This window comes from Sphaeramia orbicularis, chromosome 8, assembly GCF_902148855.1.
Source record: "Sphaeramia orbicularis chromosome 8, fSphaOr1.1, whole genome shotgun sequence".
Classification (NCBI taxonomy): domain Eukaryota; kingdom Metazoa; phylum Chordata; class Actinopteri; order Kurtiformes; family Apogonidae; genus Sphaeramia; species Sphaeramia orbicularis.
In genome coordinates, this window is record NC_043964.1 from 42,903,327 (window position 1) to 43,047,505 (window position 144,179).

At 39.4% G+C, this 144,179-nt stretch overlaps 5 protein-coding genes across 11 annotated transcripts; 1 reads left to right on the plus strand and 4 right to left on the minus strand.

Annotated features, from left to right (window-relative positions):
- Positions 1-5,980: 5,980 nt before the first annotated feature.
- Positions 5,981-25,925, minus strand: cd9r (CD9 molecule related). 3 transcript variants are annotated; one of them, XM_030140488.1, is made up of 9 exons: positions 25,803-25,925; positions 25,487-25,595; positions 24,404-24,509; positions 24,215-24,312; positions 17,031-17,105; positions 16,818-16,922; positions 16,526-16,621; positions 16,240-16,323; positions 5,981-7,427 (listed from the first exon to the last, which is right to left on the minus strand). In XM_030140488.1, exons 2-9 carry the CDS (start codon positions 25,550-25,552, stop codon positions 7,338-7,340), a joined length of 720 nt encoding a protein of 239 aa, XP_029996348.1. In that variant the 5' UTR covers positions 25,553-25,595; positions 25,803-25,925; the 3' UTR covers positions 5,981-7,337. The 3 variants fall into 3 exon arrangements, with proteins under 3 accessions (XP_029996348.1, XP_029996346.1, XP_029996347.1); XM_030140486.1 differs by having other exon boundaries at positions 5,981-8,111; XM_030140487.1 differs by lacking the exon at positions 5,981-7,427 and adding an exon at positions 14,481-14,790.
- On the minus strand, positions 11,824-14,259 carry LOC115423598 (uncharacterized). Its single transcript, XM_030140482.1, has 2 exons — positions 13,291-14,259; positions 11,824-11,998 (listed from the first exon to the last, which is right to left on the minus strand). The coding sequence occupies exons 1-2, from the start codon at positions 14,216-14,218 to the stop codon at positions 11,970-11,972; spliced, it is 957 nt and encodes a 318-aa protein (XP_029996342.1). The 5' UTR covers positions 14,219-14,259; the 3' UTR covers positions 11,824-11,969.
- A 5,271-nt stretch (positions 25,926-31,196) lies between the features above and the next one.
- LOC115423589 (RNA binding protein fox-1 homolog 2-like) lies at positions 31,197-90,873 on the plus strand. Of its 4 annotated transcripts, XM_030140470.1 has the most exons (14): positions 31,197-32,198; positions 45,826-45,876; positions 62,998-63,201; positions 64,582-64,755; positions 65,154-65,207; positions 66,777-66,869; positions 78,153-78,240; positions 79,618-79,674; positions 79,908-80,058; positions 81,249-81,290; positions 83,522-83,564; positions 85,119-85,219; positions 87,011-87,086; positions 87,802-90,873. In XM_030140470.1, exons 1-14 carry the CDS (start codon positions 31,944-31,946, stop codon positions 87,844-87,846), a joined length of 1,434 nt encoding a protein of 477 aa, XP_029996330.1. In that variant the 5' UTR covers positions 31,197-31,943; the 3' UTR covers positions 87,847-90,873. The 4 variants fall into 4 exon arrangements, 3 of the variants coding, with proteins under 3 accessions (XP_029996330.1, XP_029996331.1, XP_029996332.1); XM_030140471.1 differs by lacking the exon at positions 81,249-81,290 and having other exon boundaries at positions 31,198-32,198; XM_030140472.1 differs by lacking the exons at positions 31,197-32,198; positions 45,826-45,876 and adding an exon at positions 50,057-50,492.
- A 9,386-nt stretch (positions 90,874-100,259) lies between these two features.
- Positions 100,260-106,260, minus strand: LOC115423592 (retinoic acid-induced protein 3). 2 transcript variants are annotated; one of them, XM_030140475.1, is made up of 4 exons: positions 105,840-106,260; positions 103,537-104,708; positions 101,857-101,912; positions 100,260-101,667 (listed from the first exon to the last, which is right to left on the minus strand). In XM_030140475.1, the coding sequence occupies exons 2-4, from the start codon at positions 104,645-104,647 to the stop codon at positions 101,578-101,580; spliced, it is 1,257 nt and encodes a 418-aa protein (XP_029996335.1). In that variant the 5' UTR covers positions 104,648-104,708; positions 105,840-106,260; the 3' UTR covers positions 100,260-101,577. The 2 variants fall into 2 exon arrangements, with proteins under 2 accessions (XP_029996335.1, XP_029996334.1); XM_030140474.1 differs by having other exon boundaries at positions 103,522-104,708; positions 105,840-106,259.
- An 8,940-nt stretch (positions 106,261-115,200) lies between these two features.
- On the minus strand, positions 115,201-117,799 carry pde6hb (phosphodiesterase 6H, cGMP-specific, cone, gamma, paralog b). Its single transcript, XM_030140512.1, has 3 exons — positions 117,706-117,799; positions 116,184-116,339; positions 115,201-116,082 (listed from the first exon to the last, which is right to left on the minus strand). The coding sequence occupies exons 2-3, from the start codon at positions 116,324-116,326 to the stop codon at positions 115,965-115,967; spliced, it is 261 nt and encodes an 86-aa protein (XP_029996372.1). The 5' UTR covers positions 116,327-116,339; positions 117,706-117,799; the 3' UTR covers positions 115,201-115,964.
- Between the last annotated feature and the right edge of the window lie 26,380 nt (positions 117,800-144,179).

Genomic DNA, 144,179 nt, shown 5'->3' on the forward strand with positions numbered 1-144,179 from the left:
TTACAAGGTAGAAGTGGACCATTTACAAAGCTTTGATCTGGTGTTTATGTCAATATTCCTGTTAATGAGAAATTGAATGAAAAGTAGCTGCTTATGTGCATCTTTTATGACCTGTGAGGTATGGAAATGGATGGAAGCACGGTTTCAGGAATAACGGTACTACACTTTGTTACTGTTGGGAAATATGCTCAATTAAAGATGTTTCATTTTACAAGGGGAAAGTAAAAACAAAAATTACATGTTTTCTTGGCCATTTTTTGAACAGCAAAATGAAAAAGCAGTGCCCCCAGGATGTTGAGATAGTGACTGCAAAAATTGTTGTGAACTGAATCATCCATTCATCCTTCAGTTCATTCTCTTTGTCCATGCAGGTTGTGGGTAAGCAAAGATGAATGGATGGTGGTTAGCTCTAAATATCACAACAACCTGGAGGGTCTGAAAAATGCACTTTCATTTGTAGATATTGAAAGGAAATCACATTTAAATCACTATTCTACTATTATTTGGTGTGCTTTTACGGTTCTGTTTTCTTGGCTCTTGGTCTTTGCTCCAACTTTTTCTTGACTTAGTTTGAGGAATGGATGTACTATTACAAATGTAATGAAGCTGACCAGACAAAGCCTGAAGTGTACTGTGTTCTTATAGTTTACAGTTGAAGGAGTCAAAGTACACTTTCAGTGTAATTTAGAATTTGGCAAGAATAGCATGTCTGTTCATATCTTGAATAGAATTTGTGAAGAATCTGTCATGAATTTCAAAAATATCTCATTTTCATTCTGCTGTGATCCATAATTTGAATTGACCCATGATATGGTACGAAAAATGGCATATTGTTAATAGCTAATATATTAGTTATTGTCTCATTGTATTTTCAAGGCAGCTAGATGTGTTTTTTTTTTTTATTGTCTTCGTATTCCTAGTGCAGTAGATGCCCGTTTTAATTCAGTGTTTGTATCTTCACTCCAGATCACCACAAGGGGGCAGGAAATAACTCAGTTCTGTCAGTTTAAGAGTGTGACACCCCTGTAACCAAACACCTGTATGGCTTATATTGTGACTAAATTAAATTCATACGTCATCTGAAGCTGCTGAATAGAGTCATTCAAGTACAGTGAGCTCTCTGCTTTTTGTTTGCACTCAGATCACCTCAAGGCCAACATGTACACACCCTCTGCCTCACCCTGTGGCCTTGGCACTGTGTCGGATTTCGGCTGCAGTATCTCTCTGGGCTGCTGTACCTACCCTGTGAAAAGTGAGTCTCTCTGAAAACACATCTTGTTGACACATGTTTGAAAATAAAATCACACTGAAATGAAGCTACGAGCGTATGCCTGAATTGCAGATTAGAAAAAAATCTTTTTTTTCAGCCTGTGCCCTCCAGAAATTCTCTGTTCTGGTCAAGATTAAACACTAAAGCTTGGAATGACATTTGTTTGTCATTGACAGGCTGCACAATGGGAGAGTACTTTGTCTTTCTGTTGCCTGACTATGTGGTAGAGCCCAAAGTGGTCCTACCCGCCCACCCCTCTGAAGTCAGTAAAGACATCTGTAGACTTCAGAGGCTGACCTTTGACCCTGACTTCTACATTGTGTCCCTGGAAGGCTGTGGAGTAAACAAACATGTAAGAGAAACCTAGGAAAAACCTGCCAATTCTGTGTATGTAACTGGACAAACATACATTTATTACACAGATTTCTGCTCTGAAATGATCATATTCTTATTTTTATTAGGTTTTTGGTCAGATGGTGGTTTACCTGTTGGAAATCCAAGGTGGACTGTCAATTCAAGAGCTTGGTTCTGGACACAACAGCTCCTCTGTCAGGTATCTCACTGCTTTTTACAGATGGGCCTTTCAAAGCACACCATATTTGTTGTATTGGAATTGAGCTTGTTTTCCCACCATTTTAGATGGAGCATGTTTGTTTCCCTTGCATGAGGAAATGTCATTCAGTTATTTGCATTGCAAATAATCTTATAGCACCAAGGTTTGTGCAAATGTCTCCTATGTTGCATAATGGTAGAAGGCAATTGTCAGCCCAGTGTTATTTTATTTTTAAGTTTTCTTTTGCCATTAGTGATGTAGTTAAATGTATCTCTTGCACTCCAAGGTGTGTATTCTTTAGCCAAAATACAGTCTTAATAGTTTTCAGTCAAAGACTTTTTAAGTTGTATAGTTCTTAAATGTACAACAGCAGTTCTTCATGAAGTCATAATCACTTTCATGCAGATGTTTGCCTGTAGTCTAAGTCTGACAGTTGGAGTTTTTTATTTCCTCATTGTACAACAGAATGGAGTAAAGAAAGTTGTGCAACAAATGTTTCCCTACCATGCAACATGTACCATTTTAGTGTTTAGATTACCTATTCCGTTGCATGTATTTAGCAGTGCAAAATTTTCCAAGAAACCCAACATACAAACTAAACAAAGCTGCAGATTCACACCTCAACATCGGGGGCCATGAGACAAAAGGTGCTATAATAAGTAGAAGGGCTGTTGACATTATAAAGATGTTAATACATGGTTTACATCCACTCTGTTAAAGACTTGGGTCAGGGGTGTCAAACTCATTTCTTACAGGTCTCATTCAGCCCAAATGGATCTCAAGTGGGCCGGACCAGTAAAGTAGTAGCATTATAAGCTATAAATAATAACTTATTCTCTTTGTTTCAGTGCAATAAAAAACATTAAATTACTTAGTATATTATTTGGTAACAAGCATAATATTATTAAAAATTTGGAGTTTGGAACTAAAATAAGAACAGTTTCTCTTTCAATTTCTCATTTGCCCAGGTCATTGTTGGTCATTGTTCTTCGAGGTTCACCTGGACTAGTGTTGCTTCAAAAGAGCAACACTTGTCCAGTTGAATCTAGAACCTAGAAAAATGAAGCTGTCACTATTTATAGGTTGTTATTCTATTATTTGACTTTAGATCATATTGGTCTGTATGTGGAACCTGAACTAAAGTGAGTTTGACACCCTGGATTGTTAATATTTTCAGTGTAATTTTTGCACTTTGCTAATTCATCCCACAAGCCAGATTGGACGTTTTGGCAGGCTGGTTTTGGCCCCCGGTCTGCATGTTTGTGACCCCTACCTTAGGTCCAATATCTAAATGGTTGCTTCTATTGATACTGATCCATAGGTTGATGGTGCAGTGTGTCTCTTCTCCGGGTTGTCCAGGTGAAGGGATGTTTCATGTGCTTGATCCTTCACCTTTTGTTCAGTCCACATCAGGCACAGGACGACTGAGGATTGCCACAGGTGAGTTCTTTCTGTCACCGTATCACTTTCCTTTCAACTTTTTTTTTTTTTATGTGATGCATGTATTTGATGTCGGACTTCTGCTCGACTCAGACACAGTATTGATCTTTTCCCCTTAGACGAGTCCTTCACCAGCTTCTTCCCTCAGGCTCACCTGCCTTTCAGCAGCATTCGAGGCAGACCATTTTATCTGGAGCTAAGCCTGCTGGATCCATCAGATCCTGACCTGAGGCTGCTGGTCCACTACTGCCTGGCTTACACCCTGACTCCTTATAGCAGCTGGGAACTCATTTACGACGGGTAGGTGATTCAGAGAAAATGCGCTGAACTGAATAACTCTGGATAAATCATTAACCTGACATGGTAGTCTAAGGAAATGTACGGTTTGTAGTTTCTGTTTGTAGAGTTCTCAATCAAACTATAATAATAGACATAGTTGTAGATGACGACTGCTGAAATGGTATTGGATCATGGGAGGTAGTTTCACCCATGTAACTTAGGTAGAAATCAAGTTCACAGACCACTAATGTATTAAACTTACAAAATATCCTCAAGCAACATTAGCATTAGTAAAGTGCATACAACGCCACTGATAGGTTAATGTAAGGTGCTGCTATATTAAATAAAACGGATTTCCCTTTTTGAACATTAGCGGAAAACATGTTGTATATGTAGGTATACAAGACAAGAAAATATATAACTCGAGTCTTGGGGTCATAGTGGCACCTATAATGAACCCATACCACAGCAGAACATGGACATTTTTAGATATTTTAATTCAGAAATGGCAGGTTTTAATGGTTGATATACCACTGGTTTGTCCCTTTTTTGTCTGTGTAAGAAGTGACTGCTTTTCAGTGGTTAATCAATTAAATTTTATTTACATAGTTCCAATCAGTACATGGGGAGCAGCATTCTGGATTAGTTGAAGGGTCTACACAGACTTTTTGGGACCGCCTGAGAAAAGCGAATTACAATAATCTAGTCTGGATGTAATAAATGCATGGGTTAATTGGTGTGTTAGGAATCTAGTTTTAGATCTGATAAGTATTGTGGAAATGTTCAACTGGCCACTCACTCAAAGAAAAGGAGAGAAAGTTAGTGGAAATAAATGATCATTTATTTGAGAAGTCATTCACAGAGAAACTCTGTGAGTCTGATTAAACATGAGAAAACTAAAGATTATATAGAACTCAAATCCATCCCCCTCAGCCATGACATCATTCCATACGTACATTGTACCACTCCATACTACTCCCTCTCTGTTCCATGAAGAGGTCACTGTAATCTCTTCACCCTAACCTTGCCTGGATCCTATCTGAGTGTAGGTACCGTCATCTATCTACACATCCAGACATTTAGATGTTTTGGTTTTAAATCGAGGCAAAAACTCCCTTCCCGGGTCAGGGTGTCATGCAGTTGTAAATGTCACACACAAAGAACATATGGCATGAATAATGAACAGCAGTAAAGAAGATGAACCAGGCCATGACAGCAGTATAGAAGTAAATTTTCCACCACATAGGGGAAGTCCCCACAGCCCTCCCAAGGGTAAAGTTATTCAGAAAATGAATGAATGTGTACTTTATGAGCAGGATCTGTTAGTATTTATACGGTATAGAGTTATGAGGCCTCTAACAGTGAGGTTCAGATCAGACATTATAACACTATCACTGTGATGGACATCAGATATGGGAACATTACTGATGTCCAAGTGTTGAATCCTAATGTTGGCCAGTCAGAATGTATGTAATGAAGAAGTGACTGCGTGCAAGGTATGGTTGCTGTTTAGTTTTGGTTAATATCTGGTAGGAAATTTCTGTTTTTCTTTTTTTTTCTTTGTTCAGTTGTCCTAGACCTGGTGCTTCACAGCTGCTTCCTTCTCCCCTCCCCCACCATATCCGGAGGATCATGATCTCCAGTTTCCTGTCCCTGCCCACACAAAGTCCCTTATCCATGGGTGACCTGGAAGACCCAGAGGTACTGAACCTAAACCCTTTTTTAAGTAATTGTCTGTCCTCACCTTTGAAGTGACTTTACGGTTAGAATACGGTTCTTCCAGGGTGCATTAGAAAAGATAAATCCATTCATAAAGGTGTCAATATAAGCTACTAATTACTTAACACATAATAAAGCCATCCCAATTGTTTGGTTTTTTTTTAAATCTATCTCCAGATCTACTTTTGGTGCTTCACTGAGGTGTGCTCTACAGCTGACAATGGCTGTACTATAGACTGCATTGACGGTAAGTTCAAACAGTGAAAGTTCTCCAGTATGCGACCTTTATTCTACCATTAGAAAATCAAAGCTCTGGTTTTAAATGATATTAAGTCTTGACTTGCAGGAATCCTATTCTTCAGTTGACATCAGATTAGCAGCATGTTTGTAGCCTAGATCTGAAAACCTTGAATGTGCTTCCACGTCTAATGTCATACTCATTGTCTTTTAATATATAATTTAACAAACACAGAAATAACCTTTGATGATGGATTTGAAATGTACATTATACACCAGTGGATTCCTTTTCCTGTACTGAGTGATTGGGTTTCGTAGTTCTTGATCATCCAATTCACTAAAACCACCCTTAACATACAAAGATGAAAGTAAAAACTTAGAAATCTGTGGGTAAGTTATTATTTTTATAACTACTTTTTTCCCCTCATAGGTCCCAACAGTGGGGTGTGAGTGATAAAATAAAGCCATGCAACTGTATTTTCGTTTGTCATTTTATTAAAACACACACACAAATCTTTGAAGAGGATGAATGTCTCAACAGAATTATATCTAAAATTAGTAATTAAACTGCACAGCAATTTTTACATCTCTGTAAAACACAATACACAAGCAATACAAGGAATTTGTCACTTCACTTTTTGAGTGGGACAACACCCTGTCCTTTACTAATATATACTATATTGGCGCAGCCAGTAATGAACTGGCCCCTACAGGAAGGCAGCATTTAATGCTTCACATCTTTTAAGCTTTTCAGGTAACATGTTTTAGTATTGGCTTAACAGCCTAATCCAGAATTGTACAAAAAGCCTGCACAATATGTTGCATCCAAATGGTCCTGATATTATTTACTGGCCTTGTGGGACTTCTGACAAATCAAATTTTATTTATATAGCGCCAAATCATAACAAAAGTTATCTCATGACACTTTACATATAGAGTTGGTCAAAACCAGATTCTTGAGCACAGACACATGAACAAAAAAAATGGTATGTTGTGTGTTTTGTTTTTTTTTTCTTCCAAAATATGACTAGTGCAAAAGAAAACACACTCTTATGAAACTACACCATTGAAAACTAAACTTCTACAGTAACAGCTGAGCAACAAGTAATATAAAGCAGGCTCCCATTTCAAAGTTTTAATGCAGTCATTTAACCTCAGACTGACTTGTGGAAAATAAAAAAAATAAAGAAAAATGATCCCTTTTGTTTTGAGCTGTGACATATTAGTGGCTGAGTGAATTTTCTTTTGGAAATGAGCTAAATGACTTCTAATGGCCTCGAGTGCAGGAGTCGGTGTCATCATAAATCTACTGAACTCCTTCCAGCACCAGATAAAAGTCAGTAGTGGGAAAGGGCTACAGCATATTTCACTAAAAGCTAAAATGTAATGCTGACATTTGTGTGTGTGTGTGTGTGTGAAAGGTTCGGACAGGTTTGTTGTTGATCATAGATCACTGATCATGTACCTACATTGAGAGTCCAGTTAGGTTTACTCCACACATGCTGTAACAGTTAGCTGATTATAAGCAACATATTTCAATAGCAGCCACTGCATGATAAACACAATGAAATTACTGGCTGTCTGAACAAAGTGTCACTGAAGTTGCAACAACACCCATTATTTACAGTAAACCGTAATGCCTATGAATAGAAAAATGGACTTTCTTGGAATGCATTGCAATATATAGGATGCGGTTTTGTTTTGTTTTTTTTCCTAAAGCTGGTCAGTTCAGTAGTTCATATACAGAAAAAAAAACATTTTCTGGCTCGGTTCATGATTCCAGCACTGATGTTTTCAGATGAAGAGGAGGAAATGCAGGTTCAAAAAGGACTCCTCTTCTTAGTACACCGACGAATAGTAAGCAGTGACGTCCCGTTGGTCTTTCTTGATCTGTTTCAGGAGGGTAACGGAGCAGGCCAGGGCAGTGATCTATCATGCAGACACAGGAGGGGAAGTGAAGAGCAGGGATGGGACAAGGAGCGCTGCAGTGAACACCCTGCCAGCCCTTTTACTAACTACAGGATTAAACCAGCCACAGAACAAAGACTATGAAGAAGGCACTTGAAGAAAAAACCCAAGTCTGTGCTTTCTTGAACTGTAGAATCACAAATGGGTAGTGTGTTGTGGGTTTTTTTTCTTAAAGTAAAGATCACTTCAAATTATGTTTAGTTATAACAGTCATAACCCCAACTGTTGCTGAAAGTGTTGGGTATCAGAGGTTTGACATTCTGAGAATACATTATATAGAATGCAGGGGGGGGGGGGTTGTCTTTTTTTGTTTAACTCTCAGATCTTTAAGGTGGGTTTTTCCTTTAAAAAGAGCCCAGGACACGCGGCAGTGAGTGAGAGCAAAGCTGCTTAGAAAGGTAGAGAAGCGTGACTTTAGTTTCTATGCAGTACCGTTGTAAGCTAAGCATGAGGCACAGGGATGTTGGCCACAGTGAGAGGAGTAAAGATGACAGGGTCCTGGTCAAGATAGGGGTAGGAGGTAGAGGCAGAGGGTGGAGGGTTAGCCAGAGCAGGAGTGGAGGTGGTCAGGATGATGTAATGAGGAGATGAAACAGCCAGACGGATCTTTTTAACAAGGATTGAGCTGCAAATCAGAGCTATGATCTATGGGAGACAAAGATTGGGAGAATGAAGGTGGAAAAAGTAAAGGCAAGATAGGAGTGGCATTAAATTAAAGCGACTTACATTTACTTCATCAATATGACAAAACAACCAAAATGTAATGGGAGTCTGGGCTAGTAACTGGAACTGTTTTTGAGGGAGGGTTAGCACTGAAGGTTGCAGCTGAATAGTGATAGTAATCTGGCTTGTAATGTACATTGAGCAAAAATATAAACGCCCCATGTGACACTTTAAATTTGTTATAGCATAAAGTGTTGTACAATATATTACATCATACACAATTTAATTTGTTGATTAATGTTGTACAGATTACAGCCTGTTAGAACAAGATAGTGGTGTCTGGCATTCAGGGACATTAATGTGGACATGGTGGGGGCCGGTTGAAAGAAATCACCATTCAATATCTTGTGTGTCCACCATTGGCTTCCTGTAGAGTGACACATCATTTTGCTTTACTGCCAACATGTCTAAAATGAACTCTAAGATGACTGATAGTTCGATACTTAACATTCAGTTGTGCAGCAACTGCTCTGGTGGACATCCCTGCATCAAGCATGCCAGTGGCACTTTCCTGCATGATTTGTGGCATGGTGACGTCTGATCAAATCTGACATTTTGAGGTGTTCTTTAGCTCTTTCAATGCCATGGGCCAATTAAATCGGCTTTATGAATACAACCTTTAAAGTGCCACGGGCCGATCAGATCGGCTTTGGAGAACACGCCATATTTGTGTACAAACAAACCATCCACCCCCATTTCTTTCTCACATTTCGATGACGTTCTTTCTGTGTCCCCCTTTTGAGACCAATCAGACGGGAATTTGAGGTTGTCACACTTCGACCTGAAGTGAGGGTAGGTTGCCAAAAGGCTATCTAGAAAACAGTCTAATTTGGTCTGAAACTAAATCAAAAACAACCAGAGAAAGTCCATTTGATTTGAAAAAAAAGGTGAAGAGCTTTATTGCCCTTAAATGTATCACAAGAATTAAGCACAAAATGATAATAACAACAAAAAATAACACAGGTCTGCACAGCACCACAGCCCTTCTCTAACTGCCCAAGCAATGTCAGACCCCCTCCATTTAAAGGCTAGGCCCCTCCCACTGGACCATACCATTTGTAATTGGTACCAATTTAAACATTTCATCAAACTACATACGTTATTTCCCATAGTTAAATCACAGAACAGTTTATGTCTTTTAAACTCACATCAAAAGAGTCATCTTATAAGTTTAGCATTTACATACTCTCTTTAACACTCAGAAAACCTGGTATGGTGCAGTGTGACAAGCTGAGCCTAGTTTCCTCATTAAACTCAGGCATTATAAAAGGCAGCCTGATGCTCCCCTCGGGTCCTTTTCCACTGCCCAGAACCAGGAAGCACTATGTAAGTAAAGAAGAACATATAATTATGAACAAAATTTCACAATCTAGAACATAACATAATTAAAGACCTAATTCAAAACTTATTTGTGTTTGTGTGTGTTTTTGGATGATTTCATGGAAAAACCAGCACAGGAGACTAACTTAGGTGTTTAAATGTAACCCAGTGTGTGCACCCACCAAGCTATCAGTAATAATGCTACCTGGCTATTGTTTGCCATGTGGACATAGTGAGTGTGTGGTGTATGGTGTATAATTAGTGGCAGGGGTGACTGCCACATTACCTCCCCCCTATCCTGGCTCTTTTGTGGTGGTCAGCTGAGACAGGTAATCCGCCAGCAAGTTGGTCTTGCCGGATTTGTGCCTAATTCTGAAACGGAAGGGTTGTAGGTCAAGATACCATCGTGTGATCCGGGCGTTGCGATCCTTCATTGTGTTGATCCAAGACAGAGCCCTGTGGTCAGTTTCCAAGTCAAATTCTCTTCCAAGAAGATAGTAACGCAGACTTTCCAATGCCCACTTAATGGCTAGGCCCTCCTTCTCGACCGTTGAGTACCTCGTCTCTCGGGGCTCCAACTTACGGCTGAGATACAACACTGGTCTCTCCTCTCCCTCATCGCCTTGTGCCAACACCGCTCCAATGCCAACATCTGAAGCATCTGTCTGTACCACAAAGCGTTTCTGAAAATCAGGACTGCAGAGGACAGGTGAAGAACACATAGCATTCTTGAGAGCCGTAAAAGACTGCTCACATTCTGGGGACCACCTTACAGGGTTGGGTTCACCTTTCCGAGTCAGGTTAGTTAGAGGGGTAGCCAGAGTGGAATAGTGGGGAATAAAGTTAGAATACCACCCTACAAGGCCTACAAACGACCTCACCTGTTTCTTGGTGCGTGGGCGCTGGGCATTACGGATGGCTTCGACTTTGTCCACCAGAGGGCGGATGTGACCATCTCCAAGCTGGAACCCCAGATATTGGACTTCACCCTTGGCCCACTCACACTTTTGAGCATTGAGGGTCAAACCGGCCTTCTCGATGCAGGTTAGGACTTGGCTCAGGTGTTGGAGATGGTCCTCCCAGGTATGACTGAAGATGACGACGTCATCAAGGTAAGCAGCGCTGAAGGATTCAAGGCCTCTGAGGACAGCATCCATCAGCCTTTGAAACGTTGCAGGCGCTCCATGCAGTCCAAATGGCATCACTGTAAACTGATACAGTCCTGATGGTGTGCGGAAGGCGGTATACTGCTTTGAGCTCTCCTCCAGTGGAATCTGCCAATAGCCTTTACAAAGGTCCAGCGTGGTTATGTACTTGGCAGTCCCCACACGCTCCACCAGGTCATCTATGCGAGGCATGGGGTAAGCGTCAAAGCAGGATACTGCATTAACCTTCCTAAAATCGATACAGGGTCGTTGAGAGCCATCCTTCTTAGGCACCATCACCATGGGACTGGACCACTCACTCTTAGATGGCTCGATCACCCTGTGTTCAAGCATCTTCTGGACCTCATCTTTCAGAGATCCTACCAATCGTTCTGGAACGCGGTACGGCCTCTGACGAATGGGAGGGGTGTCTGCTTTTTGAAGACGGATGGTGTGTTGGATCACTGATGTCCGCCCTGGACCCTCTCGGAATAACCCAGGCATCCCCTGGAACAGCTTCTGCAACTCCTGTTGGTGTTGTGAGGGTAGATGCTCCAAGTGTGGGTTTTTTGGCTGGAGGAGTTGGTGCAGGTTAGAGTCATACTCACCATCCCCCGCTTTGACCTGATGCACTAGCAACACTCTGGAAGGTGGACTCTCACGTTCCTTCCACTCTTTCAGCAGGTTGATATGGTAGACCTGGGATGCCTTCCCCTTGTCTGGGTGGGCCACCTCATATGTCACTGGTCCCATCCTCCTCAGCACCTTATAAGGCCCCTGCCATTTGGCCAACAGTTTGTTTTTGCTGGTAGGGAGTAAGATGAGGACTTTTTGACCAGGTGTCAGCTCCCTCTGTCGAGCCCTCTTGTCATACCAACACTTCTGGTCCTGCTGCGCCCTCTCCAGGTTAATCCGGGCCTCTTCATGGTACTTCTCAAGGCGTTCCCGCATCTGGAGTACGTAGGACACGATTCCCTCTGGTGCTGGTTCCTTGCTTGCCTCCCACTCCTTCCTCAGAAGATCCAGAGGCCCCTGTACGGGCCATCCATAAAGGAGCTCGAATGGAGAGAAACCAGTTGATGCTTGGGGCACCTCCCTGTAGGAAAACAAGACAAATGGTAGCCACTTGTCCCAGTCACGGCCAGTATCAGAAACAAACTTACGTAGCATCTGCTTTAGCGTTTGGTTGAATCGCTCAACCAAGCCATCAGTCTGTGGATGGTATGGAGTCGTCCGAATGCCTTTGATGCCCAGCTCCTTCTGCAGTTGTTTCATTGTACCAGAGGTGAAGTTAGTAGCCTGGTCAGTGATGATCTCATCTGGCACTCCTACACGGGAGAAAAGCTGGACAAGTGCATTAATTATCCTGGGTGTCTTTATGCTTCTGAGAGGAAAAGCTTCTGGAAACCGAGTGGCATAGTCACAGATCACCAGTATATATTGGTAACCAGAACTGCTCTTCTCCAGAGGACCAACCACATCCATGGCTATGCGGCGGAAAGGGGTACTGATGATAGGTAATGGGTGTAATGGAGCCTGCTTGGATTTACTATGTGTAGTGACCTGACACTCTGGGCATGTGGTGCAGAACTGTTTAACATCATTAAACATTGTTGGCCAAAAAAAACGTGACCCCAACCTCATGTATGTTTTCTGCAGCCCTAGATGTCCTGCCCAGGGTACTGTATGTGCCAGGTGTAAGACAAGAGGCCTACAACTGGTTGGTACCACTAAGCGTTTACCTACATCACCCACTGCGTACAGAATGTCATTTTCAACCATAAACCTTGGATCAGAGCCTTCATTCCCCTCCCCATCCTCTACCTGCTTGTACAAGAAAGATAGAGTAGGATCAGACATTTGCAAATGTCTTATGTCATGTGGTATGTCCCAGTTCACACTCATGGGCTCAGGATAAGTGTCTATCTTGGTGGGAGAGCCTTGCATTTTTTCCATGCGACGTTGGCGCCTGGGTTTTCTGGGGCCTTTGGAACCACCCTCGCACAGATCAGCATCAAGACCTGGGAGGGGCTCCAGGCCAGCTTTAACCTGGGACCTTGTTACCATAGCACACAGTTCAGCTTTCTTTTGTTTTTCAGCAATTATATCTTGCAAAATTGGCAAATCCCTCCCCAAGATACAATCAACAGATAAATGGTCAATAACCCCCACCTGTAGCAAAAATGCCTGTCCATCCACACTAATGGTAACCTCAGAAGTGGGGTAGGATTTCTGGTCCCCATGAACACATTCAATATTAGCTTTGTTTCCATAGTCAATACCACTGTCTGTCAAATAGCACCTCTTAATCAGTGACATGGAACTCCCATTGTCTAACAAAGCCAACACCTTTACCCCATTAACAGTAATTGGATGAAAGGAGTCCTCTTCGGAACACCTGGTAACTGGTTCTCTAGACAACTCCCTACAGGGAACATAGCAGTAACCAGACAGTTTAGGCTTTTTAAGAGGACAATCTGAGGCCTTATGGCCAGGCTGCTGGCAATAGAAACAAATTATCTCCCCACGACTGCTGCTAGCCTGCTGCCCATATCTACTGGTGCCCCCAGCCCCCTTACTAGCCTGCTGCCCACCTCCTCTACTGACCCCCACAATCCCCTGCGTCACATAGTTACCCTTCTGGCCTTCTTGTCTATTGTCCCCTTGTCCTTTATTGGGCTGGCGCCATGGAGTCCGTCCAGGCCTTCTGGCGTTGATGTACTGTGTGGCCAGCTTGGCTGCTTCTAAACCGGTGGTGGGCTCTCGCTCCTTGACCCATGTGCGGATGTCAGGTGGAAACACTCTCAGCAGCTGCTCCAGCACGATGGTTTCCCCGATGTCCTCCATGCTGCACTGGTCTGGCTTGATCCAACGACGATACAGGCCTTTCAAGCGTTGGTAGGTCTCGGTTGGCGCCTCCCCCTGGGGTACAGCTAGGTCCCTGAAGCGCTGGTGATAGGTCTCTGCAGAAATGTCAAACTTGGCGAGCAGGGCTTGTTTAAGGTCTGGGTAGGAGTCAGACTGCTCTTCATCCATGGCTGAATAGGCCTCCAATGCCTTTCCCGTCAGTAAAGGCACAAGTCTGTAGGCCCACTCAGTCTCTGGCCACCCCCAGGTCTTGCCAATCCGCTCAAAGCGGAGGAGGAAATTTTCAATGTCCTCACCAAACTGGAAGGGAAGCAACTTGGGGTCCTTCCGTGGAGCTGGAACTGGTGGCTGCGGAGTGGGGAGTTCTACCAGAGAGGCAGCGCTCCCTGCTCTGGAATTGCCACGGGGTCTTGGTGTCGGTGGTTGACTGGAAGCTTGGATAGCTGTCCGTAGGTCTCGGATTTCCCCTATGAGCGCTTCTTCTCTGTCCCTCTGAACACCCATAAACTGGCGTAGCATAGCGACCATCTCCTGCGATGACGATTCTGCATAGGGAGGCTGGGCTGTGGGACCCCCCTCTTCCTCCTCAGTTTCCCATTCAGGACCTTCTGGATCAGGATCAGTCTCTAGTTTGGCGGTCACACTTCTGGTTTGGATTTTCCTTTGCCCCCCCCTGGGGATCTTTCGGGTTGCCATCCCACCACTGCCACCAAATGTCACACTTCGACCTGAAGTGAGGGTAGGTTGCCAAAAGGCTATCTAGAAAACAGTCTAATTTGGTCTGAAACTAAATCAAAAACAACCAGAGAAAGTCCATTTGATTTGAAAAAAAGGTGAAGAGCTTTATTGCCCTTAAATGTATCACAAGAATTAAGCACAAAATGATAATAACAACAAAAAATAACACAGGTCTGCACAGCACCACAGCCCTTCTCTAACTGCCCAAGCAATGTCAGACCCCCTCCATTTAAAGGCTAGGCCCCTCCCACTGGACCATACCATTTGTAATTGGTACCAATTTAAACATTTCATCAAACTACATACGTTATTTCCCATAGTTAAATCACAGAACAGTTTATGTCTTTTAAACTCACATCAAAAGAGTCATCTTATAAGTTTAGCATTTACATACTCTCTTTAACACTCAGAAAACCTGGTATGGTGCAGTGTGACAAGCTGAGCCTAGTTTCCTCATTAAACTCAGGCATTATAAAAGGCAGCCTGATGCTCCCCTCGGGTCCTTTTCCACTGCCCAGAACCAGGAAGCACTATGTAAGTAAAGAAGAACATATAATTATGAACAAAATTTCACAATCTAGAACATAACATAATTAAAGACCTAATTCAAAACTTGTTTGTGTTTGTGTGTGTTTTTGGATGATTTCATGGAAAAACCAGCACAGGAGACTAACTTAGGTGTTTAAATGTAACCCAGTGTGTGCACCCACCAAGCTATCAGTAATAATGCTACCTGGCTATTGTTTGCCATGTGGACATAGTGAGTGTGTGGTGTATGGTGTATAATTAGTGGCAGGGGTGACTGCCACAGAGGTCACGCGACCGAATAATATTTTTATATCTTTTTAATGTTTCTTATTCTCCGGTGTTTCATTAGAGGGAGCCCTCCATGCCGGGGGGCGGCTGTGGACTCCGGGGGCTGTGGCGCCTTCTCTCACTGGGGTCCGCTCCTTTCTGGTGGGTGGGGGTCCCAGTTGGCCCTCTCCCACTAGTTGGGATGCGGAGCTGTGTTGCTGGTGCCTGGTCGCCGGGGTCGGCGGCTGCCTCCTGGTGCGGATGGCTCCCTAAGACAGCGCCTCCTAAATTGATGTTTTACTTTTACTTGTACATTTTTGTTCTGGTCTATCCGTGCTCAGTCAGTCTTCTTAAGTATGTGTGAGCTTGTGGGTTTGCATGTATATGTGTGTGTGTGTGCGGGTGAGTGGGTGGGTGGGGGTGGGGGGCGGTACTGATTTTTAAACTGATATGTAAAGCACTTTGTGCTACAGTTTTTAATGTATGAAAAGTGCTATATAAATAAAGATTATTATTATTATTATTATAAATTATGCAAATTACGATCAATAATGAATCGGCTGCGTCCGGTGCGTTTTGAATCTAATCAGCAATCGGTCGGATGTTACAGAGCGGTCTCCTGCAGGATTCTTCAAATATTATAAAAACGACACGAAATACTGAAAAACGGCCAAATTCTGTGGCACTTTTAAGGCTTATTAGCCCCTTAACTGTCTGGCACCGAAAGAGTTAATTGTCTCCAGTATAAGGAGCGTGTGTGAATAACTGTTAACACTATTTGAGCCGCGTCTGGACATGCCACACCAGTGATGTGAGTGGAAGCAATGGATCACTGAGCAAGTGCTCACTGGCAGAGATGGACACAAAGTTTGTTTATAAATCAAGAGAATTAACCATGTTTTACAATTAAAAGACATCATGAGCTCATTTTGGGCCGTTCATCTCAATGTTACATGAATACTGTACATGGGGCGTTTATAGTTTTGCTAGGTAGTCTTCCTTGAAATCGATAGAAAACTTAGGATGAAACAGGCCATTAAGTACACTAAATGACAGTATTTTTTTGTTTGGTAATCACTCAAGTCTTGCCGTAGTTCAGCATCCAATTTCAGCCTAAACATTGACTTGATTGATTTTTCTCTGTAGAGGTATAGAAATGTTCAATGTGCTGCACATTTGCCTACCAGAAGAACTTCAGTTCCAACGAAGAGGCCCATCACCAGTGATGCCTTACTATCAAAGGTGGTTGCAATGGTTAGAGGACAATTCTGTAAGAAGACCAAGATGAGATAGACTCTGTAAGCAGCCAGAACATGGATGTAAAGGACTTTTTTTATACAATAATTAGTCCACACAAGTGACAGGTCAGTCACAGGAACAAGGAATTGACTCCCAGTTTGGGTCTCAACTTCAAAACCAGAACAATGAGTTACTGTACTTCACTCAAACTACAGCAGAGGGCCAACTTACAGGCATGACTAAGTGTTCCATGAATCCGTCTGGTTTGGGACAGGTCTTCTGTGCAATCTCGATTACCTTGACACCTGTCACCCCACAGCAGTGAAGCTAAAGGTGAAGAAATAACGAAGGGAGATTTAAAATAGTTGTGAAAGCCCTACCAACAAGATGTAACAGCTGCCACCACTTCCCCTCTCTTGAACATACAAAAATACACCTAGACCTGTCACATAAGTTGTGCCACCTGAGTTCTGAGGAAGTTACATTTTATTGTAGAAAAAGGAAGGAAAAGTTGATGGTTTACCGCGTTGTGGATGAATGTGAGGATGACTCCAATGGCTGGATCTCCACCACTGGACACATACAGAGCATATAAGCTGCTGTAGAACTCTGCAATCCGCAGCCCAACCTTAACAATGGAGGCAAACGCACACTATTCAAGTAAAAATGTTAAGTATTTTGTGTTGTTTGTTTTTTTTTTAGCCATATTGTGCTCCTCCTTTCCGCCCTCTCTTACCTCATCGCTCTTCGAATAAGCCAGCACTCCAATAACTATTTCAAGTCCAGCCAGGAAGGCAACAAGACCAGAAAACTGAAAACAGAGGTGGAAAGAAATGAATGAAGCAAACAGGACTTCACACAAAAGCAAGAAAATAGAGACATGCATGTCAGTTTTTTTTAAACAGTACTGCATCATAATAACACTGATCCTCATCAAAATATTCAATATCTATAAAATAAATTATATTCATCCCACTTAGTATAGATGTCTCTAACCCTAACTTCAGAAAAACAACTTTTAGATAGGTGGATACTTATTTTTCATGCAGAAGCAGGCAGTTTCTTGCATTTCAATGAGCCACAAATAGGGACTTTTCCATCATTGGTTACCTATAAGCTCCACTCAGCCTCAAATTTACAACTTGGTTGGAATTCTACATATGTGATTGAAAGTTGAGGATTTGTTCACTTAAAACTGTCATGATTTCAGTTTTCCTGGCCTGTTGCTTCTTACAGCTCACATGCCTCCTCCTTTGTGCTGTGTAACAGTAAAGGAATGCATCTGACTTTTCCCTCAAGGACACAGAGAAGAGCAAAATCCGATTAAATAGCAAAGAAAGGAAAAAGGAGAACAGACTTCTGAGAACACAACAAAGTCATAGACACAGATAATGTAAAAAAAAACAAAAAAAACAAGCGTATATCCTGCCACCTGCACAAAGAATGATGACAGAAAACCAGGCGTGAATGAAACATAAAGGAGGAGAGTTGGTGTGTGGTGAGGATGACTAAACATGAACTTGATCAGATGGTTAAAATACTATCTTAATTTTAGTGACTGTTATTGCCAAATACATCATAACACAGAAAGATGTCATTATCCTCAGATGAAATTTATGCAGATTAAATAAACAGTTCCTTCCAAATAAAAATGCATGGAGTAATCAAGGAGCATGTCACAGAATCCCAAAATGAGGTCTTGTAATTGCAAAATACTTAATGTATACATAATATTTATCATTTGTTTTTAAGTTTAATAAAATCCAAATTACTATGACAAACTACTACATGTAAGTTCAATGACATGAGGCTCAGTGACATTTGTGTACTCTTAACTTGTTAGAAAACCTCTGTGAAAGACCTAAAACTTCACTGAAATACAGTAAGACTGAAAATACGACCATTGGCCCAGTATCTCAGCGGCACGTTCTATAAAGAATCAATAAGTTGAATTTGTGAGGTTATCAGGTTCTGCCACTATGTGGTCTTGATGCAAGAGATCAATCTCCCAGTAGAAGTGGATGGGACTTTCACTGGAGGAAAACTCAGTTAAATCAAAGTCCATATATGACTTCCTATCAGTGCTCAATAGTGACTATATTGATATCTCTAACCATTTCCAAGTTATTAACCATCAAAATATGGCCCATTTTAAGTAAAGGAAAATTATTAATATTTCAAAAAAATTCGTCAAAAATTCAAAAAATTTAATATCTCAAAACTGTGATCAAACTTTGTAAACATTGTCCCAAGGAAGCTACATATAACATTTGAAATGAATCTGATCTGCAGTTTTGGAGAAGATTACTGAAATGTAGATATTGATGACCTTGAGTTTGACCCTTCAAGGTCACTGAAGGTCAAAGGTCTTGGACCCAAATGAAAGACCATATATGACTTCCTATCAGTGCTCAATGGTAATTCTATTGCTATCAAAGGCGACCGGGCTTTTGCTATTCTGGCCCCAACCCTCTGGAATAGTCTTCCCCATCACATCAGATCATCTGATTCTATAGACACCTTCACGCGACTCTTAAAAACTGACTTTTATAAACAAGCATTTCATTAAATCTCTTCTGTTTACGCCCCAGTGAATTCATGTTACTGACTTGACTTCTTCCCTGGAGTCTCTGTGCTTTATCACCTCACAGGTTTTCCCAGGATCATCACCGGTTTTTCCCTGGATCTTCACAGGTTTTCCTAAGATCATCTCTAGACCTGCTGCTGTGGCCCTGCCTCTCTCCACCTTTATCGTCATCACTCACTTATCCATGTAATTACGATAGTGTTTATTATACTGTTCTATACATGTTCTAGTTCGGTTATCTGTGCATGTGTCTCCATCTACCTCCCCCCTCTCCCCCAATCTCTCTCTATTTCTATCGCTCTCTCTTTTCTCCTCCTTTACTTTCTCGCTCTAACCCCAACTGGCCAAGGCAGACGGCCATCCTTCAGGAGTCTGGGTCTGCTTGAGGTTTCTGCCTGTTAAAGGGAAGTTTTTCCTCACCACTGTCACCAGTCATAAGTGTTTGCTCCTGGAGGATTCTGTTGGGTTTCTGTAAATTGGTTTAAAGTTCGATTTGATTTGATTTATCTCCCCTTTATGTGAAGCACTTTGTAACATGTTGTTTTAAAAAGTGCTATATAAATAAAGCTTTACTTACTTACTATCTCGAACCGTTTCCATGTTATAAACCATCAATATATGGCCCATTATAAGTAAAGGTAAATTTTTAATATTTCAAAAATCTAAATATCTCAAAACTGTGAAAAAAACACTATCCCAATGGAAACTACATATTAAATTTGAAATGAATCTGACCAGAAGTTTCAGAGAAGGTGTTTGAAGAAATTGCTAACAAAGATGCTGCCGGACACAGCGCCTTCACTATCAGCCGGTGACTTAAAAATAACTTATGCAATATCAGTACTCAGATAAACTGGTGTAAAGTAAATATGAACAGACAACATGGTTTTTTTCATTTATTCTCTTCATAGACAGGTTTCATGTTTTTTTCTGTAAAGCTGCTGTGAAATCTCTACCACTAACGACTCCTGTACCTTTAATTTGCCACTTACTCAGGTACTAATACATCAGCGCTACCTGTGATTTAATGAGCCTGTTGATGTGGAGGCAGGTGGAGCAGAATGATTTGTCTGGTAGCGGCTGGTATGAGGAACCTCTGCCAAGTGGCTTTTATCCAGAAAAACATTTGTAAGCTTTTGACTTTGTGAGTATGTCAGCGTGTTGGCAGTGAAAATGCAGCCAGACAACATTAGAATTAAAGTCTGTTTTCTTTCAGGTTAGAGACAGCTATGACTAGCATAAAACAGGAGTTAAGGTAAAAGACGAGCCCTCTTAATCTGGGCTGTAATGTAGATTTCACAGCTGTTTATGGTTTCATTATTTAAAGGCAGAAAACAAGCGGTTTCCCAAATTCCATTCCATTTGGTCTACACCACTCACTTTGCTTAGACTTGAGGTTTTGAGCAAGTTATTTTGAATTTAGGATCATGAGCAAAGTAGGATAAACCCATAAAGACCCAGTGCTACTTCTGTGGCACTTCTCAAATTATTTTTTCTCTCTATTTAACCTTTCACAAGTGATTTATCACAATTTATTATAATCCTCTGTATTTTGCATTTTTCACTGTAAATCATGTATTTTCCTATATTGGGGGGGTATATATATATTCATGAAAACTCAGAGTAAATTCAAAGGTTATTATATCAAAACAGAGAAAACTGAAGAAAAAGTGACTTTTTCAGCTAAAATATCACCAACTGTACGTAAAAACAAGTATCTCCAACCACTCCATGGGTTTTACTGGTGAATCAATGTTCTAGAAGATGACAGTGTTTCCATGTTGACTACGGAGCCTCTGAACGTCCAAATGGGTCATATCTGATGATCACGAAAAGATGACAAACTGCATTTTTCCTCAAGTTCTTACATGTATGGATTGGATTATTTTTGATCAGCAGTCACTAAACGTTTTATATCAGTAGATGCTTTTGGTTGCTGGTGGATGTTTGGGTTTTTATGGATTAAAAGGTTTTACCTCAATGAGGTGTTACAGATTCGGTTATAAGTTACGACATCTTTCAAAAAGTGAGATTAGCTGATCGAAAAAAACAAAAAAAAGAGAAACAGCAGCCTTCAAAGGATGGAAAAGTGATACAAATGTAAAGGTTATTTTCTGTGGTTTTGCAGTGTCCTGGGAAGTTTACAATTGGTTCACTGTAAAAATATTAATCTAGAAATGAAGTGATGACAAACAGCATAGCAGACGACTATGGAATCACAGGAGTGCCAAAATTAAAAGGAAATAAATGTGGAAATAAAAAGAGAATCAATAAAATAAATTTGGAAATAAAAAGAGAATCAATAAAAGAAATGTGGAAATAAAAAGAGAATCAATAAAATAAATTTGGAAATAAAAAGAGAATCAATAAAAGAAATGTGGAAATAAAAAGAGAATCAATAAAAAAAAATGGAAATAAAAGGAGAATCAATAAAAGAAATTTGGAAATAAAAAGAGAATCAATAAAATAATTTTGGAAATAAAAAGAGAATCAATAAAAGAAATTTGGAAATAAAAAGAGAATCAATACAAGAATCAATGATAAAAAATATACAAATGCAGTCATATCATTGCTTTTGCTTATTCCATTTTGACATTGTCTTTTCCATTTGCGTTTTGACATTGTCTTTTCCATTTGCGTTTTGACATTGTCTTTTCCATTTGCTTATTGTCATTGCTTTTACCTGATGGCTCAAGCTGTCAATCAAATGGCTGTGGGCGGGTCTTTCTGTCCAGGATAACTAGTCGATACCTGATCAGACGATTCCGGCTTGACAGTGGCTATGCAGTAGCTCTGTTTATGTGTTAGCTCTCAGCGCGGGAGACCAGAAGTAGCGTCACGGACAGGACGTAGACACACATACACATGTGTCAACTAGAACCATGTCTGCATTCATCAGTGCAGATATTTCTCCAAGACTTTCCATTACATCTTCCACCAACCTTAAAATATAGTCCGTTGGAAAATTTTCCTCCACATACCGAGCAATTGCTAATAATTCTCGTTGAATGCCTCTTCTCAATCCGTCCACGTCAACCATATTTAACTTTCCCTCTTTTTACTACAGATAAATGTGTATGTGTGTCTACGTCTTGTCCGTGACGCTACTTTTGGTCTCCCGCGCTGAGAGCTAACACATAAACAGAGCTACTGCATAGCCACTGTCAAGCTGGAATCGTCTGATCAGGTATCGACTAGTTATCCTGGACAGAAAGACCCGCCCACAGCCATTTGATTGACAGCTTGAGCCATCAGGTAAAAGCAATGACAAAACGTAAATGGAAAAGACAATGTCAAAACGTAAATGGAAAAGACAATGTCAAAACGTAAATGGTAAAGACAATGTCAAAACGCAAATGGAAAAGACAATGTCAAAACGTAAATGGTAAAGACAATGTCAAAATGGAATAAGCAAAAGCAATGATATGACTGCATTTGTATATTTTTTAATTATTGATTCTTGTATTGATTCTCTTTTTATTTCCACATTTCTTTTATTGATTCTCTTTTTATTTCCAATTTTTTTTTATTGATTCTCTTTATTTCCACATTTCTTTTATTGATTCTCTTTTTATTTCCAAATTTCTTTTATTGATTCTCTTTATTTCCACATTTCTTTTATTGATTCTCTTTTTATTTCCAAATTTCTTTTACTGATTCTCTTTTTATTTCCACATTTATTTCCTTTTAATTTTGTCACTCCTGTGATTCCATAGACGACACAGACAGGCAATAGAGAAAACAAAAAAAGGAACTGTGCAAACACAACATGATGAATGTGGTTAGTGAAACTAGAAAACACTTCCTGTCAGACTGAGTCTAACACATACAGTCTGCCCTTACACTTCTTCTGTTATGAGCCTGAACTTAAATCTAAAACGAGACTTTTGCTTATTGTTAGGGCTGATGTTAACATATTCACCTTAAAGAGTGAATTCTAAGAAAACCTCAGAATTCTATTGTTTATGACATGACTCTCAATGGAGCATTAAAGGTGGGGTGCGAGATGTTTTCCTGGAGTATTTTTTACTATATTGCTTATAATCCCCTTCACACCCTGATTTCAACCAATTAATTAAATGCTCTAACACAAAAATAAAAAATTTAGTCACCTGTAGAACGGACAGGACTAAAAAAACATCGTTCAATCATTTTGAGTGCCCAATCGAAGTGATTGAACAGTGATATGTCTATCAAACTCAGCCGCCATTTGTCCCTCCCCCCTCTGCGTGCATGAATCATGCATTCTCAAAGGCTTGGAGCGCTTGTACAGGAAACGAAGCCTGAGCCAGAGCTTGGCTATATTAGCTACATTAGGATGGAAAGTTCACTGGCAAACTGTTGTGTTACTAACTTAAATCACTAGGAAATGTAACGTTAGCCAGATAGGTATGAAGTGGGGCTGTTCTGTAAGAGTGGGGGTGTTGGAGGACACTGAATGAGACATGCATGGATTGGGGCCGGCGAATTGTTGCTGTGCAGCGCTCGTGAACCTTTGGGAACAAGCATTGTGCGTGCCAGTACTCTGGAGGTGTGACTTTGGGGTTATGTCTGAAGAAAGGGGTTTGGCCTTTTGAGTCAAGTATTTTCAAAATGTACCTTGCTCAAACCGTTTTTCTAAGATCTCGCACCCCACCTTTAATATGGTTTTCATGACTATTCACAACCTTTAAGCACATGAGCAGAAGTTACTTTAGTTAATTATTCTATAAAAGCTAAATATTAACCTTTTCCTTTTCCACTCTGTTAGAAAAGCTACTAAAGATTAGGAACTATTTCTTAAGGATTGTAATGATACTGATGAAAAATTATGCACAAATGTATCCTTTTTACTGCTCCATTTTCAAGTTTCAAGTTCATTTCAAGATAAATCTAACAGGTTTAATCTCTTCCTTGTAAATTCCTTTCCAGACAAAATTCAGGGATGTTAACAAAATGAGCAATTTCTCATAAATGTCAACTATACAGCAGGCCTGGGAGCATAGTCCATCATGAACAAAAGTAGAATATCTGCTTTAAAATGTGGATTTACAGTCAGTTTTGCTTCAGGATGAGGAAAAACAAATTACCTTTTATTATCTCAAAACAATGCAGTTTGCATCCCTTAAAAAGTAATTTCATTTTTATTTTTAATTCTGTTTTTATTATCAATTTTATGACATTTCTGGGGTTTTTTCTTGGCTGACGAAACTTGACAAAAATCCAACTCAAGTTAGTCTGTTAACTCTGACTCGCCAATAATTATAACATACTGTTTTGTTTAACTCTGTTAAACTATTACTACTGGCTATTAAACCACAGGGAAACTGTACAAGAAAAAAAACACATCTCACCACTTGCAGAGCACATGTTTTCTCACTGCAGGCACCATAGTCTCCAAATGAGACCACAATCAGCATCACTGAACCGAGAACAATCAGTACAGTCACACCTGTTGAGCAGAGAGAGGTCAATAATGCACCAAAAAATGTCTTCAAATTTTAGTGGAAATGGGTACAGATGGATGTAGAACACCAGCTCACCAATGACAAATGTACTTGAGTTGAGCTCCTGTATTTCAAAGATGCCTCTGGTGCTGTTGCTGAATCTCAGCCATAGTCCAAGACCCAAAAGGGCAATCCCCACCACCTGCCACACAAAATGAAAAGAAAGCATTCTTAGTTGCACAGTGTCACACTGGCTGATCGTCATACTGGAGATGTCAGACCACCACAGCCATAGCTTAAAGTGAGTTTGGTTTTTTGCATCGTTTCCACTCTGTGTAGGCCTTAAATAGCAGGTGGCACACTGTAGAGCAGACATACCACCCAAGAAATGTCTCTGAGGGAACAGAGTTTATGTTTAGGACTAACAGCAACTGTGGGAACGCTAGAAAAACAGGATGCAAAAATGTGACAAAATACTTAAAAAACACAGCATAAAGCCGGTTAAAATCAGGAAGTGATTATGATCTAAATTTTTGTTTTCATTCTATCATGAGAAAAAATGTCAACATGTCCTGGTATGGTTCTAACAGGCACAGAGAGGAACAGTCCTCAGCTGTGGAATGAAACAAAACTGTACTTTTACGATGTTAAATTGGTGTCTGGCACTTTAATGTGACACATTTTCAAGAAGATTGTAACCACATTTATTTGAGTTTAGGACAGATTGATATTTACTTGATTATGCCTTGCAGGAAAATATGAAGATAAGTTAGCTAAATATAAATTTTATGTAGATTTTTTTTATTATTAATATAGTTAATAATAATAATAATAATAATAATAATAATAATAATAATAATAATAAAGTAAGTTAAGTCAATCTAAGGATACATTAGAAAAAGGCAGAATGAGGTTAAACTGTAGGTTTAAACCTTTTAAGATGAGACATTCTAATTCATTTTCACAAGATTAAGTTATAAAACCACTAGTTCAAAACCTCTAAAGCTTTTATTTAAAACATAAAGCATTCAAAGACAATTTAATGACCAACAACACACCCTGCGGATGTTTTTTTTTTTTTTTTTTTCTTATTTACATTTTACAGAAAGTATATTAGCTAAATGGTGGCAATGAAAATGTCAGACGTCTCTATTTTCATGTCTACTTTGGAGGACTTACCGCGAAGATTAAGTTGAAAATGAAGAGGATATACTTGCAGACGACGCCACATCCATCCAGTGCCATGATGACGAGCAGTTTGCTGATATACCTACGCCAACTGTCAAACCTGTAAGGCAAATGAAAGAATGAATTACCTCATCACTTCAGCAGTCACGGACACGCAGCATTAACTTTAAGGATAATATACAGTATTAGCTTCAAATTCTGATAACGCGTTTAAACGTTGACACAGCTTCTTTGATCGCATGCAGACAGTTCAAGCGATACAGCGACTATGTTTGACACAACACCAACTACAACACTGACTAAATACCTGTTATTGACAATGTTATCCGCCTTACATTATACGATCAGCAGAAAGCAAGCACCCACACAACAAACAAATCTTTACTGCGCATTCTTTTACTTCCTCCATATGCGTCAAACTCCGCCTCTGTGGCTTCGCTCAGGAATATAATTGGTTAGAAGCTGTGATTGACACAAAATACGATCAATGAGAAGAGGTGGCGATGAACAGAGGAGGGACTGACGACAACAGGAGGTGAAACGAAACTTCAAGAAAACGATACTTAAGGAATGTTAAGGGGGTTTGCCTCTGGCGTTGAAAGTAATAGTAAAAAGACCCAATTTTAGTATGACAAATGCTATAGCCTTTGTGTGTGATTCCGAAACTTAAAATAGACTTGGAAATAGAGAATCGAAACTAAAAACAGCAAATGTGTGGTCTTCTGTTCATCCCTGTACCCCCCCACACCTGGCACCTGCACATGAACACACCATTCAACAGGATTCATCCACCAGCATGTTAGACTGTGGCACACATATGCAAAGTCTCTCTTCTTGTCTTGGTTGCTTTACATATTCTCCTCATTGTGTCATTAAAAAAAACACGTCAATATAAAATCTGCAAAAATGCTTTCAATAAAGTGTAACAATGGCCTTTTAAAAATTTTGTGAAATGTTGTGTAAATGCAATAAAAATGTGTGTGTGTGTGTGTGTGTGTGTGTGTGTGTGTGTGTGTGTGTGTGTGTGTGTGTGTAAAGCACTGGACTTTTACACTTTGTCCACATCCCATGTATAGAGAACATAAGAGAACACTTGTTCAAGCAGATGGAGGTCATGTTTACATATAAACGAGTCCTAAATGTCAGCAGAATGACTGAATAAATTACATGTATTTATTGTTTATTCCAGTGTCTGTCTGTCCTAGAAGAGGGATCCCTCTGTGGTTTTCCATGATGTTTCTTCTTTTTTTGTTCAGTTGAAGGGTCTTTTGGGGAGTTTTTTCTTACTTGAACCACGAGTCAAAGGATGAAGGATGTTATGTGTTGTACAGATTATCAATGTTGGCTAAAACCATGAAATAAAACTGAAATAGTTACACAAACAATATCAATTAAACAATGATTAGTGAAACATTTAATCTCTGGAAAGCTGATACTGGTAGGTTAAAGGTTTTGAAAGGTTTTAAAAAATGATCCACTTGATGTATGTAGCAGTGAAATAAGAATTCAGATTTGTTGCGTAAGTGAAAGTGCTCCACTACAAGTAAAGGTTCTCCATTCACAGCTCTACGTAAGTGAAAGTAAGTATCATCAGCAAAATGGACTTTAAGTATTTACAGTTAACATTGTGCATGAAAATAGTCCTTTTGGTCAGTGTTTTGCTATTCTGTTTTTTTTTTAATTATAATTAATTTTACTGTAGCATTAATGTTTATTTTTACTGCCATACATGGTTGAGGTCATTTTAACTACTTCATAAACTATTGGTTGTTTAATCTACTAGAATGCATCACATTCTAATAAAATCAACCAAAATCACCCATTTATTCAGACAATGTTTGCATCTCATAGAGAAACACTTAATCATTCTTCACAAAGGTTAATTTTTGGTTTTCTGTGAAAGTTAAACATGATGGTTGCTTGTGGTTCTGTTTCTTTTTTTTCTGAACATGACAAACACTTCAGAATATTTACCTCCGCCAAGGAGGTTATGTTTTTGCCAGGGTTTGTTTGTTTGTTTGTCTGTTTGTTTGTTTGTTTGTTTGTCTGTCTGTCCGTTAGTGTGCAACATAACTCAAAAAGTTATGGACAGATTTGGATGAAATTTTCAGGGTTTGTTGGAAATGGGATAAGGAAGAAATGATTAAATTTTGGTGGTGATCAGGGGTGGGGGGGCCCACGGGGGGGGGGGGGGGGGGGGGCGGCACTGATCGTTAGTGTGCAACATAACTCAAAAAGTTACAGACAGATTTGGATGAAATTTTCAGGGTTTGTTGGAAATGGGATAAGGAAGAAATGATTAAATTTTGGTGGTGATCAGGGGTGGGGGGGCCCACGGGGGGGGGCACTGATCGTTAGTGTGCAACATAACTCAAAAAGTTATGGACAGATTTGGATGAAATTTTCAGGGTTTGTTGGAAATGGGATAAGGAAGAAATGATGACATTTTGGTGGTGATCGGGGGTGGGGGGGCCCACGGGGTGGGGTGGGGTGGGTGGGGCACTGATCAGCCTTGGCGGAGGTCTGCGCTCTCCGAGTGCTTCTAGTTTGGAAATGTAGAGGTAAAACATACAAAATGATTATATGAATATGAATATGTAAAATTACGCTTAGAAAATACAGACATAACTAATCTCCAAGAAAAATCATCATTATATACAAAAAAAAAATTCCATTTACTTCACTACCTGTGAGATGTAATTGAGAAGTGTAAAGCTGTAAAGCTGAACTGGAATATGACAATAAAATACAAAAAAGTGAGTAAAAGTACTTATAGTTCCGCTATGTTGCATTGCTTCTGTCTACATTTTACTTTATTCATACTGACAGGGTATTACAACTGTGGCATGGGCAGATAAACACTAAAAAAAAAAAAAACCCAACACATATCAAAGAAGATATATGTTGGGTGTTTATTGATGTAAACAGATGATAAGTGACAAAATCACAAATCACTGTTGTAACAATAATATTCATTCATCTTCTGCACCCACTTTATCCACACTAGGGTTGTGGGGGTGCTGAAGCCTATGCCAGCTACCTATGGGTGAAGGCGGGGTACACCCTGGACAAGTCACCAGTTGTAACAATTATATAATCCATTTATTAGTTTGTTTATGCTCTGTTTACAGTTATGTCATTGTATTACATTCTTGTATTACCCCGCCATTAAAAACAATGGTAGCTCACTGCTCCTATGTGTGTGCTATGTGCTACTGCTAATTGCTAATGCCAATGCTAATGGTACTGTGTGTGTATTAGGATGGGAAATAGGTGGAGACTGAATTTCCTTTCAGGGGTAATAAGTGAGTTAACCTTTAACCTTTTCACCTTTTATGAACTAAAACCTACATGGCAAAAGATTGTTGATGTCATATAAAAAGGACTCTTCAGGCTTCAGGTAAAAATAGTCATTTCAAACACACAGGGTATAGTATGGTATTGCACAATGTTCAGACTGCAGGAAGGATATTGTTTGCCATGAGGTGTTTTTCACAACAAGTATGTTTTCATGACTTGTGAGGTTGTGTGGCCTTATTAAAAAATGTACCGGCTCCTGCTAGCTGTCACAGCCATAACTCAGTGGAACGGTGTGGAGTCTGCGTGGAGTGACGTCCATCATGGCAGGTTCAGTCGGTGGCAGGCGGACAGGTAGCAGCGGAGACGTAGGTTGATAAAGTGAGTCACACAGAGGGGGACGGACACTTCACACACACACACACACACACACACACACACACACACACACACACACACACACACACACACACACACACACACACACATTTCTAGACAATAGCAGTCTGAGGACACTCACTTAATGCTGATTAAACCTGGTTGTAACACTTTAACAAAAACCATGTATTCTGAAGTTGAAGGCAAAAGACAGAGGGTGTTGTATGTTGTACAGAACGGATTTGTGATATTTATTCATATAAATAATACTGAATGTAACTTTAATTGACTGAACTGAATAGGAGAATATCCTGTGTATTTTTTGCCTATTTTGTTTTAATTTCATTTTTATTCATTTTTTACAATTATCTTTTTCCTTTTATTGATTAGTTGGTTCATTTCTGTATGTTTTGTTCATTTTTGATGATTATGGTGTTCATTTTGTTGATTATTTGGTAAATTTTCATTTGCTTTGGTTATCTTAATTTTTCTTTTTGATTATTTGGTTCATTTTATTGATTATTTTGTTGATGTTGTATATTCAGTCCATTATTTTTTAATGTAGTGCAAACTCTATTCATTTCGTCAGTTACCTTTTTCTTTTTATTCATTATTTGATTCCTTTTTGTTTCTTTTGGTTATTATTTAAATTTTTTATTTGGTTAATTTTATTGATTATTTGGTTCACTATGTATTTTCTATTGATTATTTTCTTTGTTGCTATTTTTTATTATTATTATTATTATTATTTGGTTAATTGTATTGATTAGTTCACTTTGTATCCATTGTTTTCTTCGTTCATTTTTTCACGAAGTGCTAATTTTGTCCTTTTGCTCAGTTGAACAAGATCAGTTCAATCTTCTTTCTTTTTATAATATATCTTTTTTAAATCTTTGTTTAAAATTTTATTTTAAAATGCAGGAAAAAATTAACAGACTGGCTCGAACTAAAATCGTATATTCTGAAGGTGGGGTGTGAGGACTGGTCCTCATTACATGGGTTAAAACTCAAACTATCAATCACAATAATGACCATGAAAACACATACACAAACACACACCACAATTCTGGCCACTCACACAATCAAATCACAAACACATTTTTCCCATAGACACACTTAACCTTCAGTGACAGCAGTCATCTGTTCTTTAACAGACAGGTGGAGTAAGGTGTGGAAGTGTGTAGAAGTGTCAACAAAGACACATCAGTGATCACTCCCCTCTTTGACGTATCCTTCCTCTTCCAGTTATTACACCTTTGGCAGCATAAACCTTTTCTATTCTACAGCAGCCGTATTTGATTGATGTTGCATGTGTATGCATTATATGACGACAACGTCGCAGGAGAGTGCTCCCTTCTAATGCCCCCTCTTCAGATGGAAAATGTTGCCTTTGTTAACCAGTTCCATTTAACAACCACTAGGGGACACTGGCGTATTAAAAACCGTGAGTGTGTGGGGGAACTATTTCATTTCTTCAATAAAATCAAACTAGTGCCAGCTTGCTGCTCTTTTGATTTATTATACATGGTACGTCAAGTTTATCTTCATTCCCACGTAGAAAAAAATGCAACTTCATCTCTGTTTTTGTAGGTTTGAGTTTTGTTTTTTTAAAGTGTTAAACTAGTTGCACTTTGTTTAAAATTGCAAAACACTCTTTACTTTAGAGTCTATAATTGATTTTTTTTAATTTTTTTAAATTTTGACTTGTCCTAATTGGGACATGTTATTATTTTATTTTTTAGGATTTTTAAACAATTATTATTCGTCATTTTTTAAAATTATTTTTAAGCATGTTTTTAAAAAGCATATGCTGAGCCTATTTTTCCTTTATTCATTTTGTTATTGTGAGCGGTGTGGTATTTTTCATCTTCTGCTAAAGACTGAAATAAGTGAGTACGGAGGAGGGGGGGCGAGGGCTGAGGTGTGGTGGGGGATTTGGGAAAATAAGGAGACGGAGACGGTGGAAACGCAGATCTCGGACCAGCCCACCTCACCTCGCCGTCCTGTCTGTCGAATTCCAGTGTCCGCAAACAAATCTGACCCTGGATCAGCGCTCTCAGCCTCCCTCCATTCTACGAGTTACACCAACTGGGAATCCGACCAGAGGAAATCGTGTTCAGCCAGGTCCGCACGCCAAGACACATCCACACAGCAGACCACGGCGAGGGAACGGACGGCGATAAGACGGGACTGGAATCAAGGAGAGGCTGGTAGGAACAACAGAGGAGAAGGCTTTCATGCAAAAACACATTTAGCGTTGAGAGGAGAGCGGACTGGCCGGACCCGCAGAAGGAGAAGTGTTACGCGAAGCTAATTTCCAACATTTTCTATTATTGGCAGCGAAGAGTGTGCTCCGCGAGCCACATTTATAAAGAGAGCTAGCGGAATGTAATGCTAGCAGGCTAGCTAATGTTAGCAAGCTAATTAGCTTGTCAGGCATCCAAGAGTCGGACGTGTGATCTTTTTTGAAATAGGTCACTGTTTCGCGTCATTTTACTTTTTGGGAATAGCTCTGCCTATTGTGCTTTATCCATACTCTTTGCATAATGTTCTGCCTCGATTAGCTAAAGCCAAGTTAGACAATAAACCCTGAAAGCTGTCTACATTGATGATTTGCTAAAAAAAAAAAAAAAAAAATCAGTTCATTATTATCCATCTACGTGTTTTGGGAAAAGGCTCATCCAGTGTGAATTCTGAGCTGTGGATAAATTGAAGCGGAAAAACAAAAGGGTACAAAAACAGAGACTTTTGACTGGTGACTGTCTGCCGTCCAATGTTAATGTCGACCGACGTTGCATCTATAATGCTACCCGTTAGTCGGGGAATAATGGACCGGGAAAGAGACATTGATACAGCGGCCGGACCTCATGCCAGTGCGGCCGGGGTTCCAGCGGCTGTCCGGGGAATGAAACGAGGAGACCCGGAGCCCGACGCTCAGACAGCCGCTACCCTGACCGACTTGGCCGGGGCGGAGTGCAAAAGACCAAGGATAGACGGGACCGGCACTGTTGTTGGTGACATTGGACAGGTAAGAATGCAACAAAAACACACATCCTACACCTGCACCTTTTCGTTACCATTTCAGCTTTATGTGTTGTGACAAAGTAGCATTTGCCCTCCCCTTTCTTCTCAAGTGAAATCTTTTGTTCCCAAGCATCACCAGGGAATGGTAATGTTTTGACACCCCCTTCTCTCTCATCAACAATATACTCATGCATCATTGCAGCAAACAGCAAATCATTAAATGAAATCGCAGTGTGAGCTTTCAGAAACACATCAAAGTACATCGATGGTAAAATAGCTTGTGTGCTGGAGTTGCTCAGTGAGGGAGCATGACCATGGCAAACCAGACAAAGGTAATATGATACAGGCTCCATTGCTATGACAGGCAGCAGCACAGTAAAGATCAGACCCATTCATCTTGCCACTCTTATGGAAAGTAAACCACTGCTTTGTCACATGTTGCAAATCACATTCTCTACACATGCATGAAATCATTCATATTTGGGTTGAAAATTTGCAGTGAGTCACCCATCAAATGTTGATACACACCACATGTACTATTAATCACTTCATGTCCCCCCTCTTGATTGTCGCTAGGTGTTAAAAGAGAGAGGCAGACAGGGATTGGGGGAGGGGTCACCCCAGTGAAAGACAAAGAACAGAGCCTTTTGACGAAGGCTGAAGGAGAGAGGGGTGCTCAGGGGGGGCACTCCGTACATGGGTCTTCCCTGCTTTCATGACTCAACTGCTGAGACAGCAAGGCATCAGTTACCATCCTTCTCTGTGCTGGTCTAATGTGTGTACATTACTGTAAAGCAGGCGCCTGCTGAAGCACTGGGTGCACCTCTCCAGCTTGATCTCCCCCAAATCGCTTACTATTTATTCCACCGTCTCTTTCTCTCCCATAAACACATGCACTACACATAATTTTTTACACCTACGCACATATGCTTTGACGTGTCCACAACCCAACAGCACAAGAGAAAATTTCAGCTGACTCTGCTGTTTTTAGTTAAGGGAAACAGCACTAACAGTAGTCGAAGGGCAGGCAGGCATGGTTTGAGGTCACCTGCAGGTAATTGAATCCTAGGGAACTGGTGAAGTACTTTAATTGGCTGTGTGGTTGACCTGCTGCAATGACAAATCAGTGCCGCGTAATGCCAGGATGGCAGGAGGCTTCACAGTGGATGGATGTTGATGATGGGGAAAGGTTATAGCCCGCCAGCAAAGATGATGTGACAATGAGCAGCGTGGTGTGGGGAGGTTTCTCGCTGGCCATCAGTTGTATTGATCGCTTTGCACAGTGGGGTGGGCAGTAGGAGGCTGGGAATAGGATGGAGCGGAGCAATGAGGAGACGGGAGGGTGAGTAGATGGAGGGATAGATGGAGGACAGTGTAGTATCTCGAAGGACTGGGTGATATGGACGAAGGAAGTCATGTCTCTATATATTTTGGCTGAATGATGATGTAATATGTGCATCTAAATTATTTTTTTAAGTATTTAATAATTTTGCAAAAAAACAGAACACTTATTTATCCAAAGCAGTTAGTTTTCGAACTGAGTAGCATTAAATTAATTAAATTAAATGAGTCTCCTCTTTTTAATAGCCTAAAAATGACATTTACACTCCAAAAGGAGCCTTGTTGTAAGATATTAAGCATAAATATGTTGCTTCACTCATGGTAGACTATTATTTTTACTCTACAAATACTGACACTGACATGTTTACAAGTGCTGCTACTGTTTATTATTGTTTGTTGATGAGCATAGACATTTAATAAAAACTACTCATAGACTTAAATAAATAACTACCTATAAATCATGTTTTATTTTGAGGTCATGTAGACAGAATTTTCTTTTATCCATATCACCCAGCCCTCATTTACTCGAATGGCATATATGGCAAATTGTAAAATAACCTGCGGTACCTGAAAGAAAATGCAGATAGGCTTCAGGTCAGGAACATAAATATGAAGTAAATGTTTAAAGAAAAAGTTGCAGGCAAAATGAAATCATAGCTAATATATTAATCATTGTAAAATGATTAAAGATAGAATACAAACACTACCCTGTTTCTTACACATTGTCCACTATTATAACAAATTAACAAACTTCTAACTTGAATGTTTAGATTTACAGTAATGAGTTGATTTTCCTCATCATTTTCTGAGACGTTTTCAGTTTTCACACTGAATTTCAGAGCTCCTCGTCCGCAATTTCTGTTCATTTTGGCTATAAAGATGTTGGGAGATTGTTAGACTCATTTTTAGCTGTCATGCAAAACATATTAAGAGATGAATCACTTTAAATGTACACACCAGCCTGGTTACTTTAATGCTGCAACCAGTGAGGCAATGCTGTCTGTACCATTTTCAACCAGCTGCCGAAATGAATGTGTCCAGGAGGGACGAAAGCCATGGCCGAAACCTCATATTGTGACTTAAAACATATTGTGTAACTTGAAGTTGATGTTTGTGATATAATCTTGCATTATATTGTATGTAGATGAAGCTGAAATCCATCAAGTATATTCGAAATGTATTGCCCAATTCTAATACATAGTGAAGGAAGAATGTGGAAGACAAAGAAATTGATTTGAAAAAATGCATTCTCACAATGGTGCTGGTGCATTTTGTGAAAAAGGAGGAGGTAATCAGGCAGATGAAGCCTGGATGGATGGATAGATGGAAACGTGGGTCGAATAGAGGATGGAGGCAAGGAAAGGGGGGACAGAAAGAAGTATAGATCCATTAGGCTGAAACCATCAGGGATCGTGATAAAGGATGAGTGAGAAGTGATGGATGGCAGGGATGACGTGAGAGATAAGCAGGAGGATCAGCATTGAATGAAGAGCAGAAGTGGAATAACACTGACAGCTTTATGCACAAGGTACATAAAAAAAAGAAAGTGACATTGAGGGCCAGGAAATCAGTCATGGTGGTGAGCAGAATGGCACATAGCTGAGTGTGTGCTCTGCTTGGGATGGGGAAGATGAGTTCAGGGGATGCTCCGCTGTAACTGAATGCACCCAACAATTACCATAGTATTCCCATTCGGAGGCAGTGCTAGTAGATTGCTGACCTTCCTCCTGACTGTAAATCAGGACTGTAATAATAAATGAGAGTGCAGCCGGCAGCCTCCTCTGCCTTTTGTTGCTCCTTCTGTCCTCCCCCCGCTCTTCCTTATACTGACTGCATACCCCTTCGTAACCCCTCCTCCCCTCTAGCTGTCCTCTTATTACCCCCCCACCGTCAACCCACCCCCTATTCTATCTTACCCCAGGCATATTTCCAGATTGCTAATTGACTCCTGGTTCACAGGCTTTCAGCGTGCCAGTCAGCCAAAGCATCCCAGCCCCCGCCGCCTATCCATCATCTCTTATTATCTCTTGCTTTTGCACTCACATATGGAACATTTATCACTTTTGTCCAGCTCTTTGTCTCATGTTTTTCTCTCATGTTTGTTTTTTCTTGTCCTTCATGCCTCACCCTTCATCTTCCCATGTTCTTTCCCCCCCCCCCACTCTCCGTTGGTATAGATGCATCCCCTTGAGGCAGTGCAGTTGTCCACTCAGACGCAGTCGGACTACAGTTCTTACCCTCTCCCCGTCTGTCTCTGTCTCTGTTATGGAGAGCCGATTTGTCCTATCGTTGGCAGTAAAGAGGCTTTGTGTCGCGCTAACGAGATCAAAGCTCATTTAGGAGAGGGCATTAACCAGACTGATCGCTTTAACAGGCCAGAGCAGAGGGAGGGGGCCAGGCACGGGGTGAGAGTGAAGGGGGGGGGGGGGGGGGGGGGGGGTATGTGAATGGACAGATCATAGAGATAGCTTATTACCAAGTCCGAGCCGCTTTTCTTGCAGATTGCTTACCAAAAGCAGTATTCATTGCAATAAGTGTTTCTTGTTGCTGTAGAACAAGGGGCACTTGAACTTTTCTTTTCCTGCCCTGGAGCCCAATGTAAAATTCAGTCTGTCATATTATTTGCTAATGAAAATGCATGGCTGCCAACCACCGGCTCCCAACTACTTGAAAACAGGCATTAAAGGATACCCCAGAGATCTGACTGGGTTTTTTTGAGGGTGCTGGAAGAAAAATGCTGCCAAACTTCAACAGTGTTTGCTGTTGAGTAAAGAAAACCTCATTGCGATGCATATTTCAGCTCTCCCACTAAATTAGCAATGCATCAATTATGAAATTCTGGGTCGATACCAATGTTTTAATAAGAATTTGGATAATATTGATGTTATTGTCTTTTTTTGTACTTATTTATTCCTTCTGTTGTGCTAAGAAGATAACTAAGTTGTTGAAGTGTTCCGGACTTTTATCTCTGTATTTATTGGCTGCCGGCAGATTTATGGGACACACAATAGATAAACATTAGCCACTGCCATTGTTAAAATGTCAATACTGGGCATTATTCTTCGTTGGTTATATCTGTGCGCCATTAGTTTTAGTCAGTGACATGTATCTAATTTTCTGCTTTGATACAGTTGCACATTTGGATTATATGTGGAAATTGAATTAAATAAATCTCTTAACTGTTAATTGGTGTTAGTTTTTGACATTTCTTAGAATTTGGAGTTCCAAAATAGCATTAGATGAATAAATAATGGCATTGATCTGTGCTCTGAATCACTGACGGTAAGACAACACGACAAAAGTGCTATTGTATCTTTTAATAATAATTAAGGCCCAGTAGTTGCATAGCAACAAAATCCACCGGTCCGGTGTGTACCCAGATAGCCCATGTGTAACTGTAGCCTAAAAGTCTAAGTGTCCTTTAGGAGTCGGCAGCCTGAATAATTCACAGAAAAGAAGAAATATCCTCAGAAGCAGAACAGCATTACAGGCAGACAGGTGTGTGTACACTGCCTGTTCTTTACCTACTGTGCTGAGCCCAGTATAAGAGAGTCCTAAACAGTCTTACCCAGTCCGGCCTTCTCCTCCCTCACTCTGTTTAATGATTGCTGTTAAACTTTGAGCTGTAGCATAGTAGAGTCGTGACTTTTGAACTGGCTATGATAAGCTTAATATTCCCCAGACAGAGTTGCTCAACTCATATTTTCCTCTCTCTTTTTCTCTTTGTGTTAAATTGCATTCACAGTGCTTTATTGACACAAATGAAGCAGTGGCATTGCCAAAGCATAAAGAATAATCAGTTTAAAGAAAATATTGCACCATTCATAACTGGTGGAAAAAAACTACCTTCCATGTCTCAATGTTGCTGATGTAAACCACAGCAGTTTCAAGTCTTAAACATGACACTTGCATGTTAACTCTCCCTTTATGGTCATCATGTCACCAACTCCCCCATCCCCCATGCCCCTTCCTCTTCCTCCCCCCTAAGGCTGCCCCCAAACTGTCATATGTGCTCCCATCTCCACCCACACACACAGCAAAATGTCAATTCAGTGTCTCCCTTACATGGGGTCATCTACGACGCATTGCCATGCTATTGTCACAGTTGACGTTAATTCTGTAATAAAATGTACCTAGGAGCACAAAATGAAGTGTAATGCTTTACTGTCTTTAAGATCAGCCGTGTGTCATGTTGAGAGTAGAGTATACTGCGATGTGGATCAGTTGACACAGAACACCGTATGAGACATTATTACGTATTGTATTCCTCTGTTTGCTGGCAATGAAACACTTAACGCATAGATGTGTTTGTACCGGTTTCATTTAGTAAGCGAAGCTCTATTATTCCCAAAGGGTTTGCTTCAACAAACTCAAATAATTGGATCCAGCAAAAAGTGATGTGGTGTGTGAAGATTTGTGGCACAAAGACCAACATTCATTTACAATGAAATAAAATAAAGTAAGTTACCAGAATATTGATTATTGGCAATGAAGTTTTATGTTTTTGCTCGCAGTAGATGTTTAGTCTATGAAAAATGCTTGGTGATTATTAAATAATTGCTATAATCTGTAAAAGGAACCTAAAATGTACCTTCCATGCATTATATAGTTAACATTGTATAGTATATTTTTAGGGTTTTTTAGCTTACCGGCCGACAGGCCATTAACTATTGTTGTCATGTGTCGTCGTCTGTCGTCGTCGTCGTCTGTCGTCGTCGTCGTCTGTCGTCGTCGTCTGTCGTCCGTTACAAAAATTTCAATTGTCGTCTTCTCCGAAACTACAATTCCGATTGACTTCAAACTTGGTATACAGCTTCTTTATGATGATATCAACAAAAGTTAGTGAAATTATTTGGATCCAGATCTGATTCTGGATTTGGTGCGACTTTGAAAAATTTCCCCATTATAATAGATAGGGAGTGGATCGATGCAATAGCTCAGTAAATATAAATTATATCAAGTTGAAATTTCTACAGTACAGCCCTGATGGGGAGATGACCAAAACATAATGGCCACATGCTGATCAGGATCTTCTTCTGGATCCAGGAACTTATGTAAAATTTAACATGGGCTCTTATGGGGAAAAAATTTCAAGCATCTTTTTCTCCGAAACTACAGTTCTGATTGACTTCAAACTTGGTATACAGCTGCTTTATGATGATGTCAACACAAGGTATTGAAATTATTTCGATCCGGGTCTGATTCTGGATATGGTGCAACTTTGAAAAATTTTCCCATTATAACAGATAGGAAGTGGATTGATACAATAAATCAGTAAGTTTCAATGATATCAAGTTGGAATTTGAATTTTTTTACAGATCTGATTGGAATATGACCAAAACATGGGACATTTCTGTAATATAATAAATACATATAACTGGGTGATAATAAATGGCATCTGGATACATTTCCCAAAGCTTTTAATTTGGCCAGTAAGCTACAGGGCCATTGGTCCTATTTTTTATTGATGAATTGATTGTTTAGTTTGTAAAATATTACAAATTGTGAAAAGGTTTGTATTGTTTCCTCCACCAAGTGAAACGACGGAGGTTATGTTTTCTTCGGGGGTTGTTTGTCTGTTAGCAAGATAACTCAAAAAGTTATGAACAGATTTTCATGAAATTTTCAGGAAATGTTGATACTGGCACAAGGAACAAATGATTAAATTTTGGTGGTGATGGGTATGGGGGGGTTGCTGATCTGCCTTGGCAGAGGTCTGCGCTCTCCAAGTGCTTTTCTACTTTTTAAGGATATACTGATTGTGCATACTCGCATTCTGATCCAGTTTTTGGTATTTATCGACCCTTTTGTGTCAGGAAACTAGAGAGAAACAGTTGGTCATTCTTTCTTTCATCTTTGAGTGAGATAAGGTAATTGTTTATTAGCCTCAAACCAGGCCCATTTATAATGTTACAGCAGTAAAGAGCAAGATACATATATATATATATATATATATATATATATATATATATATATATATATATATATATATATATATATATATATACATATAGATAGATAGATAGATAGATAGATAGATAGATAGATAGATAAACTACAAAATAATTTAAAAAAATAAATAGAAGCAACTTAAACTGACAAAAATAATTCGCAACAACAGAGTAAATACAATGTAGATGCAGCACGTATGATACAATAGTGTAAATAAATTGCGGGCAAAACAAAAACTAGACGTGCAATTCTGCCCCTTCCGGTGACTTAGGAAAAATATGAATGCCAGTCAGTGAATTGTGGCACCATAAAAAGTAGAAGATCATTTTAAGCAGCAAGTTCTAGTTTGTGGTAAAGATAGTGAAATCACTTTTAGTTCAGTGTGAAGCAGCTCAGTGGCATCTTTAGCGACACTCAACTGTGGACAGATCAGTTGCACAGAAGTTTTTCATCTTTCTTTTTCTGTATTTTCCACAGTTTGATTACTTCAACAGTTTTCCAACAAACTGTGACTTTTTTGACTTGTAAAATTATCTTTTGACCCAACAAAATGTTATATATGTAAATGATGGAAAATTCAAAGAAGAAATTGAAAACTACTTGTTTCTTGCCAATGACTGTAATATATTTTTTCTCTAATTATGTCCCATGGGACACATCTGGATGGGATGGAAATTCTCTCTGTATTGCACAGTACCAGCAACGAATAAGAAATATTTCACCTCATACTGCATTGGAGAGTTCAGTGGGGTGGTCCGTTGGCTGCACTGTTAAATAGGTGAACAAGAACACACATGCAGTAAAATTAAAGAAACAACCTTTAATACAATACATATAATTTAGTCAGTGCCATCAGTGAATGTCAATATATGCTATAACCCTACTTTTATTAACCAGTATACCAAAGACAAAATATTTTATTGATTTTTTTTTTTTTTTTTGGTCAGAAATCGCAGTGCATTTCATATTAAAGAGGCTAAGAGGAAAAAGTGCTTGGTTTTGTATTGAATATGTGAACAATTGCTGGTTATTCATTTATTTATGTATATTTTTTACATCTAACTGAATGATTGCATCAGATCATTTCTGTCGGCATGCATGGTGGTTAAGCTTTAAATACATAGACATCCACAAGATTCATTCAGGACAAACCAGTCTCGTGGTTTAAAATAACCAAGTGCAGATTTGGTCCAGAAATCACTGCTGACACCTTTAACCTCAGTTCAGTTGCCACTGCAGCCGATGCAGAGGCGAAATGTCTTATACTGCCCACATCTCAGCAAAATAATCCAGAACTCTGTACCACCTCCTGTTAGTCGCAGACCACACAGTTAGAGAAGACACAGTCATCCATAAATCAGCCCCACAAATGCCTTAGAGACACATGTCGTGTTACAGTCAAGTCGGTGATACAAACCTTCACCGGGCTCCAAACTAAGGAGTCCCACTCGGTTATGAACAGAATAAAGTGTAATTCAGACCAAACTCGGGGAGCATTTTAGTCTGTACAGTCTGAGAAGTCAGCACAGGGGAAGCACTGCACTCCATCTTATTTTTTTTCCGACTCTCCCTCCTGCTTGTCTTTGTCTGGTTTCATGTCCTGGCATACCACAACTGCATTTGTCATTTTTAGCCTTGTCATGTGGCTTTGATATTCTTTTGTAGTGCAGCACATCAACAAATCACATCCATGACTGTCTGTCTCATGTCCTTTCTGTTTTATAATTTCCTCTCCCTACGGTTTCTGCTGTTTTGGGACACTGTTTGATCCCTTTATAGATTCATTTACCAGTTTTTCCTTCTCGATTAACGCTTTGTTAACTTCTCAGAGTTTGAGTTTCCTAATGGCGTTGAGTCTTGAAGCAGTTTCTGCAGAGGTTTTTGGATTTTGACCTTCTGGGTAATGATGTGTCACCATGTTGGTTGGAGCAGGTGGGAATTTTTTTTCTTAGATTTCGTGTTATGATTGAGACGGTAAAGGCAAACATCAGCACAGTCACACCTCGGGCTGTTCTGTTAGGGACCACTGGATGCCTGCAGCAGCCCCTGTAATTAACCCCCCCCCCCCCCCGCACCCCTCTCACCATCTGTTGACCTCATGTCATTTTGCCTTCCTTCACCGCTGCTGCTCCTTTTTTCCCCCCTTCTTCGCCCCCCCTCGCTTCTACAGCAACTCCCAAACTTCTTCCCTTCTCCTAAAATAGCAAGTTGAAGAGAGAAAAAATAAACAAGAGAGACGCCCTTTTAGTTTTTGCCCTCCATGGACTCGGAGAGAGCTGTTGGTGGGACAGAAACAAGTGTGTGTTTATGTGTGACTGACTGGTTTTCTGTGCTGATCCCTGCCAGCACACTTTCTTTCTGAGCAGCCGTCACAGCCGGTCATCCAGCCAGCTTTCCGGACGGCGCCTTCAAAGGCTCCTCCTTGCTCTCTCAAACTATATGGAATTAACTTAATGGAAACTTGCAGAAGTGCAGTACCAGCTTTCAACCTGGATAGGCTTAGGGCAGCATCATTTTTTCTGTTTCTTTTGAAAAAAGAAAAAGCAGCAGGGCAGAAACGTGGCGACTTTAGAAGACATGCAGGCTCGTAATACACTTAAATGCAATGCCATATGGTAAAGGGAGCTTGTGTGTCCTTTAGTGCTAGTGTGAGTAAACGAGGTATCAAGTTCAGACCCCCCTCCCCCCGCAGCCCCTCCCCCCACCCTTTAGCAAAATATAAATCACATGGCATTCTTCACTTATGACTCATTGTCTCCATTTCGCCAGTGTTTCACCGCTTTATATTTCTTCCCGCTTTCTCGCTCTCCAAATTCTTCCTCCTCCTGTGTATGTCTGCCCTTATTTTCATCTTTCTGTTCTGTCTTTCCTCCTTTCTTTCTCCCCTCCTCCCCCTCTATCCATTTATCCTTCTCCCTCCTGCTTCTCTTGCAGACAGATTGATTCCAGATGTTGCTAAACTCTACCCTCCCTCCTCCTCCTCTTCTTCTTTGCCATAAACTCCTCCTCTTCTTTTTCTTTTCTCTTTCTTCTCGTTCACTGTAGAGGCAACAGTGACTCTATAATTTGATGGTCGGGGATAATTTTGGTTTAGGTTTCACTGGCGTTCCATCCAGTTTCTTTTGCTAGCGCACAGCCTGAATCCTTACTTAGACTGTAAATGCCATAGCAACAATCATTTTCTAATCATGTGTAATTGCATATAGTTTGTAGTAATACAGCAGAATGAGCACATTCCATCAGCTCCATCTTTAGTTTTTTTGTGCTTTTAAAACCCACTGTGTCAGTTCAGCCCTAGTTGAAATTCAGCACAGTGTTCGAACTCCCAACATGCATTTCTTTTTATTTAAAGTAGGAAGAGTTTAGCTCTTTCCAGCTGACATTGCCCAAGGCTTTGTGGACTTGAGATTCTGTTGTACAGTCTCTTATGCCGCATTTCGATCTGTGCCATGGCGAGCACCAGAAACAGTCCTTTTTTGCCTCCTCCTCCTCCTCCTCCTCTTCCTCCTCCTTCTAATATACTTTATTTTGCACAGTCAACATACGCAGTAACAAAAGAAAACAGAGGTTCGCATATACGGTGTCGAGGAGGCAAAAACAGTGGAAAAAGTTAATTCTCTGATTCCAGTGTCTTACATTTGAGTACTTTCTGGTCTCTTCGCTTCTCTGTGACTAATATAAAGAACGTCATCTTGGGCTTTGAGAAACACACACACACACACACACACACACACACACACACACATACGTTTACATATATATATATATATATATGTATATGTGTATATATATATATATATATATATATATATATATATACACACACACACATATATATATATATGTATACACACATATACCATTTTCTAGACATTTTATAGACAAACATGTAGGCCTATGTAACACATTATTTGACAGTGAAAATAATCATTGAAATTCATCCATCTCACATAGAAAGAACTACAGAAATTTAGCGAAACGGAAAAACAAATTTGGAAGTGTGATGGTAAGTTTCTTTAATGCAAAAATTCTGTGTTTTGGCAGATTTTTTATTCTCTGAAGAAGAGAACAAAAAATTGTGGACATTGTTTCTATAAATCCAAAGGATTGTGGGGTTTTTTTGTTTGCAAATTTACATTTGTGAGTGTGGAATTTGGCAAGAAGTCCTTGTGAAACTGTGTTGCTATACACAGTATGTGGAGTATGCTGCTGTTGCCTGTCCGCTCCCTGTGTAACTGCAGCGCACCAAGGAGAGTGTTCCCCCTGGGGACGAGGCACGAGGGGGAAATTGGTTCCAGATGAAACAGGAAGTGGAGAGTGGAGACAAAGAAAGGGCTGTTTCAGATGGGGGGGGGGGCATACTGGCCTGGAGTTCAGTTCCAAACACACATACAGAGTCAAGGTTTACTGCCATTGCATCAGATGATATTTCTCATTCTTACCTATTCTTCATGTCTGGACTTTCCCACCCCTAACTCTTTGCTAATAACCTCATTCCCTGTAGCCCAGCCTGTCTAGACTTTTCTTCCCTTTCGGCATTCGTATACACCACCACATCTGTTTTTGGTCTCAGTTTACACATTTCTGGTCCTAGGCTTCCACAGAGTCATACTGTATAAACTTTGATAGCTGCCCATCTGTATGCTTGGAGAAACCCTGTGTCAGTCTACTGCCCCTGTGACCCTCTGTCTTCCACATTTGGTACTTGATTGGCTGAATGAATTCGATCAGGAAGTGATTCCTGAGGCAGGCAGGCAGGCAGTCTGCTCTGAGGTCAGAGCCAGGAGGTTAACCCTGTTCACACTCTTCAGAAGCCAAGGCTGCCCCTTCTCATTGCTGCAGCATTACACGGCCCATCCTCAAGCTGTTTGCTGAATAGAGTGCATTAAGGCCGAGAGGCAGCGCATGGATTTAAACCATTTTGCCTGCTGCTCAGTCCTGTAGATTAAATGTAATGAAAACATCAGCACTTCTAAGGGCAACCCCATCCCCCAATTTATATATATAGGCGCTCACTCACACACACATTATTCTTTTCCCCTCTCTCAGACCTTCTCTCGTCCTCTCCCCCTCCCCTCCTTCTGCAGGAGAGCAGAGGCATGAGTCTCACTAGGCGGTCATGTTTTCTCTGCGAGGCATGCCAGCAGGCTCGACTGCGCTGGTGTCATCTCTCTCACTGCTGTCAAAATATCATCGTTTGGTTAACTTTCCCTCATTGTTCCAGGCCTCCTCTGCTCCCCACTCTGTCTTTCTGTCTTTCTTTTGCCCCCCCCCTCCCCTCTCCTCACCCTCCTCACCTAGCTTCTACAGAAAACAATGGCTCTTCTCTCTCACTGTGGTAAAATGACATGAAGAAGAAAAGAGTGGGAGAGAGATAGAAATAATTGAATTAAATGTAATTACAGAGCAATTAACCACAACACTGGTTTCTGGGGCAGGGTCGATGAGGAACGGGGAGGGGGCTTGCCCTCTGCTGCTGGTGTTTTTTTTTTTTTTTTTTGCCAGTCACATCACATCCACTCAGATCATTTACAAAAGTTCCTTCTATCCTTGTGTGAACTTTGTTGTGTATTTTTTATGCAAGGTACCGAAATCAATAATACCTGCAAATGAAAAGATTTAATAATAAATTTTATGTTTCATCTTTCATAATAGAGATGTTGTTGACAGGCCAAATACAGGTTATTTATGATCTTGAAGACCACAAATTAATATTTGGAACCAATATACTGTATATTTGCAGTCAAAAATGTAAATCTGTGACAACATTTATAATTCCTTGAAAAGCTTTTAACAGTTTTAGTAATATGGCAACTGTATTTGTTGTCAGCTTTCACATTTATCTGAGGGATTATGAGTAAGTAGTAAACTAATAAATAAATGCAAATTGTATGCAAGCAGTGAATGGTTTATGTGTAGTAGACATACAGTGAAAGAATATACGGTTGCATAATTTATCATAAGATACTACATAAAACTTACTTTAAAGATAAAATCAAGATGAAAGTAGATGAATTTTGCCAGCAGCAAAAAATGTACCTAAAATGTAGTGAATGAAATAAAAATATTTGGAAAAAATGTTTTTGACTTGTAAGCTCTTGCTTTGTAGTGCATGGTCTTTTTGATTTACAATGACAGGTAGTGAAAATTATATTTTAGTTGTCATCATTCCCGTGCTCCATCCTCTTGATTCTTTTATGATTTTTTTTAAGCATGTCACTTTTTCTGGAGTGCGCTTCACCTGAAATACAAAAGTTTTGGACTACCATGCTGCATCCTTTCATTTCCAAAAGCCCAGCCATTCACCCGTTCTCCTCTCCTCCTGTTGTCTCTTGCAGAACAATGAGCCGTTAAACCCAGGTTTCCATGGATACCCACCTCACAGTCAGGTAAGAGATTAGCTTGCAAACCTGTGTTTAAAAAAAAAAAAAAAGAATCAAAAATAATTTCAAAGAGAATCCTTGAGTCGTCCAATATATGCTGGTGTTGAGCCACAGACAACACCTTAGTGAAGCTTGCATATTTCAAAGTGTTGAGAAGATGATAAACGGGAATCAAATAAAATAGGCTTTTAAAAAACATTTGGGCTTGTACACAGGTGGCCCTTGTGTCGTCCTTTTTCTAGTCATAATCGACTCTGATGTAGCACACTGTTTCCTACAGCCTGCGGTTGCTCATAAACGATGGCTGTTCCAAGAATTGATGAGAGTGCAACTAGAGCTTGAGCCTCTCTTTGACAGGCCTGAACCCTTTGGAAAATGGAGCAACCTTATGCTATCACCTTCTTTAAACTAAGCTCTACACGCAGCGCTGCCTCAATGCTATTCCTATCCTCTCACCCACCGTTGGCTCTCTCCTTTTTTGTGCTTTTCCATCTCTTTCTCATTCTAAGTGTCTCTCCATGCATATTGCTCTCAGTAATGAGTGCCTTATGTGTGCAGTGGCAGGGTATTCGACTGCTTTCTTATCTACATCCCAGCAGCACATGGAGCAGCTCAGACCAGCTCAGAGTGAGGATGAGCTTGTGTGCGTGCGTGTGTTTGTGTGTGCATGCACGCAAACCTCACCGGGCTCCTGTATCTAAGAGCTTTCATGTGTGTCCCTTTGTCTCCGATTGTGTGCGACTCTAGCCTCTGTTTTGGGATGTGCAGCTCTCTGGCAGTGCCACAGGAGGGGAGTGTTGGTCTGCGAGCCTGTTCGCCCCCCAGCCTCCTTTCCCACATCACAACATGGGAGATTCTCACAGGCCTCAACCTCTCCCGTGATGTATTATCTACCCCCCCCCCCCCCACACACACACCTCTACTCTGCTTGACTCTCCCGCTCCTGCTCTACCCTTGGCATCTCCTTTCTTGGGAATATACTTCTCTTGGAGTACGATTGCGAGATTGAAAGAGGCTGACAATGTTAAAAATGTGGCTCCAGGTTTAGAGTCAACTTGATGTAGATTCCCTTGCTCTCTCCCTCCCCGTGTCTCCTCTCTCCAGCATTTAGGACGTTCTGTTTGGAAGATTATGAAAGCAATGAAACACTCAGGTGCAGAGCAGAGGTGAAACAGAAATGGACGTACATTATTTAAGACGGCTTGCCTGTGGGGCACAGAATCTCATGATAATGAGTTGCTCAGTTAGAGCAGACTTATATTCCAGTCTTGGCCTTTGCCTGCCGGGCTTGATCTCCTGGTAAGACAAACATCTGGGCAGGGTGGACTTGTGATCTGCGGTATGTCTGAAGTCCCTTTGTCGTCTGTTACATTTGCTATTAAGTCGCGCCGCTGCATTTGTTTTATAAATGATTTAAAAGTCATCCCCGCTAATGTATTCTGCCCTTGAGCATGCATATTAGGAGTCTCCAGCACACTAGCTGCTGGTTATCATGCAAATAGCCCAGCCTAGCTGTGTGCTGGATGGGCCTTTTCATAGCTGGAGTACATTTGTCTTGGTAATACTCCTGTCTTAATGTTATGTATGCGTGTTTGAACTGCCTGTAGGTCTGCCTCTGTCAATATGAGTGTGTTAAATGGTGACAGGCTCCTGTGGGTCCTTGCTGCTCCTGTACACTGTGTAGGCGTGTCTGGTTTGGCACATGGCCATTCTGACCTTTCAGGGCTGACATGTCAGTCTCCTGCTGTTTCTGTCACAGAAACGATCATGGATAACAATACACAAGAAAGTCAGTACGCTGACACTGCATGCATGGCAGGGTAGCAAGATCTGGGAAAAACTGATTACAGTGTTTTTTTCCTGATATATTGTGCTATGAAATGGAAGTTTTTTTTTAACCATAAATCATGAATAGCTCTGTGGGGACAGAACACTTCAGTCTTAAATGATTGGAGCAATTTTGTTGGGAATCATAAATGTTATGCTATTGACTCTTAATGCATTGAACACAAAAGCAGGTGAATGCTGTGATGGAAGTGATTTTCAAGGGGAAAAGAGGAAATTTTTTACACTGGTTGACTGATGGTGGAGGCACAAAGTACATGTTTCTGGTCAGCATTAACCTTACTGCAGCTGAAATAATTCCATACAATCATTGTTGCTACCAAATCCTCCTGTTCTGAGTTTTTCTCGTGTCTCTCATTTCTCAGTCACTAACAATAAACTGCATGTATCAAAGAACCCATAAGTTAGAGTGAATTATATTAGACATCTCCTGTATAGTTTTGGAAAATTAGAGCTGTGCAAGTTTTCTGTTTTTATCAAGCTGCAGAAAAGTTGTGGAATGACTGGGTTGAATTGAACCTGATGCAGCAGTTACTGTATCACCCTGTTGTTAATTTACAACAGGGGCCAACTTACTGTACATTTTTCTGCTTATTTCACAGCTACCTGCAAGATAAATGGATAATTTGCCAAATAGTATTTATTTCAAAAGTGATTATTGATTTAAATGTTTTATTGTGTGAGATTGAATGGCATCTAGTGGTGAGGTTTCAGATTAAAACCAACGCACTACCCCCTTCACCCATCCCTATTGTCGTCTTCATTAGAGCCATTGGATATTACTCTGGTCTAGAGTCAGACACAAAAGCTAGACACAAAAAAAGTGAATAAAATGGAAGAAGTACTGTACATACAAATATGGCATTGCGGTATGAGTATGAGCTGGTCTCATTCTGAGCTCAAGAAAAACACAATTACAATTATTGCATGCACTAATTAAAACACAGCAATGAATTATATACCAATTGCTGCAATTAATATTGCATGCTGAACCTTAAAAAGAATGTCAATGACCAGCATTCAACAAAGGTGTGTAATAAATTGTTAGTAATATATGGTCATTTTTTCTGTTCTTTACCCAGAGCAAAACTTAAGCAATATTGATGCAGGTCATAACTTTCTAATGAGTAACTGCAATTCTTCTCAAACTATTGTGCATTATTGCTGTAGAATAGTTAAGCCTGAACTATTGATTATCTTTAAGTGGTGTGTTTGAAGGAGCAGGCCTTTGTTTGAATAAGCTGATGAGGTTATAGTGCATATAGGCCTTTGTTGGAGCCCACTGGGGTCCGTATGTCCGTCAAGGTGCAGCAGCACCAATATGATCACACCACATCTGTGTGTACATTATGCGCATGTGTTTGTGTGCGACAGTGTGTGTTTATCGCCGTGTTCAGTCTGTGTGCTTAATCCTCAGATCATCCCCTATTCATCCTCTCATCCTCCTCACTTACAGCCCTAATCCTGTCATCTCTTGGTCTTTTTTCCACCCAGCCCTTTATCCATTTATCTCTGTATCCAGTTATCTCTCGCTTGCATCCACTGGCCCTCTCTCTAGACCCTTCTCTCTTCGTTAGTCCTTTTTCCCCAACCACCTCCAATCACTTATCTTGCCCTCCCTCCGTTCCATCCCTCTGGACCCAGTTCTAGCCAGACTCAGCAGATGTCTGAAAGCTTGGCATCAGGGCTTTTTTTCCGCAGAGTTCAGTCCCTCCCATATGAAAATGCGGTGCAAGGAACTGCACTCTGCGAATTAAGCACCCCCTAACAATAAAGTGGTGGGATGCGAAGGTACTGAGCCCGAGCCAGAAGAAAAAGGCGCAGTGCAGCGTTATACTGATTCATGTTCATGTCCAGCAGCGCTCCCTCAGTTTTTTGAGAGTTCCATCTGTGTGATGAAGACAACTACTGCAGAGAGATGGTGATCTAGGAGCCTACCCACGCAGCTAGCTACCTAGCTGTCTACTGACTGGCCTACCTACCACTGCTTTTTGGAGCTGACAGGCTGCCAAGCAATAAATAAATCATCAAAAAAAGCTGCAATGCGGTGGGGGTCGCGTTTGTGTTCTGTACTCTCAGGCAGCCAGTGCGTGGATAGAAGACAGCATCTTCTTCCTTCCTGTTCCTTTTCTCTCTCCAGGGTGTTTGAGGAGACGGCAACAACAGCTTTCTGACTCCATCCAGACACAGGGCTAGATTGAATAGCTAGATTGAAGGATGGATGCTTTGATGGATAGGAGGGACTGAGGTTAAGAGGGAGGGAAAGTTTAAAAGAGGGGCGGGAACAAGAGGAAGCAAAGGGGGGGAGCAGCGGAACGTGTAACGCGAGCGTGTGAATGACAGACGCAGCGCAAAGAGAAGAGAGAGAGGAGGAGAGAAGAGATTCAGGCTGTCAGGAGGAGAGAGACAGAAAGGCCAGAGGGGGATCAGAGCAGCAGGGCCAGGGAGACGAGGAAAACGGAAGGCGCACAGTGACAGACACGGTTTGCTTTGCGTGCAGTAAGAAGTGCAAGAAGAAGAGACGCCGGCAAAAGGGAAGGGAAGGAGGAGGAAGAGGGAGTGAACGAGGGAGAATTTGAATGTGTGAGACAGACGTGGACTGAAGCCATCGGCAGCTCATGGTCCTAGAGCACAGACAGAGGAGAGGAGGAACAGGAGGAGAACCAGAGACTCAGAGGGAAGGGGAAAGGAGAAGGGCTGGGAAAGTGGAGAGCTGGTCAGCAGTTGTTCCTCCAGATCAGACAATGATGGGGCTGTACTACCCTGCAATGCTGCCGGTAAGTTCACATCTCAAACCAAGTCTTCTCCGTTAACAGCTTATTACAAGTAGAAAAATGAGCAAGATTATTCATGCTTTTTTTTTTGGAGATGAGTTTGCTTGAGTAAAGTAAGTAATTAGTGTGCTGTTTATGGTATGGCCTGTTTTTGGTTTGCTGCGTCTTGGCCCAGGTGAGGCCTTTGTCAGATACTTGGCAGGGCATCAGGCTAACAGCAGGGCTTGTCCCTGCAGCTCAACTCGTTTCACTTTTTAACTCTTTGCACCCAAGTGTCTTTACACTGTTTTGGAAGAAGTCGTGCTAATGGCGACATAGTAAACATGCTGCATTTTATGGTTGCAAAGCAAGAAAAAAGTCAATAAGCAGGGAGACATTAATAATTATGCATGTTTGCACAAAGTGTACAGAATAACGTGACTATATTAAAATAGTTGCATACTGCACTGCAGCATAATGATTTTACAGTTGATGGTATGTGCTAGGCTGCTCTTAGCATATGGTGGGCGTGTCTGTGCTACTTAAGCTGAGACAGCCTGAGGATGGGAGCTGTTTTCTGGCTCTGTTCGAGCATGTCCTGCTCTCTGGTCTTGGGTTCCTTTGGGCCTTTGGGTGGTGGTGGCGAAGGTGGAGTAAGAAGCGAAGGAGGGGAGGTTTGGGGTGTTGCAGACACCAGGTAGCAACGGCAGCACTCACTGCCTGCGTTGACATGTATGTACAGTGTGCTCTCACCATGCTGACTGCACCCAGTGTCATGTTAGATTTCAAATGCATGTATGTGCCGTGCTCATGGAAGGTGGAGGCTGGGATTTTGTCAAGCGCTTAAACATTGTCATCTAAGCTGTCCATGCGGTTTAAACTTCAACTGTCAGTGGACAGAGGGAGACAGGTGCCAAGTCCCAGTTGTTTCTGAGCCTGTACTAACACACAAACACACACCAGTTGTTGCTAAGAGTGCTTTACTTGCCCCCCTACAACTGAGACACACATAGTTACTATTAATGAATACACAGCAATGCCAGTGTCCTTCAGTAACATGAGCACACAGACTGGATATGCCACTTTCACCAATCCTCTGCCACTGTCCTGTAACTTGTACATAAGATGTCCATATAGTACTTTAAGAGACACTGAAGAATAAAGTAGGCACTGCAGTGTTTATGAAGATGATTCAGTACAATGAACTGAGGGGAGCCGCTTTGTAAAATATTTTTCTTTATTTGGTCAGCTTCTGAAAGGGTAAAACAACCGACGGCTCTACGTCGACATGTTGAAGAAGCTCTGAAATTGAGAGGAAAGGTTAAAGTCGTGAGCCTGCAAGCCAATTGCTGTGTTTCTGTAAAACAAAACTGTAAAGCACATTTGAAGCAAATGATTGAAACATAAAAATAGAAAATGCACATTTGGGCATGTGTCCATCACTTGGTTTGGGGTGAAGGTGTCGGTAAAGGCTATGTTACATAGGTCATGACCCAGAACCATGTTTTTATTCTATGGATGAGACCGAGGAATCATTTGATGTACTTAACAGTCCACATGTATCTGTCAGCCATGTTTAGAAACAGCTTCCTCTCCAGAAGAAGAAACAGCATCAGAATTTATTCAGAAAAGGCAATTCCTATATTCTTTTAAGCACAGAAGGAAGAAAAACATGTCAAGCAAAACAATGGTGGCCTTGGAAAATGGCATGAAGAAAATCAGCAAATTGTGATAACCAAGGGGCAAAGACCTTGTATCTTAAAATTGCAGTACCAGTGTTGGCCACTGGAGTTGGCTCCAGAAGCGCTGGCTCCCATTGACTTAGAGTGAAGTTCTCTCAATAGCTAGTAAATCAGTAGAACTCATTCTGTGCTTATGCGTTTTATTTGGAGCCTCTAATAAATGTTTCCTCTGTTAATCTGATCCCAGGTCTAATAGAAGCTTTTCTGTCTGTTGTATCAGGCTTTGACAGGTCTGTATGAGCTAATTTACCTGCTGAACTGAATCAGACTGAAGAGTTTATGTAATGAAACACATTTTTCCCTGACAGACCATTCAAATGTAGTTTTGGTTAAGTTCCGCTGAAAAGAAAAAAAAACAAAACAAGATGTCATTGCTACACATTGCTTAGTGAAAGACTACAGTAAGCTAGCACATATCTTTAGCTCGTCTGTGACCCCTTTGTGTAGCAGCAGCTCAACCCCTTTTGTCCAAATATGGTCACTTCTGACTCCAGAAATCCAACATGGTCACAGATCACATTCTGCTGCATCAGTTGGGCATCTCATAAAGTAGTGGGTGTCTCATTTGTCCATCCACTAATTACATGCAGTCAAGGGGAATAACACTATTCAACATTATCAGGACGATACAGCTTTCAATAACCACCATCCACAACAGACATGGAGGTCCCTCGTTAGAGCCATTCTTAACTTTAGTTCACACAGTAATGCATCCTAGTACTGGATGTCACCACTGTAAATGGAAAAAAAAATAGTAATAGTCCACTTGGAGCTCAGGAATGTTACAGATTCCATAAAAGGTGACCTGCTCCCTATGTAGACAAACTCATTCTAAGTAATGAAAATGCAACAATTCTTATTTTCATGTGGTTCCACACTAATCAATCAAATTCAAAACTTAATCTTAATTAATAATCAAAACTTAATTGTGAATTATATTCCATTTCTGCAATTACAGTGTCTGAAATCCCCCTAAAACTGGTTTCTTCTGCCTGATTAAATGGTGTGAATGCAAAGCCAGTATAAGATATTTCAGCCTTTGCTTTGTGGTTATCGCACACATTTATATTGTATTGATGCACTTATTATAACTGTAGAGCTTTTAAACAAGCCACATTGCATTGTGTGTGTTGATTAATTCAGCTTGACTATGAATGCAGGCTGCAGTTGTGTGCACACGCTGTATAATGACCTGATATGGACCTAATATTTACAAACTGCCTGTAAGCATCTGATCTCCTGATCTGTTCTGACTTGTACATGATTGTACCTACCCCAAACAACCTTTGAAATCTCTAATGTTCCCTGTCCACCCTAAACATTCTCCTTTTCCCCCTTTCTCTTCGCCCCCTCTGTATTTTCTCGCCCCACAAGCGAGAACAGCTGTAAGCTAAACACATTATTGGTCTTCAAAGAGAATAACACCAAATGGAGGATGGCGGCAGTAACTAGAAGGGTGTAAGGGCAGGGGTGGAGGGGGTTAGTTCCATGTGGGAATGCACTTTAAAGGTGACACACCAGCAGTCACCATGTCCTCTGTAAAATTTATGGCGCTGCTTTCTATTTTTGGTGGCTCAGCTCTATAGCATGGATAAGACTTACCCTTAAATCCTTAGTTTAACAGTGAAGTTGCCACTGCTGTCTGCCGCACTGACACTACAGACAGCCAAGCTTACCTTTAGCCAAAAAGTAATGTAGTTGCGAGCTTGCTGCATTAGCGTTCTTGAGTCTTGACAGTCCTGTAAACTGTGCACACCTGCAAGCTTATTGGGACTCCAGATGTCTTCTGACTGTCTCAAAGTGATGCCCACCAGAGAGACTAAAAAAGAGTTTCACACCAATCTACTTTATTGGTTTCTGCTAGTTGATAAGGCATCATTTCAGCTTTGGAGAGGTGTGAAGCCATGACAGTGGACCTGTCAGTGTGGAGACTGTTCTGTGTGACATTTTTTGCCAGGTGGCCAGATGTAAGCAAACAGCAGGAACAGGTGGCCACGGCCTTTCTGTTCTATTTGTGCTAAAACTGATTATTAAAGTCAGTGTCCATGCTCTGTATATTTGAAGCATATGGTACTGACAATCTGCACCTGTATGCTATGGACCATCCACTCCATGAGAGTGGGTCATGACCCTCAAATAGGTCACAAGACTTTATTTAGGTCACCAAATAAATGTGAATTTAAATTTTTAAGCAGGAGCTAGTGTGCATTTTGTTTTTTACTGATGAGAGGAAATAATGCGTTTGCTAATTCCTTAATGCACATATCTGGTCTTGCTTTAATGTGTAATTATATCTTTATTGACAATTAGGAGGCAGTTGCCTGTCATAATCATGCTCTCACATTGGCCTGTATTTACAGCTGTTACATTCACTGGAGTGCAAGGCAGTGAGTGACATCTGAGTATTAAAGTTGCATAACTGTTTCATCTCCAATATTACCTGCACAATAGTGCATACTGAACTGCTTTAGGACTACAGGCCTTCAAGGAATCCCCAAGGGATCCACACCCAAGTCTCTGCTTAAGTTCATGTGAGTACAGCTGCTAGCATGTGATATAATAACAAGATTTTACAGCTGCACTCTAACTGACAGATACCTGTATGTTTTATGTCAGTGTACAGCAAGCTCCACATCCACTTAAGCAACTGAAAACTGAGCATTCTACGCTGCCACACAAACAGACTCACTTGTAACCATGCATTCAGCATCAGTGCTTTTAATCTGTTCTTGTGCATATTTTTACATGACTATTTCCACTGTTTACCTCAACTCTACTACATGTCATAGGCAAATATTGGACTTTTCACTTCACTTCATTTGACACCTTTAGTTACTTTTCATACTCATACAATTCATATAATTCTTCATTCTCGTTCTGTCCAGTGAAAACCAACATGTCTCTCCAACATGTTGACTTTGAATGTTTGTGTGTAAACTGAAGGATGTGTTTCTTTGTTGGTCTGGAAGATTCTCCTCCTACTGTAGCTAAATAAACTCATTAAAACCCCCTTGGATAAGCTACACATGTCTTGTCACAAAGCTGAAAACCTGTTTTTCTGGATCCATGATAAATTGCCTTGTTTAAGATTTGTGATTCTCACAGGACAGCGGCGCTGCAAACATGTCAGTCTTACAGGTTATTATACATTATTGTGAATTAAACTACCAACATTAAACATGATATAAAGTGGTTCAGCTGAGTTCAGCTTTAAAGTAAATACACCACCATCTATAGCAGTACATTGAGTTTTCATGTTTTAAGGACATATGCTGATAATATTTGCATATTTTAGCATAAGTAATGTTTTGTATGCAGAACATTTACTTGTAGTGTAGTATTTTGACAGTGTGTTGAGTACTTTTAAAGGCTCTGACTGTTCCTTGCACCATTGTTGAGCACTAAACAGCAGTATACGCGCAACAATAATGATGCTCTAATGTACTGAGGAACACTACTCCACCTCAGGGCTAAGTGTTTTCCTACTGCCCATATAGCCATGATGATATTGTCAAACACTAATGCTGCTTTAACTGCCGCTGCCTTAGGCTGTGTGCTGTTGGTCAAGGTGTGAAAACACTTGCCAAAGCGTATATACAAACACACAGGAAAGGCACAATGCAAGCAGTGTGATGCGCAGATGCAGCAGAGCTGTAAATGTATGCAGCATCTCCTAGGTTACCTGCTCCTGCATGATAAGCAGCACTGTAATACTGTACCTCTGCACACATTGTACCCTAGCTTACATTGCAGCAGTAAATCGCTGCTTCTGGATTTCTTAAATTTGTCATGAAGAAGAATTCTCCATCTTACTGCACTGACTCAGAATTAGTGATGCAGGGCTTCTTTCGGATGGAATAAAACACTTGAAAGTGGTAAGCTTTGCACTGACTTAATTTTCAGATCCCCACTGATTCTTTTTGTCTTTAGTTTTGTTTTCGGTCAAAGTTAAAAGACGTGTGCACAAGTGAAACGGTTTTGCAGTAGGTAGTAGTTTGACCATAGAGTTTTGCCATATTGTTCTACCTAAGGTGAGCGCGAGTCTGAGAGGAAAGGGCCGACAGTTTGATTATGATAATAAAGCTGATGGTGGTGATGATCAGTAGTGTCAAAACAGACGTGATATGCCACAGATCTCAGAGCAGCAGAGCTGGTGACACTGACAGACAGCAACATCTTCCCCTGAATATACAGAGGAAATTATAGCTACAAGATCATGTTACATTATAAAACAGTCTTTTTGAACAGGGAAATGTGGCTTGTCAAATTAGAAAAAAAAAAAAAAATCTTAGTTTCTGAGTCCTAATTTTCTTCTCTTCCATTAATAAAGATCTCTGTTAGGTGTTTTTTCCCCCCAGTATACCTCCATAAACTGGTAAATATGGCCTTTTGACTGTTGATATACACCTAAAGGGCAGCCTTTGTGTCATCTGATTGGTCCACTCTCAGGAAGAGGAGACCCGACGCCGTGCACCAAGGCAGCCGTATAAGGAGATGGGCTGTAGCTTGTGTTTTGATGGACATCACAGTGCAGTAAGGGCTTTGAGTGACTTAAGAGGCGGGTGTTGGTGGTTTAAAAAGGAAAAAAACTCCCTCTGGCTTTCATCAAGCGTGGCAAGCGAGAACGAAGAGGGAAGGGGGTAGAAAAAAGGAGGGGGTGAGCAGAGGCATACTTACTTCTCCAATCCCAGGAAAAGAAAAGAGACGGATTGCAGAGGGAGAAGAAGCTGTAAAGACTATTTCTATCTTCAGCCAGGCGGCTTTGCAGACAGTAGATAGTTACAGTAGACAGACTGTTTTTATGATTGATGAGTAAATTCAGCTCCAGCAGCATCACCACTTAGCTGTTGATCAGGGTTTGTGTGGATAGTGTGTGCTTTATTTGGGTGGTTAGGATAAAGCCAGCAGACAGACATAGATGCACGCTTGAAAGGGTTTGCTGTGAAAAGGGCTTCTCCTCCCCCTGATCCTCTCCGTGTATGGAAAAACATATGGTGTTTCAGGTAACACAAATGCCGTGTCGTTTTGTGTGCATGCATGAGAGTAAAACTGTATGGATGAATAGGTCCTCCAGATGGACCGTTTTGCTTTTCACATCATTTTAACACAAAGTCTGTTTTTGAATGCATTGCAAATATAGCCATTTGTAGCCTTATCTTATCTTGCAATGTAAAAATTCAATCTGGAAAGTTTGACTTTAGACCAGACAGAGGTCTAAGAGAGCGTGTCAGTATTTCCCATAGTCCCCCTTTCCCCTCGCATTAAGCCCCCCTTTTCTTTTTCCATTATTTCGTTTTTCCTTTCTCCCCCTCTCTTTTTGAGTATATGATGCTGCCATGTAGGGCAGTACTGCTCCTTAGTCAGTAGGTCAGGAATGCCTGTGTGGACTAAAGCAGTGTTGTTTTCATTTCTGATCTTTATCAAATGCAAACTGTCATCCATCCTTCTGTTTATGTACTCATCACTTCAGTCAGCGACTGATTGACACACATGTATGTGTTATTTTCAAGGCTTTTTCTAAAAATGAGGAAGAATTCATTTTCATTGATGTAAAATGGCTAAAATGTACTTAGGGGGTCAAATGAGTGGCCATTTTTGTGAAAAAAAAAGTTGTAAGAAATGCATAGAAGTGTGTTGAAATAATGTTAATACATTTGTGCACTTACTACTGATATTATTTGACAGTGGAAGCTATAGTTTCAGAAATATTGGATTTTGAATAGCATGTACATGTGAAAACTTTTGCTGGTGGACGGACATGACAGTACCCATGATGCTCTGGTCAGTACCAGTATTTTATTAGTAATAAACTTATATACTTACTATTGCTAACTATCCTCTTATTCATAAATGTTAGTATTGTGGATCTAAAACAACAGCTGACACAAAAACACAAAATGTGGCAGTGGACGGATGTGACATGGTTGTTACAGATCCCATCATACTGATGCTCTGCAGCCATGTCATCGTTTCCAGAAATGATCTCTGTGCAAAAACTAATATCATAATTATTTATTGTATAGTTTATCATCATACTAAAGGGTAAATAACAATATAGAATTCTTATTTCTTTATAAAAATACTTATTATTAGAAAACTGTTGATTTAAAAAGTGACGTGTGACATTCTTTAATGTATGTATTCGTGTAACATAAGCAGGATGGATCAGCATGATACTCCATATTTCAAACTGTAAAAATAAAACGTGATATGTAGTATATAATCTTGTAAGAAAAATTGGGGAATCTAAAAGACTAGAATTTTGTTTTTCAGGTAAATTCAGTTAAAATATAACTTGGCCATTTGTGACATGAAAACATAGCTTTAATTGTAATGAAATTCGACATTTTTGACCTGAAAACATAGTTCATATGACCATCAACATGTTGCAACAGAACTGAAACCCTGTAAATTTGCATAACTTGCATTTACCAATACAAAGTTCCTTTGGGGATTCACTTATATTGATTTCTTATGCACAAAGACATAAATAAGACCTCTAAGCAAATTTTAGCTGAAAAACATTTAAATAATAGTGTTTTCAACTGTTTTCTGCCACTAGTCAAGTAAAGACACCACATACCTCCTGCTGTTACAGCCTTTTTATGTTCAGCTTTTAATAAAAAATAAAAAATGCAGTTGAATATTGATATTTTTCAAAGTACAGCATCAAAGTTAAATGCACTTGTGTCATGATACTCTAAAGCCCAGTAAATACGTTGCAGTTTAGGACATTTTATACCCTGTCCACACTAACATGGATCTGTTTCTAAATATTTATTTTCTTCCTCTGTGTTCTAAAGTAAATTCTGTCCCCAAGAGCATATTGTATGAAATGTCTGTCCACACAACACAAAAATGACTACAAACTGGTACAAATGCTCAGACAAACCATTGGTTGTAGTGGACTTCAAAATGTGGACATCGTGGATAATAATGGACACAGAGGCTTTAAATTGTCATGAAGGTAAGCAGCAGCAATGACAAGTTAATGGAAAACTTAAGTTACCTGAAGTTCAGGTTGTGGAAGTGCATTCTTTACATGATGTGGATTTTTCCATAATGCCAGTCTTGGTCATCTCCCAAATGTATCAGATTAAGGTAAGGTAAAGCAATAACAGATGTGCAAAATGCAGTGGGATGCTATCGCTTCATTTTCCTTCATACTTTTTTTTTTTTTACTTTTTTTTTATTATTATGGGGTTTTTTTTAACAAATTTGCAAAATATTGCCATTGTGGATGGGACAGTATGCGAATAAATATGGTGAAATGCAGCAATATTTTGGTGGTGGTGTTACAGTGAGAGATAGATGTTAAATTAAAAGACAGACAGAATTCTGTCAGTGTTACATTTATTTTGGCCAACTGACAGTGTGACGCTACGTCTGTCTATTTAACTGATAGCATGACACGACAAATTAATTGATACAACATGTACATTAGTGTAACCTCAACAGTCTTTGTAAAATTGTCATCCTAGAGCTACACCCAAGTACTTACTCCACTCATCCCCCACAACTTTCATGGTTTACACATACAATACATAAATACTACTTTGGCAACAGCGTGATCTTTAACTTAGCTTCATTGTTCACAGCTACACTAGTAGAAAATATGATCTGATAACTTTTTTCTTGTACATTTACCTAGTGAAGCAGGAGATTAATTAAATGTCAGTGTGTCATTACAGAGTCTGCATGCACATCACACTCAATTTTACTTGTGCTGATAAATGTGTATGACACAAAATATCACCCACTGTCACAGCCTTAATGATCACAAATCCTGACCAGCGGAAGTCGACTAAATATTTTGATATCTTAAGACTGAGCGCTGTGCTTTACTTCTCTGATACCCTGAAGGAGTATCTGGAAAAAACAGTTAATCAGTGGAGCAATTCACTGTAACGTTGAGATAAATTGCATGTGCTGGCGATTATTCCACAAGGCCATTAAAACAGAAAAGGAATGCTGATAAATACTGTTATTTAAGTGGAATTTGGACATTCAGTTTTGACTATCTGTGGACGGTGTACTTAATACATTTTTAACCCATAAAGACCCAGCGCTACTTTTGTCGCAGCGCCCAAATTATTTTTCCCTCTATATTCATTTATTGTAATATTAATTTTTTTATTTTGCATTTTTTCACTGAAAATCAGTCAATATTTAATTTACTGATTATGTAGATGTCCATAAAAGCTCAAATTAAGTTGTATATCAAAAACAGAGGAAGCTGAAGAAAAACTGACTTTTTCAGCAAAAATATCAATAACTGAACATAAACCAAGTGTGTCCATCCACTGTCATTGATCCAACTCCATGGGTTTTACTGGTGAATCAATATTGTAGAACGGGGGTGTCCAATCCTGGTCCTCGAGAGCTACTATCCTGCATGTTTTAGATATTTCCCTTTGCAGCACACCTGACAGTCATTATCAGGCTTCTGCAGAGCTTGATGATAGGCTTATCATTTGAATCACATGTGTTGGAAGGGGGATACATCTAAAACACACAGGATAGTAGCTCTCAAGGACCAGGATTGGATACCCCTGTTGTAGAAGATGACTGTGTTTTCACGTTCACTATGGAGCCTCTGAACATCCAAAACATCTGATGACCTTGAAAAACTGACAAACTGTATTTTACACCAATTATTTATACTGATTAATAGGTTTAGCTCAGATGGGCTCCAAGCGACCCCCGTGACCCTAGTGAGGATAAAGCGGGTTCAGAAAATGAATGAATGAATAATAGGTTTAGTGGTTCAGAAGTTATTAAACATTTTACATCAGTAGATGATTTTGGTCGATCCCTGACATTTGGGTCTTTATGGGTTAAAGTTAAAATAGCATTAGCCTACCAGAGAAAACCCAAATACACACAGAGGACTGACTGGATATACAGTATATACTTAAGCAGTTAATGCAAATAAAGGGTTTATTTAAGTTCAGCATTTTTGAGTCCTATCTGTTATAAGCTGACGTATGCTGGCGTTGTATGGTAGTCTTCATCCTGCTCTTTACGTAATCAGTAATATCATAGTGGTCGCCTCATTAAGAAAGTATGTAGTTAGGGCAGATCCAGTCACTGACCGGCTCTCCTCGACTCTAATTCAATAAAAAGACTAAAACCCTGCTGAGCCTAGATGACCACTCCTGTTAAAACATAATTAGGGCTAATTGCTTCTCTGATTAATCATGAGCTCTAACCCTCATGTCCTGTTGACACTCTAATTCTCTGTTTCTTTTCTCTCTCACTTCCTTCCCTCTGCATAACATTTCTGGTGTGTGTGTGTGTAGGGGGGGGGGTGTCAGCCCTGGGTTGGGATATGCCTATAGGACACACCCTTTAGTGGCTGAATACAGGCTGCTGCACGTTTATGGTTTCACAAGCCCTAACAAGCACATTTAGGCTGTGATTTGAACCCAACCAGGGTAGGTTAATGCTGAACCAATGAATCATAGTGGCTTCTTTTTAAACTAGCTTTTGGTGGTCCCACTTTTACCACAAACAGGACTAAAGCTGTAGCGGATGCAGAACACAGGCAGCCCTCATACATGGTTATCAAGCTTAGACCTCAGCTCTCTGACAATGTAAGGGTGGCAAGGGAGGACAAATTTGAGATTCTTCCATCCTGTTTTGGGATTAAACTGCATTTTCTGATGCTTCCTGTATCTGCTGGGCCCAGACCCCAGAAGGTGTCTGTCTTGCAGATGGGTCTGAGCCTCAGCTGGCTGCCTACAGTTGTCACCGTAGACGGACAGTGAGCAGTCAGCCTATAGGATTAGAAAAAAAGAGAGAGAGGAGAGAGCTCATTTGCTTTGCGGCATCACATCTTAGTTACTCTGTCTAATTAAAAAGGCTGTCTGGAGACTGAGTGTCTCTAGGCGTCACCCAGCCCAGATCCAGCCCACTACAGACGCCAGACCAGTCCTTAATGGTGTTGGATGCGGTGTGTCATCCTGCCTGGCCTGGTGTGGAAGGAGCAGCCCTGACCCCAAACCCCTGCTTTTCTTTGTTCTTTATTATTTTTTCTTTTTCTTTTATCCTTCTTTCTCCTTCAGCATCTCCACTGTGGCTCCTGTTCTTCTCCACCCTCTGCCTCTGCTCTAAAGGGATTTCACAAAACTTAGTTCAGGATGCCCTTGAGTGTGTGAAATGATTGAAGCAGGCAATACTGCAGAGTCACCGCACATATACAGACACACAAACACATAAGATAAGGTGTATGTGTCAGGGCAGAAGCACAGCTATAGAGAATCTGGAAATGATCCTGCTGCTGATACAGTTGTAACAGTGCAAAAAAACAGACCCGGGGCTACAAAGTCCCATCTGATACACAGTTAATCTGAATTATAGATGGTCCCTAAAAGAAATCCAGTAGCACTGCAACAAGTACTCACACAAAGCAGTCGTAGATGTAAACATGTCACAGTTAGTGTTTGTCGGTGTCTGTGTGTCTATCCATCCCAATAAGCATCTTTGTATCTCAAACTGTGTATCGAATTTTCTGACTCTTAATAATAGATGTGTTTGCTGTAAATATTTCATGGTCGGCTGACTGAAAACACATGCCTGTCAGAGATATGGAGGTAAGGGGGGGGGGGGGGGGATGTGCAGGGAGGAGATGAGGGAGCGACTGGGGAAGGAGAGAGAGGGAGAGTGAAATGTAATAGGCAGGTTTTTAACCCTCTCACTCTGCATTCTCTGCCGCTGGAAAAGGCTTGCTTGAGAGAGTGTATGTGTTAATCCGTGTCTTTCTTCACCCCTCCCTGTTCCCGCAGGGCTCCCAGGATTCGACAGGAGGACAGGAGGGCTTGGTGGCCCCGCCTTTTACAGCGTTCCCCCCTCCACCCCCTCCTCAAAACGGCCTACCTGGGACAGAGTTTGGCCCCGGGGCCATGTTTGGTGCTGCAGGCCAAGGTACAGCAGAGATAGGGGCTGGTGCTAACGGAGCCTCCACGACTGCTACCACAACCAACAACAATGTAAGCGTTGCTTTTCTGTCACGGCGTTTAAATGTGTTAAAATGTCAGACAGGCTTTAAGGTGGATTTCACTGAAAATATAACAAGCAGCTTTTTCAATTTCTATAAAGAAGATGCGGCATGTGGCACGTATTTGTGTTGGTTTGTGTCTGAATGTTATATCAAGTTTGCAGTCCATAATTGTATTTAGTGTAATGGCCTTTTTTGTTGCCTGTCAATGGTTTTTTGTCCGATAGCATAGCTTAAATTAAATATATGCCACTGTAATGCTTTTCGTCATCTGTAAACTTTTCTGCCTGAATCACTGCAGATAGATTGTCACCTGCTGAGGTAGTGAAAACCGCTAACTTGATGCCATGCTGCATCATCTACTACGTCTTTTGTTATTGTTTTGATGAAGCCAAAAATTTCACACTACATTTAAATCAGAGTTGGACCTGAAGTTCTGCATGTTCTTTTACTGATTTAATTTTAAATGCAGCCAAGAATGAATGGCGTCCAAACTGTGCATGAACAGATTAACATTAACATGGTTTTGTTTGAAGTTAAATCTAAGATATGTAAATATAGCAGCTTGTTTTCTTCCTTAAATTATATAATATATTATACCCTGTATTGTAAGGCTCTAACAATATAATACAAATTATGGTGTGGGGGTTGTGATGCATTGCAGTACTGTAAGCAAGGTGATATATTGTTCAAATATAATCTTAGAAAAACTGTCATAGCATAAAGTAGTGTTTTCAAAACTTGTTTTCCCCAAAGAATTTCAGTCCTTGACCAGATTTACTGCCATTTCCACAATGCCTTATAATGTTATCTTGACCTTGTAAACGAGAGATAAGTTTAATAAATCAGAACTTTGTGTAATGCATATGTTATTGAAAACATACACAATACACATAATAAATGAGACCAAAAACATGCACATAGGCTCCAGGTCACAACCTATTCTTCTCTGTTTCCCCTCATCAGTAAAACAATGCATACATTTTAAATACAATATAAATAAGACAAAGGACTGCTGCAGATATGAAGACTATGGGATTAATTCTGCTAATTTATTTGGAAGCCCAAGTCAAATCATTTGCAATATTAAAGGTGGTGGAAATTTTTTGTTTGTTTTTAAGTAAATCAGAACAGTGGGATTTGCATTTGTCACAGTCCCTCTTAGATCAAAACATTGTAATCCTCCTGTTTGTGGAGTGAGTGAGAGCAAGGGACTTGACAATCAGTAAAATAAAAATCGATGTCGATACAAAACATAATCTGACAATACTCAAGTGTATTCATATATTAAGTGATATATTTACCCATATATACAGCTTTCTCAACTTTTTTCTTTCCTTTTTTTTGTTTTTTTCTTCATCTGGCTCCACAGGGAAAGGCGGAGGAGACGCCCCAGGGGGAGGCGGGTGTACAGTGCGGTACAGGAGGTGCAGGAGCAGGAGGCTCTGCAGGAGACTCATCAGAGGCCAAAGGAACCCCCAAACGCCTCCATGTCTCGAACATCCCCTTTCGCTTCAGAGACCCAGATCTCAGGCAGATGTTTGGGGTAAGAAGCCAGAAATGTTATGGTGTGGGACCACATTTTTCTTTTAACAGGATCAATAAATCAGTCTTAGCCACCCCTTGGTCCTCAGTGGAGGGCCAGGGTCACTTGGGAAGGGGGAGGAGAGACACACAAAAGAGTAAAAGCCAAGACACTCATGGGTGTTGTGTTGGTACTTGAAGGGGCAGTGTGTGTTGGCGTGAGGGCAGAGTTCAAGTCAAAGGGAAGAAAAACACAGTGAAATGTGAGAAGTTGTCTTTTGTACAATAGTGACCCCTGGTGTAAATCAACTGCAATTCACACTGTGTCAATTTGCACAAACACAACTCAGCAATGCTATTTATGTGAATGCTTTTGTTCCTTTTATGTTTGTTAATTAATTTCCTTGAATTTATTTGCAGCAATTTGGGAAGATTCTGGATGTAGAGATTATTTTCAATGAGAGGGGTTCAAAGGTACGTGCACACCGAAACCACTCTCATCCTCTGTAAGTGTCCCGTAGTATAAGCACATCACATGGGAAATTTCTTATAAATCATGAAATTATGCTGTATCATGAAAAATGTGTTTAGAGTTGGGGAGCATTTCTGCCTATGAAGCATGCATATTGTGTCCATTACTCCCACCCACATTAGAAGCTCTGATATATTTCCGAACCATCAACCTCTCATGAATCTTTCACTACTCAGGCTGCAACGAACTGTCCCTGCTTCTGTTTAGCCTGACTTATTACTTATAATGTATTCATTAACTCATTCATTCATTTTTTGTGAGATAATAATTTTAAGAATATTATGTTTTATGAAAATAGTTAAAAATAATTTCAAGGTAATTTTTTTATTATAAGGATGTCTGCCATTGTATTTGAAGCTTAAAAGCGTATAATGGATCAAATGGAGATGTCTTGTTATTACTATGGAACAGTGTTGAATTTAAAAAAAAACCATATTGGCATGTAAACAGGGAATGCAGTAAGGCATCTAAGAGTGCAAACCATAATAAGCATACCATATTTCCTCAAATAAAAACGGGTAATTCCGAGGCAGATGTCTAATAATATTCACTGTTGACTTTGACACAAACAACAGCCACTTCTCAAGTACAGCCAGGGTAAAAAAAAAAAAAAAAATGGATAAACTTGTCCGTCATGTTAGAATGCACCGTTAGAATCAGAATCAGCTTTATTGGCCAGGCATGTGAACACATACAAGGAATTTGGCTTCGGTTTTTCTTTGCTCACGACTTACAATTTCAACATGAACCCAAACACATCATGAACCCAAACACACTTAAACATAGACCTAATATAAACAAACATTCGACTAGAGCCAAGGACACCAATGGGTTGAGATTTACAGTGGATTTACATTGTTATATTGTTGTTAGTTAAATACAATGAACATTTCTACAAGCTTAATTTCAGTACAATCAACCTAAAAATCCAGTTGTTTTCAGCTCTTCTAGATCACTTATTTGAAGTGTTATTATCTGATCTCAGCCACTGCAGGTGTGTGTCATACCACCATTTGTATTAACTTACAAGTACATCACAAAGACAACATTTACACAATAACAGCTCCATTTAACAACAAATAGTTTATATCCCCTCAAACGCTACAGGGATTTTATTTTGAAATGGTTTAGGCAGTGTTGCATTTGTAGAAGAGCATACTGTAGTACTTTTGAAATTGCAAATATGAGTGAATCAATGTAAGGTTTTGTACACTACTAAACAGAGGGAATTAGAAATAAAGGCTGTAAAGGCCCGTCTCTTATATGGGCCTAGTACAGCTGAGGAAATTAGCTTTGCATAATAACTAGTGCTACAATTACAAGTGTGTCCTTGGAAAATGTTCTTCCATATAAGGGGTCCGTGGCCTCCAAGACTATGAGAGCCCATGTATTAAACAGTGTCAGACTGTGCCCAAGGTCTAAGACTCCAGTAGTACCAGATTCCCATTTTCTTCCCCCTGACTCCCTCCGATGCCCCACACAGTGTCTTTAACCTCTGCCGTGTACTACAGGGTTTTGGCTTCGTGACATTTGAGAACAGCGCAGATGCAGAAAAAGCCAGGGAAAAGCTTCACGGCACACTGGTGGAAGGTCGTAAGATTGAGGTAATTTTCTTCTCTCCCTCTCTTTCTCCTCCTTTTTATCTCCTTCTATTTTCTCTTCTTTGTACTCCCATCATACTTGTGCTTGATCACTGATTGCTAGCTAGCTCCCGTCCTCCCTTTAGTGATATGCTCTGATGCAGCCCACTGGTATCCTGCTCCCTAGTCTCCTGCAAGATTTTCTTTGAAGCATTAATTTCACAAACTTCTTTCCTCCTGTTTATGTTTTGTTTTTGTGGTGCCAGTGATTGGGGGTGCAAGAACACTACATAAGGCATGCTGATTACTTTTTTTACTTCCTTTTTTTTTTTTTTTTTAAGCTTTTGCCTCTTCACCTTTATTCCCCCCAACTGACGTGCAACTTGTAGCCACACTGATATTACAACTTTTTCCGCTACAATTGGAATGATGTTTGTGTCGTTGGCACCGGAGGGCACCAGAGGAACACAGGGAAAAGGATGATGCATGGCAGATTGCTGTCAGATGCTCTTATTTTCTTCCCTAGTGTAGAAATCCTTCTGTGTTCCTCTTCTCCCGGTGCTGTGGCTAAGTGGTTGTGACAAGCTTATGGCTCCTGGTGCAACAGAAGCATGCTGGGAATCACAGCCACACTGACGCATGTTCACTTTATGGAAGTGTGGATTCTTAGCAGAGAACTGTGCAGTCGAGTTTTTATGTGGAGTCTGTGTGGGTTGAGGTTGTTTTACTTTGAATTTTTTTTTTTTATTGCAGTTATTTTTAACTGAAGCATGTGCTATGTTTTTAAAACAATTTCTGTCTTTATTTTTAATTGGGGTTTCAATCAGCCAGTTGTTCAAATTGGATCTTTTGACCCAAGCTGCTGTAAGCCACAACCTATGCATGGGCTTATGGTGGTATTTTCCTTGTCGTGTGTGTGTGGGTGTGTGCAAGTCAGTTCCTGCATGATGGATGAGGCTGGCTGGACCATTTTTTTTACTCTGTTCCTACTACAGAATGGTTGAGAATGAAAGACAACCACCTGCATCCACCGGTACAACACACTCCCTCTGCCACCTCCAACTTCAGTCAATCAGCAAGCTGAATGGATACTGATGGAGCCAATAAAACCTGCATCAGTCTTTTCCCTTTGTATTCAATCAGCAGCCCGTGTTGACCCCCTACCCCCTCGCCCCCTAGCATTGTCTTGACCTGATTCTATGTGTTTTACTCCCCAAGTTTCTGCATGATGTCAGTCACTTGTATTAATCAGCGCGCGGTTTTGTCTTTATTTTCAGTCGTCACTTTGCATGTACTCTGTTGTACCTCAGTAGTGGTGTCGGGGGCTGGAGCAAGTCATGTATCAGCTGCATGGTGGCCAGCAGCGGGGGAGTCTGTACTGTAGAGTGTGTCTCTTTTTCTGTCTGTTTATGGTGCATGGGGGCTTGAAGAGACAAAAGGCTGGCGCAGGACAAAACGTGGATTTGTGTTTATGCATTCTTTCAAAAGAGAAGGGGCCGGACATTTCTATTTGAGGCAATGCTCTCTGGCAGTTCTCCCTTCTTGCAGATGTTGTTGCAGTAAATCTTGCTTTAATTGGTCATATCATTTCAGAGTTTGTTGAACTACGTTTTCAGCCATGATGATCGCAAAAAAACCCTCAAAAAGATCTATTTGTAAAATGACTGAGAAACTCTGAAATATAGGCCGACTCTGAACTATAATTTATTATGAATCTCTTACTATTTTATGTGTGACTGCAGTTTACTGCTATTCACTGGCATGGGTGTAGTTGATGTAGCTAAAGTGTGCATGGTTGGTACTTGTTTGTAGAAATGAAGAACTCCTACTTCCAGACAGTTTTTTTTTTCTTGCATGTTTATTCTGTACAGCTCTTTTGTTGAATTCCTTTGGTGATGAAACTTACTTAATTTGTTCAGTTAGCATGAAATCAGTTGCACCTGGGTGCCTCATACTGTTGTTCCACTCATTGAAACAGGGCTGAGTAGTTGAATCCCTAGTTTTCACAATGATTTGTGACAGAATAATAGTGTACTATATGTATAGGTATGCTGTACTTAACTCTAGTGCTGGCATTTCTGATTGTTGGTGCATGCCTCTGGGAGATGGTTAGTAGTTATCTGCACAGCTCAGTTGCTAATTGTGTGCATGTAAGTAGCCTATGTGAAATAGAAGTAGAATTGTTGTGTTAAAGTTATACTGTACTTCTCTTTGTCTGGAATAAAACTCTGCGCTTTGAAGAGGTCAGTTTCCTGTGTGCTTCCAATGTATCCATGTAAGTGGCCCAACTACAATTCACTTTGTCTCTACCTGCTTTTCTGTAACCTCATCTCATTACCATCAATTCTATATATAGACTGTAGAGTTCTATATATAGGTGTGACTGTGTGTATCTCTGTATGCACCCACAAACATACACACCTCATCGCATCTCCACCCACCCATGGCTGTCTCTGTGCTTGTGTATTTGCCCTAACATAAATGGTTTAAGTTGTCCTTGCTCATAATATCAGTCTGCCTCACGCACTTACATTTTTCCTGTCATTGACATTGAGAACTAACGATGGAAAAGCCCTCAAAACCATTTAATCACGTGTAGTCTCATATTTCATTCTTATGCCGCAGTTACCGGCAGAAAGAGCATCAGGGACCTTTATGTTCTCATTTGTGCATTGTAATCATGAATTCACAAAGTTTAGGCTGGTGTGCAGACTCCAAATTGAAATCAATACTAATCCACAGTAGCACAGCCTGTGTTTCTTTTACTAGAGAACTTGTTCTGTGTGAACAACAGCTCAAATCAACATTGATGTTCAGGCAACACAGTCGTGATGTTTCCTTGCCTGTTTCTCAATAGGTGACAATTTGAAGGTCCACTAAAGGAGGTATGCAATTTATCAAGAGATGTGCCAGGTAAATTGTAATTTATATACTAATTCTTTGATGGTTCCATCGAGGGGTGGGTGATTTTGGACAAAAGATAAATGATTTTTTTTTTCCTTTTCTGTTTTTTGACGAGAATCACAATCTGTAATCCTCCTGTAGAAACTAGAAACTGTCACTGGGTGGCATAATTTTCTTTTTAAGATAACACCATTTCCACCATTTTAATACCATTAATTTGGTGTGAAAAGGGTGACTAATACCAGGGTGCATTAAATAATCGATAAGCATGTTTCATTGCCTGATTTTTCTTGACTTTTTTTCATCAGTAGTAGAAAAACATGTTAAACTTTTGATTAATGTGGACTAAGCAACACCGCTATAAACAGACACTAACACAAATACACTCATTAGCCTTGCAACATTAATGCTACAATCGTGCATGATGACTCAGTTTAAAGTACTGTATTTACACTGGAACCCAGCTCATTTAAAAGTAATATAAGATATATATGTATATATATATATATATATATATATATATATATATATATATAAGATATATTATTCATTAATTTAACCTGCAAGTTATCTCTGTAAAGCTGATCCCATGCTAATTTAAGAATATCCACAATATACAATCATTCATCCAAGATCCATCAGCTGCAACAACAGACCATCAAGATGAAGGTCACTACGTTGTAAACTAAGTGAGCACAGTTTTGCTCATTCAGTCGGTGTGAAGTTGTGCAGATTTTTCTGTTTTATTTTGATCTTCTGGGTAGATGAACCGCAGTATACACTCTAAGAACTTTAACTGTGCTCTACTCAGTTTAATCTGTGTAACATTTTTACACTCAAAAATATTTAGTAAATTTGAAAGCTGTGAAATCATTTAGATTTACCTTATGATTTAAGTAAATGTAATAAAGAATTGAAGCAGATCTGAATAACTACATTGAGTACCATGAAATATAAAACTGAGTTGATATATTTAAAATTTTAAGTCTGCAATAGTAACCCTAACTTCAAAGTACAAAAAAAAAATTAGTAGATATAATTAAAATGTTAAGTAGATGCAAATGTAAATGAGATTATTTAACACACGAATCTGCTACATTTACTTAATGCTTTGTATGTAATGTTATTCATACTGGGCTATTAAATATCAGAATAAATATTGTAGTGTGGTTGGAAGATTGGCAGGAAGTTAGCTCAGTGAAAAGAGAACTCAGGTTGTGATTTTAATTTGACAAGTGCAAGGTTTAGTTTAACAGTGATCAAGATATATGTAGACAGTCACAGATGAACAGGTAAGGCATTGTTGGGCCTATGGCTTTCACTTATGGTGTGCCTCAACAAAAAAAACAAAAAAACACAAAAAGGCCCATAAACATTTCCATACACACCTTAACCCCAAATTCACACTAGCACCACGACTCTGCTGAACCCATGCACATAAAAATAGCACATAATCTAGCAACATGCCCATTACCCACAATGCAATGCAGCAAACACACCACAATATGTTATATTTACTTAATTTTTAAACATAGATTTACTCTTTAATCTAGGAGTACTTCAGGTCAATAAATGGGTTAGGGTTAGTTTTGAGTAAATTTCTCAATGCCCCCCCGCCTTATCCGACTGACCAGACAGTTTAAAGTAGGAGCCAAAAGCAAAGCAGTGGCCGGCGCGCGTTAATCTGCAACTCCCAGTTAGGGTTATAATCCACTCTTGGTGTGCGACTGGCGCACATCATGATGTTCTGTGTAACAAAACCTACTCATTTTCTTAAGTTGTTGTTAGAGATGAAGACTATTGAGTTAGAATGAGTAATAATTAAAGTTCTTGGAACTGATCAGTGTAATTTCTCCATACTCAAATATTCTCACTAGTATGTACAGAAAATATAATGGATATCTTAAAAATATAATTTGTTACTCAAATACTCATTGCTTTTTGGGAAATCAACTTAAATAATAGATGAAAATATAACACAAAATTAATAGTTGGATTTTTAAGCATTTATTTTGATACGTTCAACTCCTATAAGCACTTAAGTGATTTTCTGAGATTTTATTAAAGTAGCATACCTTTTTATTATTATGATATTTACTAAGGTCCTGAATTATTTTTTAGAGAGTATGAGGGTTAAAGTATCTCCTGCAAGGCCACATCTGTGGACAGTGGACACACAGCCACAGAGCAGAAACCCACTGAAATGTTGCACCTCCCATTCACTAACCCCCGCTTTACGGCTGCTTGTCTGTGGTTGATCCGTGTGGCTGGAGTGCTAACGGGAAGTGATGGCTCCTCCGCAGCGCAGAGTTTTAGTCAGACATGTGAACACAATAGCGCAAAATAGCTGAGGAGTGTGTGTGTATGTGTGTGACACGTGGATCAGCTCTGCATGCGGTGACCTCATCAAATGGGAGACAACTAGTGAAAGAAGTGTGTCATGTCATCACTGCATGGATGCGTACGGGGGGGGGGGGGGGGGGATGAGAAGACTTTGTGGTTCTGCATGTGTGACCATGCACATTCCCACCAACCAATGCTGTAGCCTCACACTTAATGGGGATGGAGCTGGCCTTCTGCTCACCTGGGCCACCGATCATTTCCATTCAGCATTTTAGATAATTGCATTCATTATTAAAAGGGACAAAAGTTGGGAATAATAAAGCCGGGGCCTGAGGTGAAGGCTCAGCAGCTCCTTGTGTCCCAGTTTCACAGATGACCCACCACCCCCCCTCCCTCCCCTGCCCTCCCCTTCCCCACGCTTTGGATATGACCAGTTCTGCTCCGTTATCTGGACTTTGTGTTACTGCATGATTTGTTTTAGAGAATTAATGGATGGAATGTGTGAGTATTCATGTGTGCTTTTGCTTTGTACATAAAAGAAAACTGTAGAAAAGGGGAAAGAGATTTTGCCCTTTTCCCTTTCTACACGTCTGTCTTGGTTTGTGTGTCGACTCCATCCTTTCTCTTCCTTATTCCTTCATTCTCTTGTTGCCAGTCTGCTTTGTCTCTGCCATTTTCATTTATTTTGATTCATAGGTATGTTAACTTTCTGTTTGCCATAACCTATCCTTTTTTTGTTTGCATTTATTTTGTTTGGAATTCATATCTATTGTTTGTTCTTTTATGGTGACTGGTTAAAACTGGAAATTCTAAGTCATTCTTCCCATAAACAGTTTCCAAATACACAATCTTCCCTTGTGGCTCGACTTCACCACATAAGAATGAGTCCTTTCTTGCAACATCTAACCAAAATACTCTTGTCCCTTTGACTGTAATTGACCCAGACAGCGTTAAACCAACCTTTTTGCTGCTCTTACGATTTGCTCTTACGATAGAGGGTGGTGTGCATTTGTATGTACTCTTCTGACTTTTCCTCGGAGGCGATTCAGTTAATTCCTCCCAGTTAATTCAGTAGGCTAGTTTTTCTGGGCAGGGGGAGGGTTAAGGCAAGGTTGCCCCATATCTCCATTTTCCCAATCTTTACCATGTCTTTTATCCTGTAGAGCACTAGATACCTTCTGTCAGTGGTCCTGATTGTTGTAATGATGCTCAGAGCTCTGTTTTTAGTACTGAGAGCTAGCATCCTCTCTTCCGTTTCCTCCTCCTCCTCCCCCTCTCTCTGCTTTCTGTTCAGTTCTGTAACACTGCTGCTCTCAGGTTTTTAGCACACATGGGAGAAGGGGGGGGCATTTAGGTTTCTTTTGTTTCTAGGATTATTTGTTCCTTTATTTATTATATTTTTTCTGTTTCCCTGACGACTTCTGTGTGTTGTTGTCAGTCTCCACGGTAACCACTCGCTGTTTCTACGGCAACGGTAAGTTGTGTACAAACCTTTATCACTGAACTGATCCCCTTCCCACCCCACCCTTGAAATGGGCTTTAGTGCATCTTATACAGTAGACTGTAAAGTTATAGTGTTGTCACAGTGTAGTGGCCTAGTAAAACCTTACTTAATTTATTAGTGCACAGTGGAGTATCACAGACACACACACACACACAGGCACACACACAACATCGTCAACAGGCAGTAATATTTTCTCCACATGCTGCCCCCACCATCTCATTAACACCTCACTGGGAATGACCGAATGTAATCACCTTCCTCTATGCAGTGACACGGCTGTCCACAGTCCATCAGATTAATTCTCCATCGGACTCAAACAAATACAGTGTTTGGTTTTTTCCCCCCGATGATGAAAAATCAGCAGAAATGATGTGAAGCTTTCCTCCCTGTTGCTTGCTTTAAGTGAATGCAGACCCCAAGCTGCAGAGCGAATAATACCGCTGCTCTGGTGTTGCATTCCTTTATTTCATTGACCTGCCTGCTTTCAGCACACTGTACATTTGCCAAATACTAGCCAGATGGACCTGGTGTGTAAGAGGGTCACCTATTTGAGGGAGGAGTTCGTGCAGTCTCTGAACTAATGTGGAAATTCAGTTAGCCGGCTTTTCTGGCTCATCATATAGTGCTGCAGGGATGATGTTGATGGTTATTTTTTCTTTTTTAGGCCGAGTTAGCATTGCCCCAGTTCCATCGACACAAAGCCAATTGGATTTTCTATTAGATTTCAATCAAAAAGATAATTCAGAAAATCTCTTTTTGTGTTTAAACTTAAATGCAACTACTCAATTTGCTTGCTTCAATTTCATTGTACCTGTACAATGACAATAAAGGCGTTCTGTTCTAAAAGATAAATGCTAATATGCAGCTATAAATAAACTACATCATAATCTAAAGTAATCTGATTACAATACACTAGAATCTCTTCTGCAAAAACCTCACCTCTTGGTGCGACCTGATCTCACTGGTGAGTAGAAAAGTTGGTAAGACTGTAATAGCAGATTAATTCATTTTTGTGTGAAGTGTGATTATGTTCTTATAAAACCGTTTTCGGAGATCTATTTGCATTGCATATTTATGTGTTTCCTGTAAAAACGTAATTCTGGAACAACACTCCTTCCAATAAGTTTGGAACAGTTAGTTAGCAGCTGTTAGAACGGGCACCTTACAACAAAGTTCCCAGTCCCAGGGCCTTTTGTTTGGAGTTTGCTTGTTCTCCCTGTGCCATACCGGTTTCCTCCAGTTTCCCCCTCTGTCAAAGACATGTAGGTTAATTCTGCAATCTATGCCCTGGACCAAGGTACTGGCATAGATCTGGACTTGGTCGCTGGGTGTTTCCAGTGGCAGCTCACTGATCCTTACTATTAAATAATCAGTTGACAACCAAATGCCAATCAGTCAATGCCCATCTGTAATCTAGCAGCTAAACTGCTGACATTATTTGTGTTTGTTGTCATGAGACACAGATGGACACCTTTTAGAATGTTTGTATTTGGAAATGCAAGTAGTAAATGCCACCTGGAGTGTAGGATGAGACATGAAAGTTTTATCATTTTCAAGTTGGGCCAAACACTGGCCTGTAGTTGACGTGTAACACAATGTAGATTATATGAACACATTTTTAGTACATTTACTGACATTTAGCTATTTGGTAGTAGACACCATTTTTAAGACACATAAAAGCTTTAGTAAAGTATTTTATGTCACAGAACATAAGATGAAAATCTGATGAGCTCTTGTTAAGCACAGATTTAATTTCAGATATTGAACCAAACACCCAGTGAAAAAAACCTAGTGACTTTGAGACGAGGGAACTGAAGCGCAAAACGCTAACTGACTTCCAGATGCTAAGACTCATTTCTGCAGTACTCTGTTACGCACACATAGGATGTCCTGACTTTGCTTCCAGTCACTGTAATAACTGCAACTTTCCAAATTTACATGCCTAGACTAGCAAAGATGTTTGGTTTCTTGCTTGCGTTAATACCACTGTTAAAATTTCACCTTAATGCACTGGGGATTTGTTAAAGTTGAAAACAGCACTGCCTCAGGTGTGGTCACTCATCAAATCAGCCAATGTTGTGTAACCATATGCATCTCTGAACCGATATGGGGTTTACCTTGCTGTTTTTTGGGTCTCTATTATGCTGCCATTTTGTTTTTCTTTTCTCTTTTAGTTTGGTTTCTTGTAGTGGATTGTCTGTGTATCAGTAGTTGTAGAAGTAGTCATAGTGTACTGGTCTCAGTTTGTGACACACAGTTCTAATGCCTGGCATAGTGTCTCATGTTTATTTTATTTCTCTCCTTTTTTGAGAATGAGGACTGCTCTCTCTCTCTCCTACTTTCTCTCTCTGCCTCTACTTCTCTCTCTCTCTCTCTGCCTCTACCTCTCTTTCTTTCTGTCTGCCTCTACCTCTCTCTTTCTTTCTCCCTACATCTTTTTCTCTGTTTTTCAACCCACCACATACAATGAGATTTTCAGGAGAATGGTCACCAAATGTAATTGCTTTATTTGAATGATGCACCTTGGTATATATGTTTTGTTTTCTACAGTTATTATTATTAGTTGTTTTTGTGTTGCTCATGTAATCTCTTTCTCCCTGTTTCCTCTTCTCTCTTCACTCCATTTTTATGTTCTCCTGATTTTGACTGGCTCTGTCTCTTTACTTCTCACCTGCATCCCTTCCTGTTGACTTACCTGTCCCATCTTGTACGTGTTTGATGTGGGAGTGCTGCGATTGTTTTGATTGGTCTCTATGCTGCATCCGACGCTTGCTGATTGGCTGAATTTTTTTTTTTTCTTTCTCGGTTTGTTACTCACTTTTGGTCATGTGATGCGCCCATATTTGGCTGCGTGTAATTTCTGTGGTATATGATTATTAATTTTGTCGAAGAAATGTTTTTGCACCCCCTCTTTCTATCCCCCTCCTTTTGTATTTTTTAAATATTTCTTTTTAGGTATGTAAACCCCACATGTTTGGTTTCATATGGAAGTGTGACTTCATGTTGTCTGGGTCTATTGTTCAGGATGAACTAAGAGGGCAAAAATGGGATGAGAGAGGCTGAATGTTCTATTAACACCTTGAGATTTGCCCTCCATATTGGTCTTATTAATTTGCATGTGTTCCTGTCAGCTGTCCACCTAATTTCATTAATTGTGCATGACACAAACTGCAAATACAGATTGAGTGCCCATAATTACAATAGGGTCAACTTTTCCGTAGCTTTATTTCTTTACTTTTCAGCCTAAAACACATTCACATTACTGCATTCTTTCACAAAACATTAATAGTGATTTGACTCATTAACTCGATTTTCATTTCTAAATGTCTTTTCACTCAGACACCCGCAGACATTTGCGTCAGATAGCTAGCCAGGCTAGGCTAATTGAATCAGTTGCCACTGACCTTGTCATTTTCAATGAGGGAAAAATGAGGTAAACCTCATTTCCATCTGAATGAAGCTCAGCAGATAAAGAACATGACTCACTGAGAGAAGCAATGCGAACAGCAGTCGAAACCTTAATGGTCTTCTAAATGAGACTGCAGTGTGTATGCACACAACCACTCTCATTCCTCAGTCTATCTCCTTTTTTATCTCATACGCACACACTCACTCTCATGTAGCCAAAAGGTCATTAATCTTTAGCTTGCCACACATTCGGCTGCAGGACTTCTGCAGCACACTCGGACAGCACAGCTTATTAGAGAGAGCTACAATCTCCTTCTTTTAAAGCCCATCAAAGGGAGATGAGGTTAGATCAAGGGACTGGAGTGTGAGCCTTTGAAGCTCAGAGAGGAGATTATCAGACATCTTCGACAGAAAAGGCATAAGCCTTACACTGAAATGTCAGCGGGCATGCACAGAACATGCACACACACTTAAAACATCCACAATAGCTACACCTGTACCCACTAAAAAGCATAAAAATTGCAGTGCCAGTTTCCTTTGCTGCCCCCCTCCCCCTCCCTGTGCAGTCACAGCAGGAGCATAACCAGTGTCGCCCATGGCAGCCCTCATATCTTGCCACAATGAGTCACCAAATCTCTACTGGGCAACTCACTTTTAATTGCATGATGACTAAAAATCTCCATAACAGTTCCTACCCACTTTTGCACACAGAAATTGACATGCAAACTGACACAGACACGACACACCAGTCAAAGTGTTAGCAGTCATGACAGGAGTAGAGCTCTGTTGAAATCCTTCGGCGCACTTCAATAAGACACCAGGGAATATCAAATTTTAGCAACAAGACTCATTTATTTTTTATCTTTATGCATAATACATAGGAAACCAATTGTAAAACAGTACATTAGATGTTTTCTGTAGCTCTAGGCTTCTCCTCTAATGACCCAGAAACTGTAAATGTAGATGGAAAAATAAGAGATGTACAAAACAATGAATGCAAGCATAATAGCAGTCACTATGTTTGACTGTAAATCCATTAACTAGACATACACTATAGCAGCCTTGTGATGTAGACATCTGCGTTTTAGTTTCCTGTGTAAAGTTGTTGATGTGTCTGCGTTTCTGACCGTCTCTTCCTCCATCCCCAGGTGAATAACGCCACAGCTAGGGTGATGACTAACAAGAAAATGGTCAGCCCCTATCCTAATGGAGAGGCCCTCAGCACACTGCCTTATGGTAACAACCTCACTGACTCACACTAACAATGAACCATGGTGCGCCTAATCATCCAAACAGCATAGGTACATACAGGCAGCGTAAATACCACTGCATTGTTCTTTACCTGCAGTTAGCTTGTGTAACACCATGGGCAAACTGATGAAATTCAGTTTATTTTGGTCGTATGCTGTGTGGCTACCACCTAGCTGCGAAACCTTGCATTCTCCACATAAACTTGGCTGAGTGTGAAAGAGGAAACTTCAACTGTGAAGCCCAGAACAAGATGTTCTGAGAATGATAATGTTCTGTCAAAGGATCATGTAGCAGAGCACAGTAGCTTATTTCAATAAAATCTATGAGAATATGCTGAATATCAGTTCTTTCTCTTGTCAGCTGTTTTTTTTTTGAGGTTGTAGATCTCTGCCCTGAAGCAGTTCATAATTGAATATTTTTTTTATCTTTTGTGAGCTGGATTCAGTCCTCTCTGGATGATATGGGTGTTTCTCATCAACCTGGGAATTGTTAATGATGTCGATCATGTTCAGGTATGGTAGACAAGAGCAAAAACAGGCGAAGATAAAGACAAAGGCAGAGAACCTGGGAATTGCAGAATAATATATGATCCCATAGTGTCACGTTGTCCATGATAATGATGCTATCTTGTTACTTGGTAGAGGACATTAATGCTAACACATGTACATATTAGTCAAAACATCAATATTTGGGGCTGATGTATAACAATGCATCACAACAAGAAAACAATACTGTAATGTTACTAGATCTGGTTGCAGTTATTACATGTGAAAATGTGTTTATGTCTTAGTCAAAGTAGTTTTTAGCAACATGCAACCACTTCAACATTCACAGTTTGGACTGCTCGACAGAAAACTCACTAGACAGAATTTTCATCAATAAAATCCTGAAATGTTTCACACTTAAAGTCTTGCTCAGAAATTAAAGATGTCTGTTAGAGGGCCTTTAATTTGGGCTACAGGAAACGTTGAGTTTGCTTAAGAGTAATGCCTTAAATATGCCTTAAAACAGGGCATATTAGACAGTGTGAAAACAATTCTGCATTTGTAAATAAGACCAATTATAAAGAGGGAATTAGAAATACAGGCTTGCCCATAATTCATGCTTCAGATAAGAGTCTAATATCTGATACAGCTGAGGTGAAGAAAGGCCCCTGACGCCATCAGAGGAATTATGATCCTGTTGTAGGAGGCAGGACTTTACTGTCTTTGTTTAGTCTGTAACTTCTCGTCATGTTTTAATCAGCGGAACTGCTCTTTAGGTACCCAGTGGACCGAGCAGCCAACAATAAAAAGTGACTGACTGTGAATGATGGTTATGATGGTGTTTAATTTGACTCTCCCTTCTCTCTTTAACTACCAGCGGGGTGGAAATTGAGTCCGATGGTGGGAGCTGTGTACGGCCCAGAGCTCTATGCAGGTAAGACGCTCTTGAAACGACTGCTATCTCTGCAGCCAAGTTAAAATTTTAGTCACGTTACTATTCCCTTTTATTGATAGGAAACCCTCGAGGCTGCCGTTGTCTTATTCCTTTCTGTCTTTTTTTCCTGCGTGTATTCTTTCTCCCCGTCTTAATACTGGGGTTTTTGTACCTCACTCAATATTCCTCTTTACTAAATCCCCTTTTATTTTCATCTCCATCTTGTGCTCCAGTCCCAGGGTTTCCCTACCCGTCAGCAGCAGCAGCCGCCACTACAGCAGCGGCGGCCGCCTTCCGTGGCGCCCACCTCCGAGGCCGAGGCCGGCCTGTGTACAGCACCGTGCGGGCTGCAGTGCCCCAGCCCGCCATCCCTGCCTACCCCGGGTAAGACACATCGGGTAGTGACTCCACATGCTTCAAAGCTGAACAGATCTGTGTGTTTGGTAGTATGTTATCGAAATAAAATACAAAAGAGCTTGTTTTGTTTAGTGCTTAGTGAACCTATTGAGCAACACATGTATTTTCACAATCATTTTCCAAATCCTGTTTGAGCAGGTCCCACTTGAGTACAGCTGTGCTCATACAGTCCTCACGCTCAAACATTATTCACACACTCCACTGTGTTCAGCAGGCCAACTGGCACATTGTCAGTCAGTTCACAGCTTTTCAGCCGAGTATGATGGGATTGCTCCATTGAAGGCTCATTTGAATAAACAACACAGATACCACCATCAGCACATTTGCATAAACACACACGAACCACATCGAGTCATTATGCATAAGCAGTCACCCTGCACACAGATTTGCTCCATATTATTCCCGTTTGCTGTGATCTGTGTTTTTTTTTTTTCCTTTTGTCCCCTCAGTGTGTTCCACCGTGCATGTTGCGTCACTGTGCTGTGCTGATTGGCTAATGGGGTCGTGATTGAAATGATATTCAAATCAAAGTACAACTGATTGGTTAATAACCTCACGGCCCACTTATTTTCACAATTCAAATGAAGCAAAAACTATGTGAAATTGAAGGGCTGCAGGAAATACCCTCTCCATATCTGCTCCGCGGGCGGCTTTAAAATGTCCACTCCTCTCACACATCATTTCCCCATAAAGTGATCTGCCCACAGTGGCCTTTACTGCCATGATTTTCTTGTAGCTGGGGAACAATAGCAGTTTATGGTTTCATTTAGCTCACTACTAGTCAATGATATTTTTATATTAGTCCTGTGAGACTATTGTTGTCATGTGCAATGGCGCTGTATGTTTTTGGTTGTGGAGCTTAAATGGAAGTTGTATTTCCTCTGCATGCTGCATGGGTGTGAAATAACTGCTGTATCTCTCTTCTCTCTCTCTCTCTCTCTCTTCTCTCTGTCTCTCTCTTCCTCCTCTCTCCTCTTCCCCCTTTTTTTTTACTCTGTTGTGAACTTCATCCACTCTGGTTTTGGGACTGTGCACCACCGTCCGTTTGAACCCCCACCCCCTGTCCACTACACCACCACCTCTGTGTTTCTCCCTTCACCCTCCTCTTCCTCCTCCTGCTCCTTCTCCTGCTCTTTCTCTACTTCTTCTTCTCTCAGCGTGGTGTATCAGGATGGTTTTACGGAGCCGCAGACTTATATGTAAGTAAACTCACCTCCCACCGACACACCCTCCCTCCTTCCCCCTCACTGCTTTCTCCTGCTCTTTTCCTCTGGGGGTGTTTCTGCATGTGCGTCCACTCATGCGTTCCACAGATCTGCCTGCTACAGGTGAATGAGCCCTCAATGAACAGCTGTTAAACCAAAACAACATTCAGGATTTATTTTTATATGTACACATTTGTATTAGGGCTGGGCGATATGGCCACAATCTTCCATCTCAATATAAGTAATGTTATGTAGTTGCATACGAATAAACACAAGAGGCTTAAATGATACAAAGACTAAGGTCTTGCTCAGACCTGACATTGATGTATAGAGACACATAAGAATGTCCCTTTGCCCCTGGCATTAGCATGCATCTCTCATGATCAGATAACACTACATCCAGATCAACAAGCTCATCTATAATCTAAAATGTAGCACAGCAAGCCTTCATTACCCGCGGCACAGTTAGCCAACTTTAACAGACTGTCTTTGTAATGGTTGAGTGCAAATGCGTCACAACCAAATAAACTGGTCAAAAAGTAAAATGATGACTGAAAGGCCTTTTCATCTGCACTAGTTAATATTGGCAAACTGTGCAGCTCAAATGCTACCTGCAATATTTGACATGGGATGTTTTGTTCCTACTCAGTGTTCTTGCTTCTCAGTGTATGAGCTGAACTAGTACAAGAATGATTCAACCAGGTGAAATCCTCACTGACATTATGAATGTCTGACTTGGCCAAAAGAGTAGCACAGACATGGTTACAACAATAAATAAATAAATACAGAGCAAATGAATAACTTTCCTACATTACAAATAAATAACCAATATGTCTAAAGCATTGACCCTTTGTTCACAGTGGCTCTTCCACATGACATCAGCTTCAGGGATATTTCCACTTTAGTTCTTCACGGGGTGAAAAAAAATGAGCTGCATCATGTCATTGCACTACACTTATGTATCTGTATATCTATGAGCTTTTTCACACACAGATGCATAATCAGTATATGAATGAGTACGTACTTTAACTTATGCAGAGCAGTGGTTCTCAACTTGTCTCACCTTAGGACCCGCATTATCATCAACCATGACCATGGAATTCAAATGAAGAATAGTACATACATATGCAGCGTCAGCACTGGTGTTTTTTTTTAAAGCAAAAATTAATGTACACATATTTTCATCTCTTGATGCAGACAGTATTTCTCTAATAATGAGTGAACATCACACGTAGATGCTGCTTATTCTTATGAATATGAATAGAAGTGAACATAACTGCTTACATTGTCTCTTATGAGAGAACATCTCTACAACACTATATATAAATCCATATGTAATGTTCTCACATTTAGATTTACGCTTTAACATGATTATGATTGACAATGTAAATTTAGCTTGTCACCTTTAAGTCACATGCTACGGTTACCAGGGCAACTGCCATGACATTCACACGCATCAGTCAAACTAAAAGCCTGACGTTGGACAGCATATAAAATACTTTTTTAACTGCACCCTTTTCCAACCTCTCAGAATGAGTCTGTGACCCACTTTTGGGTCATGACCTGCCAGTTGAGAGGCTAGATGTAGAGAATCTCAGCTGAGTGGGCGGTCCTACCAAGGCCCAAGGTGCTTTCGTGTTGATGCTGCTAAAAGAGAGCAGACGTAGTCATCCCAGATCAACTCTGATCAGGGCCTAAGATTTGACTGTTCAAAGTGTAAAGTCCAAGGTTACAGCTGAATTTTAAAGGTTTTAAAAGTAGGAAAACCAGGCTTTTAGGTACATTACATTACATGCAAAAATCCTTACATCACAAGATCATGCATGAAACTAGCCTCAATTTGCTGCAAAGCCTGCACCTGAGTATGGATCAAACACATTAAGAAACACAGTAGCTCCCATGGTGGAAACATTATTACCAAATCTGTACCAGTGGACACATTTCTAGACTGCATGGCTGGTATATTCTGTCATATCGCCCATCTCTACTTATTATACAGTTTGTAGCAGCTGGGATCAACAGATTATACGAATTTCCCAAAAGAGTAGAATAAAAGAGTGCAAGCTGTGAAGTGTCAGTGCTGGCATTGAGGGTCTCAAACACCACTACAGCGGCTGCTCTGTGGGTGGACGCAGCAGCGCGCATCAAGTGGACAAGTGTGTGAGTGTGTGAACAAAGTGTGTGTGTATCCAGGTTGACCACGGTTGTTTCTGTTCTCTCTATAGACTAGTGTTTCAGGACTCAGTCCTTAGTCCCAGATTGCCTCAGGTAGGGTCAACTGAACACCAAACCCACAGTGTGCATTGTTTTTACCGTACTACCTCCTCTGATCTTATGAATCATCTTCTGATCTGGAACGTGTTGTCTTGTAGTTGTTCCAAATAATGACCACTGCTTTGAATTTTTTGCTTTGTTTTCCTACTAACTCACTGGATTGTTTTGCAATTTTGAGGGGAAGGGTTTTTGTTTGTTTACTAAACTACTAAATTGCAATGCATATATATTTTTCTACCAGTTTGTTAGAAAGAGAACCTGATCTCTTTGTCTAGTTGGAGAGTTTTGGAGAAAAGTGATACTCACCTCCATTTCTTTCTTTTTTTGTTTGGTAAATTGACAATAGACCTACATTACTTGGAAATGCTGTCATTTTACAGCACGGTCCTTAGGCTGGCATCTGAAAGCCTTCTGCCCTGAGGCGCCTCAAGCTGAAATTGAGAACATGGTCTCTTCCTGAATTAACCACCCGACCCCCTCCAGGATGATTATTGAAGCATGTGCTGATCAGCTGCTGCATGCAGACATACTGTATTACTCCTCCATGTCGTTCTTTGCTTCCACTTACCCAGAAAGCCTCTCTTTCTCCCTCTCTCTCCTAACAACCTGATTTTATTTCCGCCTCTCACTCAGTGTCCCGCAGGCGTCTGCGGTGAATGCCAGGGGTTTGTTCCGTTGTGCTTTTGCTCTGCTCTGTTCCGATCAGGTCCAAATGCAGTGGTGTTGTGTATTTTTTCAGAAGGCTTGGTTTGTAAATTTGGGTCATGCATGCGGTCTCAGTGCGAGGAGATGATGTTAGTGTCAGTCTAGGCCTGTGTGGGTGTGCTTGTATGTGTGACTTTATTTTTCTCTCATCCTGTTTCCTCCTGAATCCATGTGAACAAACACAAATAATATCAATAACCAGTCCTGTTTTTATTTTTTGTCATAAATCTGTCAATCCTCAGACTATTGTAGGGAGCCTCTTGACATATCTGTTCATTACTTGAATCCTTCGCTCTGACAAGACAATGAGGTTTCTATATGACCTCAGCTGTGTGAACATTTTGTCTTCCACTGTTTTTACCTCGCCCTCCCTTGTAGTGGTAATAATACATTCTAACTCAACCTCGACAGTCCAATTTCCTCCCTCTGTCTCACTGATAAAGCACTATTGTCCCACACACACCTCCTTCTCTCCCCATACAGAAATGCAATACACTGGCACGTACTATATTTCACCTTAGAATACACATATACAGAACATCATAGTATGATATATAGCCATGTACATGAAAATTCCAACTACAAGTTACACAAAACTTTAGAGTTTGGCTTTTTATGTTACTATATGCAGTAATTTATGAGGATGTCATAAAAATAATGTAAAATAAAAAGTGTGTCTAAGTAGATTACACAAGAATCATGCAGTTCATTATAAACAATGCTTGAAATAAAACAGATGAAATGTCAGTATATTGCATTTCTCCACTCCACCCTCATCTGCACACCTAAGCCCAGGTATCGTCTTCGTAACCGTGGTAACCTCTGTTGTGTGTGTGTCCGTAGGGAGGTTACCCTGCTGCTGCTGCCGCTGCCGCTGCCTATCGCTACGCCCAACCCGCTGCCGTAACCGGAGCAACCGCCGCTGCCGCCGCCTACAGTGACAGGTGAGGTCAACGCAGGACACGCACATTCTAAAACACACACTTCACTGTACAACAGCGGCGCGGTAAAGCCTGGACTCTGGGTGTTCTTCAGTACAGACAACCGGCCGAGGGAAAACCGAGACCTTAACGTTGACCTTACAGACTCATAATAGAATTTGGAGGTTTACAAGAGAATTTATGTTCAATAAAACAGCACTGAAGGATGGCTAGAAATGGGTAAGATGATAGAAAATGCCAGCATAATGTGAACATAAAAACGTAATATTCTATCGTAGAAGATTCAGCGTTATATCAAATTTGGTGAAATAAAATAAATCCTTTTGCGTTCAGGTTATCTTGCGTAATTAAATAAAAACCATCCATCCATCGTGTCCTTGTGAATGAAATATCTGAGGGCTTCTTTCAGGGAATTTCTTCAAATTTGCCACAAATCTTCACTTGGATATTAGATTAGATCTGGTACAGACTGTGTTCCATCATAATCAGTTTCATAGGCCGAGCATATAAACACATATGAGGAGTTTAATACTTAAAGTGAATGTACATGCTGATACAGTTGACAAACAGTAAGAGCAATAAAGCTTGACAAGTCGACTTAAATCAGGTTTAATGATCTGTCCTTTATTACACACATCTTCCTAAAAGAGCTTCACAATTTGTACGACATGAAAGATTTTGAGTTTGGATTTTTTTTTGTAGGTTTTTTATTGCTTTTGTTTTTCTTCCACCCAAACAACTTCTCTCCTGACACTATTTTGCAACCACCCAAACAACACACATAACTTTTACCCCTATTCCAGGACAATAGTGGAGGTTGTCAGACCTATTTATGGCCCTGACACGTGCTAATGAAGAGTGGGGGTAGGTCTGAATATGCAAGACTGGATGTTAACCCTTTAGGCACCAGAGTTTTTTTCAAAAAATATTCAGTTTTGATATGAAGACTTAAAAAAGCTGTAGCTTAGAAGTGGTGAAAGATAAAGGCATACTGAAAATGTGGAAAATATTGGCTATGACCCAAAGTTTATGATGGGAATAAATTTACTCATCTAATTTGCATGTTGTGACGTCACAGGGTGGTGGCCATATTAGATTACATAACTTTTAGAAAAATTGGACTTTGAACATGTTTACATGGAAATTTTCTTTGTTTTTTTGTTTGGGTGTTTTTTTTTTTTTTTGTCATCTTATCCTTAAACTGAATGAAATTTAACATTAGTAGAAAGTAACACACAGCAAGCTTTAGTAGCTTTTTAGCCAAGCAGCAGAGTAGCCAAATCTGTCCTTATTTATCAAAACTAAACTTTACTTACATACTTACTTACTAAACCAGCTTGAGATCACACCTTTCAAATGGGATTTTCTTCTTCACTTTGAATAGAAACATAACCTGAAATGGTGTTAGGATTGAAGGGGCACATGTACACCATTGGTGGGAGGTGGTAACAAGATTTGGCAAGTTTATCTGGAGCTGTGATCTGTTTCATTCAGTTATGCTGCTTGTCACAATATTGCGACTTTTGCGCTTAAAGAGTTTTAAAAAATGTCCATGTCAACGCCAACATGTCTTAGTTTCATCCATCAGGTTTTACACTGATTTCTACATTGAGGCCATGTTTTCCCCTTGTCCTTAACATCACTCCTAAAGGCTTTTCTACTTTTCTACAGGAGCAACAGTGTTCAACACGACCACCGTTACCTTGGAGTCAAAAATATTTTTTTAGAGCAGCAGTGAAGTATTCTCTGTTTTTTTAATCTTACAGTGATTGTTTCTTGTGTCTGTGTCCCTAGTTATGGCCGGGTGTACACTACAGATCCCTACCACGCTTTAGCTCCAGCTGCTGCCGCCTACGGAGTGGGAGCCATGGTGAGAAAACACACTTCACAACAACTGACACAGGACATAAAGTAGTTGTATTTTTAAAGAGGGTGGAGTAGAGTTACACTGTTCTATGTTACACTCGCAGGACATGTTCATGTTAACCATCGCAGACCTAGAACAATTTTAGTTTCCCCACAGTAAACATCAGATGTCCCCTGTCATAGGAGTCTGGGGATTTGGTTTCATTCAAGTTCAGATTTTGCAGTTTCTCATCTTGAGAATAGATGAAATTAAAGATTTTCCTCCTCAGCTAATCTTTTATTAAACAAGTTAAAATCCTTTATTATTATCCTCTGTTTTTACAGTTTATTTACTGAGTAGTTAGAGGTTTTTCAGAGAAATGTGTAATAAATTAAACATGAATAATCAATGCAAACTAAAATAGTAAAATGGTCATTGTAGATTATATATGTTAACTATTGAGCCTCTAAATGTTCAAATGAGACATGGCGCCATCGAAAACCTGATAAACTCCACTTTACAGGACTTTTTAAAGCACATGAATAGAGTTAGCGGTTGAGAAGTTATTAAACATTTTAGAACAGTTATTTTTAGCCGGGCGCGGTTAACATCTTTCTTTGGTGTTGAGAATGGTCTGAGTCAGTATGTTTACAAAATGCAGGAGAACTGATAAACCTTAAACTGAGTTGACACAGCAGTCGTATCAGTTGCTCTAACCATTTTTTTCTGTCTCTTTCAGGCCAGTTTATACCGGGCAGGATACAGTAGATTTGCTCCTTACTAAAAAAAAAAAAGAGAGAAAAAAAAATCCCCACAAATCACACCCAAGGAATTTCACATCGCTCCAAAACCCCCTTTTTTTCAAGCTCTTTCACTGGCAGGAGCTCGCTTAAATTTTTTTTTTTCTGCAGGCGGACTATGGCGACAACTCACATGTTATATTTTTTCCTCTATTTTTTTCCCTCTGTGTTTTTTTATGGCAAGAGCAGAGGTCACATCGCCACATCACCAACTTGAGTAACTTCTTCTCTGTCTGTTACGGACACAGAGACAACGTGGAAAAAAAGCCAACCTGCCAGGAGTGTCTCCCACGTCAAACTATCTGGAGCGTACTGTTGTGAATATCAGATGGGGACATTTTTATTGAAAACGGGACCCGGAAGGAAAGTGACTTCTGTTCCTGTGTGATCCTGCACACTACAATTCTTGTTTTTCCTCGTTAAACTTAACACTATATCCACTGCCCTATAAGAAGAAGAAAAATAACGCTACATACACACCTCCCTTTATACAGTCTCCTCAACATTTCCTCTAGTCTTGGCGTGTACAGGACGATACTGTAAAGACAAAGCCAAACAGCCCGACGTTCCACAGAAAAGGTACTTCTGTTCTTAAACACTACATCACACGCATCCCTCTTGGTGTAATATTGAAAAAAACAAGTCACGCATAAAAGATGTAGGAATTATTGTTGTGAACACTCAGCCGGAGGGAGCAGCTGACTGATAGAAACCACTGTTGTCCTGGTAACAGCAATTGCAGCATGGGAATATGGGAAAAGTTTTAGTTTTTCCTTGATTTTTTTTTTTTTTTTTTTTTTTTTTTTACCCTACCGGTTGAAAAACTTTGCCCAAGAACTAAAGGAAACAAAAAAAAAAGAATTGAAAATGACAAGGAATCAAACCAAGTGAGTTGTTTTTCTGCATTACCTCAGTTCAGTCTCGATATTTTAATTGCTGTCATTGATGAACACGTGCAGCACAAACATGGAATCGTGGCGACACATTTGACCTTCCTCCTGTGTCTGTCTGAAGAACTCGGCGCCTCCCTTCTAAGGCTCATCCTCCATGTTTTAGTACCTTCCTGCTCCTCGTCATTTTTCCCCAAAAAAGGACTTGGTACGTCGCTTGCTCCCTCCCCACCTCAGACATTCCCACTAACAATGAAGCAGTGAATGAACAGAGAGGGAGAGCGGGGGAGGTCAGATGGACAGAAGAAAAGCCATTAAAAAAAATAAAAAATACACACAAATGAACTAGATTGGAGAACACCCACGCGAGGAGGCTAATCATCATCTGCCAGTCAGCCGAATGGGAATCACTTCTGGCCGATGGAGATATTTCTGCCTACAGGCTTTCAGGCGACGAGCTGCTTCTTAGAACGGCCCGATTTAGAACCAGTGAAGCCCATTAAAACAAAAGATCACACTCATGTAACAGTGTCTTCAACTTATCCTCAGAGTCATTATTTTAACGAACAAAGCTATTCACCGGTTTTATATTTATGTCTCACACTTCTAGCGTGACAGGACACAGTATTTAGTGATTTTAAGTCCTTCATCATCTTCATCATCATCATCATGAGATTGTTTTGGTCCAAAATGTTCTCCAGCAAAAAGACTGACAAACTATTTCCAATTGTCTGTCCTATGTATTACATCTCCACATGTAACTTACTCTCATCACTATGTTGTTTATTCTCTTATGTTGCCTTTTTGGTTCCAAAGATTTTCTGAAGAAAGCACATTTATTATTTTTTTTTTTTTTTGTTATAATGTATTTCTTATTATTGTGGTTACTTTTTTGCCTTCACTTCTTTGTTTTTTTGTTTTGTTTTTTTTTTTCTTATCTGTGGGTGAAGCAGCATGGGACATGTCACTGAAGCAGCGTCTACACATAACAAAAAAATTATAGAAGTAAAAGGTTGCAGAAATTTACCAATTCTGAGTTGCATCCATACAAAAGCAAACCCTCTGATCTCATTTTAATAATCATCCTTTTTGTGTGAACACATGAACACACTGTGGCTGCAGAGTGGGGTTTTTTGTTTGTTTTTTGTTTTGTTTTTTTACTTGTGCAGAGAAAGGGAAAATCCGAGCCATGAGGGATAAACACACACAGAAAGAGAGCAGAAAGGAGTTTTTTTTTTTATTATTATTATTATTGTTATTTCTAGCCAGTAAATGGGCAAAATTGTCCACCTCAGTGTGGACAGAGGGCGCTTTGGCCCAGCAGTGTCCACCTTTTGAACAATGAAGCAAGGTGTGGGTGGTTTGTCAGGGGACGTTCAGATGGTGAAGGTGAGAAGCTGAGCCATTAATCATTAGCTGGCAGGACAACACCACACCCCCCTCACACACACACACACACACACACACACACACCGCTGTCTTCTTTTTTTTTTTTTTTTTTTTTTTCTTTGGTTTTTTTGTTTTATGGGAGGGTACAGTGCGCTCAGGGTAGAGCGGACAAGAAGGGGGGGGATGTTTTGTACGATTGTGAAACTGTGTGCAGTAGGTCCAATGAGTGTTTTTTTTTTTGACACGTATACCTCTTTTTTTTTCTTTTTATTCCTTACAAGTATTATCAGAAGTGTTGCTATGCATGCTTTTGTGAGAGAGGAAAAAGGGGGGGGGGGGGGGGTTCATTGTGCATGAATTTAAAAGAAATCATAGTGCTGGAAAAGAAAGGTGGAAGGTGGAGGACGGATGTGTGTATGTGGAGGCCGGGGTGTGTTTACAAAGCAGGAGGAAAGACAAAACGTGTGGATTCCAAGTGACATGAGCGGCAGAGGTGGGGGTGGGGGGGTAGTCGGTTTATGGCCCCCCGCCTCAATAACCTGGCTTATGTGCACTCTGTGCCGCTGCGGTCTTAGCAGATGCGTAAAGTTTAATTTGATATCTGCGAACCTCTGTGGATTTGTTTTATACTGAAAGTAAAATCAGCACTCGAAGAGGCATTTAAAAAAAAAAGAAAGAAAGAAAGAAAGTTGGGGATGTAAAACCAGGCAGCAGCTGAGATTTTACCAAGTATTCGCCTATTCAAAACTGCCCACAGAGATCCTCACTTAGCAGCGTTTCCACCCCACTCATCCGGCAGAAAGCCCACAGAACCGTCATGGGCGAGCAGCGACCGTGGGCCGTCCTCGCTTGTTTTGGTCGTCTCTGTAACTGGAGGATTTTGGAGGCTGAGAAATAACCACAGAGGTGTAGAAGTCGTCCTCCTCGGCTGCTGCTGCTGCTGCTGCTGGCCCGTCCTGACTCTCCCCACTGTGGGACCCTCCAGTTGACCCGGTGGGAGTTTTTGTACTGGGATTTAATAAGTGGGTTTCAATTGCATGTGGATATTTGATGTCACATGCTCCAAAAACCCAGATTATCCAAGTGATTTTCGTTTTTCTTTTTTTCAACAAGTGACATGTATTTTCTCACAATGTTTTCTTTTGCCATCCTTGTGTCTGCCTTCTGTTTATTCCCTTCATTATTATTGAATGTATATACTAAATAAACTGTTTGGTTTTTACACCGGTCTATGAATATTTATTAACTACAAAGGTTAGTTACTGTTCTTATCGATGTTTTTAACTATTAATGTTTAAGTGTTGACAGGTTTTTATTTACTACATTTTAACACAAGTTTTAACTATGTATTTGATTTAAGATATTTTTAATTAGATTAGATTAGACTAATGACACATTGGGAAAATTCACTGGGCAATTCTGCAACAAGATAAAATACTTGATTAAGTTACTGCAAAAAAAAAAATAATAAAGGTTTATCCAATCATTTTCTGTCCTCTCAAAATCAACATTAGTTTTAAGATAAATTGAATGGATGATAACAGAAAACAATCCCAGATGTTATGATTTATAATATTTGGTGTTTATCATGAGCTAAAATTGTCACACAAAAAAAAGTTTGCACCCATTGGATATTTACTGCAGTGATGAACACTGTACTGGGCATAATCCTGGTCTAACATTAGGTTTGTTGGTTTAGTAAAATTTTAATAACATGCATTTCTCAGGCTCTGTATTAAGATCCAATCCATGTGAAGTATATACGACATTAAACACAAAAGTTTCATGGAGAAACGGCTTCTAAAACCACAGTGATCGTATTTAGTGTGATGTCCCTTTGCACTAGTGACTAGCCTTTCAAACGCACTGTGTGCAGTATGTGCACATATTTCCTGTATTTTCTTGTATTTGAAGAAAAGAGAAACACAAATATGTATGCTCATTTCAATCTATGAAAACAAAGCTGAAGGTGGAATCAGACTTTTGCACTGAACTGTATGTTTTAGCTGCAACATGTTCTTTAACTGATGCAGTAGCTTTGCTCGTCTTAAACAACCGTCAGTTTGATAGAGAATCAAGATTGGACTGTGTTTCAGTGGATAAAGGTCAGGTGGTCTAATGAGTCCAGAGGGATGGATGAAGTGATTACCCATCATGCCCAGTACCTCCAGTACAAGCCTGTTGGGGCAGTGTTATGACCTGGGGTTGGTTCAGTTTATTAATGTTATGTTTCCATAAAATGAGTTGAGCTGAACCTGAATATACTGAACAACCACCAGGTCTGAACATCTCCTGATGACACAAGATGATAACAGGACTCATCAGGATCAAAACCTCAGTGAAAATCTTCAGGATGTGATAGAGACGACTTCACACCATGGTCCAACATTTCCATCATCAGAACACAATCTTGGCAAAAAAGTGCAAACATCTCTGAAGGGAAATACATGTAATATTGCATAAACTTAAGCAAAGCTTAAGGTGGTCCAACGAACTATTACATGTGACTTTGCAGGAATAAGAATAAACATATTTATTATAGTTTGTCTACACTGTCAGCTAAAATATTTTTTAAAAGTTTTTTTGGAGTTAATTATATTCACACAGATTTTCAGAATAGCTTTGAGTTTTTTTATCTCTGAAATCTTCCATTCTCTGTTAGATGTAAAGAATAGGTTCAAACTGACCTTTAACTAACCAGAAATAACTGTCATTTATTGTTTTGATTTAGTTAAACCTCAGAGACCGACAGTAAACTAGTACCAGTAGCAGACGTGCTGGTTTACAGGAACTTACAGGAATTCTACATCTCATCGGCCGACAGGCCATGAGCTGTTGTGAAGGTGCTGTGTCCGAGATCATCGGCATCGTCGTCATCATCTTTGTTAGCATTTTCTTCAAACATCTTCTCTGTCAAAACTACTGGTCGGATTCATTTCACATTTAATATGTAGCTTCCTTGGGACAATATCTACACAGTTTGTGCACAGTTTGGAGAAATTTTGACTTTTTTTTTTACATTTTTGACAAATTTTTCACGCATCAGAAATGTGCCTTTACTTATATTTTGATGGTTTATAAGATGGAAATGGTTACAGATATCAATAAAGTTACTATTGAGCACTGATAGGAAGTCATACTTTGATTTAATCAGTTGAGTTCTCCTCCAGTGAAAGTAACATCCACTTCTACTGGGAGACTGATCTCCTGCATTAGGACCACAGGACTCACCATAGCATAGAGACAGAACCTGACAAATTCAACTTGTGAATGATTCTTGATAGAACATGCCAGTGATATACAGGAACATTGGTCCATTTCTTTTTTTTTTTTTTTTTTTTTTTTCTTATCTAGAAAGATAAACTCAGGTGTTATCGACTTCTAAGTGAATTATTACCTTCATGTAACCTTTCCATAGAAACTTACAGGCATGTATTGACTGAAATGAAGGAACTGTGATGTACAGTGTTACAGCCTAAACATATTCATTATGGAACCTCAAAATGTCCACAGAGGACATTCTAGAGTTTTCATTTAAGTCACCTTCATCTTTGTTTAAATGTCATTTTCATCTAACGTTTTACATGGTTTTTGACTCATCAGAACTTTTATGTTTGTTTGTTTTTTAAACGTAATTTCCCTCATTATGTCTTTTCTGAATATTTTTAAACCTCAAATAACCTTCAGCCTTCTTGAACTCTAACTCAGAAATATTGATCTGACGTTTATTGTGATAATTATCAGTATCGACTGATATGAAAGCATCTCCCTGCCCTCGTCATTAGCCGATATGAGGTTCATTTAGCTTTACGCAGGAAAAGCCTGTCCTTTAAAGGGTCACTTTCCTACATGAGTACTTTACATAGCCTGTACTTTTTCACTTTTACTTGATCTGCTCTTGTGTCCAGTGTACGTTGTGTACTTTGGTGTCCTCTGATTCCCTGAACTGCCCACTTTTCATTTAGTGGCTGCACATGCACACATAATCAGTTCCTCTGCAACGGAGCACGTTGAGATAGAGGCTCATTTTTCTGGTCACCATGATGTTATTTCCTTCCCATGATTGTCTCAACCTTATCATTTTTTTTCCAGAATTTGCACTGGAGTTGGGTAATTCAATCAGGAAAGAGAGAGTCAGAAATAGTCCAAACCCTTCACTGCAGAAAAGAGGAGAAGCCTAGAAACATAGCTGTGTTGATTAACCCATAAAGACTCAGTGCTAGTTTTGTGGCAGTTCCATTTTATTGTTTTCTCTATACTTTTCTAAAGTTATTTATCACCATTTATTAAATGATCCTCTGTATTTTGTGTTTTTTCGGTGAAAATCTGGTATTTTCCTATATTTAATTCACTGATCAAGTAAATATTTATAAAAGCTCAGATTTAAGTTGAGGGTTACTAGTTTAAAAACAGAAAACTGAAGAAAAAAATTACTTTTTCAGCAAATATATGAACAACTGAACATAAACCAAGTGTGTCCATCCACTGTCATTTATCAAACTCCATGGGTTTTACTGGTGAATAAATGTTGTAGACAATGACAGTGTTTCCACGTTCACTACAGAGCCTCTGAACGTCCAAATAGGTCATATCTGATGACCATGAAAAGATGACAAACTGTATTTTACCTCAATTATTTCCATGTTTTGATAGAATTACTGGATCAACAGTTACTAAACATTTGAGATCCATTGACGCCTTTGGTCAGTAGCGGAGGTTTGCTACTTTTGTGGCAGTTCCTAAATAAATGTCTCTTTTGATTTAACCTACACTGTAAAAAAATATCTGTAATTAAATAGAATTTTCACTGTTTATTTTACAGATTTTTTCTGTATGTTTAAGATACAGGAAAATATCAGTGAAATGACAAAAATAGACTGTGTTTTTACATGTCAAATGTAAAGTAATACAACAAACTGTAACTGTGAATAACCAAAAAATTTCAATTTTTTAAAAGAATTTTTTTCTTTTTTCACAGAAAAATACAGTTAAAATACATTTGCAAATGTATCATAATTTCACAAATATTTATTTTCTGTTTATGAGATTAAACTGTTAATTTAAAGTTTAATACTGTTAAAAAAATATATTAAAACCAGATAAAATTACTGACAATTAACCGTTAAAGAAGTATTTGTTCTGTAAATTTAACAAGACTTGTTTGTTAATTGATAAATATCTTGTGTAATCATGGGAGGTTTCACAACAAAAATGTTGAATAAATGTGTTTTTGTGAATGTATAATATGTATAAACACTGATAAACTGTCAAAATATAGTTTTTATCAGTAGATTGTACAACTTAGTCCCATTTGAAATTATTTATATATATATTTAGAGGTAATTTGATTGTTTTAATACATGTAAATATTCTTTATTAAACATTAAAAAGTAAAAAAAAAATATGCAAAATCTCATGTAAAGTTAGGGCAAAAAACTATATTTTAATTAAGGAAAATTACCGTATTTTTATGAGATGGTTATTTTCTGTTATTTTACAGTATTTTTTCAGCACCCCTGCTGCCGGAATATTACTGTTTTTTTTACGTTTTTTTTTTTTTTTTTTTTTTCCCCACAGTGTTTCTTAAGTGATCTATCATCATTTATTACAATATTATCTTATCTTATATTTTGCATTTTCCACTCTAAATAATCTATTTTACTGTAATTTCTTGTACTTAATTTAGATGCTCACGAAAACTCAGAGTAAATTCAAAGATTATTATATCAAAACAGAGAAATCTGAGGGAAAAGCGAGTCTTTCAGCAACTGAATGTAAAAACAAATGTCTCCATCCACTGTCATTGATCCAACTCCATGGGTTTTACTGGTGATTCAATGTTGTAGAAGATGACGGTGTTTCCACGTTCACTACGGAGCCTCTGAACATCCAAATGGGTCATATCTGATGACCATGCAAAGATGACAAACTATGTTTTACACCATTTATTTATATGGATTGATAGGATTAGTAGATCAACACATATTAAAAATTTCAGATCCGTAGATGATTTTGGTCGGCAGTGGTTGTTTGAGTCTGAATGGGTTAAATTAGATATCTTGCCCAGTGAATCCATGCAGCAAACACAGATGTTAGAGACTGTTAATGACATAGGGATAAATATATACTGACCCTCTGCATTTCACCCACCACTGGCTGAACCTGCAGGAACACACCACACACTGCAGACTAGGACCAATGCAGAGTCCTCACTAGGATTTAACAAAGCCACTAGTGAAGATCCTTTCTTTCCATAACACCTGCAGTGATAAGCATGTTTCTGTAACTTTAACTGATGCAGTATCTCCTCATTTCTCAAACAACCATCAGTTTGATAGAGAACATAAAGACTGGACTGTGTTTACATGGAAAAAGGTCATGTGGTCTGAGGAGTCCAGATTGACACTGTTCCAGATATGGATGAAGTGATTACCCATCATGCCTAGTGCCTACAGTACAGGCCTGTGAGCCTCTGAACGTCCAAATGGGTCATATCTGATGACCATGAAAAGATGACAAACTGTATTTTACCTCAGTTATTTCCATGTATTGATAGGATTAGTGGATCAGCAGTTATGAAACAGTTTAGATCAGTAGATGCTTTTGGTCTGTAGTGGATGTTTGGGTCTTTATTAGTTAAATGAGGAATGAGAGGTAAGAGAAATGTTGGAACACAGGGCCGTGGTGCATTAAGTCTGTGTGACTCAGATGATTGATGGAGGTAACAATTGCACACGATTAATCCTGCTCGGCTGGACTTACTGGTGTTAACTCTTTGACTTTTATTCCTTCGAACCAAATCTGCTGGAAGATAAAGCCGAGGCGACTCCCAATAACTTTTTTTTCCCCCTCGTTCGCTGCTGAGGGGAACAATGTGGAACAATCTTTAATTGCATCTGGAGTTAATGGCCGTAAATGGGTTGGATGTGGCGGGAAGCCTCATATCCCTGCTAATTGCTCTAATGCACAAGAGGCAATTGGCAATTTGACGGCCTGCTCTCTGTGTCTGAGTAATTGAAGTCAGGCTAATTGGAAGAATAGATTGAAGGCCGTCTGATAAGAGGAGGTCGTGTGGGGGATTGAAGTTGACCTTTGTGGATGGTGGGGTCACTGCAGGTCACAGAGAGGGAAAAGAAGTGAAAAAGAAGAAAAACTCTCAAGTACAATGAAGTAGTTGGATTTAAACAAATAGTGTTGTATTATCTGCAGGTTTGATTTAAGGAAATAATAGGACATTAATAAAGTTCTTATGGAAAGCTGTTCTCATACAAAATTAGAATAAGTGCAGTTTTGACCAGCGCTATCAAATGTGTAGATCTTGATCTTTTAAAGCCTTTTGTTACTGCTGATAATACACTTCTGAGACATGCAGCTGATTTAAAATATAACTGTTCATGGTCTACTGAGCCCTTTTTATATCATCATGTCCATCCCATCAAGACATTTGTGGACACAGGCCATTATATTTTTACACTATATATTCATGTAGTATTAGTCTTGTGCACACAATTTCGTCAACATCTTAATTTTTTTTTTTCCAAATTTGTCAGGAAATACAAAGAACTTAACCAGAAGTTAAGTATTTGATGATTCAGACCAGCGGTGTCAAACTCATTTAGTTCAGGGGCCACATTCAGGCAAGTTTGATCCCAAGTGGGCCGGACCAGTGAAATAATAACATAATGAGACATAAATAATGTCAACTCCAAACTTTCTTTTATGTTTTAGAGTGAAAAAGGTCAAAAATTACATCATGAAAATGTTTACATCTACAACCTATCCTTTGAAACAATGTGTATAACATAAAGAAACTATATTTTCTAAAGAAAAATAGGTGCAATTTTTTACAATATTATGCTTCAGTTTATCATTTCCACTTGTACATTAAAACTTACAGATCACAGCTGATCTACAAATACACAAAACATTTAGTAACAGACAAAATATTTTAAAATTGCACTTCTTAACACATTTCTGGTTGGTCGTATTTATTCAGGTTATTCATGGTTTTTGAGAAATGATAGTTATAGTGTAAGTACAGTAAAATTCCATGAAAATATTTACATTTTCAAGGAGAAAATTTGGAGTTGCCATTATTTATAGGTTATTATGATGGTATTTTACTGGTTCTGACCCAGTTGAGATTGAATTGGTCTGAATATGGAACCTGAAATAAAATGATTGTTAGTATCTTGTGGGTAATTTTTGCATTTCACAAATTCATCCCACGGGCCGGACTGGACCCTATTGCGGGCTGGATTTGGCCCCCCTGATTTAGACAAAAAGGTGACAACACTACATTTTGAGCAACGGGAAAGGTCCTCGGCTCCAAGATGGAGTCAATGTGGAAGTATCTTAACCTTGTGAGACCCAGTAGGTAAACAGTTTGGCTTTTTATACAGGAAAAAATAACCTTGATTAGAAACAGCATGATGCAACTTTTTTTTCTTTTTTCAGATACATTTTTTAATTGGAATGTCCTTTACAGTGGACGTCATTTTATTATTATTATTATTGTTGTTGTTGTTGTTGTTGTTGTTGTTGTTATTGTTATTATTATTAATTTTATTTATTTATTTATTTATTTATTTATTTATTTATTTAAAGTAAAGCTGTGAAACTCTTCTCCACTACAGGGGACAAAACTGCATTGCTGGGTCTCAGGAGGTAAAAGCTGTAACACCACTGACAGCTGGGGGCAGGGCGGGGCAGCTCCCATAGACTTACATTGAACTTCATTCTAAAAATATTAGTAAATAATTTTTTGCCAGGACTCATTCTAGTTTCATTTATTTTACTTGGACCCTCTAATACAGGGGTCATCCACCCTAGTCCTCAAGATCTACTATCCTGCATGTTTTAGATGTATTCCTCTTCTAACACACCTGACTCAAATGACACACCTATCATTAAGCTCTGCAGAGGCCTGCTAATGACCGCCAGGTGTGCTGGAAGAGGGACACACCCAAAACATGCTGGGTAGTAGATCTGGAGGACCAGGGTTGGTGACCTCTGCTCTAATGTATGTTCTGGTGGTCATTCTGTAGATCTTTCCCCTGTTAATCATGTTCCAGGTGAAACAGGAGTTTAATATCTGCAGTTTGATTGACAGGTCTGTGCGATAGCTCACTCACCTGCTGAGTTAGACTTTTGGAGTTCATTTAATAAAACCCTTAGCTTATGTAACTCTAAAGTTGTAGTTTCACTATTAAGATTGTAAAATTACTTTCTTGAACAATACTAAATGAAATTTATCGTCCAAGCTAATGCTACACACACTATGTTCCTTTTGTCCAAATATGGTCACTTCTCCAAAAAGCCATCATGGCAGTGGCCAAGTCACAAACTACTGGCCTCACATCATCTGCTGATCACACACAGTGGAAAATTTTGAATATCTTATTATTGATAATAAAATTATAAGAGTAAAAACTGGATTATTTGCATTTGAATAAGGAAGAATTGCGTCCAGCCTCATGTTTAATAACATGTCCTCCTGACTGACCTTTATTCTGTGGTCAAATGCTGCATTAAAGTAAAAATAAGTGAAACACTTTTTTGGCTGGTTGTCTTGGTTGGCTAGATTTCAAAGTTATTGTCTGAAAAACAGCAGGAAAAACTAAAACTGAAATCGCCTGGCATGAACACAGCTTTCATACGATGGCTCAACATTCCACTGAAATTTAAGTATAAAAAAATCTTATTGAATTTCATGTGACAATAAATAGTTTATCTGTGATTCTGGGGAAATTGTGGAACTGCATGATGTCCAGGGTGCGAGATGAACCTGATGCTCTGGTCACTCATTTTATCCATAAATACATTAAACATCATAACTGTTAGTAGTTTTATATATTTTACCTTAAATTTGTATCTGTAAACACATTTCCTGTTTGGATGTTATGACATAATCCACCAGTACAGATTATTTATGCCATAGTTATTTTAATGAATAGACTTTACGCTGATGTAGATGTGTTGTCAATTTATGTACTAAGTTTGTAATTGATGGGATGCATATTTATCTTTGTGACAAACACCTTATTGACGTGCAAATCTGCTTCCTGAATGAGTCATGAGAAGAAGAAAAAAACTGTGAAAGGGTGTTAAATGTGGAGCTTATTTATTTATTTATTTATTACAAATTTATTTCTATTGTACCTGATAAAGGGTTGAAAAAGGGCTAAATATTACAATTTCCACTTGTGCTTACATATAATGTTTAGTTACTGTATATGAAAGTCAGTTTTGATATGATGATGTCATATTTGTTTACCATTTCACACCGTTGACTGGAAATGCTGTGTGTATCTACATGTCATTGCAGATATTTGTGGTTTCTGTGACTCAGGTTTGACCTCTTCCACTGCTACTATTTGAAGCTATGGTTCATTCGGGCAGTTCTTGTAAAGTTTGTGGCTGTGAGCTCTTCCTCTCCCTCTGAGGAGTTCAGCTGCATTTGGTATGCTTAAACATTGCCCCCTGGTGGGTTGATTGTGTTACTACAGTGTGCTCTGTGTTGTGTTGAGGCTCCAGTTTGCAGTATTTGCCTGAAGGCATGGCACTGGTTTAGATTGAGACAGTAATTGGCCTTTGGTGTTACCATCTGTGCAGAGTGTGAGCGAGGAGAGCAAAGGCTGAGCTCCGAGACTATTTTAGATTAAACCTTTTATTGATGACATTCTTTGTAAGCATAAAAAACCTTTGAAGATGCGTTCCTGAAAAGACCTCTTATCTCCTATGGACTAGGAACACGTCGGTTGTTTATGGCGCAGCATGGCTGAGCCCAGTGTCTGAACTGTAACTTTGAATATAAAGATGTTAATCAGTGGTGGCACAAGCCTCCCACAGCGCTGACAGGTCTCCTGTCCTGTCCTCCTCCTGTCTTGTCTCATCTCATCTCCTCTCCTCCCTCTCCTCCTCTTCTCTCCCTCTCTTCCTTTCATCCCTCTCCTCCTCTACAGCTCTCAGATGCCTCTGCTCTGCTCAGCAGTTTGGCACCTTCAGAGTGACAGTTTCACGCCTCCTCTATCACCTCAGGGCTATTATATACCATCTCAGGGTAGAGCACAATGTGTACACAACACACACATACACACACACACCAAAGACACAATTCCACCAAGCACTTGTGATGTGGATTTCCCGTCAGAAGAAAACTGGACTATCTGAACCCATCCAGCCTGGATGATGATGAAACTCAGGCAGATGAGTCACGCTGCCTTTCTTCTTTTCAGGACAGAGGATTGTACATCCTACTGGCAGGTTTGAAATAACATTTCTTATAACACTACACTGAAATATTTACATTTACACAGAGAAATGGAACAGCAAAACACAGTTTTGTGCCAAGAATTGTCAGTGCACATCAGTGCATGAGTTGGGTCACTCAGTTTCTGTGCAGGCCGGTCCCTGAGGAAAAGACAGGGTCTAACTTTAATTGTTTCCGTAATATTCATCATAAGGTTCGTTGTAGTTGGTGGTCTGAGGGCGAGGAATGGTGTAATCTTTGGTAGGGTCGATTTCCTGAAACACACACAGACACAGAGAATCACACATTCATCATGTCAGTGCAATTAATACCCATGATAAACTGTGCTTTCATTAACCTCACAATACGACTTAGCCATAATCGCCTCCAGTAGGAAAAGGTCAAAGTGTTTAATTACAGACTATGTGAAGTTAGATTGTTAATCCTAATGGTTTATTACTCACTGTCATGGAGAATCCCGACTCGTAGGGTGAACGCAGCGCCGGCTCAGCTCTTCTGCCTGAAGGGGACACATGATACAGTTAGCTAATTATCGCTTCATTATATACTGTTCATCATAAAAGCCCACACTGAGCTGAGCTGACTGATAGTGGAATCATTTTATAATAATGATGGACACAGGCGCCATACGCACTGAGGCTTGTAGATAAAGTTCAACATTAAACGTATCTCTGAAGCAAAGTGGAATTTCTTGCCACGCTCAACCATGATCATTAGTCAGGCTTTAAACATGTTTCAGTATTTGTGTTATTTGGACAGAAAACACATTAACCTCCCAAAAAGAATTCATTGGCTACATGAAATGCAGGGTTTCTGCAGGAGTTTGAATATTTAAAATCTATAATCACAATATTTTTGTTAAATAATGTTACATATGGTTTAGATGTACCTTATGGAAGCCTTACTTTATGAAAGAAAAAAACAGTCCGGGTTAAACACTTGTCATCAGAGTAGAGGTGAACTAATAGTGAATTAAAGGCTGGTATAATAACAGGCAAATTCATCAGCAAATAATTCCACCTCCTCTCCCCACTGCAAAAACTTTCCCACTAAAAATGCTCTATACATGTCTGACATAAACTATGTTTTACTTCATTAGAACCTATAACTGTTGAACTGAACATCAAAATGTTGAGAAGAACTCAATGTAAACCTGAACAAATCTAGATTGGGTCAGTTTTCTGTGTCTTAGCTGAGGCTAAACAGTATATGGAATTAATTTAATCAAAGTTTTGCTTTCTAAAAATCATGAAAAATGTCTCAATCAGGATTATTTCTCTGGTCAATGAAAATTCAATAACCTGTTTGCTTCTTGTCATATGTGTATGACATAGTTTTAGCAAAGAAAGAGTATTGTGAATCATGTTTTGTCTTCAGTTCATGAAAGCAGAGAACAATCGAAAAAATGTCTATCTATGACACTGAAAAAAAATCTAGTTTTAGTTTAAGTGATTATTTCCATCTAAGTTGGTATTTTTGGTTGAGAAGTCTATTTGCCATCAGCTACTATCAGCCTAAACTTACCAATAGTAAGTGTCTGAGAATTAACCATTGTGACCAGAGGGCCATAAGACTGAGAGAGAATGTTACATAAACTAGATGACATCCTAATACAACTGGTTTAGTTTATAACTGTGCACTAATGGAAAAAGCAGCAGTAGAGAACCTAATCTGCCAGAACCTACCAGGACTGACAGTGGTCCTGGCAGTGCTAAGGTGGTGGGGGGGCTTAATTCAAATTCTACAGAGGGCCATAAAGTCTGGGACCAGCCCTGTTTAAACATCCTCTTAATGGCACTTTAAAAAGTTTTACATTTAACTCATTGAAACCTTTGAAACAGGTGTAATGTAGTTCATGTAGAGGTGATGCAGGGTTTTGTTTGTTCACACATGTTCCCTATGAGCGCACATTTCAAAGTGTTAACTCCCACGCTACTTTTATAACCAACAAATGCAGGCAGTTGGCATCAGCCCTAGTAGACATCAGTGCTGAGGTATTTACGACTGTTGCTGTTATCATTACTTTGTACCTGTTTGCCTCTAAGCCTGGTTCAGATGCTTTCTGTTTGGTCTCTTTCTGTTTACTACCCATGAGGTCAGCTTCTCACCTCTCCTTTTCTCACCCTCATTCTCAAAGCTTCCGTTTTCTTTTCCTTCCTTTGGGCTGTTGAGTCCTGGGACGTCGGCACAGGGGCTTGTCCAACCGGCGAAGCTCAGAGGTAGATCCTTGGACTTGGCCTCACCCCGGCAGAGGAAGGCGACCTGGGACAAGCCGTGTCCCATGAGGAGTACCCAGCCGTTGGCCACCAAGGCGATGCTGAGCAGTGGGTCGTCCCACTGAGGCCGGCGGCTGATCTCGGCGTTGCCCCTGGTGAGCATGACTATCCACACCACCCAGATGAAGGATGAGAGCAGCAACGTGAGGTGGAGCAGTGTGGCCTGGATGCGGCCCTGCTGGTTGACGGCCCCAGTGTAGCTGTAGCTGTAGGTGAAGCAGGACTGGCACAGGAAGTGGAGGGATAGGATCAGGCTGATGAGCAGGAGGCAGAGGACGTAGATGAGCAGCATCACAAACTCCTCCTGACTGTACTCGCATGATTTCTTGTCCCGCACCAGCACAATGATCAGCCACTGGGTGGAGATGATAATCTGCACCACGAAGAGTCCCAGAGCCAGCGCCGGCTCCCCCCAACCTCGGGCAGCTGCGAAGCCCAGCAAGGCCAGGCAGCGAGCCAGGAGGCAGGAGAAGGCGAGGGAGAAGAGCACGCCGAAAAGGAAGAGCCTGGTGGGGCAGATCTGGGGGGTGAGTTGGATGATAAAGGCGAAGGTGATGGCAAAGATCCCTGCGGTGGCCAACAAGAACATGGACATGCAGGTCACAGTTCCTCCGATGCTGCTGCGCTGGGTCTTTGCTGAGACGCACATCCAGAGGGACCAGGCCAGCAGGCCTACTAGGAGACCCATGCTCAACAGGAAACCCGCAGAGGCCAGGGTCTCCAGGATGATGCCCCATGCTGCACGGCGGTCACACAGGTACCTGTAAACTGGGTCCAGGCCAGTCCTGCAGCCTGGAATACCCTTTCGGGACGTGATGTTAGGGGAAGTGGTGTTGTTTGAGGGGTTGACTGAGTTGTTCTTAGATGTAGACTGGCTCAGACAGATGAGAGGGACGTAAAAAAGGAGGAGCAGTGGGAGGAAGGATTTGTGCTTCTTGGATGAAAAGGCCATATTCATTTTAGTAAATCCACACAGGGGCCCAGTCCTTACTTTTAAGTATCCTCTGATGTCTTTCCTCCTGAAACAAACAGCACATGTAAGCAAAAAGCATCTCAAACGCATGCTTTGACTACATCACCATCAGAAAGCCTCAAATCCAGCTCCATGAACCCTCTGATGGGGCAGAACCAGTGGGATGACACGGAAAGTAAGATAACAGAGGTCACAGCATTAAAAAAAAAAAAAAAAAAACAGGAGAGAGGATTGACAGTAAGAGTGAAGAGAGCAGGAAGAGGGAGTGCAGAAACAAGCCAGAACAAGGTACAGGAGTGTGAGAGAAGAAATCCAACTCAGTGGCGAAGCTGAGAAATAGGCAGCAGGAAAGACGTAAATATTCAGCTGCATCAGCTCACAAAAGAAGACACACATGGGAGCACGCAGTGCAGTGCGTATCAGAGTGAGATATTTACTCATGATAGGTGATTGACTTCCTTTAACTCATAGCAGAGTCTTTGTTTCCATGTCAGAGATTCAAATATGACCTTTAGTAGCACAACACCGCACATCTGACTATGCAGGAGATCATATTGCTGTGTAAATGTGCCAAGTTAATAGCTTTTTTAAGTCTTTCTTCAGCTGAGATTTGGAGTGTGGATATGAAGAGCTGAACAATGGGCACAATGGGAGGTGTGGGGGTATTCTTAAAGGCAGAACAGAAGATTATTTTGATAAGTGATTCATACATCAGTCAATAAAATGTAAAAAAAAAAAAAACAAAAACAAAACAATGACAAGTATGATATCCCAAAAGGTGTAGTCAGGCATCAAAACGTAAAGATAGTGAGTTTAGAATCAGATACAGAAAAAAACAGCCCAAAAGTTTGGAACACAGATGTGACTAAGACATAATAAGGAAATTAATAAAAGCACAGACAAGGAACTGGTACGCTTCAATAAAAGCAGAAAGAATGATTAAAAAAAAAAAAAGATTAGACAGGGAAAGGGATTTGACAGCGTCATAGGAGGCAAAGCTCAAATTGTTGGTTGCAAACTGCTGTAATTTAAGGTCAAAGATCCAGGACAAGCACATAATTCCAGAAATTACTCAGAGAATGAGCACATAAAAGCCTAGAGATTCCTCTCATGGCTTCATCTGTACCTGTAACTCTAAGGCCACCTCCCCAACTGCACTGAAAACAAAAGAACTCACCTTTTAATCCTTCAGATCAGAGTCTTAATAGTCTCTAGATTCTACCTCCTTATCACTCTCCAAAAGCCCTGATGTGTGTTTTTGGCTGAAGTGTCGTGATAACCTCTGTGCTGGTGTTTCGCTGTGGCCATGCAGCTTCTATCCTGAGGATGTGTCCATATCGACGCCCGCGGCAGGTAACAGGAAGAGATGTTCCGATCCACAGAGAGAGGACTCAACAGGACTCAACACTTCCACCCAGACTCACATTTTCCTTTCCGACCCCTCCTGTCTCCCTGTCTCTGTTTGCTGTCCCCTCCCTCACAGTATAGGTGGGGCCCACACACCTGGAGGTGATGATACACAAAAAACACACACAGGGACGTGGAGTTCACTCCTCCCTAATTTTGATTCCAACTTCCTATGAAAATTTGAATCCTGGTTCCAGATAAGGTGTGTATGAATCTGGATCAACTGGAGTGTCTGGACTGGTTTTAGACACACACCTTATCATGTAAAACTGGGAGGAAGGTGAGTCAGTACAGGCCCAGTTGTCACCATGGTTACAGAAATATTCTAGCAACAACAACATGTTAAAGTGATGAAGTTAGCCAAAGGGGAGAATTATGTAGGGAATAAAGACAACTTTTGACTGTTTTCCAATGCAAGTCCGTACAAAACACCTCAACTCATGTCAGTACATGCACAGAGTTTAATAGGGTGTGTTCCTGACGTCTGAACTCTCCCTGCATCTGTAAGTTCACTCCACTGTAACTTCATTCTTAAACCATTCCACTATCAGCTACATTTGTTGCAGGATATGAACATATGGCATACAGGTCAGAAGTCTGAGTGGTTCCGAGGTCCAGTAGCTCCCATGTCTTGTTTTGCTCAGGACCGGAGGAATTCAAGCATTTATTGAAAGTTTCCCAGAGCAGTCACACATTGTTTCCCTGTCACTGTCAGTTGGAAGGAAACCTGTATGAACAGAGTCTCTAGTGTCATAACTGAAGTGTTGACAGGCAGCAGTGTTGACGGATGCTCACAGGAGATATGGGATTGTTTTTTGGAGTGAATGTCATATTTTCTCCAGTCTGCTTTAAAAAAAACAAACTCCATACTATCTAAATTGTAATAGTGGAATATACTACTTACTAATATTAACCTGTTTATTACACTACATTTGCACTTTTACTTTTCAAGTTACAATATGTCAAACCATCAGTGTCCAGTCAAATCACATGTCTCTACATGTGTTTATTTTACATATTTTATTTTATGTATATAATTTTTAAATGTATAATAATGACAATGGATTAGATTTCTATAGTGCTTTTCAGGACACCCAATGTACTTTACATTATTGATCCATTATTCATTCGCTCATACATTCCCACTCTAATGGTGTTAAACTACATCTGTATCCTCAGTTGCTTTGGGGCTGACCGAAGCATGGCTGCCATTCTGCCCCAAACTGACCACCACCGAACATTCATATGCATTCATACACCGGTGTGGATGACACTGCAGGCAAGGTGGGTTAAGTGTCTTGCCCAGGGACACAACAGCACATGACTAGGACAGAGTGGGATTTGAACCACCAACCCTTCGGCTATTGGATGACCTGTTCTACCTCCATAGCAAAATATTTGAATATTTATATATTTTTATACTAACTATTTTGCTCTGTTTACAAGTGTTCTGTTTATAGTATGTATATAACAAAAAATTATCAAAAAGCAGTTAAGGAAGAAAGAGCGTCATTTTACTCAAACTTAATTTTAGCTAATTGTTCTAATCCCAGAATTTTATTTAAGGTCATAGGTTCTTTTACTACCCCTTTCCCCTGTCATTTTACTGATGCTTCACAAGACATGTGTGAGGAGTTTTTAAAATTCTGTTTCAACAAAAGTATAGGTGCAGTATGTAGGAATTATGTTCTAAGTAATTATGAAATGGCCTTGACTGTCACCAGACATTAAGGAATCATGTTCATTTCAAATACTGATACCACTGACAGTAGAAGTCCAGCCAGAATATTTGCATTTGAAAAGCTCAGCGTCAGCCCCGAAATGATGTTTATGTTGACATTGTTTGTTTTGGTCTGAGGCTCCGCCCATCACCTGTCTTCCAATCACAGAGTCAGTAGCCTTTCAGCATCCAGGTTGCCAGTTCCCTCTGAGCTGCAGCTGGAACATTTCTGATCATAAATGTCTGATGTTAATAAACCTAAAAGGCCTCTTATTATTCCCAAATACGTTGTGACAAAGTGAGAAACAAAACAAGGACATGTGTAGGAGATGATTTTGAAACATGGAGACGGATGAAAGAGGAGAAGGATTTGAAGACCAACGCTGGCTAGTCTGACCACCTGATAAGAACCACTGAGAGCCGGGGCCGCAGTCTCTTCACCCAGTCCCTTCTCCCAGGGCCCGGCTGCAGTCTCTTCTCCTGGCTCTGGTGAAGAGACTGCCGGTCTGGAACTGGTGAACAGACCGGGTACCGGTGTAGGACTTGTCTTTGGCCATGGTAGCTCCTTGTAGTACAGTGTTTTCTGTGGAAGGGACCTCTTCATGTAGCACTGTGTGATCCAAAACGGGGGGGGGGGTTCGGTAGTCCACCATCCGTGGTTCGGTCAGGGGTGGTGGTGGGGGGTACGGTAGCGATCCGTACCGCTTGTACTTGGCGGAGGTAAAAGTGAAACTTAAGGCTCATTTCCCTTTTCCCTATCTCCTGAATCTGTGTAAACTTTCATTTGAGTGGGCAGGACGTTTGTCCTGTTCTATTATATATTAAACTTATGTATAATAAGTCTGGTAATGACTTTTTTATGTGAAATTTATGGTGTGGTGACAAGGAATAGTGGAAACACTAGTAGTAGACACTCATGCTGGATCTGGCAACCCCTAGCCTGGGGGGAGGTGGAGAGAATACCACGCTCTACAGTATTTGGAATGTGATTGCAGTACCAGTTTTGGCCACAGTCCTACATATGGCACCTTTAAGGACATGAGGCAACAAATCACCCCCCCCAGATTGTGTTTTAGACACAGCTAGGGAAATTTTTAGTTATTTTAAAACTTTTGAACCAGTTTCACTGACGTTTTTGATGCCATTCCCACTAAATTTCTTAAAGAGGTTTTAGACACAGCTGGACCCAGTATTTGATCAATTATTAACAACTCTTTAGTACAAGCCACTGTCCCCCCTTCTTTTAAACATGCTGTGGTTCAACCCCTTTTAAAGAAACCAAACCTTGATCCCTCTGTTCTTAATAATTTTAGACCAATTCCTAAACTCACAAACATGGAGGACACAGAGCAGCTGGCACAAGACCGCCAGTGATGGAAAACACTGGTTCACCTGGTCGGCTCAACGCACCGGGACGGAACACCCGACCCATCACAGGAGTCCTAGTAGTAGTAGTAATTTCTAAACTCCCATTTTTATCTAAAATTTCAGAGAAAGTGGTTTCAACCCAGCTTCAAGCTTTTTGAGAAATTTCAGTCTGGTTTTAGACCTTTACACAGTACAGAAACAGCCCTCCTCAAGGTAACCAATGACCTTCTTTTAGCAGCTGACAGAGGAGAGAGCGCTATTTTAATTCTTTTAGATCTAAGTGCAGCCTTTGACACCGTAGATCATGCCATTTTAATTGAACGTCTTAGAACCTGGGTCGGCATCAGAGACAGTGCACTTAGCTGGTTTTATTCCTACCTTTTAGATTGAACCTTTCCAGTAACCATAGGCAACCACACATCCTCCAAAACCCAGATTGCCTGTGGTGTACCGCAGGGTTCAGTTTTAGGTCCAATTTTATTTTCTATTTATATGCTCCCGCTCGGTCAGATTTTTAAGCGCCACAACGTCTCCTTCCATTGTTATGCGGATGACACACAGATATACCTGCCCCTGAGACTGGATGACCCGAGAAGCCTAGCTGCTGTGTCTGACTGCCTCAATGATAGAAACTGTTGGATGGCCCAGAACTTTCTCCGACTTAACAACTCCAAATCAGAAGTCATACTGTTCAGTCCACCAAATTCCACCATTTCGATCAAAAACAGCCTCGGTCCTCTTTCCACAAACATCACGCCCACTGCCAGAAATCTTGGGGTAATATCTGATTCAGACCTCACCTTCCAACCACCCATCATTAAAGTTGTCCAATCCTGTTTTCTCCATCTACGAACCATTTCAAGAATCAAACCAAAAGTCCCACACTCCGACCTGGAAACAGTTTTCCACTCATTCATATTCAGCAGACATGATTACTCTAACTCACCCCTGTCCGGTATTATCCAAAAATCACTGTCCCACCTCCAACTGGTCCAAAGCGCAGCAGCTAGGCTTCTCACTGGTTTTAACAGACAACATCACATCACCCCAGTCCTGGCTTCACTTCACTGGCTTCCTGTGCATTTTAGAATTGATTTTAAGATTTTATTAATCACTTTTAAAGCCTGAATGGGCCTGGCCCCAAGCTACATAATGGACATGCTAGTCAATTATGAGCCAACACGCATTCAAAGTTAGTCATGTTTTCTTGTTTGCTGCACTCATCTCATTTACTGTGTTGTGTTGTTTGCTATGTTTTTATTCTGCTGTTGTGCATTTTTGCTTCATCTGTCAAAGCACTTTGTAAACTCAGTTGTTAAAGGTGCTATATAAATAAAGTTATTATTATTATTATTATTATTATTATTATTATTATTATTATTATTATTATTATTATTATTATTATATTTTATTTATGAATATTTCTTTATTTAAGTGTTTTATCTGTGTGTTTTTACTGAAACCAATCATTTCATTTTGAAGTACATCTGTGGTGTAATGTTTAAATGACAAATAAAGAATCTCAAACTGAATTTTAATATTTTTGATCAACTGAAGGATTACAGTTTCAATATGCAAGATTCATGTGTGTTTATGTACTTAACGTAAGTTTGTGTTGGAGTCTGGGTTCAACTGGAAGGCATTTCTAGGCAAACAATAGCCAGTGTTAGTGACTCTTGTTAATGTAGAGAAGTGGAGGAGTCAAACCCAACCTGAATCCTCTTTGTAGGAATCAGTGCACAGGCTGTTATTATGGATGTGGGCATCCTGTACAACCAGTAGCTTAGAAATGGAACTGGCTCAGCAATTAATGACCAATGCACAAATATGAACATTTTAACATTCCATCATGGTTTGTGCAAATTCCTTACTTCTTAACCCATAAAGACCCACTGCTACTTTTGTGGCAGTTCCCAAATAATTTTTTCTCTATTTTCAACTTTTTTTAAAAGTGATTTATCACCCTTTCTTCTAATATTATGCTCAAGATTTTGCATTCTTAAGTGAAAATCAGGTATTTTCCCATATTTCATTTACTGATCATGATTGATGTCCATAAAAGCTCAGAGTAAAGTTGAGGCTTATTATTTCAAAAACAGAGAAAACGGAGGAAGAAGTTACTTTTTCAGTCAAATATATCATTAACTGAACATACACCCAGTGTGTCCATCCATTTGATCATTTATCAAACTTCATGAGTTTTACTGGTGAATCAATGTTGTAGAAGATGGCAGTGTTTCCATCAGGCCTGGACTGGCTAATCGGGAGGACCAGGACAATTCCCGGTGGGCCGGTATAATATTTGGGCCGCGAGGGCCGGAGTTCACTTTAAGTATGTATTTAATATTTTATTTATTTATTTATTTTTTGGGGGCCGGTGTTCAGTCATAGCACTGAGTTGATCACGTAATCTGCAGCCGCTGTTCCTGGGCCACACCCCCTCTACTAGCAAACTTTGTTTTCTTCCTGTTTTTTTTGCGGACACACCGTGACCTGGCGTAACATGTCCTTGCATACGGTTAGTAGTTCTATACTGTAGCTGTGGAGCATATACCATCTGTGCTCTGCAGGCTGTGGATGGTCAGCTGTGTTTGCTGTTTGAAACATGGATAATAGAGCAAGGGTGGTGTGGAGAAGCAAGAATTAAAAAGAGGAAAGCTCTGGAAGCAAACGCAGCCAAATGTGACGAAATCGGCAACTTTTTCACAAAAACGACCTCCTGGTTGGAAACTAATAAGGACGACGAACCGAGTAAACCACCTTTCAAGTTAGTTAATTATCGAGTCAATGAATTGTGTGGCATTGTGGCAAGGAACATAACGTTATGTAATTTAAATAATAGTATGATATGACGCCCCATAACTGGGAAACTTTGTCTTGTAGCTCCTCAGAGTCAGAAAGCAGATCCAGCAGCAGACACCAGCCATGAGCCCACAAGTCCAGAGTGGGCAGGTAGGACTGCTCAGAGAGGGAAGATTATTAGAATAAATAGGCTCCAATGAAGAGTATGGTGTAGGCCTGTTCTACAGTGTATGAAAGGTGCTCTGAGATGCTCCAGGATTCAGCACTACATGAATGAAACTGACATCAAGGCTTTGAAAATAGAAGATTTGTGCTGACAATTATGACCATTTTTAAACTGTGCTTTAGTGTCAGAAGCAGAGCCAGGAGCCAGTAGTGATGAGGGGATTGTTCCTGTCAGGAAGGAAGGAAAAGGTGAGCTGTTGGAACAGACTGTGTGAACAAGCATTAGTTCCAGTAAAACCACTTTCTAGACCCAAATGATAGTCCTGACCTATTTTATTTTTTATTATTAAAAGTGAGACAGTAAATACACAAAGCCCACAACTGAAAGGCAATAGCATAAAATAATATTAAATAAGCCTGCATATTTTGCCAATGTAAATATCTTAATTAGTTCAGTAAGTCAAAATGTCTGTAGATATTATTTTTTATTGTGATCCAGGTGCAGGCAAGTCTAGGGAAACTGGAGGAAGTGTGAAAGGGAAAGCAGAGTCTGCTGATGACAGAGGAGCAGCTCAGCAGCACAACCCTGAACCACTAGACACAAATGAGACAGATGAAGATGAGTCTGCTGTTAGCTTTGATTGCTTTGCTCGCCCTCAGTCACAGGATACACATATTTTTTTCTTTTCATCCTCATCAAACCCCTAATATCACTGTACCAAAAGTTTTCAATAGCATCGATGGAACAAACCGCAAGTAAGTTGTGATGGAAATCTTTTGTTGCAGAGGATACAAAAATAATAGTTATTAGAAAGTGCAGCAAGCTTTATTTTATTTTATTTTTTTTAATTTTTAATATTTTTATACTTTCATTTCATTTCATTTCAAACATTTTAAAGGTTTGAAAAATGTTAACACTTATAAGAACAAAAATATAGATTCTGTTATTGTTGTGTTGTGAGGAATAATAATGTTGGAGATGTCGATGTGCACTCTCTTTTGAAATAAATCCACATTGTGAAGCAACCTTTACTTGCGCTGAATTGGAAATATTTTAGAAAATACACAGAATTACAAGGCTTTGGAGAACAGTGTGTAGACCTAACATGTAAGGTTATAATTGCATGATTTTAATAATAATCAGTCGTGATCTAAAGCGGGCCGGTCTGAGGTATGAAACTCCAGGGCTGAAAATGAGTCTCAGTCCGGCCCTGGTTTCCATGTTCACTATGGAGCCTCTGAACGTCCAAATGGGTCATATCTGATGACCATGAAAAAATGACAAACTGTATTTTACACCAATTATTTACATGTATTGATAGGATTAGTGGCTCTACACTTATTAAACAATTTAGATCAGTGGATGGTTGAGGACACTGGTGGATGTTTGGGTCTTTATGGGTTAATATCTGAAAAATGCAGTGTGAAAAACATGAGCTTATTAAAAGTAAGCTCTTTGGAGATTCTCCATGTTGACTTTGTGAAGCCAGAAGTGAGTATGTTTGGACAAAAGGGAGTGGGGGGGCAAAATGGTCAGCCCCCTCTATGAGGAGTCATAGGTGAGCTAATATTAACCACTATCCCACTGACTCACTGAGTGAAAATGGTAACCTTCACCAAGAACTGCAGAGTGAAGTTATTTTATGGTGTTGTTAGAGTAGCCTATAATTACATCCCCTACAGTCAAGATGTCTGTCAGAAGAAAATGTGTTTCATTAGATAAATCAAGAACTAGCAGGTGAGCGAGCTGTCACTCACCCATCAGACCACTTATTAGAGGAGAGATGAGACAGGAATAAGTGTTGGAACAAAATTACTGACTTAATATTTTTACAGAAAAGGTCAATGTAACACTACAGTGAGCTTTTTGGAGCATCATCTAGTGGCCATCAATGGTATTACACTTTAAGGCACTGCTGCCGAGGTCCTTACCTGTTGGCAGCAACGCCACCAACATGATGATCTCATAGAGTATGATGAACTGCTGTAAACTAGACTAGTTCAGACACGCACAAAGAAGGAATAGCGACTATATTTGTAGAGGGACGATAAAATGGAGCAACCAGACAGGAGGCGAAGAGGAAGACCAAAGAATATACAGAGGACAGGGTCAGATGGAAGCAGATGATTGGCTGTGGAGACCCCGAAAGGGAAAGTAGTGATTGTAGTAGTAGTAACTGCTGTAAGTAAAACTACACAACAGGATATAAAGTGTTACAGTAAAATGCAGTGTATACACTAATGCATGTAAAAACCTCATATCGTTAGCCTCATAGCATAACTGCATAAGTCATCTTTTTTCAGGACATAGCCAATGATGTAAAATGAAGCAGCAGTGTTAGAAGAGTAAAGTTATGCAGATACCACAATTTGGCCATATATATGACATAGGCAATTATGCTATGAGGGTAACGATATATAGGATAATAATCCAACACTGACAGGAACCATTTTACTGAAGAGTGACTTTTCCATTCAGCAGGTAACACACACTTTAATATGTAATGGAGCATTTTCACATGTTATTAGTAGTTACTAAAGTAACAGGTCTTTCTGATAATACCACTGATAATGTGCTACAGTAGGACATTTTGTACTTTATAATGCATAGTGTTATTTATCAGGTGACATAGTGAAGTCTTAGATTTCCTGTTTAAAATCTAATATGTTAACTTTATCTGACTGTGCACTGGGCTGGATCTTCATCATAACAGGTTATCAGGTAACTTGTGAGATGAAAATGAGCACAGTTTATTGTTAAATGACATTTGCTAAAAGCAAATACCCTGATTGTTTTCCTTTTTCGACAGAGAGTCTTATGTGAGGATTTCAGGATGCTTTGAAATGATTATAACTAAATGTAACCTTATACGTGGAGACATAAGATGAGATCTCATTAGGTAAATGGAGGCAATACACCTAAATGTGTTTTTGCCTCATCAAGATTATAAATGTTCAGGTCACTCCTGTTTATCTGTGTTTTGCATGTGATGTGATTTATTAGTGATGTTGTTTGACCTTCATTTTTTATTAGTGTGTTGATAAAAGAAAAAATGACACAGAGCGACAACAATAGTACTAAAAATAAACACATTTTACTGCGACTATCAGGACATACCAGATCACAGCACATTTTCTGTTGTATTGCTGTTGCAACACATGACATACATGCTTTTAATTTGTCTATGGAGGGACATAAAAGCAGCCAGGAGAGGGGAGGGGCAGATAGAAGGGGTGTCCTCCCTTGCAATCGTGTTATATTGATGCATTGTGCACTCTCTTTGCATCCCATGGTGTTTATAGTAACCTCGTTCACAAGGAGTAGGAAAAACAATGCAGTAAAAAGAGGAAGGGAGTATAAAAGGTAAGAAGATAGAAAGGTTCAACACTGTATTCCACATATTTACATTTTAATAGACAGCTAGAAGCAAACACAGGCTAGTATTACTAGTGTTTTGCTTGTGTCCATTGTGGGGGGAGTAAGAGGAAAAGAATGAGGAAAAGGGAAGATGCCAGGGAAAGATGACATTAGTTGGATTAGATGGAGGAAAAGGAAGAGGGGATGTGGAGTGTTTTTCTCGTCGTATCATTTCAAGTATATATATATATACTGTAAACAGTATCATATCATAATAATAATAATAATAATACAAAAATAAGAGTTTCTGATGCATCCCCTCCACTTAGTGGAGTGAAGCATGAGGTAGACAGACGAGAGGGCATTAGAGGTTTGGCATCAGCCTTATCCTGGCATGCCGAGCTGAGGTGGAGAGAAGGCTGGGCAGAGAGGATTACAGAGAGGAGAGGTATGATGAGGCAAGGAAGGCAGGAGGCAGCAGCTTAGATGATGCCGTATTTGGCCAGGTCGCTGAGCTCCATGTCACCGAAGGCCTCCCATGGGCACACCACTGTGATGTCAGTGCCAAGACCCTCCATGCCGGGGATATCATCGCCAAAGCTGCAGAGGAAGGAGAGCAGGTCAGAGGTGTGTGTGCAGCTGCTGTGTGGTGTTTGAAGACCTGCGAGAGGTTTAGATGTTTCATATAAATGAGCGTTTACCCCTTCTGGCCGGGCTTGGGGGCCTTGCTCTTGAATGTACGGGTCTGCCTCTGCTTGAACTTGGGTGGTCCCTTCTTGGGTGTGGTGGGGCCGGTGGCTCCACCAGGGGCCAGGGCGCTTCCTGCAGGGGGGCTGGCGTTCATTACTGCTGAGAGTCTCTAAAGAATAGAAAGAAAAAAGTTCAAAATTCAGCTGCACAAAGATGCCTCCTGTTGTTGTCTTTGCCTTTTTTGCCTTTCTTCTGTCCTCTGACCCTCACTCTGATGCTCTCGGTTAATCCTGTTTCCTTCCAGCTCTCAAGTCTAATCAGTGGAGACTATGCAGATTATGTTCAAGAGCTTTAATCCCACTCTGATCCACAGCAGACTAATTACCCTTCCTTGGACAGCAGGGTTGCCATGTGCAACAAAACAGTGGTGTCTGCTTTTAGCTTTGATCCTTTAGCTGTCTGACCTTTGGCAGCGCAGATCAACTTGGAAAACTCTTTTCAGAGTCATTATTGAACTATCGTAGCCACGTCCTTGACATCAAAGTTACCCCAACAAACAATGATTGTCCCTCTCGTCTTCACTTTAAACCTGATCATATCGAGCAGAAGATCAAGTTGCTCGCCCCCGTTTCTATCCGCTGACACTTCTAATCCTGTTAAGACGAGTCGACACAACTGAAAGCATCTGATTGATCGAGTTATATAACTTATAACTTACAACATGCATGAAACAGCATGTCTAGATGGACAGAACCTCCTGATGTCTCTGCTGATGATATCAGACCTGTGCTGCTGAGACGCTGCCCAGCATCTGATTAGCCATCTGTCACTGTGACTGTTGGCCCTGGAGTCAATCCTCTTTGCCCTGGGCTTTAGAAACCACACACCTGTTTCCCCCTCTGAGGTTTGTTCACATGTTTTACAAAGCTTTCTGTTGCAGTTTTGATCTTGACCCTGACGGGGGCTACGGGTCAGAACACATTAAATATTAAAGTTGATCTATACACTGCAAGTCTTGCTGGAGTTTTGACCCATTTCTGCTTTCCCTCCTTCCTTCCTCCACGCACCTTGAAAGAAGTGAAGTTGTTACCGAAAACTCCTAACTATTCTGTTTCTCCTGCATTTTTTAACTTGCCAACATCTGCACTTTTAAATTGTGTTTGTGATTTCGCAGTCAGCACAAAAACAAGCATTTCCTCAATTCTGCTCGCACAGGATAAACACAAAATTTCATTTACCTCCCTCCACCTTCTTCACTTACTACCTCATTTTCAAGGCTGAAGTTGCTTAAGATCAAGTACACAAATATCTTTTTTTCATCATTCATTCATTTGTGAATCTTTTCAGGCTAGTTTAGACTAAGTCAATGCACAAATGCATAATTAAAATCATCCTCATTATCAGTCCAGACTATTATTACCATTCAGTAGCAGTAAACAACCTATAATAGCAGAGCAGTAGTTACTTAGAACTCCATTAGTTATTCCAGAGTTGGTCCCTAAAGCTCCTGATGCTGCAGTAGTTTAGTCTTACCTGTTGTTACAGATATCCCAAGAGGCCTCCAATGATCTCTGCTCTGCTTCCTCCTTCTTCTTCTTGCCTTGTGCTGTCTGTGCTCCTCTTTTATACGATCATCTTTAATCCCTTCATCCTCTGCTTTTCAGTCACATGGTCTCCGCAAAGGGTCAGCGAAACTTCTCCACAACACCAGCTCCTTTGGCCTGCTTAGGTCTCTTTGTCTCACCTGTCCATCCTCCCCCGCCCTCCCCATACATGAACGTGGCAGGGAGGTGGTGCGACCTCCTAGGTAGACGGTGTCAAAGATCAATCTGGAAGGATTTGATGCAGCTTATCCCTCTATCTCCTCAGCACGCCTGCATTTAGCTGTCCTCGAGGAGGGTGACCCTGCTGGTCGTATTTCATGTCCATGTGAGATGTTTTGACAGACAGGATGCTGTTGACATGGACAATGAATATGTAATAAACTGTTTGATTCTACTATATATCTTCTAATAGACACAATTGTGTATTCTTTTAAAATATATACACATCCACAGCTTTTATAACTGAAAAAAACTAGATTTTTCTCGGACCAGTAACACCTCAAACTATAAACCTTATTATTTTAACTCAGAAATAGTGGACGCCAGGTGCAGCAAATATAACAAAAGGGTAAATTAGCAAAATATAAACTCTTGAGAAAACTCTAAATATAAAGCATTTGAAGCAACAAAAAGGCATGCAGGTTGCAGATGCATGATAAATAAAACTGGACTTTTGTGAGTTCAGTTAAGAAACAAACTAATATATATAAATAATAATGAGGTAAAACCACAGTCATGGCTGATACAGAGGGAAGGCCTACCAAAAAACAAAAAGGACTTTGGTTTTCTCCTTAGAACTGGATTACGCTGTAACCTGAAAAATGTAGACAATCTCAAGAACGACATGTTTGTGCTCATTCTTGTCATTCTCTTAATTACACCAAAGTTTCCAAGTATTTATTCCAAATTAGGTGTAATTACGTTTCTATTTTGGGCTGAGCCTCTCAGTTTGGCTCTCTCACCTTTATCAAAGATGTGGCCAGTGGAAATAAAACAGTCCTCGCGAGTATCAATAAGTGCCAAGTCTGCTCTAACTTGTACTTAACGGTTTATTTTCAGATAAGAGGAGAAAGCGAATGAAGGAATGGCTGTCTCCAACATCATGTTTCAATTAAGTTAAAGTACTTTGGACATGAGATGAAACTTTTACTTATTAGTTCAATACCAAAACATCTGAAAGTTAACACTGACAGTGAAGAATGAATCCTCAAATATTTGGAGCATAATAAATTATTCTAATGGTTCTGAGTCACTGATTTGGTCTGTTTATGTAAACATGTTGATGTAAAAGGAGGATCCTGGATTATTCTGTTTGACCGCAGGACAACTATTGAGAAAAATCCATGACAACACTGATGGGAAGTGGCACAAGCAAACATTTTCCTCAAAATTCCTTGGATAATTGAAGCATTCTGAGCTGCAGGGATACACTCTGGATATTCTGTCACAGGGATAACACGTGCAGACACACATGCTGACATGTAAACACATCAATACTGACCTGTAAAAGACACAGACAACTTTCAAAATCTCCACTGAAAGTGCCTAGCTCCCCTCGTTGATACAGTTACCAGATTTGTTTTTCTTTTTCTGCACGTTTTTGTAGAAGAATCTGCTGTGACACTTTGGACTGAAACCAAAATGTAGCTTTTAGAAGAGTTGAGGTCAGAAGTTCACATGCACCAAGGCTAAATGCATTTTCGCTTTTACAAATCCTATGATGAAAGAGGAATGGATTCAAGTCATCATTACATTAATCTGAGGAAAGGAGGAGGAGGAGAAGGAGGAGGAGGAGGAGGAGAGGGCTGATGCAGAAGGCGGAGGGTGTACTATCTAATAAAATGACAAGTTGAAGTTTTAGAAGCAGAACAAGAGTAAATCAGGCTGAGTGATGAAGGCCTATGACAGCCACATACAAATGAATCTAAACAGCCACTAGTGACCAACAGCATCTACTGATCTAACATGTTTAATATCTTTTGCACCACTAATCCTATCAATACATTTAGACACTTCAGGTAAAATGCAATTTCTCTACTTTCCACTGGCATCAGATACGACCTGTTTGTTCAGAGGCTTCTCAGTGGAACACCGTCCATTCAGTCATGTACTGTATGACAAATAGACATTAGTTTTATATTCAGTTAATGATATGTTTTGCTGAAAAAGTCACACACAATATTTCACTGTATCGCCTTTAGTTTTTATGACAGGATGCATTGTTTATGTCATGCAGTGTGTCATAATAAATGCCACAACATTTATTTCCATCTGCACCTGGATACATTTTTTGCCAAGATCTGAACATCAAGTTCACCATGTCTTTAAACAGCCTGGAAACTTCTCTTCATTACTTTAGAAAGTTCAGATTAGCTAATTGATATTAACAGTCAACTGGAGGTGTACCTGCAGCTGTTTTTATGGGCCTCCCTTTAGAACAGGTGTCCTTTCACTTCTCAACATGAGAAAAATCAAGAAAAATCAGCCCAGATTTTAAGTAATATTTTAAGATAAGATAAGATAAGATAAGATAAGATAAGATAAGATAAGATAAGATGAGAAAAGAAAAGATGAGATAAGATAAGCAAAGAAAAGATAAGATGAGATTAAATAAGATAAAATGAGAAAAAAAAGATAAATAAGAAAAGATGAGATGAGATAAGATAAGATAAGCAAAGAAAAGATGAGATTAGATAAGATATAATAAGAAAAAAGAAAAGATAAAATAAGATAAGATAAATATCTTAGCAGCAAAATACAGAAAAGTTCAAAGACAGACAGAACATTCAAAAGTGAAACAGGAAATATAAAAGAGTGTTTTCATTCTTGTGGATATACGTTCCTGCAGTTTAAATAATCTGGTAGAAATTCACAAACATTTTTAGCCCATTAAGGCCCAAACAGCCACTGGTAGTTAAAATCATCTATTGATCAAAATGTTTAATAACTTCTGAAACACTGAACCTATCAATACATTCAGATAATTGAGATAAAATACAGTTTGTTTTTTTTCATATTCATCAGATATGACCCATTTGGATGTTCAGGGGCTCTGTAGTGAACATGGAAGCACCATCGTCTTCTGCAACATTGATTCACTAGTAAAACCCGTGGAGTTTGATACATTTTGACGGTGGTTGTAGACCCTTTTTTTACGTTCAGATTCTGATATCGTTGCTGAAAATGTCACTTTTTCTTCAGTTTTCTCTGTTTTTGATATAATAACCTTCAACTTCAATCTGCTTTTGTTTGAATTAAGTATAGAAAAATATGATTTTACTGAAAAAACACAACATACAGAGGATAACATTACAATTAATGGTGATAATCAGCCTAAGAAAGGTTAAATATAGAAAGAAATGCCACAAAAGTAGAACTGGGTATTTATGGGTTAATCACTTGAAGATTCAACCATCACCAAAGTGTCATGCAAAAGAACTGATAAAGTAAAGTTGAATGATTAATTCACAAGTCAACTCATGTAGCGAATAATAAGCAGAAGACCACTTCATCTTAGAAGTTCCTGGTTGTCAGAATCTGCACAGCTCAGACTGACATTTGCATAGAAATATTCCAGATCCCATCTGTCAAACTTGAAATGAAGGCTTTCACAATGTTTTATGTTGTGTATGAATGTATTTATTTGCATATAGAGCAGGGAAATAAGGTCCAGTTACCTGACATACATTCTAATGCCAGGAGTGAAGTCTAACACATGTGGGACAGTTCTGAAAAGAGGCTGAAGCTCACACAACTCAAATATTGAACCTTTACTAAAGACCCTCTTCAGACCTGACTTTAACATCCATCCTCAGGTATCTGACCTCCAGTGGCCAACTCAAAGTGCACCTGTTCACATAGGATATTAAAATATGTCTCAGGCGATGCCTTACGATCAGATAAGAAAGAATTAATGATAAAGAAACTCATCTTTTGCACAAGAACAAGCTGGAATTACACTGTTTTGTTTTTTCCCCAAATTCTCTGTGCTGCGGCTGTTGAGTTTTTTGACCATTCTATTTGTTTTTATTGACTTTCCTCAAGACAGATGCTTAAGTAATGATTGGATCTCCCTGCACTCAAAAATATGTTTATGAATTTCTTTGCCATCATGTGAAGTGTAGAATTTTTATTTTCCCAAACACTCATCTTTTTTCAGATGTGAGTTTCACTTACACAGTCCATATCAGCTGAATAGGCAGACTTTCAATCCATCCCAGCATGCATTTTGGCTCAGACTGTGGCCATGTGGGTCCAAGACTACCCCTGAATGCATCCTGATAGACTGGATCTGAGGAAGTCCCCACCTTGCATTAGAGCTGTGTACATGTGTCTAGATCTCATGGACCACAGTGTACGGAAAATGTCTTAACCTCTGACAATATGACTTTTTTTTTAACCTCTGCCAAGGAATGACGGAGGTTATGTTTTCATCAGGGTTTGTTTGTTGGTTGGTTGGTTAGTTAGCAAGATAACTCAAAAAGTTATGGACGGATTTTGATGAAATTTTCAGGAAATGTTGATACTGGCACAAGGAACAAATAATTAAATTTTGGTGGTGATCGGGGGCTGATCTGCCTTAGCGGAGGTCTGCACTCTCCGAGTGCTTTTCTAGTTTATTTAAACTTTACTTAGCACAGTCCCGTAGAGATTGAGAGCTCTTTTACAACTCATGTTAAAACAAATGAGGCTGAAAAAAATGTATCCGATTATTCTGAAATTTCACATCATCTAAATGAAGGAGTTGGTGTAGTGAGCAAGGAGCATACACACTGTTGTTCATGAAGTTAGAATAATTTTTGTTTTCACACATATTACTTTTTGTATTCCTATTTAGACACATCAGTAATCACCTTTGAGCAGGTCCAGGGATTACATATTGAGTCCCAGTTACATTTTATCTATAAAGTCACAATCATTTTATGGAAAGAGATAAAAATATTTCATTCCAACTTTATGGATAACACAGTATAATGAAATTAAATGTCAAGAGTTTGAGTGGATTTAACTAATGTAGACATATTTATTATTGGAATGAATATAATAATCATATAATAATACAAATAATAATGATAAGTATTACATATAATTGTATATAATATAGGGCAACACATTGGTGCAGTGGATAGCACTCACAGCAAGAAGGTCGTGGGTTCGATTCCAACACCAGTTGACGGGGGTGGGACCTTTCTGTGTGGAGTTTACATGTTCTCTTCGGGTACTCCAACTACCTCCCACCATTCAATGACATGCGCTGATAGGTTAACTGGTTCATCTAAATGGCCCATTGATGTGAATGGGAGAGTAATTGTTTGTTTTTATATGTCCAGGATGTACACTGCCCTCACCCATAAGTAGCTGGGATAGGCTCCAAGCAACCCTCATGACCCTAGTGAGGATAAAGCTGGTTCAGAAAATGAATGAATGAATGTATATAACATATAATAATATAATAAATCACTGTTTACGTCCATATCCCTTTTTCATTGCATTCAACTCAAATGATTTCAATTAAAGAACAGACCAGTACAAAACAATACAGCTCTGTTTTTTAAACATTGACATTACTGTCGTGGATTTAACTACTTTTCCTCATCCTTCTTTTTATTCAAAATGTGTATTTTACATATTGCTTCAAACTGATTTATGTTTTTATTTTGCTTGGTCCATATTTTAACCCCTGTCATTGAAACACATACTTTTTCATTTCCTTCTTAAATTATAAGAAGGATCCACATTTTAAAAATAGTTCATTCGTGTGGTCTCTATATCCTGCATCATTTATCAGTCTAATGTCCTTTTTCTGCACTTTATATATAGTTTGTATATTGGTTTTATATGAACTTCCCCACACCTCAACACAGTTACTCAAATATGGTAAAAGTAATATACAGCATAATGTTCTTTCTGATTGTAAATGAATGTAAACTTCTGACCTCAGTGTGTACCTTTTTAACTGAGGTTGGTTAAGTCCAGGACAATGTTCTTGTTGGGTTTTGAGGACAGTTTTTAAGAGCACCACGGCATGAGTGGCCTGTACAAAAGGAGGACAGGAGATGGCTAAGCCTCTTTTCCAGTATGTAGGCTGGAAGTAATACGGACCTGGCCTCTTTAACAACCAACAGCACACTTCTGCCTGCTCTGTATGTAATGCACAGTCCATTCAGTATGTGTCAGGAATGATGGGAATTTTCCAAAAATTCTGCCAAGCAAGTAGAGTTTTTTCAGATTCAGCTCAGCTTATTCGACTGTGATTTAATGTATAAAAAACACAGGTGTGTGTGAGTTATGCGCTGAAGTGTGAAGTGATGTGTCTGATTGTAGGTCAATATGTCAGTGTTAAACACCTTCCTTGATGTGTAAACATGTTAATACTAAGAATAAGGTTAACAACAGCGTTATGCAATTATAGCTCGGGGGCAGAGATGTGTCGGTGTGTGCAATATGATGGAAAACACAGACAGCATTTGACAGCTTGTCGAATTTGTGTAAACATCAGCTAAGTACGACGTCAACAGACACATCTGTCCATTCATGAACCTGATGAATTCCTGCATGTGTGTGTGTGTGTGTGTGTGTGTGTGTGTGTGTATGTGTTTTGAGATCCTAGTCTTTTTATGCTTTTTATGTCTGAACTCCACACACTGGAGCCATACATATGATCTGTGGAATGTATGGAGATTTATTCACAGTCCTTGAAGTGTTAAAGGAGCCATATGAACAGGTCTTTTTTAACATCAAACGGCGTCTAGACAGGATTAAACCACAGGTTCTCTCCTGCATCCAAGTCTCATTTATATATGTTTCAATTCCAAACCTTCTTGTGCCATTTCCACTAAAAACAGCAAAACGTGACTGAATGCAAACAATTTCAACCGTTTTTTTTTTTTTAAGGGTAAGATTAGAGAATCAGGGAAGAAACACCAGAAGCATTAGCATTTTCATTTACACAGCTTGCAGTCAGCTCTGTATTGTACTTTCCTGTTCCACATGCCCACTGAGAAAGAAATATGATATGTATTCAAAGCAGCTTTGTACAGTGTAGCCAGTGATGGATGAAATACTCAGGGCAATTACTTAAATAAAACACATACTGTGAAAATACTCACTTATAAGTAGAAGTTCTGCATTCAAAAACTAAACTACAAGTATTATCTACAAAATGTATGAATAAATGAATAATAAAAGGAGTCACTGTGCAGTAAATTCAATGTTTTACTATTACATATGATGTTTTTGAATTGTATTACTGCTGCATTTATGTGTATGTTGCATTTTAGGAAGAAGAATCTTTTGTGAGTACATTATTCTCGTGTGTATACATCTCCCCTGCCAGGTCAGATACTGCTGTAGATGTTCAAGTTTAATCTAAATTGAACGATTTAATACACAGCATCATGCCCATGAATTTCATATGTACAAAAACACATGATCATATGTGATGATGTACACAGAAAGTGTCTGGTTTTGGAACAAATTCCCTTGTGAAAGACATGGGATTGTATGTGAATCCATGTTATAACGTGTGATAATATGTTACCCACATTTGATTACACATGGAATGCGTGGACTTCACACATTGCAACGTGAAAATGTTCCAAACACATGAATTAAACAACAAATTCATAAGGGAATCTATAAAATCATCAGATGTTGGTAATGTGAGAAGCTCAACTTTTCCCGAGCTTAAAAAAAAAAAGAAAAAAAAAAGAACAGTTTTCTTTGCGACAACACATTTTCCAGCAAGAATTTTAACTTAACTTAATTTTAAATCACTGAACTGGGTCAAAAAATTATTATATGAAAAATAAACTGAAGCTGTCAAACAAATGTAAAGTGGGGACAGAACACATTATCCACCATATTGTTGTGATTGTGTTTATTATATAGTTACATAGATGGTAGAGGTTTCTATTATCGGTACTAACAGCTGCAAGTAGTAGTACATTCACCATTAATTTTTTAAGTTTTTCTTCACCACTGTCACTAGTTACAAGTGTTTTCTCCTGGAGGATTCTGTTGGGTTTCTGTAAATTGGCTTGAGAGTCTGGTTTTGACCAGCTCTATTTGTGTCATGAGACAACTTTTTTTTTATGATGTGGCACTATATAAATAAAATGTGATTGACTGACTGATTGATTGACAAGGATGTGTCATATCATACAATTTATGTGAAATATTTAATGTCCTGGTAGCAAATATCACTATTATTATTACAACATATACTATTGTGACGTAGGAGAGTCATTACCTCTTGGATTGATATCTCACCTAGACCTGAGGTCGCAGTCAGTGTCACTTATCTATAAATCTGTACATTTTTAGAACAAAACTTCATCTCATTCATCTACATCTGTAAAAATGACGATGGCTTTTTTTTCTTTATTAAGTGTATTTCTTCCTCCGATGAAAAAAAATGTCATTACCAATTGTCCTGCAGGTGCTGAGCATTGCAGAATCACAATACGGTTGTAGCTCTGTGATTCTCACTTCTAGAGTCAAGTAACACTACATTCTTTGCCTCAGGATAAGACGTCTACGGTTGCATTAAATGTAAATAAGGTCTCATATAAATCAAATAAAAGAAGTAGATCCCTCACTTATTCCAGAGTAATCTTATTAATATGAGTCTGCGACTAATATCTGAATTCCTCATTCTTTATTTGTTATTATTGTTAATTATCATGTTTTTATGGTGCAACAGGGTGGGAATGTTCATGGGTCTGGGTCAGAGGCGATTTCTCAAAGACTGCAAGGGAAGCTCGGCTTCCCCTAAAATTATGAAAATTAAATGGTCAAATATGTACGGTTGTGTTGACATTTCATTAACTACAAATGTGTTAGAACACGTTCATCTCAAAGACAAGTTCGTTCAGACGCGATGTTGTTCACTTCTCATACATTCCTGTTGCGCTGTTTTCTCATATGATCTCTGCTCAGTGCATTTGTCCGTAGACACTCAGTGTCCATGCACTTCAATGGGACTGAGTGGAACAGGTTTTTTCACTGCCTCAAAACTGGACGGTAATTGGATAAATGCCACGATGTTGTCCTGCCCCCAGACGCTCAGCGTCTCTGGGGGTGAATGGAGCTGTGGGTGGAGCTCGGCCGGGCTGGACACTGGGCTTCCACGTGCTGATTAGAGGATCAGTCGAAAGGCTGAATCCCGTTTAATTGACAGCTATTTTGAGATCTACTCCTTCACTGACACAGTTCAGTTTAATACCGTCGCACATTCTGTTGTGAAATCGAGAGAGAAACCACTACAAAATTACTTGTTCATTTCTTGCACTGTAAATACACAAATATACAAATCACAAAGAACGGAGGGCTGAATTTATGTTTAAATAACTTGACAATTTTTTTTTTGATGTAAGCCGACAATGAGCTTCCCCTCTCTGAAAGACGAGCAGCCGCCACTGGTTTGGGTATATAAAAAAATGCTGACTGTATCATGCTTTTCTGGATGACTCAGTGTGTAATAAAAACACTTTGAACAAAAAAATGTACATAAGGTCAAAGTTATGTTCAACTCACTTTATTAAACTAGAAGGGAAGTTCAGTCTCTGCATGTCATCAGTCCCAATACATACACAGAACAATGACCAGTTTCACATTAGTACTTGTTATGTGTACCTGTTTTGATGGTGTAGTAAAATTACTTCAAACCTGCACTTGTACATGTGTAAAATAGTTACACAGCAGCATATTCCGTACTGTGTAGAAGTCCACCATTAGATGTGCTGGTTTAGTCAAGTTATGCATTTGTCAGTGTCTGTAATAAGGAGCTTTTGTAAACCAAAGAGTTAGTATTTAATGTGACCTCCCTTTGCACTTAACATGTTTTAACCCTTTTATCCAGACAACATGAGATTTATTGTATTCATTTTCTTTTGTTTTTATACCACGTTTCATTCAACACATGTCACGTTTCTGTTTTTGCTGCTTCTTGTTATGGGGTCAGAGGTCATGTTGTATAGTTACCTTAGCCCTTAAGACTCATTTAGTTCAGTTTTTGTGAGTTTGTTTGAGGCTGTGCGCATATTTCTTGTATTTTCTTGTTGTACCTGCAGAAAAGAGAATGAGAAATAAATATGTATGCCCATTCATCTGTGCAAAAATAACCAAAAACAAGACTTTTGCATAATATGGTTGAACACTGACTTCCAACAACATTACGATCTAATTTTATGGTTTCCATAATCACAGAAACAAACAACCATCTCTGCCACCACCATGCAAGAGGGTTTGATGTTATAAATATAGGTTTGATTAAAAAAACAAACAAAAAAAAAACTTAAATATGTTGAGCTGTAATGTAACTTTACATGAACCATATGTGATACTAATATGTCTGACCCATATACATAAGGACCAAAGGGCTCAGACAGTCTGGTTTACCTATGAATATGAGGTCAAGTTCTGCTGGATCAGTATTACACTTCAGAGCATAATGTCCTGCAGATCACATGCAGCCCACCTTAAACCCCTCCTAATCCCCTCTGAACCTGTACTGAGGTCAGACATCAACTACAATATTGACCTACAGCCTCACCCACACACTGACACACTTCACCCACGCATCGACATGTTTACAGGTCACATTTTTTGCACGTTTCAACAACAGGTACATGTAGAGCACAAGCCATTTTGGTGTTGTGTTTAAGTGCATAAAATCAACAAAAATTTTCTCATATTTTGCATTCACTGCTGGTGTTTCATTGACATATTATTCATAAAAGTAATCATGTTTTCTTGTTGTCGCATTCAAATTATGCGGTGAAGTTTTAACATCCCCGCTTTCTGTTTTAAATCCAGTTAAATCAATAAACCAAGACCTCCCCTCACTCCCATTGAAATGAAATTCACAGCATGGCTCACAGAAATTCATTTCTAACGCAACTAATGATTTTTTTCCTCATTCATGCAAACACATTATGCATTTCCATTTCATATCTGCCACGGTCCTTTAAGCTTTGAAGTGCAAAATCCCTTCAGTTTTTAGCCTAAATCTTTTACTTTCATGGCAACACATATTTCTTTTATATATGGATTTACTTGGAGTAAATGTATTCTTTTTTTTTTCATTTCATTAACAGGATTTTTTCAGTTGCTTTATATTTCCATTTAAAAGCATTGCTGTTTTTGGATATTGCTTTGCTGCTGAATAAGTATTTAAACATTTGTGTATGTGTGTGTGTGTGTGTCTGCATAGTGTTATACTGTTTGCATGTAGACTGAGATGGTAGGACGTGTGGACTTTGTTTCTTGTATGTAGTTGAAGTTGTCACCTGTTGATCAACTCGAGGCAGTCTATAGGTACTGTACGTCTTTTATTTCATTCATCTTCTATTTTCTCAGAGAGGTTTTTACTGCAGCATTAAATTCTATTTAATTATTTATATTTATTTAAGCTTTATTTATCATTGAGATTAAAAATGTCTTTAGCAAGACTGTCTTGATCCAGACGACAGCAGCAGAAGTTACAGACAATAGAGATTTCATCCATACATCCACTGAAAATGTACATAAAACATATAATAAAACTCAATACTAAAACCATACATAAAACACGATTTTAATAGCATACGCATTAAACACCATCAATGAATTAAAAGGTACTAAAAGTACACAACAATGTACCTTGAAAGCATCTAGAATCAGAACCCAATTCAATCAATTTGAAAAACATCTACATCCAGATTGATCCTTTCCTCATTTATTTAAAATGACGTTGAATGCATTTACAGAGACCAGCTCATTCAGTTTCATCTCCTTCTGTAGGTTGTTCCAGGCAGTGGGAGCAGAACATTTAAAAACTTTCTTTTTCACTTCTGTTCTGACTTTTGGAACACATACAGATAACAGATCCTGGGACTGGAGACTGTAATTATTAAAGACATTCCAACAGATGTAGACCAGTAAATATGATGGAAGCAGACCTAAAATACATTCAGAAATAAAACGATATCAGTGTTTCAGCCTGTGTGAAAATTCTTTTCTTACTGTAGCAGAAACTAAAAACTCTGCTTAAATGTCCTTTCAGGCATGTTGTGATTTTTCCTTTGTGTGTCACTGTTATGTAACTCTTTAAGAAGCCGGTCGGTTGAACTAATTTGACACTGGGAAGGCAAGATTGACCTGAATCTCATTTTACAGGATTACAGTGTCTGTCATCATGACGCATTTTCAGGACCATTTTCTAGAAGAAGAGCTCAGCTACTGGTAAGACATTTTCCACAGTTGTTTATTGTGTTGTTTCACACACCTGCAACAAAACAAATCCAAAAGGAGCTGAAGTCCTCTGACAGTTAAAGCTTTTTGTCGCAGTATCAGACATCATGCTGTGCCTTCTACCTTTTTATGCAGGTAACTGTCACAGGAGACGCAAAACTGAAATCCATCAGTTTTTCAGTTGATATTGGGGACACAAATTTACCATTAAGTTGCTGCTGAGTAGAATGAACATTATTTCCTTATTCAGCATGAACATGTTTTACAACTATGAGGCCATTAATAACAGTTTTCCCTCAATAACAATCACTGCTCAACGATACTATGTCAGTAGGTTGTACATCAGGGCTGTCAAACTCATTTTAGTTCAGGGGCCACATTCAGACCAATATGATCTTAAATGGGCCGGACCAGTAAATAATAATATAGTAATATGTAAATAATGTCAACTCCAAACTTTTCTGTGTGTTTTAGAGTTAACAAAGTAAAATTACATAATGAAAAGGTTTATCTATAAAAAAAACCCTGAAATTTCTTACAAAAAATAAATGCAATTAGAACAATATTAGGTCTCAGTTTATCATTTACACATTGGCATTATAACTCATAGTCCTTTTGAGAAATTTGAAAACATGAACACAATTAACAGGAAAAAAAAACAAAAAAATAAATTTTTTTAAATGAACAAGTCAAAGATTAACAACAATAAAACATGCACAAAATGAACAAAAATTTGAGAAACTGAACAAAATAAACAGAAATAAACAAAAAAATAACAAAAAGCCAACAAATGTGATCGAATTATGCAGTAACAAGAACAAAACATGCACAAAAATGAAAAAAAAAAAAAGGAAAAACTTGAGAAACATGAACAAAATTATGTTAAAATTGCATTTGTTACTTCAGTTCATGTAGTTCATATTTGTTCAGGTTATTCACATTTTTTTGTGAAAGAATAGTTTGTAAAACTTTCCTTTTTTACACTAAAACAAAGATAAAAAATTTGTAGTTGTCGATATTTATATATGATAGTATTTTACTGGTTTGACTCATTTTGGTCTGTATGTGGAACCTGAACTAAATGATGATGAAATGATTTTAGCATCCTTGATTTTTATATCTTCAGTGTAATTTTTGCATTTCACAAATTCATCCCATGGGCCAGATTAGACCCAGATTGACCCCTGTGTTGTACAGAAATTATGATTTTAATATGCTTTGCTCAATGTTGATTAATTTGCTGGTAGTTCCTAAAGTTACACCTGTACTATTAAAGTAGATCATTTCTGAGCTACGACCACCACCAATACAGAGCTAAAGATAATAAGATCCAAATTCATATATAACAACTAATATACTATCAATAAGCAGTAATAAGGATGTTAATGGGGGACAATTAATGTCCTAATATTTGAAGAATGTGATGACACAGAGTAAAGCACTACTGCATATTTTATAATGACTTAAAAGAGCCAATGTGGGTGTTCATTAGCAGCCAGTTAATGGTTAATATACTTATGAGTGAATAAAATGTACATAATATCATTCTGAGTAAGTGAATTGTCTCCAGAGCAAATAATTTCATCATCCAACATATTGAAACCTGTCACGTTGAATTTGTCGCAGCTTTGCATCCACCTCAGGGAAAGAACAGTCTCTTCATATATTTCTTGCATGATTCGTATTCATCCTCTCTCCCCTTGATGAGTTTCCAACAATTGGGATGGTAATGCATAACAAATATTTTGCAGAAGAATCATTGTGGTCCTCACTGTTATTTTTTTACTCCACAGACAGAGACGAGCTACAGCGGAGCCAAACATGTAGGCACACAATTATTAATATGTCACGATTCATGTGAGGCCAGAATGAAAACACTGTCCAGAAGAAGGAAGGAGGCGTCGGACACCTGAGCTGTTTTGGCCAGTCAGAATATAAAACAGCAGAATAAACATGGACAGTCATGTCTCTGTACAGAATCAGAATCAGAATACTTTGTTAATCCCAGAGGGAAATTATTGTATGTTACAGTTGCTTCATTAAAGTATAATAAAAGTAGCCAGAAAGAAATGATCAATACAACAGTAAAGTATTGAAGTATTCAAGTCATAGTAGCCGTCTTATTAGGGCGCCCTTTGCTCGTCCCAGTCAGACTCAGTTCAGTGTTCTATACAGAGGACCCAAAATATGGAATAATCGGCCAACAGAGCTCAAGGTTCAAGGTTACTTTATTTGTACCCATGGGTAGATTTGTTTTGCAGTCGAGGTGATTGCTTTGGCGTTACAGCAAGACATACATTGAACATGTTAGACAGGTACTTGATCGAGCTTACAGACAGGACAAAAAGTGCTCAGTGTTCCACCTTTCATCAGTATAGCAGCATGGATAAGTAAAAGAATAAAATAAATAAATAAGATCAAATAAATAAAAACAAGATGCAATAAAACACAATAAAAACCCAGAGGAGATAAAAATAGTCTGGGATAAAAAACCAGGATAAAAACATAAAATTAAAAAATTTGAAGTCACAATAATAATAAATAGAGCAAAGAAATAGAATAAATAACTAAAATAAGTAAATAAAGTGCAATGTCACTATTTCTTATCAAGCTCAGTGACGGTGACAGGAACAAAGCTGTTTTTATAACGCTGTGTCCTGCACCTTGGGACTAAAAACCTCCGTCCAGATTAAAGGAGCTGAAATTCACCTCGTAAAGGATGGGAGTCATTATTAAGAATTGATGAAGCCAGCCCTCCACAAATTCAGTTTGAAAAAGCTGTGAAAACTCTGCTCCAGAGTGATTGTAATTTTCCACATTGGATACATTTCTAAGCTTGGTAAATCATGGAATTTTATTTGTAAAAAATGTGCTTTTGTGCAGCTTACATATATTTTCCTATATTTTTAATTTCAGTTGTGAATAATCTTTGAAATCTGGAGGTTGCCACTTGTTTTGCCCCTTGAGGGGTTTTGGTAACCATCTATCACAATTTTTAACTAACATGTATTTATGTGTAGGTTTTTTCTATATGAAAATTAAATAAAATAAAGTAAAACTAAAGAAAAATAGAAAAAAACATAACCTCTAAATATATAAACATATACAGGGTGGGGAAGCAAAATTTACAATGAACATTTAGTTGTTTTTTCTCAGCAGGCACTACGTCAATTGTTTTGAAACCAAACATATATTGATGTCATAATCATACCTAACACTATTATCCATACCTTTTCAGAAACTTTTGCCCATATGAGTAATCAGGAAAGCAAACGTCAAAGAGTGTGTGATTTGCTGAATGCACTCGTCACACCAAAGGAGATTTCAAAAATAGTTGGAGTGTCCATAAAGACTGTTTATAATGGAAAGAAGAGAATGACTATGAGCAAAACTATTACGAGAAAGTCTGGAAGATACTATTAAAGAAGAATGGGAGAAGATGTCACCCGAATATTTGAGGAACACTTGCGCAAGTTTCAGGTAGCGTGTGAAGGCAGTTATTGAGAAAGAAGGAGGACACATAGAATAAAAACATTTTCTATTATGTACATTTTCTTGTGGCAAATAAATTCTCATGACTTTCAATAAACTAATTGGTCATACACTGTCTTTCAATCCCTGCCTCAAAATATTGTAAATTTTGCTTCCCCACCCTGTATATAGCTGTGAATATATAAATAAACCGAATATGTATATTAAACACAAATATACTGAAAGCTATTTGCTACAACCTGATCTTGGTTCTGTTATTATTTTTCCTTCTTGTGAAAATTTATAATCTGCTGCTGGTTTATGCATCAAAACCTGTCTACACACCGACAGTGTATGCGTGGGTAGTGTCGACGTAAGATCTAATACAGAGCGTGACTGGTTGTAACAGAGAAGGAAAACCAGATTATTGGCTCCAACTGAGTAGTGAAAAATCAGATATAAGAAATATGGGAAAATGGAGAGAAAACCAGAGCTGTTGTGACCCTGGTTTTGATGTTAGATGAAAGAGAAATGATACGTAGAGCTGCAGTGGCGTTCCACATGAAAGACACTACTTTTAAAACAACCTTGCATTTGTAAATGAATGCAGCTGGAGCCGGTGTTCCTTTGTTGCAGATTCTGTGGCTGTTGAATTTCACGCTCATGAACTGTGAAAGAGTTTACATAAAGATGGGAGTGAAATGAGGGGATGAGGACAGAAAATCACAAGGCCAAAAAAACCCATAGAGGAAACGAATCTAGTTTAATTATAAGCTTCCTCTTTTACTGCTATGGTCCTTCTCCTCTCCTGCCTTCATCGTCATCACTCACTCATCCATATAGTTGTGATAGTGTTTATTATTTAGTTCCACAGATGGTAGAGGTTTCTATTATTTGTACTAACAGTTACAGTAGTAGTATATCCATTGTTAGTTCTTACAGGGTGGGGAAGCAAAATTTACAATATTTTGAGGCAGGGATTGAAAGACAGTGTATGACCAATTAGTTTTTTGAAAGTCATGAGAATTTATTTGCCACAAGAAAATTGACATAATAGAAAATGTTTTTATTCTATGTGTCCTCCTTCTTTCTCAATAACTGCCTTCACACACTTCCTGAAACTTGTGCAAGTGTTCCTCAAATATTCGGGTGACAACTTCTCCCATTCTTCTTTAATAGTATCTTCCAGACTTTCTCCTAATAGTTTTGCTCATAGTCATTCTCTTCTTTACATTATAAACAGTCTTTATGGACACTCCAACTATTTTTGAAATCTCCTTTGGTGTGACGAGTGCATTCAGCAAATCACACACTCTTTGACGTTTGCTTTCCTGATTACTCATATGGGCAAAAGTTTCTGAAAAGGTATGGATAATAGTGTTAGGTATGATTATGACATCAATATATGTTTGGTTTCAAAACAACTGACGTAGTGCCTGCTGAGAAAAAACAACTAAATGTTCATTGTAAATTTTGCTTCCCCACCCTGTATATTTGTAGTAGTAGTAGTAGTAGTAGTAGTAATAACAGTTATGGACATTTGATGTAGTTATCGGTAATTACACTAACACTAGCTGTTCTACTTTTTAACAGTTCTAGTTCAGTTTGCTGTGCATCCATGTGTCTCACCCTACTTCCCCCCTCTCCCCCAATCTCTTTCTCTCGCTCTCATTTTCTTCCTTTACCCTCTCTCTTTAACCCCAACTGGTCAAGGCAGACAACCATCCTCCAGGAGTCAGGGTCTGCTCCAGGTTTCTGTCTCACCACTGTCACCAAGTGTTTGTTCCTGGAGGATTCTGTTGGGTTTCTGTAAATTGGCTTGAGAGTGGGGTTTAGTTGCACTTATTTTTACCTCTGCCAAGGAGGTTATGTTTTTGCTGGTGTTGGTTTGTCTGTCTGTCTGTCTGTCTGTCTGTCTGTCTGTCTGTCTGTCTGTCTGTCCATGTGCAAGATAACTTAAAAAGTTTTGGACAGAATTGGATGAAAATTTCAGGAAATGTTGATACTGGCACAAGGAACAAATAATTAAATTGATCTGCCTTGGCGGAGGTCTGCACTCTGAGTGCTTTTCTAGTTCTTGCTAAACTTCATTTTGTTTGTGGTTGTACACGGTATTGACATTTTTTTAAAGGACAGTTTGTAGATGCAAACATTTTCATAATGTAATTTTACTTTTTTCACACTAAAACATATAGAAAAGTTTGGAGTTATGGCTATTAGTTTACTGGTTCGGCCCATTTCAGATCATACTGGGGTGAATGTGGCCCCTGAACTAAAATGAGTTTGACACCCCTGCTCTAACTGATGCAGTGAGTTGCTTCTCATTTCTTAAACAATCATCGGTTTGATAGAGAGCATACAGGCTGGACTGTGTTTACATGGAAAAAGCTCATGTGGTCTGATGAGTCCAGATTGACCCTGTTTCCAAGTGAGGGATGAAATGACTACCCGTTATACCTAGTACTTACAGTACAAGCCTGTGGGAGCAGTATTATGGTCTGGGGTTGACTCAGTTGGTCAGGTCTGGGTTCAGCAACGATATGTCCATAAATAAACAGAACTAAATGTTGTGTCACTGCATAATGAATCAAAGCGGAAGGCGGTCCAATAACATATTAGAGTGGGACCCTTTGGTCAGACAGATTTTATCATTCAGGTCATCATCTCATGAGCCTCCAACACCTCATTTTTTATGGCATTAACCCCAAATTTGATTTTTCATGTGTTTTGTTCATTATTTACATTCACTCCCTGAGGGCATAACAAAGCTCTGCAGCACTGAAAAACATAAAAACCCATTCATACATAATGCCCAAGTACATCTGACCCATACAGATGAGCTGTGGGAAACAAAAAATGGACAGAATTCTTAATCTTGTAGGAAGAGAATACAAACTTGACCCTAATGTTGAGCAGCTTCTGGTTTTTCATCCACCCATGAAGCAAAAAAACACAACCTTCCATTTACACCTTAGGAGGGTGTGGTGTAGTGATAGTAATCCTGTCAACTGGTGGGAGTGGGTGTTGAGTGAAATAAAATGAAAGAGAGAGTTCTAGAGAGACAAAGAGCACAGGAGACACAACCAGTGAGAGCGAGGTACAGGCGATGTGAAAGGGGAGCAGGTAATCTGGGCTTTCAGACTTCCATTGGTATTAAGGGAATACACTTATTAGATTGGAGCAGGGAACATGTTCTCCTCTGCAGGGGAGGCTAATTGGATGTTGACGAATCAGAGAGCCTGACGTCATGACACAGGGCAGGAGCGTGGAAGTGAATGACGCTCAACATGAGGTTGGAAGTAATGGAAATACCTGTAATAGCAATTAACAGGGATGATGACACACAGACGTATAAATAGCATAATTGATGGCGTAAGTGCGTCCTGCGCTCACACAGCCACACAAACAGAGTGATGTTTGTGTTGGCATTTGTAACACGTCAGGAGAATGAATGTTTCTGCTTTAATTAGATTCCTCTCTTGCCTGAATATCACTCACATCTCATGCTAGCAGAGTAACACCGCCTGCACACCCCACTCGTCTGCTTTACTCCAAAAAAAGAAGAGGGCGTGAAAGAAAAAAGAGGTGGGAGCAATAGAACAAGGATAGATTTTTCATGTCTATGTGCAGAAAAAAGAGATAAAAGATTAAAGAAATAGGGCTGAATAGAGAAGGAATAAGGTTGTTCTGTGCAACATGGGCATCTGTGATGCGTTCCACACCAGTGGGATAAAACAGTGGAAATGAGGCCTTTGAATCGCTGTGATGTGATTTTACTTCACGTAGTGTCACGCGGTTGTTTCACTCTTACATCACACAGAGCTTTCCTTCACCTCTCTGCAGCGCTGCCTTTAATTTTACATCACACACATGTCTCTGTTCGCCTGCGGGTTTGATTAATGCTGCATTCACTCCTGGAATGGAATAAAAAGGATTGATGGATAAACAAGGAGGGTTACTTTGGCTGCTTTTTGAAGAATTAAGCTGAGAAACCATTAACATGTCTAGGGTTAGTGATGGATGCGTTACTTATAGTCCATCCTGGTACAGTGTGCAACAAAAACAAAAGTTTTACCCTTTTGGCTTAATAGTTTTTGATGTTGTGCTCATTTTACAAACCATCAGTCTCATAGCATAATTGCCTAAGTCATATTATTGTGAACTCTGCATAAAATGAAGCAGCAGTGTTAGGAGAGTAAAGTTACACAATTTGGCTAAAAATATGACTTGCTATGAGGTGAAATGTTAATGCATGTGGTATGTGTTTTTTTAAATCTACAGTATATAAGGTTTGGGGGATTATCGTACATCTTCTGGGCCCATTCTTACCCCAAGTCATCACTTAGTGCTGCTTGATCAATTTGATGTTTGACATGCAAGGTCAAAGGTCAAAGTCAGTATAGGCCCTTACACATCAGAAAGTAACAACATGGTGTTACTGACACTCATGGAAGTAGCAAAAACCTCACTAGGACGTGGATGGGACTGTCACGGTGGAACAATATATGCATATTCCATTTTATGTTGTGTTTCTTTTTGTGTTTTCTCTCTTTAGCCCCTCATGGCCCTTTTTTCCCCAAAGTATAACACCAACGATTTTTCCAACCCTGCTTCTATGCCTAAATGTAACCTAGGAGTAACCGTGACATTCTTGAGATTTTTTCACATTCAAAAATTTAAACCAACTTGTGTGTACATATATATGTATGAGTCTGTATATATATTTGAAGAAGGTTTATATATTTACCTCTGCCAAGGAGGTTATGTTTTGTCTGTCTGTCTGTCTGTCCATGTGCAAGATAACTCAAAAAGTTAGGGACAGATTTGGATGAAAATTTCAAGAAATGTTGATACTGGCACAAGGAACAAATCATTAAATTCTGGTGGTGATCCGGGGGGGCGGGGGGGAGTCACTGATCACTGATCTGCCTTGGCAGAGGTCTGCCCTCTCTGAGTGCTTTTCTAGTTTTGTATGTGTTCAGTACTTGAGGTGGGTGGGATGGGGGGTGGTTGGATAAGAACTTGATATAGCAGTTTCATGTTCAAGTTGTATGTTTCTTGTTGTATATTTGAAAATAAAAAAAACCTTGATAAAAAAAAAAAATGAAACAAATAAAGTATATGTATGATATGCAGCATTAAGGTACATTACTGCACCTACTTATATGAGGGTGTGCATCAAAGTTATTATCCCCAAAATGGGCACCACCGGCTCCAACGACAACTCTTTGTTTTAACATTTTAGTGGTTCCCCATTTGGGAGCATAAGGCAAGGAGTATCCAGTCATAACTAGATGCCACTAAATATTGTGGGTTTTTAATAAGTACAATAAACTGTGTAACTAAAATGATCACATTCGTCTCCTTATGCACAAAAAATGTCCTTATTTAAACCCAATAAAATGTTTTATCTTATTTTATTTTTTTATTGGTGGTGGGATGATACAATATATTATATTGTCTGTTGGTGAACTGATGCTATTTTATGTTAATATGATACATTTTTTTAAGAAAAAACTATTTTTGATTCCTCTATCATTACAGCAGAAAATAATACACTTAAACCAGAGCCCTGCCTTCAAAATAGCTTTTTTTTTTTGGTTATTTGGCATTAGATATGCCATTTTCCAAACTAATAGCTGGTTAATATATTGGTTAATAAATTTTAAAAGGTCAATGACAAAAAAAAGTTAGAATTGGAAAATAATTTATTGCAGTTCAGGGAATAGAGACTCTAACAAATTAGATTTTTTAGAATTAAAGTACAAAAAATAAGTGTATTAGATTCCATGTGTTGTTATTAATTACTAATATATATCAGACTCCTGCCAGAGCAAATCCATTTACCATTTAATAAAAAGAAATTATTCCGTTTTTGCACACATTTTCCAACTGTGGTGTCTGTATTCTATAAACAGACTTGTTGGTTTGCATATTGAGATCAGTGAGAGTGGGCAGCAAAACCATTTTCACATTTTTCTGCCATCAGAGGAACATTTTTTCAAGCTGAGACAAAATGGTTAAAGTTATTGTCTCTCTCTATGCCCTCTCTCTATCCTCTCTCTCATATAAACCCTTATACACATGCAGCATATATGCAGGTATCTCATGTCTTGCTGTGCCTGTTTTTGCTTCATAACATGGTGTTGGACTAATGATGTTTGTGTCTTCGATTGCAGCTCATAAATCTACAATCTGTTCAGCTTCATTATTCAGTGCTGTGTGTGCACGATGCAGGATTCGCCCTTGGCTAGCTAAACATCCCATTTCCAACCCTCAGTGTAGTAATGTACTCATTAATACTTAACAGAGTCTATAACAATGCGATGCCGTGATTGCTGCTTTTAGGCGGTCATTAAAACCCAGGAAGCAGAGGGATACACATTATAGATCCTGCATGTACTGAATGTGATGTGGTAATAAAACAGACACCATGTGAGGATTTTACATCAAGCTGCAGGGGAACAAACTCTGTGACCCCACAGTGCAAACTTTGTGCATCTATTCCGTGCAATTAAACTCAAAATCCTCTATAAGGGCATTTACTTGCATATTGTAAATGGTTCACACTTGGTTCTGCTGAACATTTTTTGTTTCCTGCACAACACACTGAACTTAGACATCCTCCTCTGCACCCAGATCCCAGCTGTAGGCATGAAGAGCCAAGGTGGAAGTTTCACTTTATTCACTCACCCACTCACACTGCTGCAACAAGCAGAAATGTGACGGCAATGAAAGACGTGTGGGAAAGAGTTCCCATGGAAAAAAAAAAGAGATGGTAGAAACGTATTGAAGAGGGAAAGAGAGGGCAAGACAAAAGAGCAACAACAAAACAGAACAAGGGGAGGAGATGCCAGCTCCATGCAAAAAGGAAGGGGAGGTGAAGACAGAAAAAGGGAGGAAGATGATGAGGGAATAGCTCCCTCCCTAGTTACCACTGTCAGGGCTAATATCTCATTACTAGTCTTAGCTAGCAGCTCTCAGGCAGTCAAGGAGAGGTCAGGAAAGCTCCAGAGAGTCAGGCTAACAGTGAGGTTCTCATCGAGCTTAATAGTATAAAAAGTCCAGAGACACAGAAAGACTCAGAGGAATGAGTCGAAAGGAGGATTCATTAGAAGACGCTTTCATAGTTCATGTAGTTCATTGTGGGAACAAAAATAACATCTGTATGAATGTATCATTTATATGTTGTTTTAAAATGAGTGAGAAAGCAGCCATTTGGATATAATGGAGACTGGAAATGTTCATTAGGAGAGGAGAGGAGAGGAGAGGAGAGGAGAGGAGAGGAGAGGAGAGGAGAGGAGAGGAGAGGAGAGGAGAGGAGAGGAGAGGAGAGGAGAGGAGAGGAGAGAAGAAAGCAAAGGGAATGGAAGGAAAGAGAAGGAAAGGAAGGGAAGGGAAAAAAAAGGAAAGGATGCATTTCTACATTCTCATTAGCTCCTGATTTAAGACAAACACAGCTAAAATTGACAGGTCGGATGCTTGATTGAACAGTAAATTTATATTATTGTAATTTATCTCTGTTTCCACCCATTTGATATTGTGAGAAAACACCATGAAATTGGAAGGTAAAAAGCCTTTTCTGGTGTCATTTTTATTTCAGTCACAAGGCAACAACATGCACTTCAGACACTAGAAACAAATTGCTCTATGATAGAACTGTAAATCTGCATAGTTTTATCTTTACTAGTTTTCCCTCTGACATGATGCAGTGGAAAAAAAAAAAAAAATTCCACAAAAAAAAAAAAAAAAAATCACAGCATTTTTTGAGTAACAGAGATAATATGTGGTGAAATGAGGAATCTACCTGTAGTGATCTCTGACAACAAGCAGGAGTAGAAAACTAAAGATATGTCACACTTACACAAAGAATTAACTATTTATTATCATTAAAGAATCCTTTGTGGAAGCATCCCAGTCCATCCAAGTAGCTCTTTCAGTAGTCACTCTGCTGCACCTGTAGGGGGCAGATGAGCTTCACTCAGCAGCATCTGACTGTTCAGAGCTGCATCTAACATCCAGACACAGGTGAACCCATAGACATACACTGTATATTTATATATAAACTGGACTATAAACTATACTAGAAACTGTGTGATGGGTGTTACATTCAAGGAAAAGGCCACATTAAATGTCTCTGGCATTCATTCTACAGTCTGTGAAGGCTGCCTGAAAATACATGTCTGGTGATGGATGATCAGACTACGTATTTCACCTAAATCAGGTACAATGATTCTAAATGTGAAATTTCTCCAGCACATCAGGATTTTGAGTCATGCACAGGATGACATATATCACATATACAGGGTGGGGAAGCAAAATTTACAATGAACATTTTGTTTTTTCTCAGCAGGCACTACGTCAATTGTTTTGAAACCAAACATATATTGATGTCATAATCATACCTAACACTATTATCCATACCTTTTCAGAAACTTTTGCCCATATGAGTAATCAGGAAAGCAAACGTCAAAGAGTGTGTGATTTGCTGAATGCACTCGTCACACCAAAGGAGATTTCAAAAAATAGTTGGAGTGTCCATAAAGACTGTTTATAATGGAAAGAAGAGAATGACTATGAGCAAAACTATTACGAGAAAGTCTGGAAGATACTATTAAAGAAGAATGGGAGAAGTTGTCACCCGAATATTTGAGGAACACTTGCGCAAGTTTCAGGAAGTGTGTGAAGGCAGTTATTGAGAAAGAAGGAGGACACATAGAATAAAAACATTTTCTATTATGTCAATTTTCTTGTGGCAAATAAATTCTCATGACTTTCAATAAACTAATTGGTCATACACTGTCTTTCAATCCCTGCCTCAAAATATTGTAAATTTTGCTTCCCCACCCTGTACATACATGTATTTAACAGCATACATCAGTGTTTTAGTTGAATAAATACTAAGTGATTAAAATTCAGTCAACTTTCAATAATGTGGTGCTGTCCAAAGTGATGCAAAGCTGAAACCTGGGATTTTCATCTCATCAAAGACATCTCATTGGTGATCCTGTTTTCCCCTCCAAGTTCAAAGCTGAGACTCATTTGTGCAAGATTTAGATCCCCAAATGATGATCAATTAGTTGACACAGCAAAAGACTAGGAACAGATGGGCTGAAAGAATGTCCTTCAAAATTCATTTCCTCTACATTTTTTAGGTGACGTAAAAGATGAACATGGTGAATAATTTCATCCAGATATTTCTGAAATGGAATCCAGGAGCCTAGGGGCCTGGAACCAAACATGATGTTGATTATTGTTGGTTCAACAGAAGGAAACTGTTACAACTGATGAGCACAAGAACAGGTGTCTGAAACATTTCAGAGTGATTTACAACCAAAGCTGATGGACTCCGCTGCTTAGGTTACGTCTTCATTGGCTTGACGTTCTTCTAAATTTGACCAATTTCATGCAAAATTCTTCAGATTGTGATGACTCAATAAACAGTGCTTGATTGGAAAATTTGTGTTTTTTACATGTTCACATAAAAATCCTGTCTCACTTTTAACATTTGGAAACAGCATGCCTGATTTAATCAAGATCACAGAATTTGTAATACTTTTGTTGTTGTGCATTGTCATCAAATCTCCCATGGGTGTTCTAACAGGGTCAGATCAGGTGACTGCGTAATCCTCAAAGATGACACTCTCCTCACGTTTTTCTCTTAATTTGTCATCCTTTAGTCTATCTATGGTTGAAAATCCCCTGTTAAGTTTTTCGGAAATGGCTGTGGCTGAGAGGGTAAAAAAGGACAGTCAACGAAGGCTTCACACTGCTGTATATCTGACCACAGCTCAACATTACACACACTTTATGCATACCAGAGTCAGCTATGAATAAAGTGAGTGGTTTGTGGGTAGCACTCTCAGTGTGTGGACTTGAAGCCCTCTGCATAATATTATCTTGGCTGTAGATGCAGTGGGTAGAAGCTCTGTTGCACAGGCCGGAGCTTACGCAGAATGACTTCCATTGTAATAATTTCAAACATTTCTGCACAGATTATGACGCACTGTTACACGCTGCACAAACCCCGGATTGATTTGATCTACAGCCAGCAATGACCAGTGGTATTTAGATCCTTTGCTGAAGTTTTAGTGTTGGTACCACAGTGTGAAAATATTGCATTCTGCTCTTTGGATGCATTTGCATTCATTTTACTGCTGCATTAACGTCTGAGTTGCTTTTTACTGTCGTACGTGTTTAAGACTCAGCTCATTTGATCTACTTTAGGGTGAGGTCAAGGTAGTGGACATCTCACTACTTTTAGATTCATAACTTTAGAACCAGACAAGTTTAAGACAAATATTACACATAATTGGAAAGGTCAAAATGCCATCTTAAACATACTCCAAGGGCAAAATTTTGTTTAAAATAATTTTAAATGAAAAAACTACTGCGTCACGGATGGACAAAAAATGTACGTCCATGTTTTGCAAGAATTACAAAGTTCTCAAAAGTGAAGTTCCTATGACATTTTCATCCTAAAATGTATTCAGCGTATACCTTAAGCCCTCCATTTTATTTAGAGCCTAATAATTGGTTAGAGGAAAAAAATATTTTATCATACCTAAATTGAAAGTGTTTTGACAAATGGCATGGATGGACAAAGCCAAAAATGTCACGGATGGACAACAAAAGTCCATTTTTATTTCAGTTATCAATATCATATACTTTTTTTTTTTTTTTTACAATCTTTACAAC

What these genes read in the sequence shown, in the direction of transcription:
- pde6hb (XM_030140512.1), bottom strand. Translation starts at nt 116,326, where the DNA reads ATGAACGCCAGCCCCCCTGCAGGAAGCGCCCTGGCCCCTGGTGGAGCC. An exon ending in CCCAAGCCCGGCCAGAAGGG is followed by an intron (nt 116,083 to 116,183) that starts GTAAACGCTCAT and finishes CTTCCTCTGCAG; the next exon opens with CTTTGGCGATGATATCCCCG.
- LOC115423589 (XM_030140470.1), top strand. Translation starts at nt 31,944, where the DNA reads ATGTTAATGTCGACCGACGTTGCATCTATAATGCTACCCGTTAGTCGG. An exon ending in TTGTTGGTGACATTGGACAG is followed by an intron (nt 32,199 to 45,825) that starts GTAAGAATGCAA and finishes TGTCTCTTGCAG; the next exon opens with AACAATGAGCCGTTAAACCC. An exon ending in GATACCCACCTCACAGTCAG is followed by an intron (nt 45,877 to 62,997) that starts GTAAGAGATTAG and finishes CTGTTCCCGCAG; the next exon opens with GGCTCCCAGGATTCGACAGG.
- cd9r (XM_030140486.1), bottom strand. Translation starts at nt 25,552, where the DNA reads ATGGCACTGGATGGATGTGGCGTCGTCTGCAAGTATATCCTCTTCATT. An exon ending in CTCAAGTACATTTGTCATTG is followed by an intron (nt 24,313 to 24,403) that starts GTGAGCTGGTGT and finishes TCTGCTCAACAG; the next exon opens with GTGTGACTGTACTGATTGTT. An exon ending in AAACATGTGCTCTGCAAGTG is followed by an intron (nt 17,106 to 24,214) that starts GTGAGATGTGTT and finishes CTCTGTTTTCAG; the next exon opens with TTTTCTGGTCTTGTTGCCTT.
- LOC115423592 (XM_030140474.1), bottom strand. Translation starts at nt 104,647, where the DNA reads ATGAATATGGCCTTTTCATCCAAGAAGCACAAATCCTTCCTCCCACTG. An exon ending in TGAGGGTGAGAAAAGGAGAG is followed by an intron (nt 101,913 to 103,521) that starts GTGAGAAGCTGA and finishes TGTCCCCTTCAG; the next exon opens with GCAGAAGAGCTGAGCCGGCG. An exon ending in AGTCGGGATTCTCCATGACA is followed by an intron (nt 101,668 to 101,856) that starts GTGAGTAATAAA and finishes TGTGTGTTTCAG; the next exon opens with GAAATCGACCCTACCAAAGA.
- LOC115423598 (XM_030140482.1), bottom strand. Translation starts at nt 14,218, where the DNA reads ATGGCAACCCGAAAGATCCCCAGGGGGGGGCAAAGGAAAATCCAAACC. An exon ending in TAGACAAGAAGGCCAGAAGG is followed by an intron (nt 11,999 to 13,290) that starts GTAACTATGTGA and finishes GCACTTGTCCAG; the next exon opens with CTTTTCTCCCGTGTAGGAGT.